Source organism: Oryx dammah, unplaced genomic scaffold (genome assembly GCF_014754425.2).
Source record: "Oryx dammah isolate SB20612 unplaced genomic scaffold, SCBI_Odam_1.1 HiC_scaffold_26, whole genome shotgun sequence".
Taxonomy (NCBI): domain Eukaryota; kingdom Metazoa; phylum Chordata; class Mammalia; order Artiodactyla; family Bovidae; genus Oryx; species Oryx dammah.
In genome coordinates this window covers 21,459,615-21,601,707 of record NW_024070210.1, presented here as the reverse complement: position 1 = coordinate 21,601,707, position 142,093 = coordinate 21,459,615, and the positions used below count along the sequence as shown (strand labels likewise).

General features: G+C 48.0%; 2 protein-coding genes and 1 non-coding gene across 6 annotated transcripts; 1 reads left to right on the top strand and 2 right to left on the bottom strand.

Annotated features, from left to right (window-relative positions):
* Positions 1-8,081: 8,081 nt before the first annotated feature.
* On the bottom strand, positions 8,082-10,178 carry CCDC177 (coiled-coil domain containing 177). The gene has a single exon (XM_040226204.1). The coding sequence runs from the start codon at positions 10,176-10,178 to the stop codon at positions 8,082-8,084; it is 2,097 nt and encodes a 698-aa protein (XP_040082138.1).
* Positions 10,179-41,441: 31,263 nt separating this feature from the next.
* On the top strand, positions 41,442-139,802 carry SUSD6 (sushi domain containing 6). Of its 4 annotated transcripts, none has more exons than XM_040226201.1 (7): positions 41,442-41,674; positions 80,596-80,686; positions 88,410-88,614; positions 128,841-129,038; positions 129,983-130,121; positions 132,341-132,759; positions 134,802-139,802. In XM_040226201.1, the coding sequence occupies exons 3-7, from the start codon at positions 88,494-88,496 to the stop codon at positions 134,825-134,827; spliced, it is 903 nt and encodes a 300-aa protein (XP_040082135.1). In that variant the 5' UTR covers positions 41,442-41,674; positions 80,596-80,686; positions 88,410-88,493; the 3' UTR covers positions 134,828-139,802. The 4 variants fall into 4 exon arrangements, with proteins under 4 accessions (XP_040082135.1, XP_040082137.1, XP_040082136.1 ...); XM_040226202.1 differs by lacking the exon at positions 41,442-41,674 and adding an exon at positions 87,975-88,133 and having other exon boundaries at positions 74,640-80,686; XM_040226203.1 differs by lacking the exon at positions 80,596-80,686.
* Positions 45,501-45,603, bottom strand: LOC120853820. The gene has a single exon (XR_005718872.1). It is a non-coding gene; the product is annotated as a U6 spliceosomal RNA (small nuclear RNA).
* Positions 139,803-142,093: the final 2,291 nt, after the last annotated feature.

The following is a 142,093-nucleotide window of genomic DNA, read 5'->3' as shown; positions in this document are numbered from 1 at the left end:
CTTGAGGTAGAAACTAGATCTGTTCTGGGCCCATGCAGAGAAGGTATAACTCAAAAATACCTTCAAATGGATTCTAAGCATCTGTTAACTGGCTTAATCACTAGCACAAGAAATTAGGTAAATTATTTTCTTAGAAGTTTTGGTGACTTTGGAAAGCCCCTTAGAGACTTCTAGCTTACCCTTTCCTTTGTAAATCTGGCAGGTCTAGACTATGAGCAAGTTTGAACTGGGACTATAGCTACTATCAGTTCCTAAGGCACCTTAGGTACTTTCTCCTTTCTCCTCCCTGGACCTTGCTTTGGCTGCCTTAAGATAGCTCCAGTGGTAGGCCTCTTACTCCTTGACTGAGGCGTTGACTTATTTAGCTATGCTCAGGTTCACAAGACATAGATCCCACCTGAATTTTTCTTTTCTTTTTAAAAATGTTTATTTATTTGGCTGTGCTAGGTCTTCACTGGGGCATGCAGATTTAGTTCCCGGACCAGGGACTGAACCTGCCCCCCGCCACACACACAGTAGGAGTACAGAGTCTTAGCTATCAGACCACCAGGGAAGTCCCTAACCTTGAATTTTGCTGTCTCTGGCTTCTTCCTAGTATTCTCCAACCCCTTCTTTTGATTTCCTTCCTTTTTTCTTCCACTCTCACTGCATCTTATCTTTTCTCGGACATAATGATGCTCTTACTTATTTTAATGATCCTTCATAAATCAGCACTTTCCTTTTCCAAAGAATCCCACTTTCCTCCCTCCCCATCATTTATTTCCACTTATTTTAGTGGCTGCAGAAAGTGGGAGCCCAGGCAGAATTCTCCACCCACCCATGGCAACAGAAGCAGACCACGAAATGTAGGGCCATAGCTTTTGACTGAGCCCAGATCAAACAATTAAATTCTTCCACTCCTATCAATTCTTTTTCTGTAAATCTCAGAGGCAGAAAAGGCTGGTCTAGTAAGGGACATGTGTATCAGTTGAAGTTAAGCCCATTTAAACTGAATTCTCTAAAGCAGATTCTGCCCAACTAGCTGTGTGACCTTGGGAAAGTGACTTAAACTCGATGCCTCAATTTTCTCATTTGTAAAATGGGAATAATGTACTTACCAGTTACAGCTTAAGTGAGGATTAAGTGGTTAAAATAGTCAGCTGTCCAACAGAAGTGCTTAGCATGTTAGCAAACTGCTCCCTTTGGTTCTGCATTTTTCTTTCCCTGAGGGTTCTCTTCAAACAAGCAGATATTCCTAGGAGGCACCTTCCGCCTACTCTAAGGTCCACTGCGGTCTCCCTCTAGGATATCCAGGGGCAGAAGAAAGGTGACACTGCAGGGAAGCTCCCAGCAACTTGCCTCACTTGCGGTCCTCACTTCCTGATGCACAGTGTGAGCCAGCATGGGCCAGGTGGCCTGCTCAGCATCGCTGTGCATTGATGTACGTCCAGAGTGGGATGTGGACGTTTACAGATCCAGTCCTTCAGCTAACCTCCATGCAGCTGTGTGCAGGGCCAGGAAGCAGGGAAGGAGACAGGAGCATTTTCTGAGCCTTCTCAGACAATGTCATTTGTTGAGGATGAAGCAATGCTAACTAATGTACACCCACCTCTCTCCTTCCTGGTCCAACATTGGTTCCCACAGCGAGTCCATTGGTGCTCTCTCAGGTTGGGCTTGTCCCAGACCCTCTTCTTCATGCCCATGGGGCCATAGCAGAGCTGGCTGAACATCTCAGAATTCCTGCCAGGTACCACACCTTGCAGAACCAGAGCACCCCAGATCAGTGGTTCTCCCACACCCTCTTCTACTTGGTTCTGCTAAAGATGCTATCAAAGCACTGGGTCCAACCAGGACAATACACCTTCCTTTACCCCAAGAAAGAGATGCAAATCTTAAAACAGTCTGTCATTTTAGTCATTAAGTCTTAAAGTAAAATTTCAAAACGTATCATCATACATCAATTTTATTGCCAAACATTTGGTAAACATGGTAATCCCCCCAACCCTAGACTACAACACATTACTGGGGACCCATTTTTCCAAAGCCCCTTCCCCTGAAATGGTTGGGGGATTGCCACACAGCAAGGGGTCCATACTACTGCAAAGGGCTGCCATCCAAGCCTGGGGTCCACCAGTACCACCAGGCTGAAGTTCAACCTACCCCATTCCTTCTTTCACTACCTTTCCAAGTTCAAAATAACAGAATCCACAAATTGAGTGCTATCTGCCAGGGACCGTGCCGCTTTCCAAGCATTTAGCTCATTTAATAACTCCCTACCAAGTAGGATTTTTTTGTCCCCGTTTTACAGATGACAGGAGGAGCCTGTGGAATAGTAGGCAATAGTTTGAATAAGTCAACAAAGCTTGTTCCTTTGCCAAACGCTTTGCTTCGAAGCTATGGTAGCCACAAGGAACTGGATTTTTAGAAGATATTCAGTCATGCTGTCATGCTGAGACGTTCTGGATGTCAGTATTTTGGCATCCAAATTTCATTTCCCAGTCAACTTCTCACAATAAATAGGGGGACGAAGTGTAGTGGCAACATGAAAAGCCTTTGTCACCCACATGGCTCAATGATAGAATTGGAAACATGGACACCATGCTCACCAGCCAGAGACCAAAGCAGCCTGGGAGCTGGAGGTAGGTGGAATCAGTGGACCCCCACCAAGGGGCATCTCACTGTTCCCAGAGCTTACCCTTCTCTGAAAGAATGAGATGGCTACAGAACCCCTCCCTCTGCAAGAATGCTGATGCTGGGATGGGGAGGAGGATGTGTGTGTGTGCATACACGTGTATACTCCAACACAGGAGTAGAGATGGACCATCCAACAGTCCTGTGAACTGCACAAGTGTCTGACACAAGAACACGCCATCAATACTCTACTAGTGGAGAGGAGAGAGGCATGAACCCTTCAACATGGCAGCTAATTTAAAAATCACTTTGGGGGGAAAAATCATTTGGGGGACTTCCCTGGTAGTCTAGTGGGTAAGACACCACGCTCCCAGTGCAGGGGACCTGGGTTTGACCCCTGATCAGGGAACTAGATTCCATATGCCCCAGTGAAGACCTGGCAGAGCCAAATAAATAAATAAAAATATTTTAAAAAAATCACTTCAGACTAGTTTTTTATGCTCATGTGGGACATGAAGGTATTTGATGCATCAGGAAGTTAACAATACTGTAAACAGTGATTACCAGTGTTCCTCGGAAAGAAACCACCCTCCACTTCTATATCCTAACACCTGCTACTAACCATACCCTCTGTCCTAACCCTGACCTATGTGAAGCCAAAGCAGCACCAGGGAGAATATAAGGGGCTAGGGGCATGTGGGGTGCATAGGCCTGGGAGGAGATGCGTGTGGAGAGCACCAGAGCTCCATGGAACAGAGCAAGGACGTGAACAGACGTAGTGCTCTTATGTAGAGTCATGCAGCCAAAGCACGTGATCAGGCATAACGCTGCAGTGCCGCATAAGATACCCCAGCCAATCTGTCACATCTAAGGCCTAAATAACATTTCTAGAACCAGGAGCTGTCTGCGGCATCTCTGAAAGCCCCTTCCCAGGCCGTGTTGAGAAACACCAGATTTCCTTATGCTCCTCTGCCCAATGTTTCCCAGGGACCTGCAGGGTGGAGATGGGCAAGTCTCCATAGCAACCCGGGGGGTAATCTCAATCATCTAGAAGCTTTAAGAGGTGGGATATTCTGGATCACTGAACGTTCTTAGCAATTTAGTGTGAATCAAAAATCTCTTTTTGTTGGGACTTTAAAACTGGAAATGCCTCTGAAATGTTGAGTTTCCTATCTCAGCAAGAAGAGTGGAATGATGGAGCTGGTACCGTTTCGGTAATCTGGGACTCTGCAGGGCCTGAGGCTTGGTCCTCTGCGTCGACGATCATTATTTACACTGCCTCTGTTAAAGGCAACACCAATAATGCCCTTGAAGGTAATTAATCTTTTTTTTAACTGTAATTTAAAGTTGATTAAGTACATGACCTTACAAATTTGACCTGAATAATCAGGGCTCCTCTAAGGGAAAGAGAATGATGGTTGGCTGGAGGAAGGCAAGTCCCCAGGAAACTCCAAAGGCTTGAAGTTGTGCTTGAAGGACTATCGGGTCTGCCTGTGGTTGGATACCAGGATGGGAAGGCAGTTAAGCCCAACAAGGAGATAAAGGTGTCTGCTCATCTCACGATATTATGTTCTCCAGGGTCAATATCAGAGAGACCTTGTCTTCCCAGCACTAAGAGCAATGCCTGGCCCCCTGGTAGGTGGTTGATACTAATTTGACAGATGAAGGGAGGCCTCCATTCAATCCATCTTGTACAGATGTCCTCTGGTTACCATTCTCTGACCACCACTCCTCCATTGTCTATCCCTCTCTCCAACTAGTATTTATGTGCTTATTATATAAGAGGTGCTAAACCACGGGCGGATTCAATGATAAATAAGATTAGCCCCTTATGTAGAGTCAATCACCCCTCTGTTTCAGTGGACTTTTTAAAGGAAAGGGGATGCTAAGTGGTGGGCTTTGCAGAATGGCCTGAGCACAAAGGGCATTCTCATGTGCCTTCACTACCCCACAGACTCTTCGCCTTTTGAAAATCCTAATTACTGCTCCCAATATAGACTCACAGTCCGTGCGCTTCTGAAAGGAAACTTCATTCTTTCTGTCCAGATGTGGTGTAGGCACTGGTCATTGCCTGAGCAGGACAATGGGCTAGCTCAACTGATGATTCCATCTGAAATGGTTTGGTCCTGCTTGTGTCCTGGGTAACGAACCAAACTAAAGTTTTTTCCAACCCTTCCCATTCTTCCTCATCCCATTTCATACTCTTTCTGCTCTGAGCAAGGGGATATTCCAAGAGGGCAAGCGGGAAGGTCTGGGGTCACGTCAAGTCTGTATTTTCCTGGATGGTAGGAACTTGCAGCATGGAAGCCAAATTCTGGGCACTTGGTGAGAATGTTCACATCACGAGAAGTAAGACTTTCTCTGTCCATCATCCCCACCATGCCGCACTCCTCCAATTTTCTCTCGCTGCATTTCAGAGTAAGAAACACTACTCCTCCTGACCATCAACTCAAAGAAAAGACTGTAAGTAAAGGTCACACACACACACAAGGATCCTGGAAATTCTTCCTCCTCAAAGAGTAACATGACTACTTATCCTATACACAGAAGCCCTATACTCTAGAGGATGATCAGGAGGTTGGAAACTTGGAAGAACCATTCCTTACTATATTACTAGGTTTAGCCTCTGTTTTTGCTTGAATTTAGGTTGAAGCATCTGCCTGGAATGAGAGATACCCGGGTTCAATCCATGGGTTGGGAAGATCCCCTGGAGAAGGAAATGGCAACCCACTCCAGTACTCTTGCCTGGAGAATCCCATGGAGGGAGGAGCCTGCTAGGCTACAGTCCATGGGGTCGCAAAGAGTCGGACACGACTGAGCGACTTCACTTTCACTTGAATTTTATATATATATTTAAAGGATCCCAAAGTCTTGTTTCCTTTACACTGTGCTTTTCGCTAAGCGTAGGTCTCTAATTTGGTGACATTCAGACCCGGACCTTCACATCATATGTGGCATCATGATCCGCAGTGTGCTTTTCAAGAACATTTCTTTCTGCACTACGTCACAATGGTCCGTTACACTCTAGGCATACTGCAGTCACATAATCCTTGATTGCAGTGATTGTACCTGCCGTTCCAAAGTCCTAGAACTGAGAGCACCACTTTGATTCTGATTCATCCCCACAGTGTTTGTGTGAGGAGGGCAGAAGTCACGATCCCCACTTTACAGGCGGGGAAACCAAGGCACACAGAAGTGATCTACCCAAAGTCACTCAGGAAGTCAGAAAACAAACTGACTACAGGGTCAGGGAAGATCACCTTTCAGCGCCTTGTCAAAAAAAAAAAAAAAAAAAAACAACCAAACAGATTGTATCCTTCTCAAACAAATGCATATACCTTGGAAGGAAGTGGTTTTAGGTGGAACTTTCTAGTAAGGTCTCAGAGGCTCCTCTGTCAAATCAGGAACCACCAGTTAAGAACCAGTATCACACTAACATTTTAGTTAAATACCCTTGACTCACCGACAATGCTGATTATTATAGCTCACTGACAACCTGGTTACTGACATGAAAATGTGAGGAAAACTTCATCTATTCAAGAAATAAGCCTTGGCACAGCTCTTTTCCTGGTTTCACAGCATTTGATGTGTAACAGTTAAGCACTGCTTCCTTCTACACAATACTCCTGTACCTGTTGGCATTTCATTGTGGGGCGGGGGGGGGGGGGACGAGTCGGTAACAGAATGTGTGCATGTGTGTGCATGTGAGTCTGACACCAGACACTTTAGGGACAATTCTGCCCAACAGAATATACATGAACTATGTCTAATACAATACTTCTCTACCCTGATTCTTCTTTTTTGGTAACTGTTATTTCTTTATCCTGTTTATGTAAAAAGTAATATTTTACTTCCCACCTTCCTTGATGAAGGTAGAGGGTCCTTGGGTGGACATGCCTGGGGGCTGATTTCAGCTTCGTGGAAGAGAAGCACTTGAAGGGTGAAAGTTGCCGGAAGACAACTGAACGGGACTTTTTGGACCAGAAAGTGTCCTGGTCTTGCATGTATTTTCCCCCAGAGGCTAAATGACCACCTGTCTGTGACACACTGCCAGGAATCCATACTCCTGGAAACAAACTAGGCCAACAGCAGTCCTCCTGCCTCCCAACTCCAGGTCAAGAAAGGCACAAAGAAGACCAGCAAATAATACCGAAGCGGTGCTTTGGATCTGGGAGGCCTTGAGGCACCGGGAGAAAGAAGAGTACTGATGGCCCCATCTGGACGACAGGGAGGTGAGGCACGGAGAAACTGACTTAATACTTTCAGTCCTAGGGGAGAGGGAACCAGGAATGTCGGGTAGGGGTGGATCCTCTTTTTCCTCATTCAGGGAAGGAGAGGAGAGGAAGATACACTGTCAAACCATAGTGAGTACGACCCTCACCGCAAAGAGGCAAATTCCAGCTCTTCTGCCCACACAGTAAAGTAACTGCCCTCAGAGTAGCTGTGATGATCCCTTTACAAAGGGAACTGGACACCCCAAACTCTCTGGGGCCCACTCTTGGGACTGCATCCAGGGCTGGAGATTGAGGCAGAATCGGCCTGGGCAGGCACGTAGGTAGCTCTGCTTCTTAAGGCATGGATGCTGTCTGCGAGGAGTGGGCCCCACACTGGGAGGTGTCCATCAGACACTACCTCCCCTGAAAATACCCTGCAAGAAAGCTCAGTGGGGTGGAATACCGATGCCTAAGGAATCCACATCCCCGGGCTGGGGGCTTCCACTAAAGCTAAACAGCATCACCAAACCTGTGTCAATTGGGAACTTAAGAAAGACAAAAAACCCAAACTGATCATTACTGGCAGATGATTGTCTAACTAGAGAATCTAAGGGAAACAACAGAAAACCTAGCAGAACTAAGACCACAGTTTGCACAAGTGGCAGGTTAAAAGTCTAGCATACAAAAGTCAATAGCTTTTCGGTCACTTGAGGGTGGCCTAATACCCTTGGAAGAGCTGTGCTTTTCTGCGAGGCCTCCGAGCTTTGTGCAACTTGCCACATTTCAAAAGATGGAGGGGAGCCAAGGAGATGCCTCCTCTGCTGCAATCTGTGCAGACGCCTCAGATACCAAGTTTGTGAAGATGCCTGGGGTGACTGCAGCAGGAGGGGGCAGTCACTTCTGCACTGTCTCCTTGGGGGCCCTCCCCGACTCTCGACCCAGCCCCTTTCTCCCACCTCTTTTCCTTTCCAACTCAACAGACACATTGGGAACCTTGGCAAGGGCCAGGCTGGGAGCCAAGAAGGTGGGATGTGGTGGAAGATTGTGCTATGTCATTTCCAAAGAAAGCCGATTTTTAAAAACAAAGGCGGCGGACTGACGGGTCTCATACATCAGTCCTCTCATCGCCTCATTGGTCAGAAGCCTGGCGACGCCAAGGTGCTGTGCTCCGACTGGCGATTCCCACGGTCCGGACAAAATGGCCAAAAGGGGAGCCGCGGGGCTGAGCGTGGCAGTCTGGCCTGCGCACTGCGGCGGTCATTTGCGGTCCAGGTTGGCGTGCAGCTGGGCCTCGCGCACCATGCGATCGAAGGAGCGCGTGTTGGTCTCCTGGCGCACCTTCTCGCGCACGTGGAAGGAGGCGCGGGCTGTGGAGCGAGCGCTCTCCAGCGCGCTGCGCCGCTCCCGAGACAGCTGCTCGCTGCGCTCCAGCTTGCGACCGATGGCTTGGAGCAGCTCCCGCCGGCGGCAGTCTTCGTCCCTCTCCACCTTCTCCTTGTTGGCGCGCTGGGCCCGCTCCTTCTCCATCCGGCTCTGGCCCACGCGCCGCGCCTTCTGCTGCACCGCCTCCTCGGCCGCCTGAGCTGCGTGCTGCAGCCGCCGCTCGCCTGCCCGGGCCAGCGCCTCCAGGTGCGCCTGATGCTCGCGCTCCTTGCGCTCAGCAGCCTCCTTGGCTCGCCGGCCCTGCAGCTCCTCCCGCCGGGCCCGCTCGCGCAGCTCCCGGGTGCGCTGCTCCACCAACTGCTCGTAGTTCTCCTGCGCGCGGCCCAAGCTGGCCTCCAGGGAGCTCCGCAGGCCCTCGCGCTCCTGGCGTTCCTGTCGGGCCCGACCTTTCAGCAACGCCTCGTGGCGCGCCCGCTCCGCCCGGCTAAGCTCCCGCTTCTCCCGCTGCAGCTGGCCCTCCTGCTGCTGCTTGACCTGGGCGGCGCGCTTAGCGCGCTCCCTGCGGACCTGCTCGGCCCGCTCGCGCACCTCCTGCAGACCCTCCTCCCGCTGCTTCAGGTTCTGTTCCTGCTGCAGCTTGCGCTGCCGGTCCTCCCGGGCCGCGCGCTCCGCCCGCTCCCGTCGCAGCAGTCCCTGGCGCTCGGCCAGCTCCCGCCGCCGCTCCTCGCTGCGCTCGCACTGTCGCTGCCGGCGCCGCGCCTCCTCGCGTTCCTCACGACCCCGGCGGCCGCGCCGCTCCTCCACCTGCGCGGCCCAGGCCCGGCGGCCCTGCTCCAGGGCACGCTGCTTCTCGCGCTCCTCGCGCTCCCGCCGCTGCTCGGCGCGGACGCGCTGCTGCTCCCACTGGCCGTGGGCCGCGGCGCGCTGCTCCAGCAGCAGGCGCTCCTCCTGGTGCCGCGCCAACATCAGCGCCGCGATCTTCCTGTCGCGCTCCGGCACCCCGCGCAGACCCCGCTCAGCGCGCACTTGGCGCACAATGCGCTCCACGTGCTGAGCTGTCTGGGGCGAGTGGCTCAGGTCGCCGAGGCTGAAGCTGCGGCCGGTGAGCGGAACCAGGGCCAGGGCGGATGGGCGGCCCAGGGGGTTGGGAGCCGAGGCCGCCGACCCCGCCGCGCAGCTGTTCCTGGCCGAGGCCCGCGGCGGCCAGTGCAGTTCCCGCAGGCTCTCTCCGCTGTAGGACGACGACGACGCTCCGGACTCGGAGCTGAGGGCGCCCTCCCGCCGGCGGGACAGGGAGTCCAGTGAGTGGCTCTTCCTACCGGCCCGCGACCCCGCGGGCGGGGGTTGGGGCCGGGCCGGGGACGGGCTGGAGGAGGCTTTGCGAGCGGCGCGCGGGGCGGGCGAGGCCGGGAGGCTGGCGCTGCTGCAGCTGCTGCTGCTGCCCGCGCTAGGGGCCGAGGCTGCGGCGGCCGCGGGGCCCAACGGCGTGAAGAGGCGCCGCTTCTCCTCGCGCACGATGCGCTCTCGCTCGGCCCGGCACTGCTGCAGCTTGGCGCGCCGCTCCGCCTCGTAAGCCTCATACAGGCCAGTGGCCACTCGCATCGAGCGGCCGGGGGCCTCGCGCACCAGGTCCGCCAGGGCCCGGGGCAGCAGCTCCACAGGCTTAACGGCGCAGCGGGCGCAGGCCTCTAGCGAGCGGGGGCTGGTCAGCACGTACCGGCTGCCCTCGGCTTCTGGACAGTCGAAGTTGAAGAGATCGAGGTGCAGCAGCGGGGACTGCTCCCGCTGCCCGCCTTCTGCCGCGGGCGGGACTTCAGCCTTGCGGGGCGCCACGGCGGAGGCCGAGGCCGAAGACGCCGTGGGCTGCTGGGCGCCCTGGGAGTCAGGGGGCACCGACGCGGCGGCTTCGTCCCCCCCGGAGCCTCCGGGCTCGGCTCCCAGCTTCTCCTCTTCAGGCACGGGATCCACCATGGCTGAGCCCTGTCCCTTTGTGGAGTCACTGCGGATAACAAGGGAGAGACATCGAGGAATACATTTAAAAGCAGTCCACCCCCTTCCCCAACCCCCCATTCCTGTTCATCCCCTCACCCAACTTAATCCTCTCTGGGATTAGGCTCAAAGGCCCGGTGGAATGTAAGTCATAATACCGATGCCCTGAAAACCCAAGCGGGCGGGAGAGTGCACAGAGCCTCTGCCTCCCTCAGCGTCGGAGTGCCGGGCGGAGGCCCGCGGCCAAGCCCCCCCCCCGGGCGTCTGGCCCGCTAGATGCATCTCCTCCCAGTTGCAGGTTAAAATGAAAAGATCGGGGTGCGGGAGACAGCCGACCCGAGAGGCTCTGGAGGATTCCCGAGAGGATTAGCGTATTCATTTGTCGCTTAGGCGGGCGACCGGGGAGGCAGCTTTGCAGGAACAAAAAAGGAGGTCTGTGCATCGTCACAGCGCACTGCTGTGAAGACCCCATTTGCCCAGGGAAGAAGTTTATAGTTGATTTCCCTTTTGCCAAAGGAGACCCAGGCGTAGGGCCCAGAGGTGACAGCAGAGAGGAGAGAAGTGCCTCTGCCCGAAAAAGACCTCCCCGGGAGGGCTGATCGAGCCTTGCTCCTGCCTCTTGGGCAGGGCTTGCAAGGAGCTGTGCCCGCCTTCCCCGCGTCCCCACCACCGGGTGTTCGCCTGGGATGGTGAAGGAGCCTGGGTCTTCCCAGATGCACCCGATTCTCTCTTAAAGCCGTGCTAAAAGCGCCATCCACCCCAGTCTAGGCTCGGACACCTGTCCCCAGACTTCCTCCGAGGGGCCCCACCGTATCTCAGCGAGGTTGGGCTCCTGGAGCTCAGCGAGCCGGTCCGCTTCCCTGGTGCCCGGGCCGGTTCGCTTACCCCACGTCCCGTGCTCGGCCCCGCGCCGAGGCTTTTGTTCGCAGCTCGCCGCTTTCCCTTGTGCCTCTTCAGTCCTTTCGCCGGCGGGGTCGGATTACCGCCGGCTGCAGCCGCGATAGTAGCCCCAGCTGCCGCCGCCGCCACCGCCGCCAGCGTCTCTCCATGGGGCCGCGCACACCCCAGACGCTCCCTACCCGCAGGAGGGGGAGTGCGACAAGGTCTCCCTAAAATAACGCAGCTCTGCTCCCTTCCCTCACGCTGATTCTTAAAAAAGGAAGCAAGCCGGGTTCCATCGCTGCCGCATCCACCGCCGCCTCGCCAATCGTGAAGGGACCGCAGGTCTTTCGACGCCCCCCGGCGCCTCCTGGTGGACGCTCAAGGGTGTTGATTTGCTTGCTTAGAAAGCAAAGAGAAGCAAGGGGGAGGGAGGTGTGTGGAACGTATATAAATGATACATTATACATACATATATAATATATATAATATTTTTTAATCAAGAAACCCTATTCTATCAGCACCTTAACTAGGGAGAATGAAGGACTTGCTCAGATTGTTTCTCAGCCTGAGAAGCAAACAATCTTGATGGCAAATAATTTGGTATCACTATGGCGCCTGATCCGAACCATGACTTTATTTTTTTAAAGAAAAATCAAGGACACTCAAATAGGTTTGAGGCAGGCAGAAGATGTGTCTAGGGTTTAGTGCAACATTTCAGGACTCCCTGGTTCCAGACAATACCGATTAAAACCAGTCAGTGCCAGTTATGAGTGCTCTTTAGAGACACCTCCTCACCACCTCTTTTCCAGTTTGAGCGGTAGTGGCTGCAGCAGACAGATGGAAGGTGTACTTAAGGGAAAGGGTTGGAGGGTGGGGGGGGGCACATAACATTTAGAGAGCGTGGTGAACTCTGTCGTTAATAACCGCGACGTTTCGGACAGGCAGTGAGGAGCAAGGGGAAGGCTTAGTGCAGGGAGATGACATGATTCGGTTTATATTAATACTTTAGGAACATAGCTCTGGCAACGATGGGGTGAAGGCTTTGGGGGGCAAAAGGGAGGCAGGAAACCAAGTTTACTGGGCACCGCAGTCACCCAAGGCAGGAAGGATTGGGGCCTGAGGAGAAGCAACAGTAGGAGGCCTGGGCCTGGTGGGAGGCAGGGGTGTACAGATTCCTGAAATGGAGAGTAAGAGAAGCAGTACTCAAAGGGAGCTTGGCTGTGGGGTGTGAGGAGCAGCGAAGGGGAAGGATGACTTCCCCGAGCGACAAGCTGGCTGGGTGCACCACAAACCCGGAGCGTGGGTCCAAGAAGGAGGATTAGGTGGTGTGAAGGGCCAAGGAAGGATGGGCTCCTTTTAGGACCACTTGGGTTTGAGGTGGAGCCACCCAGCTGGGATGGTGCGTGGTAAGGTGGCTAGGAAGTTGTGTCACAGGTCTGGACTAAAGCTAGAGTTTATCGCATCAGTTTTTCCAGTAGTGGTGTATGGATGTGAGAGTTGGACCATAAAGAAAGCTGAGTGCCGAAGAATTGATGCTTTTGAATTGTGGTGTTGGAGAAGACTCTTGAGAGTTCCTTGGACAGCAAGGAGATCCAACCAGTCAATCCTAAAGGAAATCAGTCTTGAATATTCTTTGGAAGGACTGATGCTGAAGCTGAAGCTCCAATACTTGGGCCACCTGATGCGAAGAACCAACTCAATGGAAAAGCCCCTGATGCTGGGAAAGATTCAAGGCAGGAGGAGAAGGGGACAACAGAGGGTGAGATGGTTGGATGGCATCATGACTCAATGGACGTGAGTTTGAGAAAGCTTCAGGAGATGGTGATGGACAGTGAAGCCTGGCATGCTGCAGTCCACGGAGTCACAAAGAGTCGGACATGATTGAGCGACTGAACTGGCCTCAATTGAACCATATTTGAGGTTCTCAAACAGTGTGAGTGAGATCATCCAGGGAGGGCAGGTGAAGCAATCGGGAGGTGGACAGGGCATTGATAGGACTGCTAAGGGAAGAGGAGTCCATGAAAGGGACCAATAAGGACAGGCAGAAAAGTTTGGTCTCATGGAATCTAATGGCAGCGCGCTTCGGAAGGAGGGTGTGCCCCTATTGTTGAGGCTGCAAAGCTTCAGAAAGGTTTTGTCTGAATCAGATACGCACTGAAGCTGGGAGTAAGACAGTCTTTGGTGACATCAGCAGAAATAGCTTCAGTAGTGTCCTGGGAGCTGATGCCAAACCACAGGAGGTTGGGTGCAGAGGGAGGTGAGAAAGTGAAAGTTACTATTTTTGACATTTGGGTGAAAGTGTTAAAGACTGTGAAGGGCATGAAATTTTATCCTACTTTCATGCTAATGAGTTATTATTAGCCTGCCACCATTCATAGATGTTCATGGAAGACATGATACTCTGGGTCAGAAACAAAGGGCTTTGTTATTCAGGTACAGAAGACGGCACAACGTTTGTGTTTTTGTTGCTCCCTCTTGCCCGAGTCTCATGGGGCGATGGAGATGTGGGCTCAGATAGAGATTATACATGGGTTTGTGTCACAGCTGAGAGAGACCCTAAGCTTAGCAGTGGGCGTGCCTGCTAAGTCGCTTTAGCCCTGTCCTGCTCTTTGCAACCCTAGGTGGGCGCTGGTGGTAAAGAACCCGCTGCCAGGTAAGGAGATGTAAGAGATGCAGGTTGGATCCCTGGGTTGGGAAGATCCCCTGGAGGAGGGCATGGCAACCCACTCCAGGATTCTTGCCTGAAGAATCCCGTGGTCAGAGGAGCCTGGAGGGCTACGGTCCATTGTGTCACAACGAGTCAGACATGCCTGAAGCGGCTTAGCACACATGCTGCAAAGTTTAGGGTCACTCAGCTGTGAGACCATAGCCTTTTAAAGGGGGCTGCTAGCAAACCTGTTTAAACTTTGCCCCCGAGGGAGGCATTATTTTTGTTATCCTAGAAGAAAACAAATCTTCCCTCTCACGTTGAGGGAAAAACTCTCTCTGTCTTCCAAGGAGGTTTGTTGTACAAACATCCTTGAAAAGTAGTCTGGAATAAAAGCCTTTACAAGACGTATGGAAATGCCATGAACTGCCCTCAGGAGAGAAAAGGAGTGATTGGTCAGATGGCTAGTAAGAGATAAGGCTGGGCTTTAGACCTGGCTCAGTTTCATGGAATGGGACTGGGCATTGTATTTCCACTCCAAATTAAACCTCTGGAGAGATGTGGACTCAGATGGAGATAAGTGGGGTGGTCAGGTCAACCTCCTCAAACCTCTTTACTTCAGTTTTCCCCTCCTTACATAAGATCCTACCAAATTGCTTACCTCAAGGATTAATAATGTCTGCTATGTAAATGTCATCTTTGTTCTTAAATGGAGACAGTTAATAGCCACTTTTCAGGGTTGTTGTCAGAACTGGAAATTAGGCAAAGTACCTAGACCAACACGTTTCAATGAACAGTAATAAAATCATTGCTATTTTTTTATGAAAAAAATTTTTATTTTAATTTTGGTTGCTCTGGGTCTTTGTTGCTGCACACAGGCTTTCTCTAATTGTGGGGATGGGCTTCTGCGTGTGGTGGCTTCTCTTGTTGCAGAGCAAGGGCTCTAGGGTGTAGATTCAGGAGTTGCGGTACATTGGCTTAGTTGCTCTGAGCCATGTGAGATCTTCCTGGACCAGGAATTGAACTGGTGTCCCCTGCATTGCAAGGCAGATTCTTAATCACTGGACCACCAGGGAAGCCCCCTTACTATTTGTTTTGAAAAATCTCATCTAATAGGTGTGATCAGAATAAGGACAAGTGTAGTGTCAGCGATATATTAAGGGAAAGCCCAAAAAATGTTCCACTCTTGATTAAGAAATGATTCTTTATCTGGGAGGGTTACTGGAGCAGAGGTCGCTAGGACAGTGACCTAGCCAGACAGTTCAGCATTGACTTGGTAATTGATGGGGAGCCATTGAGAAGTCAGATAGCACTCACCTCTCATCTCTAAGTGCCTTGGACATTCCAGGAGATGGGCTTATCACAGGTTAAGCTTTGATTTCCTCCAGGTTGGGAGTCCCAGCCTGTCAACAATCAGGAGCATTAAATCCAACTTTTTTAGGGTACCTAGCAAAGAAAGCAGCCCAGCTGGGAACACCCACCTGTCCCTTGCGAGAGGGGCAGTAGACATGGCAGCCTTAGGCGTCAGTTTGATCACTCAAATTCTGGCTCAGCTGGCCTTTATGAGTTGAGACAAGTGTCTTAGTCTCTCTCAGTCTCAGCTGCCTGAAAAGAAGGCACAGCGTGGACTTTGTCTTGCAGAGATCCTTAGAGGTAAAAATGTATTGAGTACCCCACTAGACCCTGTAATATAATAGCTCACTGTCTTAGTCAGTTTGGGTTGCTATAACAAATTACCGTAGACTGAGTGGTTTAAAAACAAATTTATTTCTCACTGTTCTGGAGATGGAGAAGATTAAGATACTGGCAGAGCCCGTGCTTGGTAAGGACCCACTTCCTGGTTTCTAGATGGCCGTCTCTGTGTATCTTCACGTGGCGGAGGGCAAGCCCTTTCCTGTCATTTCCTGTAAGGACATGAAGCCCATCGTGAGGGCTCTATCCTCATGCCCTAATTCCATCCCAAAGGCTCCATCTCCCAGCACCATTGCAGTGAGCGTTAGGGTTTCAACAGATGAATTTTTTGGGGGGGTGGGTAGCCACAAACATTTGGTACATAGCACTCATCTAATTTGGACAAAATAAAATACAATGTTGACATTATCTCCATTTAAATTCCTTTTTGTTAGCCTCCACCACCCACCTCAGCTCTATGCATTCATCCCCCTTCCTCTCTATGTAATCCCCTTAGCAGAACAGATGATTCAATCTAAAGTTCTAAATCAGGAGTTGGTAACTGATCTGTGGATCAAAACCACTGGCTATTTTTGTAAATCAAGTTTCATTGGAACAGCCATGCTTATTTGTTGACTTGTTGTCTCTGCTGGTTTTCATGCAACAGTGGCAGAATTCAATAGCTTTGACAGAAATTGTATGACTCAGAAAGCTTAAAATATTTACTATCAGGCTCTTTATAGGAAAAGCTTGGCAATTCCTATGCTAATGACTGATAACAGCTCATGCCAGTTATGAATTTATTGCCTTGCACCTCCTAATTTACCGGTCAGTACTTGCTCTGGATAATTCCCAGGTGACCCTAGGGGTAAAGAACCTGCCTGCCAGTGCAGGAGACATAAGGGATGCGGGTTCGATGCCTGGGTCAGGAAGATCCCCGGAGAAGGGCAAGGCAACCCACTCCAGTATTCTCACCTGGAGAATCCCATGGACAGAGGAGCCTGGCGGGCTGCAGTTCACAGGGTCACACACAGTTCGACATGACTGAAGTGACTTAACACACACGTACGATGCTAAGGTTTCCAGTAGAGGGAGCTGCAGGGTCCTTGCAGGAGGAAGACAGCGTCTCTCCCTGGTACCTGTGTGTCGCGCCTTTTACTTTCTTCTGCTCCATAGTGAGCAGCTTAGGTGTGTGGGACTGTCCTGTGCGCCCCCCACCCCCAACTCCAGCTGCATACTCAGGACAGCCTCTTGGCAACCTTGCAGCCCTGGCTCGAGCCTGGGGGCCACCGTCCATGCCTTCCTGAGGCGGACACCATGCGCTCTGAGCCTTGAGCCTGAAGCGTCCCTTTCACTCCCTCTCACCAGCCTCTGTGCGCTGGCGACAACTGTTTCCCATTCACTCAGCAACTGCAAAGCACCTCTGCCCCAAACTTCTTTGTCCCAAACCAGTGGGCTGCAGCCACACCCTGTCCAGGGCAGTCTGAGCCCCAGCCTTGAGGAAGGGGCTCGCCTTCCAAGTTGTCTTTCCTTGAGGACTCCCCTCAGCCTTAGGGAACCTTCGAGCATTTGCTTTATATCTTCATATTTGCTCTCTTTTCACAGCTTAGTACCTCTTCATATTCAGCTTCCCCATTAAATTACTGTGTGGGCCTCCCTGATAGCTCAGTTGGTAAAGAATCCACCTGCAATGCAGGAGACCCTGGTTCGATTCCTAGATCAGGCAGATCCGCTGGAGAAGGGATAGGCCACCCACTCCAGTATTCTTGGGCTTCCCTTGTGGCTCAGCTGGGAAAGAATCTGCCTGCAATGTGGGAGACCTGGGTTTGATCCCTGGGTTGGGAAGATCCCCTGGAGAAGGGAAAGGCTACCCACTCTAGTATTCTGGCCTGGAGAATTTCATAGACTGTATAGGACATGGGGCCACCAAGAGTTGGACACGACTGAGTGACTTTCACTTTCACTTTAAATTACTGTGTAGTTTCTATCTCCTGATTAGACACAGAGCAATATGCAGTGTCAAAAGGAATCATTCCTAGTTCTTGAGACTAAAGCCTTAAGAAGAAATTTATCACACAAACCAGCAGGTAAAGATTTATGTTTAACATATTATGTTAAACATAAATATGTTTTATTTCATACTCCATTGAAATAATATATGTTTATCAGGATGGGAAATTAGAAATACAGAAAATAGGAAAGAAAAAAAAAATTACCTGAAGATAAACTACCTGGAGCCCACCAGCTCAGTTACACAGCTTGGTGTGTAGGCAGCAGGGACTTAGAAGCTGTGGGAGGACCAGTCCAGGTCTATTTCTGCTCACAACTGCTTAGAGCATGGTGCATAGTAGACCCTTCTGATCAATGCATCAGCAAAAGGGAACAGGGTATAATTGGTGCTACTTTGCCCACCGTATGTCCCATGAAACTGGCCTTGTCACAGTATTTTGAGCTATTAGGCCACTTGGATGAATCTTTAGAGTTAAGTATCTTACTTAAGCAGATGATGCTCGTGTTTGAGGACTGTCCTGTGGGACAGGAGAGCCCAACCTGCCCTAAACTGTGGAGGTGTGTCAGCAAGGAGATTTAGAGGGCGCCTTACAATTAATCTAGTGGGGCTTTTCCCTGACTTCCAGAAGGGCCACATCTCATTCCATTTTGTTTGATACTGGAGAAGTGGCCTCAGTCCTCAGTACAGCCAGATCCTGGGGGTCCCCTGGGCATTTTGACTGTGAAACATTTAAGAGTCTGCTCAAAAGAGGGGCTCTTGGGACTTCCCTGGTGGTCCAGTGGCTAAGACTCCACACTTACAATGCAGAGGGCCCTGGGTTCAGTCCCTGGTGGGGGAATTAGATCCCACATGCCACAACTAAGAGTTCACATGCTGCAGCTAAGACCTGGAACGACCAGATAAATACGTAAAAATAATTTTTTTTACGAAGAGGAGCTGTTGCTCAGGACCCAGACTTCAGTCCCTGCCTCTCTTGCTGGGTCATCTGTCTCAAGCCATCTGCTTGCTCAGTGCTTCAGGCCACTTCTGTTTTCAGAGGGAGTACTCTGTGTAGCTCCTGTTCCCACAGGCCTTTCCCCCGACTATCTGGCAACACACACACACACTCACACGTACACACACTCCTTTTTTAAAAAGGGGAAATTCTAACACTGAACATTGTGTATCGTTGTTGTTGTTTACTCGCTCAGTCGTGTCCAACTCTTTGCAACCCCATGGACTGCAGGAAGCATGCACTGCCAGGCTTTCCTGTCCTTCACCATCTCCCGGAGCTTGCTTAAACTCATGTCCATCGAGTTGGTGATGCCATCCAACCATTTCATCCTCTGTTGTCCCCTTCTCCTCCTGCCTTCAATCTCTCCCAGCATTGGGGTCTTTTCCAATAAGTCGTCTCTTCACATTAGGTAGCCAAAGTATTAGAGCTTCAGTTTTAGCATCAGTCCTTCCAATGAATATTCAAGACTGCTTTCCTTTAGAGTTAACTGGTTTGATCTCCTTGCTGTCCAAGGAACTCTCAAGAGTCTTCTCCAACACCACAGTTCAAAAGCATCAGTTCTTCAGTGCTCAGCCTTATTTATTGTTCAACTCTCACATCTGTGCATGACTACTGGAAAAACCACAGCTTTGACTATATGGACCTTTGTCAGCAAAGTGATGTCTCTGCTTTCTAACATGCTGTCTAGGTTTGTCATAGCTCTTCTTCCAAGGAGCAAGCATCTTTTAATTTCATGACTGCAATCACCATCTGCAGTGATTTTGGAACCCAAGAAAATAAAATCTGCCACTGTTTCCATTTTTTCCCCATCTATTTGCCATGAAGTGATGGAACCAGATGCCATGATCTTAGTTTTTTGAATGTTGAGTTTTAAGCCAGCCTTTTCACTCTCCTCTTTCACCTTCATCAAAAGGCTCTTTAGTTCTTGTTCGCTTTCTGCCATTAGGGTGGTGTCATCTGCATATCTGAAGTTGCTGATATTTCGCCTGGCAACCTTTCTTCCATCTTGAGCTTCGTCCAGCCCAGCAGTTTGCATGATATACTCTGCGTGTAAGTTAAATAAGCAGGGTGACAACACAGAGCTTTGACATACTCCTTTCCCAATTTTGAACCAGTCTGTTGTCCCATGTCCAGTTTCAACTGTTGCTTCTTGAGCTGCATCCAGGTTTCTCAGGAGGCAGGTCAGGTGGTCTGGTATTCCCATCTCTTTGTAGCAGTGGAACCCTATTGTCATGGAGTGAATAATGGGGGAGATGACTGTAAATCAGTCACACGCGTGCTGGTGGAAGGAGAGAGACTGCTGGAAGAGCATCCAGTCAGGCAGGAGATGGCCTTGGCCTTGACTAAGGCAGCTGTGAGGGCAGAGAGAATATAAAAATGATAAAGATATTTATGAGAGAAACACAAATTGGTGAGTGATTAGGTGTGGGATCAAAACTCTTAGGAGGCTGGCTTAGGCAACTGGATGTGCCAGGGTAGTACCATCTGCTGGGATGGAAGTACCATCTGCAGGAGGAAGCGGAAGATTTGGGCAAAGATGATGAGTTCCTCTTTGGACCTGTTTAGAGAGTTGGACTGTGAAGAAGGCTGAGCGCCAAAGAATTGATGCTTTTGAACTGTGGTGTTGGAGAAGACTCTTGAGAGTCCCTTGGACTGCAAGGAGATCCAACCAGTCCATTCTGAAGGAGATCAGCCCTGGGATTTCTTTGGAAGGAATGATGCTAAAGCTGAAGCTCCAGTACTTTGGCCACCTCATGCGAAGAGTTGACTCATTGGAAAAGACTCTGATGCTGGGAGGGATTGGGGGCAGGAGGAGAAGGGGACGACAGAGGATGAGATGGCTGGATGGCATCACTGACTCGATGGACGTGAGTCTGAGTGAACCCCGGGAGTTGGTGTTGGACAGGGAGGCCTGGGGTGCTGCGATTCATGGGGTCGCAAAGAGTCGGACACGACTGAGCGACTGAACTGAACTGAACAGAATGGTCATATCCATCAGGTGTCTAACTCATTGGTTGAGAGCTTGAGCTTCTGAGTCCACAAACCTGGGCTCAAATCCCAGCTTGTCTGTGTCCCGGCTGTGTGATCCTGGGAGAGCTAGTCCGCCTCTCTGAACTGCCCTTTGTTCACCATAAAATAAGTATAGTAGTATCTCTCTTATAAGGTTGTTGCTGAGAATTAAACAAGAGGGAATATGTTCAGCACATAGCACAGTGTTCCCATGTGGCTGGCACATGGTAAACACTCCATAAATAGAATATCGTTATTATTATTGCTAAATTTGAATGAAATGATGAGCAAGTCCAAGTGTTTTTTGGCTAATGTCCTTTATGCCTGTAAGTCATGTCTTTAACTTGAATTTCAGTTCCTCTCTCCATTTGGAAATGTTGCCCGCTACTCATTTCGCCTTTTGTTCCTGGAGATTAGGGGCTTTCCCTGATCCTCAGCTCTTTGATAGAGCTGAATGGCCGGCAGGATTATTTTGTTTACTGAAGGCAAATTTTGAGGAGGGAACTCAATGCTCGCTTCACACTGTGGCCTCCAGGTGGCGCCCTTCCTCCGCTCATCTGCTGGTCGTTCTCATGCTATCGTCAAAAGTGAGAAATCAGGTCGGAAAACAGCAAACCCAATCCCTAAAGCCCAGAGGAACGTTAAATTGAGGGACAATCCTACAGAAGAACTTGAAGGAAGCATCTTCCTCCTTTTGGCCGTAGGAATTGACCGTCAGTTCAGTCGCCAGTTCAGTCGTTCAGTCGTGTCCGACTCTTTGCGACCCCATGGACTGCAGCAGGCCAGGCTTCCCTGTCCGTCACCAGCTCCAGAAACATGCTCAAACTCATGTCCATCCAGTCGGTGATGCCATCCAACTATCTCATCCTCTGTCGTCCCCTTCTCTGCCTGCTTTCAATCTTTCCCAGCATCAGAATCTGTTCCAGTGAGTCAGTTCTTCGCATCAGGTGGCCAAAGTATTGGAGTTTTAGCTTCAGCATCAGTCCTTCCAATGAATATTCAGAGTTAGTTTCCTTTAGAATTGACTGGTTTGATCTCCTTGCAGTCCAAGGGACTCTCAGTCCAAAGAATTCCTTGCAGTCCAAGAAATTGACGTGTACTTACAATTCTCTCAGCAGGCCATGCTGTTTCATACTTCGGCGTCTCCCTCTGCATGTAGCCTTTGCCAGAAATGGTTGTTTCATGCCCCTTTGCCCTACAAATTCCTTCTTGTCTAGCAAAACGCAGCTCAGATGGCCCCTCCTCAGTGATACCTTGCATGGTTGGCCCTTCAGTCTGGGTTGGACACCCCTCCTCTGGGCTTTCTTCACACCGAGTGCTGCGTTTGAATGGAGCTACATTTTTTTTCTCCAAAGGGATAAGAATGATTTTCTTTTCAGTGGAATATTACTCAGCCATTAAAAAGAATGCATTTGAATCAGTTCTAATGAAGTGGATGAATCTGGAGCCTATTATACAAAGTGAAGTAAGTCAGAAAGAAAAATACCAATACAGTATACTAACGTGTATATATGGAATTTAGGAAGATGGTAATGATGACCCTATATGCGAGACAGCAAAAGAGACACAGATGTAAAGAACAGTTTTTTGGACTCTGTGGGAGAAGGCGAGGGTGTGATGATTTGCTAGAATAGCATTGAAACATGTATATTATCATATGTGAAACAGATCTTCAGTCCAGGTTCAATGTATGAGACAGGGTGCCCAGGGCTGGTGCACTGGGATGACCCAGAGGGATGGGATGGGGAGGGAGGTGTGAGGGAAGTTCAGGATGGGGAACACATGTACACCCATGGCTGATTCATGTCAATGTATGGCAAAAACCACTACAATATTGTAATTAGCCTCCAGTTAAAATAAATAAATTAACTTTTTAAAAAGAAAAAAAAGTAAGCAAGGTGAAAGAAAAAAATATAATTCCTTCTAGATTAAAAAAGAAAGAATTATTTTCTTTTTTCTTTATTTTTAAATTATTTATTTATTTATTTATCAGCTGGGCTGGGCCTTCATTGTTGTGTGCAGGCTGTCTCTAGTTGCAGCAGTCAGGGCCGTTCTTCGTGGTTGTGCGCAAGCTCCTCATTGCAGTGGCTTCCCTTGTTGTGGTGCATGGGCTCAGTTGCCAGGTTGCATGTGGGATCTTAGTTCCCAGACCAGGGATCGAACCCGTGCCCTCTGCATTGGCAGGAGGACTCCCAACCAATGGGCCCCCAGAGAAGTCCCTACAATACATATTTTTAAACATTTTATTGTAGAGATCTTCCAACATTTAAAAAAAATTGAATGGATGAACTAACAGCATCAGTTTTGCTAAACTTAATGTCTGATTTTCTTATTCAGTTTACGCACAGATAAGGATGTCTATGAGGGAAGGACTTTTATTTTATGACATTTTGTCCCCAACCCCTGGGCCTGACACAGATACCCAGAAGGTTTGAGGAATAAATGGACATAAGACATACTTGGTCTCACCTCTCTATTCATGCTCTCCCCCTTCTTTCCTCCTTTCTGGGGAGGGTCTTCCCATCATTGCCTCATTTTTGAGAGTCAAGCGGAGAGGCAGCCATGGGCATTGCCAGCAGGGCTCAGGGCTAAGTCTCACCAGGACGCTGTCCTCCACTGAGACTTGGCTTCGGGACCACACACACATCCCTGTCTAAATTTCGGATCTTATTTTATGAACACGACAAATGACTGAACATCTCTGAGCCTCAGTTGCCTTATGGAGAAGGCAACGGCAACCCCACTCCAGTACTCTTGCCTGGAAAATCCCATGGACGGAGGAGGCTGGTAGGCTGCAGTCCATGGGGTCACGCAGAGTTGGACGCAACTGAGCGACTTCACTTTCACTTTTCACTTTCGTGCATTGGAGAAGGAAATGGCAACCCACTCCAGTGTTCTTGCCTGGAGAATCCCAGGGACGGGGGAGCTTGGTGGGCTACCGTCTATGGAGTTGCACAGAGTCAGACACGACTGAAGCGACTTAGCAGCAGCAGCAGCAGCAGCAGCAGTTGCCTTATCTGTGAAAACAGAAATTGTTTGCTTTGCAGAGCTCTTGTGAGAATTAAGTAAGATACCCAACTGCTTGGCACGTAGTAGGTGTGCAATAAATACTAATTTCCTTCCTATGGGGTTTTATGTTGAATCCAGGGAAATGACTTCATCCTTGGGGAAGAATGGCTGTTATTCATTGCGCAGGTGGAACAGTGACAACAAGGATCTTTGGGAAACACCGGCTTCCCCTGCCTGGCACAGGAAACAGGCCAGCCTGCCCTCTGTCTCTGCCGGGAGGCCAGGTGGGCGGAGGCAGATGTGCAGGGCAGCAGGGCCTCTGCACGGCACCCTCCTGCTTTGATTGTCCTTCCTTCCATTCATTTGCTCCTTCAGCTGATACTCTCTGCTCTCGAAGGGCAAGGTGCTGGGGCTGGCAGTGAACAGGCAGACATGGCCACTGCCCTCACGGATCGTGTGGTGTTAGTGGCTGGGTGGAAGGAGAGACAGGTGCACGTTGCAAAGAGGGATAGAGTGACTGTCAGTCGCTCAGTCGTGTCTGACTCTTTGTGACTCCATGGACTGTAGCCTGCCAGGCTCCTCTGTTCATGGGATTCTCCAGGCAAGAATACTGGAGTGGGTTGCCATTTCCTACTCCAGGGGATCTTCCCAATCCAAGGATCAAACCCAGGTCTCCTGCACTGAGGCAGATTCTTTACCATCTGAGCCACCAGGGAATAGGGTTATGAGAGGGAACAAAGGAGGATCTAACCTAGTCTGAGGGAGGAGAGCTTCCCTGAGGAAGGGACTTGGAAACGGAGACAGAAAGGATGGCTGGGAGTGAGCCAGGCCAAGTGCGGCTCACTCACTCTTCCCCATCAGCTTGTGGGGGACTCCAGATGGGTACCCCACCCAGAGCTCCCTGTCACAAAGCTCCACCCGAGCCAAGCCCCCCAAACCACCTAGCCCAGCCCCTGTGGCATCTTCTCAAGTGGCTGCAGGAACCAGAGGTTCTTTTTCACCAAGGAAATCTCCCTAAGATGACAACTGGGAAATGTGTCCATTCAAGGAGCACTTGCCTTCTATTCAAGGATGCGTAGAGAGGACCTGTCTTTAAAGAACAGATTCAAAACACTGAGCATCTCAGGCACTTTCTGCCCAGTGTTGGGAAGTCATACATGGCTTCCCTCCCTCTCTCTCCATCCCTGTACCCTTAACTTCTCCCCACCAGAGCAACCCACCAGCCCCGGGAGCCTTTCCTTGCTTTGGCACAGCAGATGCCAGGGCCCTGGGCAGCCCAGGGGGTTAGGCAGGGGCCTGCTGGTTTTCTGTTGCCAGGCTACATGACCCGGCCCAGCCCAGGGCAAAAAGTGAACGTGACGTCAGCCCAGGGTGGGGTCCGCCAGTGAATGGCCTGTGAACCTCAAAAGGAAAAGAAGGATCACCACGAACAGAGCCCAGCTGCTTTCGTTTCCTTTTCTTGACCAGGTTGGCAGATCAGGGCAATACTGGCAATCCAAGGCAAGATCCTGGACACTCTTTGTGGACGGGATGGTGAAGCGTGGTCCCAGTCAGACTCCTGCCAGTCATTCGGTCTACATTTCCAACTTGGATAGAGTCGTCACAGTGGAATTACTGGGATAAATGATGCTGACTTTTTTTTTTTTTTCCACTTCTTGTTGTATTAAAATTTTTATTTTTAGACAGGGAAATGTATGGTAAAAAAAAAAAAAAAAAGTCCAGATGGTACAAGATATACACAGTGAGAAGGAGGTCTTTCTGACACCGGTTTCCAATTTCCCACTCTGAACCAAAATTGCTTTCTTGTGTATGTTTCCTGGAGATAATGGGTGTAAATAACAGTTATATGTCTGGATAATCCACGTTTCTTTAGAAAACTAAAATTGGTATACTACAAGCACATCTTTCCCTTTTTATTGTTACATTAGTGACTGAGCACGCAGGCAATATATCTTGGAGATACTTCCTATCCTTCCTATCCTTATCACCGCACAGTATTTCTTGTTAAGGACAATAATTTAATAATTTAACGAGTGGGGCTTCCCTGGTGGCTCAGACAGTAAAGAATCTGCTTGCAATGCAGGAGACCCGGGTTCTGTCCCTGGGTTGGGAAGATCCCCTGGAGAAGGGAATGGCTACCCACTCCAGTATTCTTGCCTAGAGAATTCGATGAATAGAGGAGCCTAGTGGGCTATAGTCTATGGGATCACAAAGAGTCAAACATAACTGAGCGACTAACAATTTCACTTTTCATGGGCGTTTTAAAGATGTTTGATGCATATCAATGAATCAGCAGAAGTGAGCTCTGGTTTACAACGAGAAGTCCTATAAACCCAGCTAATCAGTGAAACCAGGATTAAAATCCAGATCAGCTCAAAGCCATGCTATTTCTGCAAAGATGTTCAAAGACCAACAGCCCTGGAGAGGGAGTCAGTTGCTGGAGAATACCCTCCTCGTACTTCCCAGAGAAGGCTGGACTTAAAAATATGTGTAAGGAATAAGGCCCATCATTTTTAAAAACAATTGTTAGTCTACCAGCCGGATAATTGTATCCTCTATAGCAAGTGCTTGCAATGTAGAGTGGAGGGTCCACCCATGGCAGCAGGAGAATGGGCCTGCTCCACCTAAAGATACTCAAATTCAAGCACATTATTAACCATGCAGAGCAACGTCAGCTTGAGACCTTCACGGTGGCAACGAGATCAAACTGTGCAATACAGAGCAGAAAGAGCAAGCCCTGTGCGCACAGCACATGTGGCTGGATTTCTGGTTACAGAGCCCTGAGGATCTTTTCTGAGACCTGGGTCTTCTGGCAGATCCTCTCCGACATGGAATGGAGAGGAAGCAACACTGCTGAAGGCCTTCCCAAAGTGGCAGGGAGAGCGGAACGTGGCCCGTAGAGGACCTTCTTAGGGGGGGCAGAGCTTATCTTTGTCCTGTGCCCCCTGAAGCAGAAGTGAAGAGTCCTAACCACTGGGCCACCAAGGAATTCCCCAAACTGCTGTGACTTCTGACAGATTTCTTCTTCTTTTTTTTTTTTTTTTTGAGTATCTATGTTATCCCTTGTCACAAAAGTTTTATCTTCTTCCAAGACATGTTAGAGAGGAGTACTTTAATCTGCGAAGCTGGGGAACCTGGAGAGCAGTACTGTAGACAGAGCGTCTTTGTTAATATGATTACAAAATATCAAAATGCCTATGACTGGTTGAAAAGGCGCATTCAGAGACATCCTTAACTCCAAATTCCCTGATATACTGCTAGAACCGACAACTATTTCTGCCTGAGGGTTAGTATCAAAGTTGAACTGTGACTATGTAAGTCACATCTGTCAGCTCCTTGGGGTTGTATGGGGCCTGCAGGTGCTGGGCAGAAGGTCCTGAGCAAGTGTGTACAGGCCCTTCTGCCTTCTCATCTCTGGCCTCCTTCTTCCATCCCCACTCCTTCCAGCTCCACGGAGATCAAAGCCAATCCCTCGACCGTACAAAGCCATTGCTGGAAAAGCCTCAGTGATGCGGCAGCTCCATTCTGACTGGGGCTGGGAGTGGTGCCAGGCCAGAGATTTCGGAAGGGAAAGCTTCCAAAGGCTGGATTAAGCCTCTGGAGCAGACGTTGCCTGTGGCTCGCCAGCATTCCGAGAGCTAGACGGGCGGTTGGCATGGATGGGGATTCAGCTAGCTCACAAAACTGTTGAGCAAAGACCTGGAGACTCTGTTCTGAAAGGAGAGGCCAAGGAAGGGTCAGGCGTCAGGTGTCTCCCGGGGAGCCCCGCTCAGTGCCTTCAGAGACTGGTATCACAGTGACTCACTTCAGACAGAAAGGGCACAGGACAGGCGTTCCCATGAGTGCCTCCCCAACACCCCGCCCACACGGCACTCCATGGATATCGTTCCTTCTCGCAGCTTTATACTCAGCCTCTCCATTTGGAAACGGGGAACAACTGAATGCCTGAAGTTTGCCAAGGAGTCAGACTTTGATAAACAGTAGAAATAATGTCGGGACATAGCCATAAACCATGGTGTAGTTTTGTTTCTTTTTGGCCATGCTGTGCAGCAAGTGGGATCTTAGATACCTGATCAGAGATCAAACCTGTATGCCTATAGTGGAAGTATGGAGTCTTAACCACTAGACCACCAAAGAAGTCCCATAAATGATGGTTTTGTACACAGAACACAGCAGCTCAGATAGAGCTGATCTTGCCCTTTGGAATAGGTGAATGAGGGGCCAGAGAGGTGTGCCAACCAGAAGACATCTCTCTCCACCGGCATGTTCCCATGCCTGAAATTCCACCACTCCCAGTTGGTAGCACTGGGTGGACGTATCAGGTCAAAGAAGACCCAAAAGGAGAGGCCAGGAGGCTGAAAAAGATATGGTGAAAGATATACTTAGCTGACTGCGCTGATCTGCTTAAGGGCAGCTTTGGGACAAAGACATTATCCCATGGTACACACAGCTGAGTGGCTGAACAAAAACAAAAACAACACAGAGCAGATACCGGACTTGGAGTCAGGTACACCGCCGTTTGAATCCTGCCTCTGACAATTACTGGCTAGATGACTTTGAGCCTGTTACTTGACTTTTCTGAGCCCCCCATTTTTCCATTGCTAAAGCAGGGAATTGACTCCTGCCTTGCAGGATTGCCATGAACGTGAACACACCCTTTTACTGAGGCTCTGAGCACACGTGTAATTTATCAGTAGTGGCAGCCCAGTACATCGGTGGCACTGTTGTGGACGGGATGTTCGATTTGCCTAGCAGATTCTCTCTGCTGTGATCGCTCTTCTCAGCCCAAGTCCCCTGCTTATTCTTGGGCAGTTCTTTCCGAAGCTGTGGTGACCTTCCATGCAAGCTATTGAGAGGCTGGTGTTTGAATTTCACTCAAGTTTTCCAAAGGTATTTGCATTTTGAGGCCAATTTTCCTTTGCCATGTTTCCACACACCCCCCCCCCCCCCACTTATGTTCGGCCTTGGGGAGAAGGGTTCCATCTTTCTGAAATTAATCTTTGTCTGGAAGAGTTTCTTACCACCAAGAAAGATCTACGCCTGCCCCACCCCCAACCCCTGCATACACACATTTGCAAAGGAGGGCAGGATAGAGGAGGAAGAGGCAGAGAACAGTTGGAATGAAGTTAGAAAAAGAAATGATGTGAAAGTAGCAAATAGAGAAGGTGCAGGAAGCTAGAGGGCAGAGGAAGAGGGCCTTGAACCTGGAGGGTCTCTCCCTGAGTAACCGTGGGAACCAGCAGTCCCTGTGAACAGGCTTTCTCCCAGCGCCTCCTGTCCCCACCAGAGCAGCCTGCCTCCATGGAGCTGTGCAGGGGCTGCCTGCCTGTAGATTCTAAATTCAACTCCTTGTATGCCCTCAGAGTCTTCTAGCTCTCTCTCTCTTTTTTTTCCCCAACTGTAGCACAGGGCATGCCGGACCTTAGTTACCGGACCTTAGTTCCCCGACCAGGGATTGAACCCATGCCCCCTGCAGTGGAAGCACAGAGTCTTAACCACTGGCCCACCAGGGAAGTCCCTGGCTCTCCTTTCCACAGCCTTCCTGCTGCCTCTGAGAGGCCTGTGGGTTCTCCTGGTAACCACTCTCTCACTAAGCCCCATTTCCCTCACTGCTTATCACCACCCAGTGTGGGGTCGGGTTCCTGGGTGTGCAGCTTGGGTGGTTATAACAGGTCCTATGCTCAGAAAGAGCATTAAATCTGCTTTGATTTAATGCTCTTTCTCTGTCTCCATCTTGAAACTTCTAATAATTCAATCTTTGAAATGGGTAAGTGTTTTGTAAGTGAAGTCCAATGACTTGATGGAGCATACATGAGACAAGACCCCAGGTGGGCAAGCAACAGGAACACAAGGCAATAGGCTTAGTGGCCCTGCAAGTATATGCATGCCTGGCAAAGTCTAGGAGACCACTGGGCCACAGTGTGGCCCAGTCAGACCTGGACCCATACTGGTGGCAGTGAGTGGTGGCGGCAGAGACCACAGGAGCCGGGGGAGGGGCTCACAGGAAGGCAGCACCGGGTCCCCCCTGGGAGGCCTGCTTCTGCCCCTGGAGCCCATCCTTGCAGTGGCTGGACAACTCTTGGATCTGAGCTCCCAGAAAAGAATTGCTGGCCTTCAGGCAGTAAATTTTGTCAATAAATTATTACAAAATAAGAGCATATATATAAATATTATAATAGAGCATATGAAGGAATTATTAGAATTCTTCAAGGAGTTTAGAATCTTCAGGAATCTTCAAGAACTACTACAAAATTGCAAAGCAAATATTCACAGGCTTACAAAGAGAAATTAGATTCAAAATGAATTTTTTCATTCAATGGAAAAGAACACTATATTCATATGAAGCTTGAATTAAACCAGTTACTAACAAGCAAGGTAACTTCAAAATTAAGTTTTCTTGTCATTTAAGATACAATGAAAGAGTGCATAAATAGGTGTTTTAAGTTACATGCCAAAAATGAAGCCACTTTCAGTTTCTTATATGACCTCAAGGTACAGAAATAGTCAAAGGAAATATTAAAGAGGCGTGGTGTAAATTTACATTTAAAAACAAATTCAAACTTACATGAAACTGATTTGTATGAAGAATTAAATCTGCCTAGAAAGATTGTTCCATGGGAATCATCAGATCTAAATGTACCAAAATTTATATTTTGAAATAATTTATCAAAAATGTATTCACAGGCCATAAAATATTCTTAACAGCTTCAGTAACAGCTGCATCAGCAGAAAACTCCTTCAAAAATAAAAAATTATTGAAAATATTTACTATCTTACATTTACAAGAGCAACTAACATCACTCTCCATTATACTGACTGAAAATAAAGTTGTGAAAATTATAAGTTTTGGTGACCTAATAAATGAACTTGCAGACAAACAAGCCAGAAAATTCTTCTGCTCAATCAATATCTAATATTAATGAATTATTATTATATATTGCATTATATCTAAATAGCCTATTAAAAAGCAGAGACATTACTTGCCAACAAAGATCCATCTAGTCAAGGCTATGTATGTGGTGTTGAACTGTGGTATTGGAGGAGACTCTTGAGAGTCCCTTGGACTGCAAGGAGATCCAACCAGTCCATTCTAAAGAAAATCAGTCTGGAATATTCATTGGAAGGACTGATGCTGAAGCTGAAACTCCAATACTTTGGCCACGTAATGCAAAGAACTGACTCGTTGGAAAAGACCCTGATGTTGGGAAGGATTGAAGGCAGGAGGAGAAGGGGACGACAGAGGATGAGCTGATTGGATGGCATCACCAACTCAATGGACATGAGTCTGGGTAAACTTTGGGAGTTGGTGATGGACAGGGAGGCCTGGCGTGCTGCAGTCTGGGGTCGCAAAGAGTCAGACATGACTGAGCAACTGGACTGAATTGAACTGATTGCATTATATAAAATATGACACCAAAAATATTTTTTTACAATGTGTTAGTTTATTTGTTACTTATGTATCTTTATTACCCCTGATAGATTCCGTAAGTAATAAAAATATTTGTAAAGGCAAAACTTTTACATTCTAGTTCAGTTCAGTCGCTCAGTCGTGTCCAACTCTTTGCGATCCCATGAATCGCAGCATGCCAGGCCTCCCTGTCCATCATCAACTCCCGGAGTTCACTCAAACTCACGTCCATTGAGTCGGTGATGCCATCCAGCCATCTCATCCTCTGTCGTCCCCTTCTCCTCCTGCCCCCAATCCCTCCCAGCATCAGAGTCTTTTCCAATGAGTCAACTCTTCGCATGAGGTGGCCAAAGTACTGGAGTTTCAGCTTTAGCATCATTCCTTTCAAAGAAATCCCAGGGCTGATCTCCTTTAGAATGGACTGGTTGGATCTCCTTGCAGTCCAAGGGACTCTCAAGAGTCTTCTCCAACACCACAGTTCAAAAGCATCAATTCTTCGGCACTCAGCTTTCTTCACAGTCCAACTCTCACATCCATAAATGACTACTGGAAAAACCATAGCCTTGACTAGATGGACCTTTATTGGCAAAGTAATGTCTCTGCTTTTTGATATGCTGTCTAGGTTGGTCATAACTTTCCTTCCAAGGAGTAAGCGTCTTTTAATTTCATGGCTGCAGTCACCATTTGCAGTGATTTTGGAGCCCCCCAAAAAATAAAGTCTGACACTGTTTCCCCATCTATTTCCCATGAAGTGATGGGACCAGATGCCATGATCTTTGTTTTCTGAATGTTGAACTTTAAGCCAAGTTTTTCACTCTCCTCTTTCACTTTCATCGAGGCTTTTTAGTTCCTCTTCACTTTCTGCCATAAGGGTGGTGTCATCTGCATATCTGAGGTTATTGATATTTCTCCCGGCAATCTTGATTCCAGCTTGTGCTTCTTCCAGCCCAGCATTTCTCATGATGTACTCTGCATATAAGTTAAATAAGCAGGGCGACAGTATACAGCCTTGACGTACTCCTTTTCCTATTTGGAACCAGTCTGTTGTTTCATGTCCAGTTCTAACTGTTTCTTCCTGACCTGCATATAGATTTCTCAAGAGGCAGGTCAGGTGGTTTGGTATTCCCATCTCTTTCAGAATTTTCCACAGTTTATTGTGATCCACACAGTCAAAGGCTTTAGCATAGTTAATGAAGCAGAAATAGATGTTTTTCTGGAACTCTCTTGCTTTTTCAATGATCCAGCAGATGTTGGCAATTTGATCTCTGGTTCCTTTGCCTTTTCTAAAACCAGCTTGAACATCAGGAAGTTCACGGCTCATGTATTGCTGAAGCCTGGCTTGGAGAATTTTGAGCATTACTTTACCAGCGTGTGAGATGAGTGCAATTGTGTGGTAGTTTGAGCATTCTTTGGCATTGCCTTTCTTTGGGATTGGAATGAAAACTGACCTTTTCCAGTCCTGTGGCCACTGCTGAGTTTTCCAAATTTGCTGGCATACTGAGTGCAGCACTTTCACAACATCATCTTTCAGGATTTGAAATAACTCAACTGGAATTCCATCACCTCCGCTAGCTTTGTTCGTAGTGATGCTTTCTAAGGCCCACTTGGCTTCACATTCCAGGATGTATGGCTCTAGGTGAGTGATCACACCATCGTGATTGTTTTTCTTGCTTTTTGAACAGGGGCTCCCACATTTTCAGTTTGTACTGGGCCCTACAAATTATGCAGTCTTCCCTGCTCAGTACCTTGAAGGCTCTCTAAATTTCAGTAAAGCCCACAGACATATAAACTCTACATTTTAAGAGTTTCTCCAGACTCCAGATCAGAGGATTTCAACCAAGATCTATTTTGTCCCTCCTTCAGGGGACATGTGGCAGTATCTGAAGACATTTATCATCACAACTGGGGGACTGTGGGCTTTCTAGGTGGTGCTAGTGATAAAGAATCCACTTGCTTTGCAGGAGACGTGGGTTCAATCCCTGGGTCGAGAAGATCTCCTGGAGAAGGGTATGGCAACCCACTCCAGTATTCTTGCCTGGAGAAACCCATGGACAGAGGGGCCTAGCAGGCTACAATCCATAAGGTCACAAAGCAACTTAGCACAGAACACTAGGGGACTGCTATCAGCATCTAGTGAGTCTAGGTCAAGGTTGCTGCAATATCCAACAATGTTCAGGACAGCTTCCCACAGCAAAGAATTATCTGGTCCACAATACCAATAGCGGGCAGTTGAAAATCTCCTATCTGGGATCTCCAAGTGTGATTCTGGACCAGCAGAACAGCATCCCTGGTGGGTTTGAAATGTAAACTCTCAGGCTCTACCCCAGACCTGCTAAGTCAGGATCTGCACTTTTAACGAGACAGTCAGGTGATTCGTGTGCACAGAAAAGTTTGAGAAGCGCTGAGCTAGGGGATGTGAATGGTGTATTTTAGACATGTGAGAGGAGCTGAGAAGCTGTCTCTGACCCCTTCAGTCATGTCAGGTTAGACCAGCCCTGCAAGGACTCCAAGGACTATGCTGTTCCTGCCACTTTATTCTCTCTTCTTGTTCATCTCCTGAGCCCCAATCCCCAGACATGTGATAGATAATCCCAGGTGCAAGGACACTGTGGTCAGTGTCTGACAGCACCTCAGCCCTGGCACTCACACTGATTTTGAACTATCTCAAGTCAAGCAAGTATGCAGAGAAAGACAGCAGGCTGATCTCAGACCTGGGAACTTCCAAGTTCTGGCCTGGCCTCCAGCTGGTCCCAGGCCACCCTCTGTTGCAGTGGCCCAAGGACTCTGCCACAGGCCTCTATGTCCTAGCAACTGGTCCTCAGGCACGCCCCTGCTTCAGACCACAGCCGCTAAACACACTGTTTCCTTCTCCAGTGAAATGTCCTTTCTCTCTCTCTCTTTTTATTTTTCTAACTTTTATAGTTATTTATTTATTTTTGGCTGTGCTGGGTCTTCATTGCCGCATGTGGGCTTTCTCTAGCTGCAGTGAATAGGGGCCACTCCACTTTGCAGTGTGTAAGCTTCTCATTGCAGTGGCTTCTCTAGTTTGTGGAGCACAGGCTTTATGCTCAAGGGCTTCAGTAATCGTGGTGCATGGGCTTAGCTGCTTCGTGGCATGTGGGATCTTCCCAGACCAGGAATAGAACCTGGGTCCTCCTGCATTGGCAGGCAGATTCTTAGCCACTGGACTGCCAGGGAAATCCCTGTCCTTTTCCTCTTTATTTGCCTCCCAACAAGCATTCAAGGTGGCTTCCCAGGTGGCTCAATGGTAAAGAATCTGCCTGCCAAGGCAGGAGATGCTGGAGACGTGGGTTCGATCCCCAGGTTGGGAAGATCCCCTGGAGAAGGAAATGGCAACCCACTCCAGTATTCTTGCCTGGAAAATCCCATGGACAGAGGAGCCTGGCAGGCTATCGTCCATGGGGTCACAAAGAGTCAGACATGACCAAGTATGCCTGCAACGAGCATTCAAGGCTCACTCACCTGCTTATCCTGGAGAGTTTTCATTTTCCTTGGAGTTCCCATAGCTACCAGCAGACAGATCTATGACAGTGGCCCCAAGCTCCAGGGTCCTCGAGACAGGGAAAGTAAATAAAGGCCAGGTGGAGACTGGGGCACATGCAGACCTCTCAACCAGATACACAAATGCAGGCCCAGTGTGCACAAAGCTTTGGATTTTAAAAGAGAAGCAGAAAGTCTTGCTTTTTATGTGAAATCTCCTTTTCAAACATTAGTAACTAAATTAAAAAATTAAAACAAACCAAAGGCTGACCACACTCCTGTACAGGAGGCTAGCATCGCTGATAGGCAATTTGCTAGTCTATGCAAACACTTGCTATCTTGTGTGGTCACTATCTGTGGACATCTTTGTTTTCCCACTCAGTCTGGTAGCAACTTGAGGGTGAGGCCTGAAACAAGTTGTCCTTAACATATGGTTGGTGAGTAAACCAACGGATGAATGAATGCTGCTGCTACTTCTTGTAAGCCGTGGTCATCTGGTGGGTTTAAAACCATGGTTCATTATGGGCAGTGTCACCTCCTAGGAGTTGTTTGGACAACTGTGAGGTTATTTTTGGTTGTTATAAGGATTAACAGTACCATTGGCATTTAATGGGTGGGGGTAGTCAGAATGATATGGACGGATGTATGGATGAGAGAACTGAACCATAAAGAAAGCTGAGCGCCAAAGAAATGATGCTTTCAAACTGTGGTGTTGGAGAAGACTCTTGAGAGTCCCTTGGACTACAAGGAGATCAAACCAGTCCATCCTAAAGGAAATCAGTCCTGAATATTCATTGGAAGGACTGATGCTGAAGCTGAAACTCCAATACTTTGGCCTCCTGATGCAAAGAACTGATTTATTGGAAAACATCCTGATGCAGGGAAAGATAGAAGGTAGGAGGAGAAGGGGGCAACAGAGGATGAGATGGTTGGATGGTATCACCAACTCAATAGACATGAGTTTAAGCAAGCTCTGGGAGATGGTGGAGGACAGGGAAGCCTGGTGTGCTTTAGTCCACGGGGTCGCAAAGAGTCGGACACGACTGAGGGACTGAACAGCGAGTCAGAATGATAAGAGTAATATTAAGCACTTATTTTGTGCTCACTGTGTGCCAGACTCTCTTCCAGGCATTTTATTGAAAGGAACTTATTTAATCTTTACAACAGTCTTACAAGGTAGATACTGTCCTCACACCCATTTCACAGTTGGCAGGGTGGGTGAGGGGATGCTAGTAGGTCAGCAACGGACAGAGCAGCCTTGCATCGTAAGAAACTGCAGTTTCTTGTATGCTCCATTGGATGCTTATGCAGAAAAAAAAAGCCTCTGTTTATAACCATCAGAAATACAACGATCACATAAATGAAGGAAGAGTTTTATTTTTACTAACTGGTGAAAAGAGCTCACCATTTCATAAAAATCAACAGGCAGCAACATTGCTCAAGGCATTTGGGTCTCTAAACCCATATACCTACATCCATCTGTGTTTATAGTTATCAAAGTTATGATGATTCTAGATGCAAGCATTGGATTGATTGATTTTTTTCTATTAGTAATCTTTGTTTTGAATACCTATGAACTTCAAAGAAGTGAATGAATCATAAGTATACACCTTGTGAGCTTTTGCAAAATGAACACTTGTGTAACCAGGACTCATATCAAGAAACAGAATGTTCTTAGCACCCCGTAAGTCCCTTCTAGTCACAGTGCACCCTAAAGGTAACCAGCTACCATCCTGACTTCTAACAACTTACATTCATTTTGCCTATATATCTTTGAACTTTATATAAATGAAATCCTGTAGTATATGCTTCTTTAGTGTCTGGCTTCTTTTAAAATTGTGAGATTCAGCCACATGGTTGTGTGAACTGAAAGTCTGTTCATTCTTGTCACTGTGTAGTATTCCACTGATGGACATTCCACACGGATCTATCCCTTCTGCTGTAGGTGGACTTTTGAGTTGTTTCCAGTTTTGCGCTATTGCAAATAATGATGCTGTGAATATTCTTTTGATACCTGTCTTTTGGTAACATATGTATGCATTTAATTTCTGCAAATATGTGTGTAGGCAGTTTATGGTATCTGTGATTTTCATCTCATAGTAGGAAGTTGTTGTTGTTCAGTCATTAAGTCTTGTCTGACTCTGCGACACCATGGACTGCAGCACGACAGGCTTCCCTGCCCTTCACTGTCTCCCGGGGTTTGCTCAAATTCATGTACATTGTGTTGGTGATGCCATCCAGCCATCTCATCCTCTGTCACCCCTTTTTCCTGCCTTCAGTCTTTCCCAGCATCAGGGTCTTTTCCAGTGAGTTGGCTCTTTGCATCAGGTGGCCAAAGTATTAGCAGTAAGAGAGGGTTACAAAATCCTATCCAAAGGAGGTATAGGTTTGAGGGAACAGTTGAGACTCTGGTTTGAAGCAGAGGCTCTGTCCATGGTCCATTTTCTGCCCCACAAAGACTGTCCCTGCTGTTGTGTGCTTCCTGCTAGGGAGTGCTGTGGCTGAGCTCTGAGGAGGGAGTTTTGAGAATCTTGCCATAAGACTAAAGGGCCGGGACTTCCCTGGCAGTCCAGTGGTTAGGACTTTGTGCTCCCAATGCAGGGGGCATGGGTTTGATCCCTTCTGGGGAAACAAGATGCTGCATGCTACTGCTGCTGCTGCTGCTAAGTCGCTTCAGTCGTGTCCGACTCCGTGCGGCCCCATAGATGGCAGCCCACCAGGCTCCCCCGTCCCTGGGATTGTCCAGTCAAGAACACGAGTGGGTTGCCATTGCCTTCTCCAATGCATGAAAGTGAAAAGTGAAAGTGAAGTCGCTCAGTTGTGTCCGACTCTTAGCGACCCCATGGACTGCAGCCCACCAGGCTCCTCCGTTCATGGGATTTTCCAGCAAGAGCACTCCCCACCAAAATTAAATCAATAATAAATAAATAAAGACTGAAGGGCAGAGACCTGCATTCTCACTTCTACCACTAGAGGTCAGGCATTCACAAGGGACAGGGACTGGCCACCCCTCTTCCATTCAACCTTCCTTTCAAGTTCCTGTCCCTTCTTCCTTGGTAACTGGGGATCCAACTCTGCCAGGGGAATTTAAACAAAATCTTCTTAGTGCACCTCAGAGAAGGCAATGGAACCAACACGCTTTGGGGGCATCAAATCTTTTTCACCCAACCTTCCCTGTAAAATGGAGACTCTCTAGGGTCTGGCTGTCTCTTAGGGGTTCTCTGTCCTCATTCACTCACTGGCTTTAATGGGGAGTGTATCCACCCCTGGGCCATCTCTGCTGGGTTCACTGTTCCTACATGGTGACTTCTATAGACACACACATGCTGGTAAATGTTTACCAACTTGTTTTGGGAGGTGGGGGGGAGTAATTTGTAGTGTTTACTAATTTCTGTGATGTAAATACTTTCACTCTGTCTGATTTCAGTTACTAATGAGATGTCACTGAACCTGGAATTGGGAAGAGATGCTAAATAGTATAGCCGTCATCGTGCATACGTGCTCAGTCGTGTCTGACTCTTCGCGACCCCATGGACTGTAGCCCGCCAGGCTTCTCTGTCCATGGGATTCTCCAGGCAAGAATACTGGAGTAGGTTGCCATTTCCTCCTCCAGGGGACCTTACTGACCCAGAGGTCGAACCCCTGACTGCTGCAGCTCCTGCATTGCCGATTCTTTACCTGCAGAGCCATTGGGGAAGCCCAAATAGCATAATATGAAACAGTATTCCCAATATACATGCCTAATAAACGTAAATAAATGTGAAAGCATAGATAAGAGTACAATGTAGTAAAATTAGGAAGCGATATGTTTTGAGTGTGTGTTAGTTTAAAACTTTTGTTTTAGTGTAGTGTAAATGCCATTATTTGGAGAAGGCAATGGCACCCCACTCCAGTACCCTTGCCTGGAAAATCCCATGGACGGAGGAGCCTGGTGGGCTGCAGTCCATGGGGTCACGAAAAGTTGGACACGACTGAAACAGTAGAAGCAGCTTTCTTTATAGTCCAACTCTCACATCCATACCCAGCTACTAGAAAAACCATAGCTTTGACTAGGCGGATCTTTGTTGGCAAAGTAATGCCTCTGCTTTTTAATATGCTGTCTAGGTTGGTCATAACTTTTCTTCCAAGGAGCAAGGAGCTTTCATTTCACGGCTGCAGTCACCATCTGCAGTGATTTTGGAGCCCCCCAAAATAAAGTCTGTCACTGTTTCCACTGTTTCCCCATTTATTTGCCATGAAGTGATGGGACCGGATGCCATGATCTTAGTTTTCTGAATGTTGAGTTTTAAGCCACACTTTTCACTCTCCTCTTTCACTTTCATCAAGAGGGTCTTTAGTTCTTCTTCGCTTGGTGATGTCATCTGCATATCTGAGGTTATTGATATTTCTCCTGGCAATCTTGATTCCAGCTTGTGCTTCCTCCAGCCCAGCGTTTCTCATGATGTACTCTGCATAGAAGTTAAATAAGCAGGGTGACAATATACAGCCTTGATGTACTCCTTTCCTTGTTTGGAACCAGTCTGTTGTTCCATGTCCAGTTCTAACTGTTGCTTCCTGACCTGAACACAGATTTCTCAAAAGGCAGGTCAGGTGGTCTGGTACTTCCATCTTTTTAAGAATTTTCTACAGTTTGTTGTGGTCCACACAGTCAAAGGCTTTGGCATAGTCAATGAAGCAGAAGTAGATGTTTTTCTAGAACTCTCTTGCTTTTTCCATGATTCAACAGATGTTGGCAATTTGATCTCTGGTTTCTCTGCCTTTTCTAACAGGTTTCTCAGGAGGCAGGTAAGGCAGTCCAGTATTCCCATCTCTTTAAGGATTTTCCAGTTTGTTAGAGGAGGAAATTGAGCAGGGAGGGAGGATGTCCACCTTCTGCAGTGAGTCAGGACCTCGGAAATGTTAAAAAACAAAATTCAACCCAATAACTTTGAAGATTTAATTGACTTTATTCAATGGTTCAGGAATCAGGGAGAATCCCATCTAGCAACTACAAGGGCACTCAGAGGGGCCGTACAAAATGGAAGGTTTTTTATAGGAAAAAGGATGGGGCAAGGGACCTATTGTAAAAGAAAAGAAAGTGGTGGGGATGGAAGAAGTGCCAAGGGTTTTATTATGCAGATTGTTTCTTTTTCTCTTGGGGAATAGAGAGGGTCCCTGTGACAGGTTATTATGTGACAGCTCCTCATTGGTGCTGACCAGAAAATTCCAAACTCATTAAGATTACATTTATGGTAAAGATTGAAACTGCAATTGGGCTTGGTATTAAATCTAGCTTTGGAATCATGAGCTTTAGCACAAGTGACGCCATTTTGGGCCTGTGGGTTTTCTCTTCAACAGAACTCAGGGAGGAAAGGCAGCAGAACAAGGACAGGCTTATGGAAAAGGAAGCAGCAGTGGTGATGCAGGGCCCGGAATGGGAGGGTTTCCCTGCTGCTGCTAAGTCGCTTCAGTCGTGTCCGACTCTGTGCGACCTCATAGACGGCAGCTCACCAGGCCCCAGTCCCTGGGATTGTCCAGGCAAAAACACTAGAGTGTGTTGCCATTTCCTTCTCCAATGCGTGAAAGTGAAAAGTGAAAGGGAAGTCACTCAGTCGTGTCCGACTCTTCACGACCCCATGGACTGCAGCCTACCATTCTCCTCCATCCATGGGATTTTCCAGGCAAGGGTACTGGAGTGGGGTGCCATTGCCTTCTCCAGGGTTTCCTTGCGATAGATGTGTATGCTCTTCTGCTTGCTTTATCTGAACTACCTCATTTGACTTGTTAATCACAGCACTTTTCTAGAGAAGCTAGTAGAATTGGGCTGGGTGAGAGGCCCTGAGAGAGCCTGCCTGACCTAAGCTGCAGCAGAGGCTCTGGGTCCAAGCTCAGACTTTGGCACTGCCTATCAAGTAGGAAGGCCTCAACATTAATTTTGCACCTCTGAGACAAGTATTGTTCAAGACCCTGGGGCGCAAAGATATAAAATCAAAACTTTTTGTCATTAAGGGGTTATTCTCTGGTGGCACAGTGATAAAGAATCTGCCTGCGGATAAAGGAGATGCGATTCCATTCCAGGGCTGGGAAGATCTCCTGGAGAAGGAAATGGCAACCCACTTCAGTATTCTTGCCTGGGAAATCCCATGGACAGAGCAGCCTGGTGGGCTCCAGTGCAAGAGTGGGACACGACTTAGCTACTAAAACAGCAATAAAGCCCTGTAAACACAAGCAGAGGACTTATCTCCTATGGCCGCAGGGGGACCAACTACATATAGAGAGAGATGCTGTAACTATAAAGTGCTCAAACTGCTTGCATACTGTATGTTGGAAAATAGCCCTGGGAGACAAAGCTCAGGCTGGGAAATAAAGCCAGGAGTGCGGCGAGGTACTAGGGCCGACTTTGACAGCCCTCGCGCTGAACTTCAGTTTTCTCAACTTTGAGATCCCTTGCGTGCTTTTAGAATGCCGAGGAATCCCTTTTAGGAAAGCCTGTTAAAATAGATTTTTAACCGGCTTAAAGACTACAGTCGTAGCCTTTTTGAACCAGAATGGCTGAACGAGGGACCCTTTTACACCCCTACCCCCGGGACAATCTGACGCTGGTAGGCTTCGCAACAACAACAAAAACAACAGCTTAGCGACGGGCCTGAAGAGGGATTCCTAATCATAAGCTAAGGCAGCAGGAAAGAAAGCGCCTAGTCGACCGGAGAGCAAACCGATCCTTTGCAAATAACAGTACTCCAAAAAACCAAATCATAGCCGAATAATACAAATAATAATACAAACAATAAGAGCAGAAGAACTGGAAAAGCTAAGCGCAAAGCCGTCGCAGTCAGTCCGCAACTCCTCCTCCCGTTTACTCTACAGGAGTCGGCGTGACGGTCCCTTTAAGAACTCCCTTTCTGCCTCGGTCTCGTCTGCCGCGGGGCGTGCGGGCCGGCCGGCGGCGCGTGCGCGCTGGCAGCAGTCTACCCGCCGGGCCTTTTCCCCAACGGGACGATCGCGGCGGCGCGACGCCGGCGCTCGTTACGTGCGCGCGCGCGGCCCCGCCCCTCGCCCGCCCCTTCCCCTCCCCCCTCCGCGGCCTCCCCCGCCCGCGCCGTACAGCTGGCCCAGTGACGCGAGCACTGCCACTGCTGCCGCCGCCGCCGCCGCCGCCGCGGTGTTCCATTCTCCTCAGCCGGCGACAGCCTCGTCCCCCTGCCACCAGCCTCCTCCTCACGCAGCGCCGGCCAGACGACGGCACGCGCGCGGGGGCTCGCCTAGAGCCGAGAGGGCTGCGGGCGCGCGCGGGCGACGGAGCGGATCCCAGCGCCGCGGAAGCTGCGAGCGCCCCCCTCCCGGAGGTCGCCGCGCCGTCCCCCCGGTGAGTTGTCACCGCGGCCGGGGAAGCGGCGGCGGGGCCGGGCATTGTGTCACAGGAGCGCCCGACCGGGCCGGCTGTCAGGGGCGCCGGGCCGGCGCGCACCGCGCAGGAGGGGGACGGCTTGGGGAGCCCGGGCGGCCGTCCCGAGTCGGCTGCTGTCCGCGCTTCCTGCCCCGGCGCCCCGGGCTGTCACCCCGACTCCCCGGGCGGCGAGCCCCGGTGCTTGGCGTGGGCCGGGAGGGCTCTCGGGGTGGGCTGTGAGCCGAGGCCGGGAGGAGCACCGACCGGCAGGCTTACGGCCGGGAGCTTGGTGGCCGGGACCGAGGCGCGCTGCCCAGGGGCCTCGCCGGCCGTGCGGGGTCGCGCTCCGGACCGGACTTCAGGGTGGAGACCGCACTTTGCAGGTCGCAGGAGAGGAGGTAGGCAGAGGCTTGCTTTTCTTCATTACTTGTTAACCGTTTTCGCGTCAGGGCCAACGAAAGCGGCGGGTCCCGAGCTGGGGCAGGGTCAGCTTAGCGATGGTGGACTTCGCAGGACAACCTTGGAGCCCAGTTGTGCAAGCCCCGGAGCTTTCTGGAGCTCCCGCGTCTCGTCTGGTCTTTAATCTCAAAAACTTCATTATTATCCGGGCTGAGACGCACCGAAACCACTTCCTGTTTGTGTATGTAGACTTTTTCTTTAATTTCTGGTTTTTAGAAACTCCAAATATTGGTGTCGGTCTGACCCTCCCACAGGGTTGTGACTGTGGGGGCAGCTGAAGTGGGAAAAGTTACCCCGTAAGAGAGGTCAGGAGAAGGAGGTGGTTTGGGGCACCATGAGACCCAAGAGAAAAGAAGCGTCGAAAACAAATCTTTATAGCTGTTTCGAGGGAAGTTCAGCAAGGAGGCCTGATGCTGCTGTTCCCGTAGAATCTCCTCTGGTGGCAGGTACTTCCTCTGGCTATTTCTCAGATCACTTGCATCCTTATCTCTTTCTCCGGGGTCCACATTGATGGTATGTTTGCACAACATTCGCTTGTTCATACTTTCTTTCTTTTCTTTAGTTTCACGGAAGTATTTGTGATATAGAATATATGCCAGGCACGGTGTGCTAGGTATTCGGGTTACTGCAGTGAATAAGACAGAACCCAGCCATTCCTTACAGAGTTCACAGTTTTTAAATCAACTCATTTTGGATTATGTTGGTAATTTTCACTGGTGGCCATTGCTCCTTAAGGAAGTTCTGCCCAGTGTGTTAATAGGGGACAGTACTGGTACAAGGCCTGATAAATAGAAATCCTTGTCCACAGAGTGGCTTTTTGGGTACTGTAGTAGAAGTGTTCTGTGAAACCAAACCTCACCTACAGCTAGATGAGGCAGGTCCCTGATCAGAGTAAGACATCCCAGGGCTCCCCCTCCGCCACCACCACCACCCTGCAGTGCTTAAACCCTCAGAGCAAACCCTTTGTCAGATGGCAAAGTTCAGCTTATTTGCTTGAGGCTTGCCTGCTCAAAGGTCAGAATTTGGGCAGATAGAAACAAAAGGAAGAAAGGTAAAATGAGCTGTTACAGATGCAGGCTGGCAGACGATGAGCCCTCAGCACTTTGGTCTCCTGGCTGGTTTCCATCATGTGGTTGAACTTGTGCCGTCATGTAATGGTCTCTTCGTAGGGGATTTCCTCCCTTGCGATGGCCAGGGCAGCAATCTCTATAGCTCCCCTCCTCTACCCCCCGTAATACATGTATGCACCGTCCAAAGGGAATTATTCACCTGACTTCTTAAAAGTAAGAACGTATTTCAAGTTTATTGCTACTCAGCATTATGCGTTTCCATCCTCCAGGAAAAAAATTTGCCTTATGTTTTAAATCTTTTCTTGTTCTCTTTTTCCACATTCTTAGCTTTTTGATAACCAGATAACTGCTGGTATCTGTCTGTGGCCCAGAGAATTATAGTACTGTGTCTTTGAAAAAATTCGTGAGTCATGTAATCTTCCTCATTTCGGTACCAAAACAGTTGAACTGGGGAGAATGTCTTTAGCAGAGCCTCTTGCAGGCCAAGAAGAAAGGCCGGAGAGCACATGTCCTCATCTTCCTCTCTAGTTCTTCACTGACCAAGGGGTGATTTGTGGAGAGGGACATGATGCCTGTGTCCAGGCCTGACGTGCCCACTTGGAGGCCTGAATGTCTGCTGACCCACCAGGCCCAGTTGTGTGATTGCCATGCAGGAAGCACTTTACTGAGCTCCTGTACTGACATGTGATCTCCTAGTGAAAGCTGACAAGCAGGATTCCTTTTCTCTCTTCCATCCGCCTGGACAGTAGGGAAGTCTTGTCTAGGGGGTATTCCCTCAGGCAGAAGGAGAAACAGGAGAAGGGACAAGGAGAGGGAGAAGCCCAGTGCCTTTTTTGTTTTTAACTTTGAAGGCAGATATTACTGTGGTGCAGACTTGAGTGCAGATTTGCTTCTTGGGTTAAGAGTAAGTAAGCATTGGGATAAATGCTTGTATGTTGATAGAGATTCTTTCTCCTGGTCGAGATGGCTTCAGGCTAGGGTCCACCCACATATCCGACTGGGGTGAGGCTTAACTTAATGGAGTGAGTTTTTAAAAACTTAATATTCTTAAGTTACATTGCCACATTGCAGGAAACTTGAAACTAGAGCAGTGAGAAATAAGGCCCGTAATATGCTGGTGTTGTTTCCTTATTGGTTGGAATGAAGGATGCAACTCGAGGCTGGGGCTGGGGGGTATGTGATGGGTGTTGGAAGCTGCTAACAGCTGTGGATCTGAGACCAGTGAAGCAGTCTCAGGACAGCATGGGGATGACCATCCTTGAGCATCAAGACACGTTCGCTCCTGCCCTGGCTAGGATTCACGGCAGGAGCTGTTGTACCCTTAGATGGCTGTGAGTTCCAGTCTCTCTTCGTAAAATCTTTATCTGAAAGAGTAGAGGTTCTGGGGAAAGAGGCACCTCAGACAAGGGCTAGGTTTTAGCAGCAGACCCTGTGGGCACCTACGGATGTTTCCCTTTTCTTGTGCTCACCTGTGTCTGTGATGCTGACCTTTTTCTTTCCCTCTTAGTTCCTGGGCCTAGAAACCAGTAGGATTCCTCTGTTTGCTCTCTCATCTTCTGGTTGATGCCTGAGTGCGGAAGTCTCCACTCCTTTGGTAGGCCCTGCAGTGGTGCTTAGCTGGGTCGCTGCAGCCGTGGACGGCCACCTGTGCTGCCATCAGGGCTGGGGGACGGCCGAGTCCCTGTGAAGGTGCTGGAACAGCGGGAGCAGGAGATGCTGCGGCCATGGTGAAAACTAAGTGGGTGTCACAGCCTCTGTTGTTGCCTGTGATGTATTCTGCCTCCCTGACTCTTTCCATCTCAAAAGAGGAAAATAGCCACCCTTGAAACATCAGAAGCTGCGTGCCAAGAATTCATGCAGTCCTCCAGAAACAGGATATTATTGAAGCATGTTTCTCAAGCAGAAACAGATGTAGTTCCCTGTTAGTGTCGCCAGTGTTAGTGGACCCTTATAAAATTACCTGATAGCAGTGTGCCCTTAAGTGTACCCCCCCCGACACATATACAAGTATTATTATTATTATTATTTTTGGCAGAGCCTCATTGCTTAATCTGGGGAAAGTTAGCCTGGGATTCCTGATGAAAGTTAGCCTGGATTTGTAGACGCAGAGGTGGTGACTGTCAGTTCCTTATTACTCAAGAGGATCTTCTGTGGTGAAAAATTTGATGACTCAGGATTCATTCCTCCTATAGTTGGTGATTGAACACAGAACCTCAGCAAAGAGACACAGATAGGGGTTTTTTCCCCAGTTTCCCGTTTCTGTCTTTTTTTTTTTTTTTTTAATGAAACACTTCACGAATTTGCGTGTCATCCTTGTGCAGGGGCCATGCTAATCTTCTCTGTATCATTTCAGTTTTAGTATATGTGCTGCTAAAGCATTCTTTCTGTCCGTTTTTAAGGGGATAGTCTAATCTTTCCAAATCCAGCCTCCCGCCAGCAGTGACTTGCCTTCATTCACAGAAGTTGAAGAAGAGAGTGTAAATTGCCCTATGTGTAGACTCTCCTTGCTGAAATTTTGGCTAGACTAGGCTAATGATGCGAAGAACTGACTCATTGGAAAAGACCCTGATGCTGGGAAAGATTGAAGGCAAGAGGAGAAGGGGACAACAGAGGATGAGATGGTTGGATGGCATCACTGAGTCAATGGACATGAGTTTGAATAAGCTCCGGGAGTTGGTGATCGACAGGGAAGCTTGGCATGCTGTGATTCATGGGGTCGCAAAGAGTTAGACACAACTGAGCCACTGAACTGAACTGAGGCCCATGAAACTTGCTTCTGGGAATGGGAAAGAAGGAGTGTTCATCCCTTTCTTCCTTCTTTGGGTTATTCTTAGTTGATCTCAGTAAACTTAGTTGATGGGTGTTTAAAAAAGAGAACTTGAAAAAGAGAACAAGGTGGTTTTGCTTATTTTGCATTTTAAGTTGTAGTCAAGACAAACTGGGGTGGGGGCAGACTGAGGTTGTTTTTTTTTTTAATTGTTAATATGCTGGGACAAGATTACAGAAAACTTGGAAAATAGAGGAGGGGAACCACTGTGATTCTACCATCCTAACACAGACATCATGTTCATGTATTTATTCTGTGGTAGTCCTGTACATTCAATTTTCTATTTCTTTTTATCTAACATTACAGCATAAACATTTTCTTGTAATGACACATAACTTTTATAATTAGCTTTAGTGGCTTTATAAAATTCCGTTAACTAGATCAGCTGTGATTTAAATACCCTTTCTTATACATCTGCTTCCCTGGTGGCTCAGATGGTTAAGTGTCTGCCTACAATGCGAGAGACCTGGGTTTGATCCCTGGGTCAGGAAGATCCCCTGGAGAAGGAAATGGCAACCCACTCCAGTACTTTTGCCTGGAAAATTCCATGGACAGAGGAGCCTGGTAGGCTACAGTCCATGGGGTTGCAAAGAGTTGGACACGACTGAGCAACTTCATTTTTTTTTTTCATTCATTTTATACATTGAGATTATTTCTAAGTTGGCTCAAGGAGATTTTTTTTGGAGGGTGATTTTATTTTGTCATGACGTTTTTTAAAAACAACTTGAGACATAATTTATATATATTAAAGATCATCCATTTCAAATGTACAAGCAATGGATTATACTATATTTAGCATTGTCCATGGATCACCATTGGAGAAGGAAATGGCAATCCATTCCAGTACTCTTGCCTGGAAAATCCCATGGACAGAGGAGCCTGGTAGGCTACAGTCTATGGGGTTGCAGAGTCGGACACGACTGAATGACTTCACAACAATCACAACCAAGTGATCACTATAATCTAATCTAATCTTAGAACATTTTCATCACCTCCCAAAGCAACTTCATTAGTAATCACTCCCTATTTCTCTACAATTCCTCTAGTTCAGGGGTACCACTAGTCTACGCTCTGTCTATAGTTTACGTATTAGGACATTTCATTTGAATAGAATCATATATTATGCAGTCTTTAATGATTGCTTTCTTTAATTTAGCATAATGTTGCTGAGGCTTATCCATGTTGTAACATATGTCACTACTTCATTCTGCTTTGTTGCTGAATAATCTGTTGTATAGATATACCATATTTTGTTTATCCATTCATCAGCGGACAAACATTTGGGTTGGTTCTGTGTTTTGGTGATTATGAATAGTGGTGCTATGAACTCATGGTTTTTGTGTAGGCATAGATTTTTTCATTTCTCAGGGAATTATTTTTAAAGCTGCATCTGTATTTTTATTTTGGATTTAATGTTCTACTTGGTTATGTTGTTTGTTTGGGTAAGAACAGTATAGTGAGATCTCTTGCCGAAAGATGTTGAAGGTATTGCCCTGAATTTAAGAAGAGGTGCCCTATCTCTCTGTCTATATCATATATTTAAGAAGTTTGAACTCTCCAGTAGCATTGTTTCCAGATCTTTGGTGCAGAACTTTATGAACAGTAGTGAGAGCTAATAGTTGCAATAGTGCTTAAATTCAGTGCACGTGTACTGCTACTTTAAAAAGAAGGGGGGGAGTGGGAGGGGGTGGTTTAGCATGAAGCCTCCTAGTTGTAAATCGCATCATCATGTCTTGGAGAGAGAGTTACCATGAACCCCACAGAGCCTTCCTTATCAATGTAGTTTATAGTTCTCAAAAGTTTTTCCTCTCTGTATGAAAAATTGCATGCAAGGGTTCTATGCACCTGCTTGAGGCTGCTGCTGGGCTGGGGAGTGGCATGCCTACTGAAGAGAAAGCCAGTCAGTGATGGGGGAGGGTGAGAGTCTATGTAAACACAAGTCTAGAAAAAATATTCTTTAGAACAGCTTTACAGGCAGACCTTAGTTGTACCCAAGGTTTAAAATATAGATCGTGGCAGACACAAAGAGGAACAGATGGTGCTGCTGGGAGTGTCATTTCCTCTACAGAATCTGCCCCTGGGTGGCTTTGCATCATAGCAGCCTCAGTACTGAAATAGTGCCATACCTACTTTCGCCCTTGTCCTAATTGGAACTCCTAGCATTTGTGACCAGTAGCTGGTCTTGCTTCTCCTGCTCCTAGATTCCTACCAGAATCTCTTGAAAGTGTGCATGTATAGGCCACCTGAGGATCAGAGTCCAGATAGTTCTACCTCAGAAATATGTGGGACACAGGGCACATGCTCTTTGTCCACAAGCCAGACAAAAAGTAGGAAGTTGAGTTATTTTCCCTTGTACCTGTTTCAGGTTCCTGTACCTGTAGCTAAGTCCCAGGACCAGTTCTTCCAGAAAGTTCGTGTATGTGTGTGTGTATGTGTGTAAATGTGTATGAGTGCAGCCATAACTTCACAGCCACTGTTCACTGCCGAAAGTTTTGGATTTGGAGTAGGCTTTACCTGTTAATGGCTTCCCTTGTGGCTCAGATGGTAAAGAATCTGCCTGCAATGTGGGGGACCTAGGTTAGATCCCTGGTTTGGGAAGATCCCCTGGAGAAGGGAATGGCAACCTACTCCAGTATTCTTGCCCGAGAAATCCCATGGACAGAGGAGCCTGATGGGCTACAATCCATAGAGTCATTGAGCAACTAACACTTTCACTTTCACTACCTGTTAATTTAAATTCTGTTCCTAAGTACTAGGAGTCTCAAAAGAGTGAGGAGACAGTATCCAGATGTTACTTGGACAGCACGCCAGGCATGTGACCAGAGAGAACTCATGAAATGCCGGAGTTGGAAGGATGGGACTTGAGGATGGTCTCATTTCACCACCTCACTTTAGAGAGAAAAATGGGATATGGTTGCTCAGAGCTCATTTCCTTGATTGGTGACGGGGCCAGGGCAGAAGCCAGGGCTTCAGATTCCTAGTCTGGTGCATTTTCTGTCCCAGTGTGATCAACTTCTTTTCCCTGGGCCTCTTCCAGGAAAGAGGGCTGGAGCCCAAAAGGGTGTGTGGTTCATATCATTAGGAACAAACTCATATCCCTCTGTGATTGTGGCTTTTGAGTCTTTAATAGTGAAATTACAAAAGAGAATGAGCCTCTAAATTCAGTTCTTCGGAAGAAGAACTGTTCTTAAAATGGGAGTTGTTGTGTTTAGCCTGGCCTGTTTAACTCTTCTATCTCTGTACTGTGCTTCCTTACAATTTAAAAAACACTCTGACTCCAGGCCGACGGGATGTGTTCTCTGAGTCATTTTCCCCTTGTGGTCTGTCTCACCCAGGTGAGACGGTGGCAGGTACTGGTGGCATCCTGGATGTATGCGGACTGCCGAGTATTTGAGAACATGCTGTCTGGGCGAGCTGACTGCCTTTCCTTCCCAGACTGAAACCCCTTGCAGCCTGGCTCTGGTTTCCTCAGGTTTATTTATGTGGGTCAGCCACTCGTCCACATGCAGTGCGAACAAGGTCTCTAACTGTCTTTAGGCAGCAAGGAAGGAAACAGACTTCTTGGGCTGAGTTGCTACATATACTCTCTTTCTCCAGATAGCCAGTGAGCAATTTTATGTTCAGTAGGTGCTGTTCTTTCAGTTGGAATGCTCAAGGCATTTCTAGAGGGTTAACACATGGTGTGTTGGCTGGTCCACACTTTTATCAATCCTTGATTCTCATCCACCCCCAGGTAGAAACTGTGCCATGGGAAGGCCGTCTACCTCCTCGTTTCGGTCCTGTGGGGGATTTTGCTTGTTACACAGCAGGATGGCAAGAAAAACAAGCTCTGGGTTTCATAAGATTTCATTGGTCCATCTTAGTTTCCCCTTTACGTGCGCCCTCAAGTCCTAATCATTTGTGAGCTGAAAATCTGGTTGGGCTGTGATGTCAGACTGGTGGGAGGTGGGCAGAGGGTTGCTACAGAAACCAAGAGTAAGGAAGGAAGTCAGGTCATTTGTGTGGCAGGTACTTAGTGAATGCCTGTGGTTGTTCAGGCATTGAACAAAATGGACACAGCACTTGCCCTCATGAGGTTAACAGTCCAGGGGAATACCCATGGGTTATTTACTATGACAGCAGTGCTGGAGGAATCTGTTGTGTAAAGCAGGCGTTCAGCTTGGCTACTCAAAAGGAGCGGCTCTGGCTTTTTCAGGGACATTTGTGCTCCAAACCCACAATCACCTTGGAAAGGAGGAAGGCTTGAAACATTCTCTTGGAGAATTCTACCTGGCCTCCCTAGCAAGAGAGCAAATTGCCTTTCTCTGTAGAGCAAGCTCGATCTAGGAGTTTGAAGTCTGGACTCCTATTTTCTGGCTTTACTTGAGTGCTGCACAGTCTGTGGGATCTTAGTTCCCTGACCAGGTATCAAACCTGTGCCTCTTGAAATGGAAGTATGAAATCTTAACCACTGGGCTGCCAGGAGGTCCCAATCAGTTTTTAATGTGTGAATGTTTTCTGCCCCCTTTCTTTTAGTTTAGAGAGAAAAGCCTGTGTGAGTTTAACAGTGAGAAATTGGGAGGGGAGTAGGATCAGCGGTGTCAATTCCTTAGGGAATCTTTTATTCTCCATTTCCTTTAAGTCTCAATTTTAAATAATGTTAATTTGCAGTATCTCTTCCTGTTATGGGGCTTTCCTGGTTGCTCAGCTGGTAAAGAATCCACCTGCAATGCAGGAGACCCTGGTTCAATTCCTGGGTTGGGAAGATCCCCTGGAGAAGGGAAAGGCTACCCACTCTAGTATTCTGGCCTGGAGAATTACATGGACTACAGTCTGTGGGGTTGAAAAGAGTTGGTCGCGACTGAGTGACTTTCACTTTCACTTCCTGTTATATCTGGCTTTATAACCTGCCAGGGATGGTAAAGGCCCTAGCACACTACTGGCACAGATAAGGGTCCCAATAAGCACAGTTCTTGTGTAGGCTCAGGTTCTTGGCTAAGATTGTAAGTTCCCCAAGGTCAGTGCTTGTCCACTTCTTTATACTCAGCTCCTGGATTAACTGGTTAAGAATTGACCAGATGTAGAGGATTAAAGTCAAAAGGGTGAGAGGGCAAGGTGACTTTGAGGCCGTGAGTCTTGATGACAAGGAATGTAACAGTGGCATTACTGATGAAATTCTAAAAAGAAACATTTTGAGGGAGGCCTGGCTTGAGTGGAAAACAAATATAAACCGGGTGATAAGAAGCTGTTAATGTTCATCAAGTTCATTCTGGCTGGTGGAGCTCAGGAACCATGGAGGTGGAGGGAGGGAGGGAAGGAAAGAGAGGATATTGGTTGTTGTCCAGAATGTTTCAGTGAGGCCAGTCAAAAACAGGTTACAGGACCCCTTATGAATTCTGATCCTAGACCAGAGAGTCACCCCTTCTAATTTTCAGGTGCAGGTCTTTGTTTCTGGAAAACTGTCATTCTTTTAAAAGCCTCAAGAGGTATCAGTCACACCCTTAATCCAGTTTATACATGTGCCATCTACTTGTTTGGCCTTTTTTTACAGATACAGGACATCCGCTGTAAATCTGGCTGCAGGCAAGGAAGTAGTTAACATAAGATGGCTTGTTTGCTGTTTGTCCTCCCGAACCGAGCTCTTCTGGGTGCGTGCTCGGTTATGTCCACCTCTTAGTGACCTTGTGGATTGTAGTCCGCCAGGCTCCTCTGTCCATGGGATTCTCCAGGCAAGAATACTGGAGTGGGTTATCATTTTCTCCCCCAGGGCATCTTCCCAACTCAGGGATCGAACCTGTGTCTCCTGCATTGCAGGAGGATTCTTTACCACTGAGCCACCAGGGAAACCTGAGCTCTTCTGGGTTGGTACTTTTGCTCCTGGAATTGTAAAATAGAATTGTGTGGGTCATCTGCTTTGAAGATCTGTGTGTGGCTTGAAAAATCACGTCTTTGAAAGAACGGCTGCTCTCTGCAAATGCTGACTGCTTTTCTTGGGATGTATTGTGAGACAGTGTATGAACAGATTTCACAGCCTTTGGTATTGGTAAAACTTCCTGTGGATGGTAACAAGTAGACATTTTTCAAGCAGTGCATCGGAACTCATTTATTAATTGAACAAGTATTGAATGCTCTTTCCCACATAATCATCTCCCCACAGGGATTCTTTGCAGCACAGTATAACAGAGGTTTTGAATCGTTCGTCAGTATTTTGGTTAGTCTTTTCCTCTCATGGATTTCAAACCCCTAGAGGAGAGAAGGGTTGGTTTCTTCCTCATTTACTTAGGCAGGTTGAATGTTCATATTAATAGCAATAAAGATCTGTTTATTTTACAAAGTACTTTACATAAGGAATCAGATAATTACTGTGAGGAAGATTTCAGTCCCATTTTACAAATGGGACAGCCAAGGCCTTTGATGACCAGTGGGCATTTAGAATTCACTGTGCTGGTAAATACGGGCTCTGAGTCAGCTGGGGCTGAGGCTGAATCAAACATTGGTATCCTGCTGGGAAACAAGAAAACTCCTGGAATTGCAGACTTGGTAAATTTTAACTTGTGCATGAAAAGCAGTGTAGCAAACCCTTTGCTCGTCCCTACCCCTGTGTCGGCGTGGGTGCTCTCGAGATCAGTATGTCAGTATGTTTTTGTGTATCAGTGGGACAGAGATGTGAAAGTACGTGTAATTCAAAAGGGCACATTGCATCTCCTAACTAAGGAAAAAGCATTGCTATATAGTCTGAGAAGATCTCACTTTTATTTTTTCAGAGGAGCAGGGAGGCCACAGGGGCAACATCCTGGTATTTAGAAACCTGTGCAGTTTTGGGGTTAATAGAAGGTCCATTTAGGGGTGAGCCAGAGCAGAAATTCCAAGTTCCTAGGACTCTGTGTGGGGATCTTGAGGGCTCTGCAGTTCTGTCCTGTATCAGCATTGTTGGAGTCCTATTCTGTCTTTCTGCAGGTGTGTTCTGACTGGGACATCAACTGGGACACCCAGCTGTGGGTCCAGAGCTCCCCTGAGATGCCTCCCACTCCTAGGGGGTCCTGGAGAATGTCCTTTCTTGCTGACATGGGGATCCAGGGTCTCCTGCAGGCCTGGCCTGACCTCCTCTTCTCTTCCCTGTTGTCCTGCCTCTCTCCCTTTCAGAGGCAGAAGAGGAGCCTGTGTGGACAGTGAGCGGGCTGGGGGGAAGGTCCTGCCTCGCCCAGGACAGCTTAGATTTGAAAAACACGAAGCAGCACTAACGTTTTTGGGGCGGGGTGTGCTCAGACTGCTCTGGCTGTTTTTCCATTTGGTCAGGAAAGTGGAGGAGTGAGACTGGCTGCGGGCCAGGCAGAGTTTCCCCCTTTCCTATGGCAAATGAAAATGGATGATTGTTCAGGGGAGTGGGTATGAGTGGGAGGCGTCGGAGCAGGCCTTGCACTCATACTGGCCCTGCTCAGCCACGTCCCAGCTTCATGACCTTGAGCGGGTTTAACCTCTCAGATGCGGAGTTTTATCACTTGTGAAGTGGAGGTGAGAGTGTTACCACTACCTGTCTCTCGAGGGGTAGCCACCAGAATATTAATAATTACCTCAGATGGGGAGTTCTGGGGTGATAAAGGGTAACAGGAAACTAGAACTTCTTTTTGTTTTATTTTTAAAAAATTGGAGGATAATTGCTTTACAGTGGTTTAACTATAACTTTTTTTTTTAACTATAACTTATTAAACTTGCTTTTTTGTTTCATTTGAATTTTCACTATTGGCATGCATAACTTAAATTATTTAAATTATGTTGAAAAGTAACCCCTCCTAGGATTGTCATGAAAATCAAATAAAATGGGATAGTTAAAACACTCTGTATGGTGTCTGACAATTAAAAGCTAACTCGTGGCAGTTTATTTGGGGAAAGAAGTGATGTTTAGTAGTTGACCCTTGCTTTTTGTAGCGTTAGGTTTTCTGTCTGGCTTATGTACTTCGGGTGAGTCTCTTTGTTAAGCCCCAGTTTGTCAACTGAAAATGGAGTTAAAGTCAATATCTACTACATACAGGGGTTTGGAGGAGACATGCAAAGCAGCTAGCCTGGTGCCTGGCTCCTAGTCAGTGCTCAGTAATTATTGCCTGTTAGCCTGTTATCCTCTCAGTCACCCTGGAAGTGAGGAGAGGAGTGATACCCACGTGAAAGCTTCAGAATGTGAGGCGCAGAGTGTAGTTTAGGACAGGTGTCCTGTCTTAAGGCCAAGTGCTGAGTTAGCAGCAGAAATGGTGATGCCAATGCTCTTGTGGCCTGTTGGCCCCTGTTGCAAACCAGAGAGGTCTCACCAGTGGGCAAATGGGAAGCACCGGCCAGGGCCGTGGATGTGAAACACACCGCTGGCCTGGACAGTGTGGGTTACTGAGGGTCAGTTTGTCCGAGAAGGGAAGAGGCTGGTTTAGGACCACTTCCTTTCTCCACTCTCCAAGGCAGATGGACGGCATCCAGATTGACAGAAGGGAGGGGCGCGTTTCCTCTTGCTTGTCTTTCACATCCTCCTGGCTTGTCTTGGGGGGGACTCCTGAACATTGCCCTTGTAGTGGGCTCCGTTTTCTCAGCTCCTTCAGTCTAGCCTTCTCTGCCAACCTGCCCTGCTGCTGAGTCCACGCCAGCAGCCTCCCAGGCCTCCTCCCTGTGTCCTGGAAGGCCTCTCAGCTTCTCCCTCCACACCCCTTTGGGGCTGCCGGTGACTTTGCATCTGCTCCTCAGCTAGCTGCCTGTCTGTGCGGCTGACTGGGTGAGCTGAAACCAGACTTGGTGGGAAATCAGTCTTGAGCTTCCTTTTCTGTGTATTCACATTTTGAGAAGAAAAAAAAAAAAGACCCTGAGTGATTTCTGCCCAGTCTTGTTTTCAGAGAGTGAGAGAGAGGTTCTAGTCACCAAACCCACATGTGGGGCCATAGCTGATTTTGCCCTGGCTTCTCACCTTGGGTTTGTACAGTACGCTTCTCACCCTCCCCTTTTCAGTTCTCTTTTTACATAACAGGCGTTACCGCATTTGCCTGGCTCCCTTCTTCGTAGGGTCACGAAGTCCTTACCCAGCATTGGTGAACAGTGTAGGCGCTGCAGTGTCTGCAGTTTAGCAGCCCAGGTTGGCCCGGTGTACTGGAAGAAAGCATGTGCGTACTTGTGCAGAGTCTCGCGCTTGATAGTTTTTATCCTGTTACCCTGTGTTTCGAACACACCCTTTTCCATTTGCATTTGATGGTGGCTGGTGAGCCTTGTAGTCCATTTTTCCTTAGAGTGTATCCTTGCTATGGGTGTTGAATTCACATTTTATGCTTAATTTCCCATCAGGATCTGAACAGTGGGCCTGCTGTGGCACTACCACCAGCCAAGTCACTGCACCTCGAGACAGGTCTGCTCTGACTCCCAGGCTGCTTTCTTTTCCTTATTTATGGCGGCCTGAAGGCCTCATGAAGTGCATCAAAGTGTTTCCTGTTGGCTTGGTGAAAGGAAGACACTTGGAGGACCTTAAAGGCCTTGTGGAGGGGACCCTCTTACTGTTAGCTAATCACAAATTAAGACTCTTGAGTGAAGAAGGAGCCCTCCCACCCACTCTGTAAAAAGCCCCTCTGAAACTCAAGTGGTTCAGGCCGTTTATCATGTTGCTGTAGTATTTATCTGGTTTTTGAAGACAGACTTGCTTGAATTAATCCTGGTTGTAAGGGTAGTGCCTGGAGGTCTTGCAGGAGAAACTTAGGGAAGAATCAAACTCTGGGTTTATTTCAGGCCTAATTGGGAACTGGCAGCAGTGGCTTTGGGGCTCCAGGGAGGGGGGAATGGCACCCTGCCTTGGAGCTGTCGTCTAGGATGCCACCTTTTGGGAACCAGACTGTAGACAGTTCCTGGCCCGTGTGAAGTTGTGCCTGGGCCTTATCAGAAGTGAACCAGATGGTGTTTCTAGCAAAACTGGCAGATGTTCTTGCTGTCAGAATTAATTTGAAAGTTTTACATGTAAATGTGGAATTATGGGAATTTTTCTTTTGGGGTTTTAGTTGTGTGTGGAAGTGCTACCCTTACCTTAACAAGGCCTTTCTCTATCTCCTGCCTCAGGCCAGAAGTGACTCCCGACTCTGTGTCCTCCCATCCCCTCTGGTTGCTTTCCTCCCCAGATGGGTCCTTTTGTGGTGGGGAGATAGAGGGTGACCAGGCCTGTCTTGAGCGTAATTTGAAGGTTGCTGATGGGACCGGCTGCCCAGATGTGTCTGCTCCACAGATAACATCAGTGACTAAAACGGTCGTCCTTTGAGTCACTCCTTTGAGTTGAGACCTTTGGATGTAGCAGGTATGATACCTAGAAAGAGTGACTGTATCAGAGTCACAGAGCCCAGGAAAGAAGCAAGAAGAAAAATCCTGTGGGGGCGGGGACAAGGCAGGAAGTCCTAAACGCACGCTCTGTGCCAGGCCCTGTGTTTGTGCTGTTGCTAGGTGGGCCTGTATCCACTTTATACATCAGAAAATCAAGCTCTAAAAAAGTTAAGTACTGGGGTTTCCCTGGTGGCTCAATGGTGAAGAATCCACCTGCCAATGCAGGAGACACTGGTTTGATACCTGACCTGGGAAGACCCCACCACGTGCCGTGGAGCAGCTAAGCCTGTGCGCAGCAACTGTTGAGCCTGTGCCCTAGAACCTGGAAGTCACAACTGCTGAGCCCACGAGCCCTTAGAGCCCAGGCTCTGCGACAAGAGAAGCCACCGCAGTGAGAAGCCCACACACCTCAATTAGAGAACAGCTCCTGTTCGCGGCAACTAGAGGAAGCCCACGGAGCAATGAAGACCCGGCACAGTCCCCCCGCCCCCCCCCCCCCAAAAAAAGTAGTGTAAGTAACTGGGTGTACCTTGAACCAAGGTTAAAATGATTCCAAAGTCTTTGTTATTTTCATGGCAGGTAAAAATATATACTGATGAGAAAGTTGGGGTGGAGGATGAGGTGGGGAGGGAGACAGGGGCAACCTGGAGAGACCAGAGTGCGTGGGGGAGCTGCTGTGGAGGGGTTCTGGGTAGTGGGTGATCCTGGGTGAAGGATGTGGAAAGGAGAGGCTGGCCGAGCTGGAAAAGAAGGAAAAAGTTTTGGGTATCACTTTGGAGGGGTTGACCATTGGCCAATGGCAGCTCTAACCTGAAGGACTCATCTTGGAGTCTGTTTGGGATCTGGAGAACCAGAGAGCCTTTGTCTTCAGGCCGTGGCAGTTGGGCCCGGCAGGAAGCCTTTTAATCCTTGGTATTTATAGACTGGCCTGTACTCTACTCTAAAGCAACTCCATTTAGGTTACTGAAGGCGGCATTACCTTACCTTTGAAGTGCCACATTTATGGGTCCCCCGTTTGGCCCAGCAGGAGGGGCTGGGTAATGCTGCGTCATATTGTGCTGCTTCCTGGCTGCCTCAGAGGTTGTGCAGGGACAGTTCTGCCATTTCCCTCGGAGTGACCTCTGGCTGCCCCGGCTCCTGCAGCTGCTGCTTTTCCTCTTGCGGGTGAGGTGGGAGTCAGGACTGGGGAAGTCAGCCCTCTTGTCTCTGTGTTCAGGGTAGCCGGGAATTCCCTACAAGAGTGATTCTGATCTGTTCCCCAGCTCCCTGCCATAAGCCTGGGGTTGCTTGGTTTATAGCACGGGCAGCCCTTGCAGTAAATCCTCAGTCCCGCCCAGCCTTGATTTATTGACACCTGCTGGCGTGAGTGTGGGGAGTGGTAACCAAAGATGATGGAGACAGGCCTCTGACCCAGTACCTGGAACTGATGAACACGCAGCTCACGAGTAAAGAGCAGGTCAGTTCCTTTTCCTTATAGCAGGACGTGTCCGTATGCCTTCAGTCCTGTCTATCGTAAACGATTATTGTGAGGGCTGATTGTAGCAATAATGAATTGAGACTGCTTCAGAAGTATAAAACTCTAGATTCACACAAAACCTTGTTAAAACCTTAATAAAAGATGGCATGTCTTGAGTGCCTTCTGGGTACCAGGCACTGATGATCTAAGTGACTTACATAGTTTCTATAATCTTCACAGCAGCTTCAAAATAGGTTGCTTATATTATACCCATTTTATAGTTATGAGAATTGATGCCAAAAGAGGATAAAAAACACCTTTCTAGGATGAACAACTGGTAAGTAGCAGCAGAAGCAGACACCTCTGAAGTCTTGGCTGCACTGTGTGACCTTTCTGAAAACCCCGAGGAATCATAATGGGGGTGGGTGTCCTTCCTCAAAGGGAGGCGAGCCAGGACTTACCCTCAGAGACCAGAAAGGATCAGGGAAAGGTCAGCCCAGTGCTCAGAAAAGCATTAGCATTTCTGTACGGCCTAATCACATTACTGAAAGCAGTCCTGAACTTGGAGCCATCTTTCTTGGATAGTAATGCAATTGACATAGATGATTTAAGCCAAAGAGGAAGGGCAAACTTGGTGAGCTCACATATGTGGATGGATACCTATTAACTGTAAAACACTGAGAGACAAAACCTTACAACAAGTGCATCTGTTTTCAGTTTACAAATGAGTGCCAAGACCCAGGCAACATGCCCTGTGTTGGGACTTTTAAAAAAACACACATTAAACAAATTTTTTTTCTCCTGTCAGCCTTTTTGTGTTGAAGTTTCTATGAAGGATGTCTGAATTTGGTCATTAATATGCAGTGTATCCATCTTTGGCAGTTACTTTTCAAAGGAATCAGGCTCATTTTAGGGGGCAGCTTCTAGCCAGGTTATTTCAATTGTGTAAGGTGTGGGGCAGATGGCTTCCTCAGATGCAGGTCTGTAAAGAAAAGAGAGCTTTGGGAATTAAAGTCTCTGAATTCCTGCTTCCCTTCACTCCATTCTGCCAACAGCATTCTTCACATGCAGCGCCTGTGACTGAGGTGATGTGTCTCATTCGCAGTTTGGGGGAAGTAGCCATCAACATCTAATGACCTAGTTCTCAATTTCTTCAGTGGCTTCAGAAAGTTTCCTAGAATACCCCCAAAGCAGTGTTTCTCAAAGTGTGCTAAGTCACCTGATCCACCTCTAACTGAGGAAGTCTTACCTAGAATCAGTCTGCAAGTTAAAACACTTCTCTCTGCTGAGGTTCTGAAGTAGAGCTGGGAATCCAAGTCCAAGTTCACTCAAGAGGGTGTAGAGCTGCATGCTGCAGTGTGAACAGTCTTCAAAACTTCCTGTTTTTTTTTTTTTTTTCTTCCCAGAGTGAATGGGAATTTTTCCTCTTATTCCATAATACATCTAGGATAATTTTAATATTTGAAATGAATTACATAATAAAGGACAGAAATGGTATGGACCTAACAGAAGCAGAAGATATTAAGAAGAGGTGGCAAGAATACACAGAAGAACTGTACAAAAAAGATCTTCACGACCCAGATAATCACAATGGTGTGATCACTCACCTAGAGCCAGACATCCTGGAATGTGAAGTCAAGTGGGCCTTAGAAAGCATCACTACGAACAAAGCTAGCGGAGGTGATGGAATTCCAGTTGAGCTATTTCAAACCCTGAAAGATGATGCTGTGAAAGTGCTGCACTCAGTATGCCAGCAAATTTGGAAAACTCAGAAGTGGCCACAGGACTGGAAAAGGTCAGTTTTCATTCCAATCCCAAAGAAAGGCAATGCCAAAAAATGCTCAAACTGCCGCACAGTTGCACTCATCTCACATGCTAGTAAAGTAATGCTCAAAATTCTCCAAGCCAGGCCTCAGCAATATGTGAGCCGTGAACTTCCTGATGTTCAAGTTGGTTTTAGAAAAGGCAAAGGAACCAGAGATCAAATTGCCAACATCTGCTGGATCATGGAAAAAGCAAGAGAGTTCCAGAAAAACATCTATTTCTGCTTTATTGACTATGCCAAAGCCTTTGACTGTGTGGATCATAAGTAACTGTGGAAAATTCTGAAAGAGATGGGAATACCAGACCACCTGACCTGCCTCTTGAGAAATCTGTATGCAGGTCAGGAAGCAACAGTTAGAACTGGATATGGAACAACAGACTAGTTCCAAATAGGAAAAGGAGTACGTCAAGGCTGTATACTGTCACCCTGCTTATTTAACTTCTATGCAGAGTACATCATGAGAAACGCTGGACTGGAAGAAACACAAGCTGGAATCAAGATTGCTGGGAGAAATATCAATCACCTCAGATATGCAGATGACACCACCCTTATGGCAGAAAGTGAAGAGGAGCTAAAAAGCCTCTTGATGAAGGTGAAAGAGGAGACTGAAAAAGTTGGCTTAAAGTTCAACATTCAGAAAACGAAGGTCATGGCATCCTGTCCCATCACTTCATGGGAAATAGATGGGGAAACAGTGGAAACAGTGTCAGACTTTATTTTTTGGGCTCCAGAATCACTACAGATGGTGACTGCAGCCATGAAATTAAAAGACGCTTACTCCTTGGAAGAAAAGTTATGAGCAACCTAGATAGCATATTCAAAAGAAGAGACATTACTTTGCTGACTAAGGTCCGTCTAGTCAAGGCTATGGTTTTTCCAGTGGTCATGTATGGATGTGAGAGTTGGACTGTGAAGAAGGCTGAGCGCCGAAGAATTGATGCATTTGAAGTGTGTTGTTGGAGAAGACTCTTGAGAATCCCTTGGACTGCAAGGAGATCCAACCAGTCCATTCTGAAGGAGATCAGCCCTGGGATTTCTTCGGAAGGAATGATGCTGAAGCTGAAACTCCAGTACTTTGGCCACCTCATGGGAAGAGTTGACTCACTGGAAAAGACTCTGATGCTGGGAGGGATTGGGGGCAGGAGGAGAACGGGTGACAGAGGATGAGATGGCTGGATAGCATCACTGACTCGATGGACGTGAGTCTGAGTGAACTCCGGGAGTTGGTGGTGGACAGGGAGGCCTGGCGTGCTGCGATTCATGGGGTCGCAAAGAGTCGGACACGACTGAGCGACTGAACTGAACTGAACATGGAATTGATTTGAACCTCTACCAAGATTATATGCTTTGGTGTCAGACTGATTCATTTGTGATCTTGCTGTCATGAATTGCTATCTCTGTGGCCTTGGGCAAATTATCTAACTTCTCTATACCTTGTCTGGATAGAGAGTTGCTCTCCAGAGAAAAAGTCGCTCGGTCAACTCTGCAGTCCCATGGACTGAGAATACTGGAGTGTGCTGCCATTCCCTTCTCCAGGGGATTGGATCTTCCTGACCCAGGGATTAAAGCTGTGTCTCCTATGTTGCAGGCAGATTCTTTATCATCTGAGTCATTAGGGAAGCCTGGAGATAGGAGTAGTACCTTTTAATGTTCTTATGAGGATTAAATCAGATATTAGATAGAAAATGCCTAGAGTCATGTGCAGTGATTAGACAGTTAGATTCCAGGTAATAATAATAATGTGTTATTTTTCTTATCCTGAGGTTCCACGTTACTGGGAATATGACCACTCCGGTTACAGAGTCGAGTCCTGCAGGATAACAAAACATCCGTCTTCCATTGGTACAGCCAAGTCATGGGTTTCTAAAAGGCCTTTTGCTGTCCATAGGAAGCCTAAACCAAGCACTGGGAAAATGTTTTGTGCTAACATATCCTCAGCACCCCAGTTTTAGTTCTCTGAGCCCCTGTGTGGAGGGTGTGGGTGGCTATTCTCAAGCAGTCAGGATCTGTCACAGGTGGGAGGGATGCACTTGTTTGGAAAATGTCAGGATCCACCGAGTTGTTTTAACCCACAGCTGTTTGTTCTTCATTCAGTCGACACTCTTTTTCCTCTTATTCTTGTTTAATGGTTAGGAAAGAGGGCTAAACTGCACTTTCACTTTAATGATGTGTGTGTATTTGTGTGTGTGTGTGTGTGTGTGTGTGTGTTAGTCGCTCAGTTGTGTCTGACTGTCTGTGATTTATGGACTGTGCTTTAATGGTACACATGTCAAATTCATTTCCCCCACCAACTTCCTTGTTTTTTGAAAATTTAAGAAATCACAAGTTCTACTTCTTTTTTTTTAAATGAACTTACTAGTTTTGTTTTTTTAAAAAATATTTTTATTTATTTATTTGGCTGTGCCGGGTTTTAGTCGCAGCACACGAAATCTTTGATCTTTGTTGTGACATGCGGAGCAAGTAGGATCTAGTTCCTGGACCAGGGATTAAACCCAGGCCCCCTGCATTGGGAGCTTGCAGTCTTAGCCACTGGACCGCCAGGAAAGTCCCTCTACTTATTTCTTAAAGAAAGATTAGGAAATACAGGTTACTTGATTCATGGAAGAAGGAAATCACCTGTGATTTCCCTTCCAGAAGTCACCTGTGATTTCCCTTCCAGAAGTCACCACTGTTCACCTGTTAACTGTGCTACTTCTGTCTAGGATGGTCGGGGACAGCAGTGGCCGGCAGGGTGTCGGGGTTCAGAGGAGGGGCTGCCCTTCTGAGAGCTGGGCTGGCCCTCCTGTGGCTCAGAGCCTCACATTGGGCAGCTCTGCTTTGGGACAAGCACTCGGCAAGTCCTCAGGTGTCCTCCAGCCTGGAGAGCAGCTGCTGTGCAAGGCCAGCTGCCAGTTTCCATTGATGCCGTGTACTCAAGCGTTTTTGGCCTTGTTCATGTTGATTCCGCCCTCCTGATTGTGCGTTCAGTTTTCACATAGCCAGGTGGGGTGGGATCTTGGGCCTCTTTGCTCTGTAGGAACTGGTACTGGCTCTTAGGGTTTGTGGTGCTCCATCCCTTGCCTCTGCCTTGCTAAATGTCTCTGGGAAGGCTCTGCCCAGGAGGAGAGCTCACTGGGTAAGGAGAATACTGCCTCATGGCTTTTAAAATGTAATGCCTCCTCCTCCTGTTCTCCTCTTCCCGAATAAGAGCTGCCAGTAGCAGTTTAGTGCTGGACGGATTGAGATGTGTTATTACTGCGTGATGGACAGAGGAATTGTCAACTCATCCATCTCCTTCACCCCCTTGCAAATGGGAATTACAGGAAATCACAACTAGCATGAAAAACTGGGCTAGTGGGAAGGATGGAATGTGTAACCCTTATTCCCAAAAATGGGCAGAATATCGGAGCTGACTGACCTTAGCCTTAGGCTGTCAGTGGGCCAAAGCATGGCCTGAAGCTCTCACCATCTGGGAATTGACACCGAATCTTGCTGCTTTCTGACTTTGTGTCATCATGACTCCCTTCTTCTGAGCCCCTCCTGTCTGATCAATAACCAGCTCCTGCCAGTTCTTTCTGCTGGAGGTTTCTGTCACCACCACCCTGGCCCAGACCTTATCATCCTGTCTGGCCTCCCAGGCTGCTTTAGTCTCCCTTGCCAGGTTCATGTCCCCTGAACATTGTTCTTATCTCAAGTAAGACTAGGTAAGAGAATGCAGCCCTGTGTGTGCGGGAGGTCATATTACCGTCTCTTCCCCCATGCTCCTTGAGGGCAAAGACTGAGTAGCCCGGTGCCTCTGACATAGTAGGCCTTTAGTAAATACTTGTTGAGTTGGATGAAGTCATGTTTCCTGCTCAAGAACATTCATTGGTTCCCTGCTACCTATGGATCCAAAGCTGAATCTCTTTGCCTGTTTTTCATAGATGTACAGTCTGGCCTTATAGTAAGTATTCAGTGGAATACTTAATTTACTTTGTGGAATAACCAGAGTCTGTTAAGTGATAGATACCAGGGAAACTGTTAGAATTGTGCCTTGCCCTGAAGGATCTCAAATGGATTTTTTTTCTGTTCTCCCCTGATTCTTGGCTTCTTTCTCCACCCCTGCCTTCCAATTTATCATGCTTATTTATGCCTTCCAGCCCCAGAAATTCCCTCTTTCTGTCTACATACTAATTCAGCTCTCAAGGCTTTCAGGTTAGATATCCCTTCGTTCCTTTTTAAGGTCCTCTCTCTCTTTTTAAATATTTATTTGGCTGTGCTCGGTCTTTGTTGGGGCATACAGGATCTTTAGCATCAGCATGCAGAATCTTTTTAGTTGGGTGTGTGGGATCTGGGCTTCCAGGGTAGCTCCATGGTAAAGAATCCACCTGCGATGTAGGAGATGCGGGTTCTAACCCTGGGTCAGGAAGATCTTCTGCAGGAGAATATGGCAACCCACTCCAGTATTCTTGCCAGGAAAATCCCATGGAGAGAGGATCCTGATTGGCTGCAGTCCATGGGGTCGCAAACAGCTTTACACAACTGAGCATGCATGCATGTGGGATCTAGTTCCCTGACCAGGGATTGAATCTGGACCCTTTGCATTGGGAGCTCAGAGTCTTAGCCACTGGGTTCCCAGGAAAGTCCCTAAGGCCCTCTTTAATTGTCTTGGTTCAGGTCCATTTCTGTCTCTCTCTCTTTTTTTTTCATTATTCTGTCCATAACACAAGTAGTGGCTGCTTGTTCTTTCTTATTTTCTGAAACACACGCCTCACAATTTAGTGTTGTATTGCACCCACATAGACTACTGAAATAGACACTCTTGCCTTACTGTGTGCCTTGATTGCTTGCTGTCAGGGCAGGCAGCTTCTCCACCTCCACTGAAAGTGGACTGGGGCGTGTGGTCTCTGTGGCTTTTGCAGGCTTCACATAGGACATGATACTGACAGAACAGACAGAGGTGGAAGGTAATGTGACCGTGCTTGAGAGTGTGGTTCCTGGCAGGATTTTGGGTGGCCTGAGGCTGGAAGACCATCAAGGAGTTTTTTTAGGGCTCTGGAAACCAAGACCTGAGAGAAAATGGAAAGATCAGGGAGGGTCCAGCTTGTCCCCCAAGAGTTTGTCCCACTCAGAGATTCTCTTGAAACCCCAGTTCACATGGAACTGTGTTCATTCTAGAAGTTGGCCAGTGTTCTTGGGAATTGTGGGGAGGCCAGGTGCACGTGTGATGAATCCTCTCTAAAGGAGTATGTGAAAGGTGCCTGGCCATAGGGAAGCTCGTAGCTTAAGGGAACAGACCATTAGGGGCAGTGGTGAGCAGATGCAGTTTGATTTGTTTGTATTAGTGACAAATTAATTCCTCTGGGAAGTTTAGGGATTTAAATATATTCTATAAATACATGTTTTTCTTTGCTTTGTCACTGATGAGGTTTATGGCTTATGTTACATGTTTCCTTCTAATAATAGAATCTTATGTGAAATTAAAAGCAGTATCTTCCTCTTCTGACTCAGACAGAATTATAAGTGTACTGCTGACTTCCTACCCAGCTTTTATTTCTTATATTCAACCAGGACTGTGCAAACAGGTTAGTACATCTGTGGGCTGAGACCGGTTTCAGCCAGCTAAATTCCCTGTAATCCAGTCTCCATCTGAGAGGCACATCTAAACTTAACTGGAGTTCTAGGTAGGAAGTGTGGTTACAGAGGCAAAGCCATTTAATTGTAGCTTGTTTGAAAATAAAACCAGCTTGAGTTTTCTTCTCACAAACTTTCTCTGAAACACTTCTTTAGATCTTTTATTTTTGGCAAATGGGTTTTGGGGTGGGAGCCTCATTACTTGTGATGGAGAGGTAAAATAAGCCAGTGGGTGATTTCCCAGAATCCTGAGCCTTTGAACATTGCAGTTCCTTTTGGAAGTGCAGAAGCCAGGCTGCCCGTCTCAGATTTATACCCTCTTCCCATTTTCATCTCAACTAGTAAATACTGTGGCGTCAGTCTGCCTAAAATTGTAACAGCTTAAATTTGTTTAAATGTCTGTAGCAGTTTGGTGATGAAGTTTAGGTAGTGATGATAGTAATAGACAAGCAGGCTGACTGAGTTGTGAATTAGTTCTTTTAAGGTTCCCAGGAAGAAAATCACTAACTCACCTTTCATGTCAAGGTCTTAGTGTTGAGTAGAGCAGGGAGCAGCCTAGAGAAACCATCTGCCCAAAGGTTACCTTTCAGACAAGTCCTTTACAGGAAATTGTGTGTTTTCTGTTTGGAATGGGGTGTGTTCATTCTTTTGAGAAACCTTTTTACAATAGTATAATGGTTCCTCTGGAACTCCTAGCAGTGTTCTTTTTCTGCCCTCTCCTGTATTTACAGCTGCTTTTTCCCTAGGGGAGCATTCATCTGTTTTTAAAAGCTGAGAGAGAAAACAAGAAGTTCTCTCAAACAGTGAGGTTTGGAAATCAAAACCGCATTTGCCCTTCAGGAGGGCAAGTTCTTGAGGGGCCATTGTTGGGGTTAAAGACAAGGAAGTCCGGCTGTAGTGTCCCGATTCCCTGCCCTCACCGCACCCCCGCGCCCCTCCACCCGCAGCATGCTTGTGGCAGATATGAAGGGGTTTGAGCACAGGGCCCATTATGACCCCGTGGTTGTACTAGGTCAAACATTGCTTTTCAACCCCTGAGTAAGGCAGTTTTTCTGGCAGGCCACTCTCTGGCCCCACATATCCATGTCCAGGGTCCTGGGGTGATGTTGGCCCTGAGGGGCAGGAGGAGCCTGTGGTGATTGCCCTGGAGTGTGGAGGCAGCAGCAAAGCCACAGGCGTTTAGGAAAGACCTCTCATCATTAGGATGCTTTCATTACCGATGCTTCAAGGCCTTGGAGCTGGGGTTTGCCAGGTCTCTAGATGCAGTTAGTCAACGGACTTCACCCCAGTACTCCTTAGCCTCTTTCCGCCCAGTTTTAACCGCATAGCTGGTTGTGGACGTGCAGCTTTGTTTGATGAGGAGGAGAGGATTTCTGCTTTGCAGCTGAGTAACTGTGTCTTCTATTTAGGTTCTGTAGAGGGTTACATTTGAAAAGCTAATGAGTGTTTTCTTCCACTCTGCGCACACAGTGATCCAGAGTGTGCTGCAGCGCAGGTGCTGTTGAAGGCAGATGTTGAGGTGACAGTAAGGGCAGCTGGGCCCTGAAGCTCCAGGCCTGGCCCCCTGGCTGACAGCCCATCCCCCAGGGCCAGGTCACCAGAGAGGGCTTCAGCTTCCCTGAAATGACTGCTTCTTATGGCTAGTGTGACCAGCCAGAGGAGGGGGGGTGGGTTTCCTGGGGAAGAGGGTGGGAGAGTCTTAATTAAGCCAGTCTGGTTTGGCAGTTAGCTCTAACTCGCCTCCAAGTCTGTGTTGGCTGATAATTCCCTTCAGCGCTCAGAACAAGCCTTTTTCGTTTCCAAACACACACCGCCCCCCACGCCCCCAAAACTACAGCCTTCCTTGAGTGTTAACTGTGTGTACCTTCTGCTTCCTTTCTGGAAGAGGCAGGTAGCTACTCTTAAATTTTTTCCCCTGAACTGCTCTGGCCGCATTGGAGTTCCTGGAGACTCAGCACTACCGGACATTCTCATCTAGCAGAGGCCTGGCCAGGAGCCATTCCTGGAGGGCTCAGTGGACAGAGCAGTGGGAACAGTGCTGGGGCTGGCACTCAGTCTGGGGGAGCTCTGTGGGAGGTATTTGGGGAACCTTGCTGCATGAAGAGTTGGGAGAGCTGAGTTTTGGTTCAGCCACTGACAAGCCCTGTGTTCCCGGGGCAAGCCATGGTCCCTCTCTAGGCCTCAGTTTCCCTCTCTTAACATGGATAGGTTGAACTTTAGGCTGTAATGTGTTAGGATCCCAAGACAGACCCCATGAGTCTGCTCCTGATAAAAGAAGGGGACCAGAGGTAGCAAAGGTGGGTGCAGAAGAACCTTGGATGATACTAGAGTTGTTTTCCAGGTTCATCTCATGGTGGCAGAGCATTGGGTGACTTTGCCATCCCACCCCCAGGGTGATCTTTGGAGTTGATGCTTGGGTTGGGCCCTGCTCCTTTCATTTCCAGCCCTGGGAAGGGGTGGGCAGGCACGTGCAGTTGGTTGTCTCTGCCAGCTGCCTGGGGCTGAGCCATCTGCTGCTTAGGCCCACGGGTAGGGTGGGGGCTGAGCCCCAACCTAATCTCTCCCGCACTAGCCGCTCAGCAGTCTACCCCACTTCTCCCCACATTCTGTCCTGTGTTCCAGCGCGCTGTTAGGCTACCCTTCACCGTGGTCTTGCTTTGTTCCAGCTGCCCCCACCCCTAGGAGAACCCTTGCTGTGTTTTTGTTTACTCTGTGTGTGTGCTTTGCCCTTTAGCCTGTGCCCCAAGAATCTTTCTGTAATGTAAGGCAGCAGCAGCAGGAAAACAATGAAACTTTGGACTCTGTTCCTTGTCTGTTCAGATGCAAATGACGAGTCTCTTCCCATCAGAGTTTGTACCCTTGGGCTCACCATCCCACCTCCTGAGGAGTCTTTGAACGGCAGGGGTGGGCTGAATCAGTCTCTCAGAAAAGCTCTGATTTAGCCTGTGCTTCAAGGCTTGTGATTAGATTGACTAGTTTTCTGTGAGTATGGTTTCGGTGTGTCTGCCCTCTGATGCCCTCTTGGAACACCTACCATCTTATTTGGGTTTCTCTTACCTTGGGTGTGGGGTATCTCTTCACGGCTGCTCCAGCAAAGCGCAGCCGCTGCTCCTTACCTTGGACGAGGGGTATCTCCTCACCACCGCCCTTCCTGACGTTCAACGTGGGATAGCTCCTCTAGGCCCTCCTGCGCCCGCGCAGCCACTGCTCCTTGGACGCGGGGTAGCTCCTCTCAGCTGTTCCTGCGCCGTCGCAGCCTGGCACTCTTGGCCGCTGCCCGTGAAAGTGCTGCACTCAATATGCCAGCAGATTTGGAAAACTCAGAAGTGGCCACAGGACTGGAAAAGGTCAGTTTTCATTCCAATCCCAAAGAAAGGCAATGCCAAAAAATGCTCAAACTACCGCACAGTTGCACTCATCTCACATGCTAGTAAAGTAATGCTCAAAATTCTCCAAGCCAGGCTTCAGCAATACATGAGCCATGAACTTCCTGATGTTCAAGTTGGTTTTAGAAAAGGCAAAGGAACCAGAGATCAAATTGCCAACATCTGCTGGATCATGGAAAAAAGCATGAGAGTTCCAAAAAAACATCTATTTCTGCTTTATTGACTATGCCAAAGCTTTTGACTGTGTGGATCATAAGTAACTGTGGAAAATTCTGAAAGAGATGGGAATACCAGACCACCTGACCTGCCTCTTGAGAAATCTGTATGCAGGTCAGGAAGCAACAGTTAGAACTGGATATGGAACAACAGACTGGTTCCAAATAGGAAAAGGAGTACGTCAAGGCTGTATATTGTCACCCTGCTTATTTAACTGCTATGCAGAGTACATCATGAGAAACGCTGGACTGGAAGAAACACAAGCTGGAATCAAGATTGCCGGGAGAAATATCAATCACCTCAGATATGCAGATGACACCACCCTTATGGCAAAGCGAAGAGGAGCTAAAAAGCCTCTTGATGAAAGTGAAAGAGGAGACTGAAAAAGTTGGCTTAAAGTTCAACATTCAGAAAACGAAGGTCATGGCATCCTGTCCCATCACTTCATGGGAAATAGATGGGGAAACAGTGGAAACAGTGTCAGACTTTATTTTTTTGGGCTCCAGAATCACTACAGATGGTGACTGCAGCCATGAAATTAAAAGACGCTTACTCCTTGGAAGAAAAGTTATGAGCAACCTAGATAGCATATTCAAAAGCAGAGACATTACTTTGCTGACTAAGGTCCGTCTAGTCAAGGCTATGGTTTTTCCAGTGGTCATGTATGGATGTGAGAGTTGGGCTGTGAAGAAGACTGAGCGCCGAAGAATTGATGCATTTGAAGTGTGTTGTTGGAGAAGACTCTTGAGAATCCCTTGGACTGCAAGGAGATCCAACCAGTCCATTCTGAAGGAGATCAGCCCTGGGATTTCTTCGGAAGGAATGATGCTAAAGCTGAAACTCCAGTACTTTGGCCACCTCATGCGAAGAGTTGACTCATTGGAGAAGACTCTGATGCTGGGAGGGATTGGGGGCAGGAGGAGAAGGGGATGACCGAGGATGAGATGGCTGGATGGCATCACTGACTCGACGGACTTGAGTTTGGGTGAACTCTGGGAGTTGGTGATGGACAGGGAGGCCTGGCGTGCTGCGATTCATGGGGTCGCAAAGAGTCGGACACGACTGAGCGACTGAACTGAACTGAACTGAAGGCTTGTAGGCAAGAGGCAGAGAAAAAGGAACTTGTCTTCATGACTGTAGGTGACTCTGGGTTTGGAAGTTCTGAACTGGTGTGTATGTGTGTATACATGTGCACAAGCTGTGCAAGGAGGTGGAGTTAGGCTAGAATGTGGACAGTCTTGAAAGTCAGTCTTTACAAGTGAGGAGATGACAGAGCAGGGACTACAAGGGCAGTATGTGCTAAACCAGGGCTTCTCAAACTTTTCAACTTCTCAAACCAGGGGAATCTTACTAAAATGCAGATTTTCATTCTGTGGATCAGGGATGAGGGAGAAAGAAGTGGCAGCCCACTCCAATATTCTTGCCTGGAGAATCCTGTGGATGGAGGAGCTTGGTGGGCTGCTGTCCATAGGGTCGCACAGTCAGACATGACGGAAGTGACTTAGCATGCATGCATGCATTGGAGAAGGAAATGGCGACCCACTCCAGTATTCTTGCCTGGAGAGTCCCAGGGACAGAGGAGCCTGTTGGGCTGCCATCTGTGGGGTTGCACAGAGTCGGGACACGACTGAAGTGACTTAGGAGCAGACCCTGAGACTCAGTGTCTCTGTTAAGCTCCCAAGTGATTCCAGGGCTGCTCCTCAGTGGCCCGAGCCTCCCCCTCCTCCTCTTAACACTGATGAGTAAGATTGACCTGAAAAGGCAGAAGGGAGACTTTGCTGTGTGTTTTAAACCTGAGAGCCTGGGCTGGGCTTTAAGCCAGTGTTTGCAGAGCCCTTTCTAGATCACTTGTACCTGAGCTCCTGGCTTCTCCAGAGCTCCCCCTTGGCTGGATTCTGTCTCTACAGTAGCAGAACCTCTGTCCTTCAGGGGTGGGTGTGCATACTAAGCTGGATCCTTTCTCTTTGGCTCATGATAAGGACAGATAGCATTTCAAATAGAATTTGAGAGCTGGAAGAACTCCTCAGTCATCTTTTCCAAGCCTTCTGTTTTACAGAGGAGGAAATGGGCCCAGAAAAGTTTTGTGATATGTAACAGCCAGAATCAACAGCTACTGGCCGAGATGGGGTGAACACCCAGACATCTAAACTCTTATTAAATTCCTCTCTCTGAGGGACTGTAAGCCTGAGTTGGGGACAACAGCAGGATCAAAGTGTTGCCTGGAGACAGGTGATAGGAAGAGGCTTGCCGGTGGCGGCAGGGAGTTTACAATGTGCACAGCTTCTGCTGGTACCTGCTCAGCTCCATGCTGATCCACTCAGGCCAGGGCTCTCAGCTGCAGCCTTTTTGACATTTGGGGCCAAATTCTTTGTTCTGGGGGGCTGTCCTGTGCATCATGGGATTTTTGCTGGCACCCTGGACCTCTGCCTCTTGGATGCCAATAGCATCCCCCAGGTTAAGACCGTCAAAAAGTCCTCCAAATGTTGCTAGAAACCCTGGCATGTAAAATTGCCCCCGTTGAAAACCACTTGTTCAGGCAGTAAGGTATTTTGGGAAGGAGAGTCCCTCTTGGGCACCTATACTAGGGTTTTTTGAGAGAGTGATGGTCTCAAGAGTTTACCAAAAAAGCACAAGAAAACAGATAGATAGAGCTCCAGCCTTCTCTGGACCTTATAGTTTATTAACTACAATTTAGTGGAGAGACCAGACCAGCCAGTGTCAAAAACAGATAAATTGCCATTTTAATGGTCCCTCCAGGGTAGAGCCCCAGGCTGGACTCTGAAGAATGGGGTGCCTGCCCAGGGTACTTAATGAGAAGAAGATTATGTTACCCTGGGCTGGGTTGCATAGCTAAGGATTGAGTAACTCTGTGTCACTTTTTGAGTTACTTTTACCTACTGAAGGAATATTTCTTTCATTCTGAAAAAAAACCATTTTACTTGAATCTGTAAAGGCCCGTCAGACACATTAACCAATAGATGTGTACACTTGAGGGAGGGAGGCCTCTTGAGGCCTAATGCTGTTGAGGCTGACTCTTTCCATGATGGGGTTTACTTTTTCTTTCTTCCTTGATTTTCTTCAGCTAAGGGATGGATCCTCTGATAGACTTTGCTTGTCTCTTTTCCAGTGTCTTAAGGAATATGACTGTATAAGAGCTTGAGTTTGTAATGTTCTGAGTCAAGAGTATAAAACATGTCTCTACGAAAGTAAGAAAGGGTCTTTACCCCTTTTCACTCCTCATAGAATCCTGTACTTCCAAAGAGCTTCCCTGGTGGCTCAGTGTTAAAAGAATCTGCCTGCCAATGTTGGAGGTGCTGGTTCGATCCCTGGGTCAGGAAGATCCCTTGGAGAAGGAAATGGCCACCCACTCCAGTATTCTTTCTGGGAAATCCCATGGACGGGGGAGCCTAGTGTGCTACAATCCATGGGGGTCACAAAAAGTTGGCCATGACTTAGTGACTAAACAACAACAGGTACTTACAGATGTTTATAAGACCACTGAGTTTACATCTTGTGCTCAGCACAGGCCTCCCTGAAAAATATTAACTGCAGAGCACAACAAACTCAGTGATGGGAACTCATAGTTCCCGTCAACTTTCCTTAGGAAATCAGTGTCAAATTGACTTTTTTCCCCGGTACTTTGAACATGATGCTCTGTTGCCTCCTGGGTTGCGTTGTTTATAACAGGAGACTTGCTGTAATTCTTTGTTTCTCTGGGTGCATTGTCCTCCTCCTACCCCCTCATGGCTGCTTTTAATATTTTCTCCTTAATGATCATTTTCATCATTTTGATTACAGTGTGCCATGCTGTGTCTTCTTGTTGAAGTACTTCTTCTTGTGGTTTGATGAGTTTCTTGAATCTGTGAGTTTATAGTTTACATCAAAAAAATTTTTGTGTGCGTACCTATGTGTTCTTCCCATGCCTCAATTATGCACGTGTTAGGCTGCTTGATACAGTCATACCTCTGACTTATGTTCTGTGTATATCTCTTTGGATAGTTTCTATTGCTGTGTTTTCAAGTTTATTGAATTTTTTCTTCTGCAGTGTCTAATCTGTTAATCCCATCCTGTATTTTTTCAGGTATTTGTATTTTTCCCTCTAGAAGTTTAAACGTTTGAGTCTTTGTGGTCTCCTGCCCGTGCCTTCCTCTTTTCTCGTGAACACACCGAGTATATTTGTAACAGAGATTTGACCATCCTTGTCCACCAGTTCTGTCATCTGTGTCATTTCTAGGTCTGTTTCTATTTGTTTATTCTCCTCCTGTGACCACAGGTCATGGTCATAATTTTCTGCCTCTTTGCATGTCTGCTCAGTTTTGATTTTAAACTAGATGTAGTGAGTTGTATGTTGTTAGGTGCTGAAACTTTCTGTATTCCTTTAAAAACTTCTTGGCTTTGTTCTCAGAAGCAAGTCAGTTAGTACTTAGAATTGGTTTGATTCTTTCAAGGCTTGGTTCTCAGCCTTTATTTATTTATTTATTTTTGTCCTTTTTCTTTTTCCTTTTTTTTTTTTTTTTTGCAGACAGCCTTTAGTCTAGGGCTAGGATGGTCCCACTCCTGAGGCCAAACACTTGTGAAGATTCCTTCCAGTGCCCTGTGAATCAGGAGACTTTTTTTTTTTTTCCACCTTGGCCCGTGGGAACATGTAAACTTCTGGCTCTGTGTGAGCACCAGGGGTTAGTTCTTTCCTTAGCCTTGCTAGTTTCCTCTAACACGTGCTCTGATCAACACTGAGCCTCTGCAGATGGTTAGTTTTTTCTCTCTGAGCTCCCTCCTCTCAGTCACTTTGCCCTGCACATTCTAGCCTCCTTGACACCCCCCAGTTTCCAGCTATCTCTTTACCTCAGTGAAATCACTGAGCTCTTTCAGGTTTTTATTTGCCCACTCCATGGTCTGAGGACTCCTTTATGGGGTTAGCTGGGGCACCCGCAGGACTCTGCGTTTCTTTCCCTTTTTCAAGGATCACTGCCCTGTGCTACCTATTTTTGAATGTCTGAAAACCATTATTTCATATATTATATCTGATTTTCTAGTTGTTTAAGGAAAAAGTAAATCTAGTCTCTGTTATTCCATTATGACTTCTGTGTCCCTCAGGCTAATTTTTAGGTGTCTTTTGCCTCCTGTGTTCACTTGTTGAAAAATTAATCCAGTGAGACAGATTTCATTGGGAATTCAACCAGGTTCAGGTCATGTCACTGCACCAAACATGTACCAAACAGCTACCATGCCCAAAGGAACAGCATGCTGTGGTGTCATGCAGTATGTGGTGTATAATCTGGAACTTAGCCTGTATTGTGATGCCATGCTTCCAAGCAGAACGCTGAGTGTGTACTTCAGGTTTATCCTGGCATGCGCATACACGTACATGCGCTCTGAGCCTCGTTCCTGTGCCTCCTCACCACAGGCCCATTCAACCTGGGTGGGTGACTGAACTAATAGGCACAGTTGATGAGCAAATAGTGGGTGCTCAGCTATCTGTCCACGAGTGAGGCTCCAGACAGCTCTGTGCAGACACAGGAGCTCTAAATTCCTATGTGCAGTGGCCCTTCCATCTTCCCTAGTCTCACTGTGCCAAATATTGTATTAAACTCTTCAGAAATGTGTGAAGCACGGACTCTTCACAATTCTGTGAACTAGGTCTTGCTACCCCAACTCCGTATATGACGAAACAGAGACAGAGCAGGTAACGCAGGACACCTCAGTACCTCTAAAAACAAGAGGCAGACTCAGGATTGGACTCCCTATGACTAAAAATGCATGTTGTGATTAATTCTTTAATCGACTGTTTCATTTCCTTCTGCTGGCTCCACCTTACTTCCCTGTTTTCTCTTTGGCACTTTGGCTATATATCTCCCACGAGTTTTCACATTTTACCTCATCGTAGTTATTTGTGTATGTGTCTCACCTCCCCTGTAGACTGTAAACTCTTTAAAGGTATGAGCTTCCCCTCACTTTGGTACCTTTTGTGGAATCCAGTATAAGTAAGTGCTCTTTATATATGTTGAATGAAGTCAGTAAGATATGTGTTAAGATTAGGGGAGCTATCAGATTTCCCTCATCAAATTACAATGCTTCTTTCTCATCTGCTGAGTTTTATTACAGTCTCTCTTAATATCATCTTGGATGACACATGGATTTTATGAGGTTCTTCATTTGATACCTCTGCCTGAATTTTGACTAATTTGAAATAAATTTTGAGTCTGTATTTAGAGATTTAAGGGACTATTCCTTCCTATGCATTAATCAGATCCTTTCTTCTCAGGTCCTGATTTGAACTCCACAGTGAGAGAACTAGAGGTATGGTTGGAGCTAGACCTAGAGCATGCAGGCCTTGGTGGATGGCTCTGTACCTTGAGAGGGTCGTGTCAGGGCAGAGGTGGTGCTGGGGCGTGGGACTAATCAAAGGGGAAGGAACAGTAGGCAAGTTCCTGCTTCTCCTCCTTGCCTGGGGCCTCACAGTCCAACCTTGACAACTTACAGGAAGTTAGGGTAATTTGTGAGGAAGAGGACGGGAAGAGTCATGGTTTGCTTATAAATTAGGAGGCTTCTTGAAACTTAACAGAAGATGAAGAACATTTGGACTAGAAGATAGTGTCTTGATTGGTCTAAATGTATACCTCGCCAGGTGTGCATTTAACAGTAAGCTGCAGTCGGTGGAGGTGAAGAACATGTTCTTGGAGTCCTGAACCTGAATCTCAGGGGCAAGTCCTTGGCTGGCATTTGAATGGAAAGGAGGAGAATGGCAGAAACTGAGACCATATTTACAGAGAATCTTAAGGCCTGAGAGACGCCAGGAGAGGCCACTTTTCTAGCCCTGCCACTAGATTAACTGTCCTTCTCACTCGTGAACCCTACAGAAGAGGTAGTTTTGGAAGAGGGCTGTTGGGCTAGGGAGGCTTCTGTTGAACAGAAGGAAGCAGGCCCGTCTTATAAACATTCATCCCCAGCGTCTCCCTAGCTTTGGCAGTCGCAGTGTGTGGGTGTCATTTCAGAGGGACTCTCGATTGGGGTGGGGGTGGGGGGAGTGCCTCAGAGATGCAGTTCCAGAAGCTTTAACTGAAAACCTTAGGTTAACTGAGAAGGTACAAGTCGTAGTACACAAATTCTCTCTAGCCATCATCCCATCTTTCTTCTTCCTTCTTTTCCAGTTCCACCATCCTTCCCCCCAGGAGTTTTGCCCTTATTTTCTGTGCTTTCTCACTTTGAATTCATGATCTTCCCTCACGACTCTAATAAATCCGCTCTTGAGGAGATCACTAGTGATAACCTTGTGATCAGATCCAATGGATGTCTTTTAGGCTTCATTTATGGGACCTTTGTTGCGTCTGCCATTCACCCTCACATTCTCCTTGAATCACTGTGTCCCTCCGGTGACAGCTCTGATGCATAGGCTCCTGGTTTGTACTTTGGGGAGTGTCTTTCATGATCTCTCTTTAGTTTACATGCTGGTTTAGAAAGTTAGTGTTCCCCCGAGGATCCTGTCTTGACTCTCTTCTCACTCAGCTCTCTCACCAAGATGAGCTCTCATCTCTTTTGCATGCTGTCAGCCATCACTTTCAGGCTGATCATTCCAGGACTACATCCTGAGTTCGGAGCACTTTGCAGAGTTTCATACTCATTTCTAATTTGCCTGCTAGACCTTTCTACCTGGATATTCTCCCAGTACCTGTAGTTCAGTCCTTCCAGACACACCCTGAGCTGCATTCATCACGTGCTTCACCAGCGCCTGCTCGTCCACATGTATTCTTTCCTCTCGTGGTAGAGTCTACCATTCACCCAGTCACAGGCCGGAAACCTCGGTGTCATCTTTTATGGTTCTCACTCATCGCATCCTATGAGGTTTTGGCATCCTCTGTAGTCTTCAGCATGTTATGAATGCTGAGTGAATAAAAGAAAATGCCTGTTAATTTCATCTGAATTTAATTTCAGTCTAGCACTTCAATCTTGTTACTATACTCTGATTACACTCTTAACTTTTGGGGAGGTGCGTTAAATTTTTGACCACATTCAAATTATATTAAGGAGAAGGCACTTTTTTGTTTAAAACAGGACTGCTTTGCAGGGGGGATTAGTCATTACTAGAAGTGGGTTGATTGGCCATGTGCTCTCTTTTAGGGCTCTCCTAGGAGCTGCACACAGGTAGAGATGAGGTGGATGAAGTCGCATTGTGCTGGCCCTGGAGGGCGTTGTGCTTCATGAACTAGGGCGTAGAGGCAGCAGTTGTGCCCATGTTGTGGCTTCAGTGTGAGTCACAGCTAAGACTCTTCCCCAGGGAGCAGAGCATGCCCCTTTCAGCTCATTGATGAATTTCCTTAATTGTGTTGTAGTGTTTCTAACAGAAACATTGAGGATATATTGGTAACTGTCATGCTTCTCCAAGTTGATCGCCCTTCCTTTCCATCTAACTGCCTGAAAAGAAAAAAAAAGAAGGGACTTATCTGGCGGTCCAGTGGTTAAGACTGTGCATTTCTGTGCAGGGGGTGCAAGTTCAATCCCTGGCCCTGGTCGAGGAGCTAGGAGCCCCCCTGCCTTGAGGCCCAAAGACCAAAACAGAAGCAATACTGTGACAAATTCAGTGAAGACTTTAAAAATGCTCCACATCAAAAAAAGAAAAAAAGGAGAAGGTGACTTAAAGAACCAGAGGATTTTGGAGCCAGAGAAGCTCTTCAAGTGGGGATCATCTAGCTCAGCCTTTTACATTTTCAGATTATGATGACAATAATAGATGGTGAAAACTAGAACACCTATTTTTGACAACTTACTGAATACAGGCAATGTGCTGAGTGCTTTACATGTAATTCCCATGTGATACTTAGACCATATGATATACTTACACCATACTCATACCATATGGTGACATGTGTTACATGACATGATGCCTACAAGGTAGCTATTGTTGGTGCTAGTTTATAGATAAGGATAATGGAGGTCCAAAAAGATTGGATAACTATATTTGGGTTAATGCTGAAGCGGCTGTTGTGCAGAGAGGTGAAACATCATGCTTTTTCAAGGTCAAGTTTTCCAGTTAGAGGCAGAACATGAGTAGAATCCAGATCTCCTGACCTTGAACTCAATAAGCCTGTATTTTCATTTTCACCTGAGAATCCATTCTCTGTGGTCATTTTAGCCTCCTTTCTCGCTCAACCCCTTTTAATTTCAGTGAAATCAAATGAAACAAAGTAAAGAGTGGTTTAGAGTTGGGGGTTTGGGTGAGTTTTTACAGTTTATTTTTAAATAGGCAGCATTCCCAGTCTGACTGGGAATGTAGCAGAAGGCCTGAGAACCAGGAAGTGACACAGACCTGTTTATACCCTCCCACGTGAGAGCCTTTGGAAAGTGATCCATAGGGATGGTAAAAAGTAAACACAACTGCTTCAGCCAGTTCTCCTGGGTTTTCTATTTTTGACCTGGAGGAGGTGTTTTCCTGCACAGCCATGAGTATGTACTTAGAAGACCAAAATCTAGCACCTAAACATCCCCTTGAATGAAGATATATAGATATGTTTATTTCCTGTTGCCAGACAGCAGCAGTCAGCAACTCTTGGCAGAAAGAATTGTCACTGTTTATTTTTCCTCTTTCCCTCTGCCATCTTTTCGGTGAATTGTTCTTCGGTTTTGTTTTTTTTTTCTTTCTTTATAATTAGACCTGTGGATGCAGAATGGGTCAGAGAGCTCACTAAATCTGCGCATGATCGGCAAGGTCCAGCTCAAAGCTTCCTCTTTCACCTCCCCCTACTCCCAACCAGAATCCTTTGTTCTTATGGCCTCTATGTTCTTATAGCACTTTTTTTTAATTAAAAAAACAAAAAACCCTAGTAACAGTTTCACAGTGCTATATAGATAAACATATAATTCCTCTCATGGAGATTGTGAATTCCTTGAGAGTAAGAACTATGCCCCACGTCATCTCTGTGACCACCCAGGCCTTGCACCGAAGACAGCCAGTAAATATTTGCTGAATTGCAGTATAGTTACTGCAAACATAGAGCCCTAAGAAATCGGATTTAGCAAATCAGCTTCCCAGCCTTTATTTGCCAAGTGAGTATTGAAACCTGTTCTGCTCAGCTCTGATGGAGACCAAGCAGAGGGCTGTGATGACACGTAGATGCATCTTTGGGTCCAGGAACCAATTACAGCCATGTCTGTCAAGCATCTGTTTTCCTGACTGGCAAAACTTCAGGATTTATCTATCCTTCTCCCTTCCTGTTTTATATCTGCTGCTACTTTGCCATCTTGTATTTCCTACACACATTATGGGGTTTGGGGTTTATCTTTATTTTCCCCTTCTGTGAACAAATAAATGTTGAACACTCTGGGGCACAGAAAGAGGCAGTTGGTGAGCTCTGCAGAAATTTACCACCTGCAGTAAATGTAGTATACAACAGTTAAGTAACTGTGAGTGGTCCACAGGAAAGGTTATGATCAGTTCTCCCAGTCTTCATGCAGTGATGCTGTGGGTTCAGAAGAGCTGTCCCATGTTGTGGGCTCAGTTGATGAGTTTTCCCAGAGGAGATGCAAATAAGCTTGACCTTGTATTGGGAAAAAAGAGCAGGGAGCCCTCTGCAGTATGAAAGCAGGAGGAAGAAAGACTTCTAGGCCCCTTTGATTGTATTTATCTGTAAAATAATGGCACAATGGCATCTATATAATGAGGTAATGAGAGAGAGTGTATGCGTGTGTGTGTGTGTGTGTGTATCTCAGTCATGTAAACTCTGCCCTTATCCTGTCCTACAGCATATTTACGCTGTAGGACATATTTAGGGAAACCTCCTTGGTCTCTCTAGACACATGTCTCTTCAGGATGCTCATGTACAAGGTTATATAGTTTGGAGGGAGGCATGTTCAGTTCCTTAAAAATATATATTTTTAGAACTTCATGGGAGAGACCTCTGGAGGTTTACTTGTTTAACCTCGTGGCTCTTCTTTCTTCTGTGTTTTGAGCCTTGTCTCAGGACAACAGTGTCCTTTGGGAGTTTCATGTGGGCTCAGTCACAGCCTGTTAGAGCAGGAAGGGGCATCTAGCAGCGCTCATGTGAGGGCCCAGTATTCAGAGACTGTTCTGATCCTTCACGTTGATCCTGTTTCCACCTCCCAACAGCCCAATGAGGTGGGTATTATTTACCCATTTTGTGGATGGGAACTGGAAATAACTTGTCCTGGACCACCTAATTAGCAATGTCCACGCAGACCAGAGGTTCTTACCCAGTCTGCTGGCATCTTTGCATGGATCCAGCCTCTCTGAGTGAGACGAACATGAAACTGTTTCGGTTTTTCTGATGAGGAAACAGAGGCATTGAGAGGCAAAGTCTTTGTCCTGGTTCAGGCCTTCAGTCCAGAGAAGAGATACTTTCCTGCCTTCAGGGTTGGAAATGGATGGCCTGAGCCAAGGCACTCTGCCATGTCTCTCATTTTCCCTGTCCTGAGTCTGTCTGTGTTTTTTTCCATCCTTCTCTCTTGCATTTTTCTATTTCTCTCGGGGCCCCTACAGCTCTGTGGTGATCCTTGCCTGTGCGTGTGTGGAGGCTGGGTTTTTTCTTGTTGTTAGTTGTTTGTTATTTTTGGAAAGGGCTTTAGGAACACTGGGTATGGATGGCCTATACAAATGTGGTGATGGATTGATTAAGCTCTAAATGGAAAAGCAGCATCTCCTGAGTTTGTTGCAGTGCAGAGGGAGGTAGATGCTAGGATATGTCTGCTCTGGGGAATAAAGAGGAAGGATTTAACATTTCTTCCTTCTAGTCAGAACTTTTGTTGACTTCTGTTTCAGAGGAAATACTTCGGGGCTCCTCCTTTTCCTTAGAAGACATTCCAGATGGCTTAAAACTGAAAGGACATTGGGGATCATCCAGGCCCATGTGGTGAGTGCCAGGAAGAATGAATGACTCATCTGAGGCCCAGCCACTGTTGGTTGGTGGTGCTAGGACTTGAGGGCTGTCTCCTGCCTGCAGGACCATGCTGCAGTCATCCTGCTGGGTTCTAGAAAAGAGTCATTAGAGATGATTACAGGGAAGATTCCTTGTATCTGCTGATGTTCCTGCTGTCTGAAGCCTGAGGAACAGGGTAGGGAGAACAAAACAGCAAGAGGCTGTAGTGAGCAGTTTGGGGAAGAAAGACAAGAATACGGGGATATCAGAGCAATTCAGAAAAGCCTCCAGTACCTGCCTTACCCTGGCTTCAGTGGTTTCTGAGAAAGTGAAAGTGTTAGTGACTCAGTTGTGTCTGACTCTCTGCGACCCCATGGACTGTAGCCCGCCAGGCTCCTCTGTCCATGGAATCCTCCAGGCAAGAATACTGGAGTGGGTTGCCATGCCCACCACCAGGGGATCTTTCCGACCCAGGCATTGAACCTGCATTGCAGGTAGACTCTACCAGCTGAGCTACCAGGAAAGCACTAGGAAGTTTTTCTGAGAAAAAACTGAGGGTTATTTTTGTGATTTGTAGGAGGTAAATTTTAACAAGACTGATGTTTGTGTCCTTTGGACTTTGGGACTGGAGATGAAAAGGAAATGGATAAAGTAACATTATGACTCTCAAGGATCTCAGAGTCCAAAAGACAACTTCGTGCCTATTGAAGTACTCAGCTGTTGGTGGCATAAAAGAAAGGGGAAGATACAGAGGTTGGCAAGATTGGAAGGAGCCATTTACCCCCAGAGAGGAAAAAAGTGAACTGAAGACATCTAGAAGTAATTTTGTCATTTTATGGGGGAGGAGTGGGAGGCATTTAGGTATCTTTTGCTGCTTCGGCCCAGCCAAATCAGGATGAGTGAGAGTGAAGCTGGGAGACGCCACCAGGAGAGAGGGAGAGGCAAGGAGGGCCCCACGGCACACTCGCTACTCTTATCACACCCTTTGAGGAGCTCTGAACTCCACAGAGAGCTAACACTTAACAATCTGAAATGCAAGGGTTAAATTCTGTTCTGACTTTATGAACTGTTGTCTTCCCCCCCATCACACGGTAGTATGGGGGTTGGTGAAGATGGTTAATCAAAGGAACAAACTTATTCTAGATTCTCCATCACCACCATCCCCTTTCCAGACTAGTCTGAAGCAAGGAAAGGATTTCTGTTGGTCTTACCTGTTCACTTACCCTTATAACTAATGGAGAGATGGCCATGACTTAGGAAATAACCTATCCTGAGTGACTCATATAAACTGAGTCTGAGCCATGGAGAAACCCAGGTAGCCTCTGGGAGGCAGGCGAGGCTGAGTCAGGACCCTTAGCCTCCACAGAGGAGGGCTCAGTAGAGTGTGACCTGACCACGCCTCCAGCAGGACTGTGATATCCCTCCACCTGAGGAGCAGGGAGAATGGGGCAGTGCGTGCAGGAATGGGCCCCAGACACAGGGGCTACAAGGAGCTGGGCCCTGGGTGCCCTGGCTGTTCCAAGGTTCCCCCTTGCTGCTGCTGCTGCCTGTCTAGGCTGTGAGCCATTTTTCAGGGTGACTCTTAGGATACCTTTAATCTTAGCAGGCTCTTTGGTTCATCTGGAAGCATCTATGGCAACAAGAAGTAAGCAAACTATGTGAATTCGGAGCTCGTGTTACAGGCTGTCCTCAGCCCCGGAGGCGTGGCATGCTTATTGTCATCGTTCTCATGAGCAGTTTTCTCAGGTCACCTTCTGCTCTCTTGGCTTAGAGGCTGAGACTGTGAATAGAAGGCCTGAGTCTTACCAGTTCACAGAGCAAGCAGTCCCTTCCATTTTGTCTCTTTTGAGCCTTAACTAGAAACTAGTGAGATAACTCCGGAGAAGGCAATCCCGTGGACGGAGGAGCTTGGTGGGCTGCAGTCCATGGGGTTGCAAAGAGTCGGACATGACTGAGCGACTTCACTTTGGCTTTTCACTTTTATGCATTGGAGAAGGAAATAGCAACCCACTCCAGTGTTCTTGCCTGGAGAATCCCAGGGACAGGGGAGCTTGGTGGGCTGCCGTCTGTGGGGCCGCACAGAGTCAGATACGACTGAAGCGACTTAGCAGCAGCAGCAGTGAGAGAACTCAAGCTTGGTTCTCACAGCTTCCATTTTACAGATGAGGAAGCAGAGGCAGAGGTGAGGGCAGTGTCCTTCCTCTTGGCTCTGGACAGGAAATGAATGTTTACGACTGTCACATTCAGCAGGGCACAGTCATTGAAGCTTTTGACGTTCTGTGTTCACAGAGGTGGGAGGGGCCCGATGGCAATCCAAATCATGGTGGTCTCCTTTTACCACAGGCTGTTGAGGTGGCAGCAAGAATCCCAAGAGGAGAATCAGAAGGGTGAATGTAGGTTTTTCCATGACTCTTCCTCACCTCACGTTTTGGAAGGGAACACTGGCTGTTGGCGGAAGAAGTGAGTTGTACAAAGAGAAGCATGGATGTGCTTTGGAGGATTCTGTGGCTGAGAGAGGCTTTAGAGCTGTTTTTAGGTGTGAAAACAGAAGCCAGAGAGCATTCCTGACCAGCAGGCTGGTTGGTGGCAGTTGGTCCCCCCCAGGTCCTTTCCTCTCTCCTCACGTCTGGTTTAGATGCTACATGCCTTGTAAGGATGGGTGTGAGCGCAGGCTTTGGAAGTAAGCATGATTAGTTCCCAGTTCCTCTTAATCATAATTTTTTCCCAGTTTTTTTTTTTTTAACTGTGGTAAAACACACATATTATAAAATTGACTTCTAAACCATTTTGAAGAGTGGTATTAAGTACATTCATAATGTCAAACAACCATCACCACTGTCTTTCTCCATAACTCTCTTCATCTGACAAAACCTTAAATAGTAACTCCCAATTCCTTCCTCCCCCCAGCCCATGACAGCCACCATTCTACTTTCTTTCTCTAAATCATAATTTTTTAAATCAGGGGAAGTGGTCACTAAAACAACCCACCCCCCCCAAAATACTGAAGTGAAATGAATTTCTTTTTTCCCCAATTTTTCGCCTATAGGTTTTTTCTAGGGATAGTAATGAATACTCAGTCTTAATTTCTTTTCAGTGTTTTTCTTTTCACTTGGTCTAAAGCCACAATTCAAGGACAGTTTTTTAAAATTCTGCATTCAAAGCGGATCCTTTCTTAAAATGATTAGATGTAGTGTGATCCTTTCTCTATAATAGCTGAGTTTTCCCATTTTGGCATACTCTGGGGCCGTGGGGACTCACTTTTCTCCAAGTTATTTCTAAAGCACTCCCTTGGCTCAGCCTTGAGTGTGAACATTCCTTGACTCTCCTCTTTTCATCTTTTCTCTTTGCAGAGCCCGAATTTCCATCACCCCATTTGTTCTGCACTTGATCATGTCTTTGACTCATGGTGGAATTAGTCCCTTGGCCCAGGTGCCTGCTTAACAGTAAGGGAGGAACCAGCTGTTTCTTCAAAACAAAACATGAGCTTATATGTATGCATCTTTCCCCCAGTTCTATACTCGCTTCTCCCCGTAGTATTCATGAGTTTGGCAGACATTTGCTGCCTTCCTGTCTGGTGCCCGGCCCTGTGACGGCTTTTGAAAATTCCATGTTGAGTAATTCATGGTCCCTGCCTTCAGGAACTTTGAGCCTGGTGAGGTAAGACAGATAAACAGATGTAATCACCTGATAGAGGTACTGTCAGAGTAGGGTGCTCAGGGCACTTGGGGAGTAAGAAGAGGGTTATTTCTACTGGAGGTGGGTGTGACATGTCAGAAAAGAACTCCCCCAGGAGATGACCCTTGTGCTGAGCCCTGCAACTGACTGTATTCCTGGCAGGGAAAATCAGATTTACTGGCATGTCCATTCATTTGTTGAGGAAGGAGATGGGTGGCCTATGGGAAGGCCTTGCTGCATTAATTTTATTTTTATTTTATCTATTTGATTAGGTAATACACAAGATACAACACTCAAGGAGATGAAAAGGGAATACATTCAGTGAACAGTGAGCCTTCTCCCCTGTTCACCCCTAGTTCCCCTCCCTGATAGCACTTGGTAGCTACCAGTTTCTTGTACATCAGTTCCAGAGAGAGACTTTCAGTGCATACAAGAGTGTGTGTGTGTGTGTGTGTGTGTGTGTATGCACATATGCACACGTGTTTATCCTTTAAAAACACATGCACACACATACATATGGTTTTCTTCACATACTAACTTTGGAAGGCATTCCATATTAGTACAGACTGAACCGCCCAGTTCTTTTTAAACCACTGCGTGTATTCTGTTACGTAACTTATTTAACTAGTCCCCTTCAGTTTTGTGCAAATATAAATAATGCACTGAATATCCTGCATATGTATCATTGCACACAAGTGGTTTCTGAGGATAGAATATAGAAGTAGAATGGATAAGTCAGAGAATATGTGCATTTGGGGGCTAGATATTGTCACATGGTTCTCCAGAGAACTCTACTTTAATTGTTGTTTAGTTGCTAAGTCGTGTCCAATGCGACCCTATGGACTGTTGCCCACCAGGCTCCTCTGTCCATGGGATTTCCTAGGCAAGAGTCCTGAAATGGAGTGCCATTTTCTCCTTGAGGGGATCTTCTTGACCCAGGGATCGAACCCAGGTCTCCCTCTTGACAGGCAGATTCTTTATCACTGAGCCAATGGGGAATCCCCTACATTAATTATAAAATGCTAAATGTAGGATTCTTTACCACTTGGTAACCCTCCCTCGTACCAAGTTACCCTCCTACTTGGTAACCAGTCCTCTAAAATCCGTGCTACAGTGATTTTCCTGAAAGAATTTGGTGTTAGAACTTCTGTGGATAATCCTTGTAAGCTCCACATGGTCTTCAATGATAAAGTTTTTATTTTTAATTTTTAAATTTTTTAAAAATTTATTTGACTGCACCGGGTCTTAGTTGTGGCATGTGGGATCTAGTCCCCTGACCAGGGATGGACTCAGGCCCCTGCATGGAAGCACAGAGTCATAGCCACTGGACCACCAGGGAAGTCCTGGTCTTCAGGATCGATTTTAAATTTAGCCTAGCCCCTGCCTCTAGCGTCTCCTGGGAGTGTAGGGGTCTGTCGCTCCCAGCCACTTGTACTCGATGTGTTCTTTCTTCACTGGACACATCGTTTAGTAGTCTGTCTATCATCCCCTCTCCTGGGTAGTCTTTCCTGACTCTCCCTCCACTCATGCACAGAACATTGAGCACCACCCTGATCTGGCCTCGTCCATTCCCTGCAGAAGTACTGTAATGTGGCTTGAGCAGGTGTCATCCTCTGTGACCCACTTGTTCTTCCCTTGGGCGGTGAGTGCCTGCCCAGGTTACCAGCTGTGGCTGCATGCACAGTGGCAGCACCAGGGATCCATTGCTAACTGGCTGGCAGCCTGGGCATAACCTTTAACTCTCTGAAATTTAGTTCTGGCTTCTTTCAGAAGAGGAGATGAAGCCTGATGACCTCTAAGGTCTCTCTCTGATGCTCAGATCTTATTAATAATTATGACAGTAACAGGTGCCATTGTTTACTGAGGACTTGCAAAGTGCCAGGCACTGTTTTGAGCACTTTGTCTGATCCTAAGGGGATCATTGGTAGGACTGATGTTGAAGCTGAAACTCTAATACTTTGGCCACCTAATGCAAAGAGCTGACTCATTTGAAAAGACCCTGATGCTGGGAAAGATTGAGGGCAAGAGGAGAAGGGGACGACAGAGGATGAGACGTTTGGATGGCATCACCGACACAATGGACATGGGTTTGGGTGGAGTCCGGGAGTTGGTGATGGACGGTGCTGCGATTCATGGGGTCGCAAAGAGTTGGACATGACTGAGGGACTGAACTGAACTGAACTGAATCCTTATATCAACCCTATGAAGATGATGGTATGGTTACTGTCTCCATTTTACAGATGAGAAAACTGAGGCTCAGAGAGTAAACTGGCCACAAGTGATAGCACAGGAAAGAGATTCGAATTCTGGCATTCTGACTCTACCATTCTTAGCTACATAACTGTTTTTACACATTTACACGCATGTGGTTTTGTGTACCCTTTTGGGTCATTAGCAGATTCCATCCCTAGGCCTCTCCACAAACCATCCCTGTTCTACAGCTGTGAAGGCCCAAGTTGGAGTGTAGGTAAAAGCTGAGGACAGAGGACTCTACAGTCCCAACCATTTAGGGGTGGTGAATGAAGACCCAGTGGCTAGCTCTCTCCGTGAGCCCCTTGGTCATGCTCATTGAAGACCCTCATAGCTGCTTTTCCTTTAGACTAAGACAGTTCATATTGCTGTCTGCAGTACCTCTCTTTAGAAGGGCTGTGTAGGCCTGAGCCAAAGGCTTCATACATGGATTAAAGTCAGGGCTGGGTGATATCCCTCAGGGATATCCTTTATTGGGATTGTAGATGGCAGGCTTGCTTATCCGGAGAAGGCAATGGTGACCCACTCCAATATTCTTGCCTGGAAAATCCCATGGGTGGAGGAGCCTCATAGGCTGCAGACCATGGGGTCGCTAAGAGTCGGACACGACTGAGCGACTTCACTTTCACCCTTCACTTTCATGCACTGGAGAAGGACATGGCAACCCACTCCAGTGTTCTTGCCTGGAGAATCCCAGGGACGGAGGAGCCTGGTGGGCTGCCGTCTGTGGGGTCGCACAGAGTTGGACACGACTGAAGCGACTTAGCAGCAGCAGCAGCAGCAGGCTTGCTTATCTGTTTACATAAAGCCTTACTGGAGAAAAAGGTGTGTATGGCGTTTAAGGAGGAAGTGTAATCTTATATTTGGAATATCTTTTATAAACTAGGATAAATGATATCAAATGAGTTAAGTAGAATATAATAGATCTATATAAAAATGTATGATCAACCCTTCTGCTTTCCTGAAAGCAAGTGGGAAAAAACCCTTAGAAGTCTTGATCCCTGATTTTTTTTTTTCTTTTTTAAAGATACTGGTTCCTATTCTTTGAGTCTTTGAGCCAGAGTGGATGGTCGGGCTAGTCAACAGTTACGCCTCATTCTCCCCTCAGTGTTTGTCACGTAAAGCCAAAAGATGCAGCCTCTGGGGTCGCAGGTGTGTTGGGTGAGCCTTGAGTAATTAGTCCATTTTTGAGATTGGTGGGGAGAGCCAGGTCCCCAGGGGCTCCTGCAGCCCTTGGTGGTTGAGCAGGCCGAGCCAGGGGCTCTTGGCACCGGCTGTGGAGTTCCTTCTCTAGGCGGTGTGTTTCTCCCTCTTACACATGTGTTCTCTCTTTTTTTTTTCTTTTTTTTCTGGTTAGTTGAACTTATGTGAGTCCAGTGGCAAAGGCAGAGGCAAACTCTGGTGCAACACTCTTCACGTGAACAGCCATCTCTTTCCTCCTCTCTGCTAGAGCCCCCAGGGCAGGCAGGCAGCAGGGCAGTTTCTGAAAGCTTTGCCCAGCTTGACGGATCCCCAGGTGAGCCAGCTCTGGTCTCCTTGTCCCGTCACAAGGATCTGGCTCCCAGGTGGTAACCACGCCTGTGGCAGCTTACTATGGGCCTTGGCATTTCCCCAGGGAGGAGTTGAAAAGCCACTTACATGTTTGTCTCTTCTCCTGGCAGTAGAGATTCAGCTGCTAGAATTCTTTCAACTTTGTACGTGACCGTGGCTTCCCTTATCATAAAGGAAGCCCTATTATAACTAACGTACGGCTAAAGCTTTCACTTATGTCCTTGTTTTTTCTTTTCACTAGGTGAATCTACCTGAGGCTGACTTCAGAGTTCTTCCTTGTGGCTTTTACATTTTTCCTTTTAAAAATAACTTGGACGGATAAAAGATGTGCCATGGCAGGATAGCACCAAAGAGCACCTCAGTGTTTGCCGTGGCCTCCGCGGGACATGGAGTATTCCTTCCCCTGGTGATCCTTAGCACCCTCCTTGGAGACGGACTTGCCTCAGGTAAGCCCCTGCCTGCTGCCTGAGTATGCGAAGGAAGACTCAGTACCGTTGTTTTCCCAAAGGCTGGGAGAGGGGATTCTCCGCTTGTGGAGCAGTTAATGGGAGAGCAGAAGGTGGCAGCTTCGGTGCTGGTGCTGATACAGCCGGGAGCCAGTCCTGGGGGGTGGGCAGGGGGGCTCCAAGGGACCTAGGGAGCCAGCTGGAAATGGGGGGTGTAGGATCCTGCCAGGGGTGACTTGACCACCCCCCTCCCCTAACCGTAGTCACGTGGGGGACCGAGGTGTAGGATTCAGAGTGTGATGTGCAGGTAAGGATGCGCGCTTTGGAATCCTCTGCCTGTGTTCAGGGCCCAGTCCTGCTCTCGCTAGTCCTGTGACCCAGCACGAGTCTCTGCTTCTGTAAGCCTCAGGTCCCTCACCTGTGCTGTAATGACAGAGTTGGGTAATAGTGACGTAGACCAGGTAGTCCCCAAAGCCTAAAATATTTACACTTTAAGATATTTGGCCCTTTATGGAGGAGGTTTGCCACCTTACCCCAGCCCAGAACAAGCGATGCTGACTAAGAATGTGTATGAATGGAGTGGCTGTCAGAGTAAGAAGAAATAAGGGACTGGGCAGAGCTGGGACGGACCTCAGAGGCTGGGCACTGGCCCAGGGTCGGGCTGACGGCAGCCCTGGGGCCAGAGCCCCGCCCAGTGCCTGGCGCACCAGCACGCATGCTCTTGCCGGCTCTGCTGGGAAGGCGTCCCGCCGTTGCGTGGCCGAGTGAGTGCAGAGCTTCTGCCTTCAGCCTCTTTAGCTTCATCGGGCCATCCCTTGTACCCCCCACTTTCTTCTATGGGATTCCCCCCACCCTCCCATTCCCCACCCCATTTTCCAGCTACCCACAACTTCCCAGCTTTCCATTCAGGGTCTGAAATCAATTATCAGGGACTGATGGTTCCAGACTGGCTGGATAAAGGGATTATTATTCTCCAGTATGGAAAAATATAAGTCTATAGTGTGGGCTCAGACCGGGATGGGAAAATTGGCTCTGTTGTTTTCTTTCTCTCCCCCATCTGCAAAGAATCCTTCCTCCCCTGCCATCCCACCGCCTCCACCCAGTCTTTTTATTCCCCGTAAAACCTATGTACTGGCACTGAGCAGGGTGCGGACAGGGGAAGGGGTCTCACCATTGCTTTGTTCGAGTGCCTGAAGTTGTGATATTTTTTCCTCTCTGGAGTGGTTTCTGGTGGAAGGAGGTACCCACAGCTTGGCCTGAAACCCAGAGCACACCTGTATGGCCAAGCCTGCCATGAGCGGTGTGTCGGGCAAGCTTGCCAAGAAAACAAGACTCTCAGATAATCTGAAGTTGAGGAAAGGCATTCAGGTCAGGAAAGGTCTCTTCCTGCATTTCTTACCTGTTCCTTTAGCTGCTCTTAAACACCCGTTCCAGAGGCATTCTAAATGAGAAGCTTGTTACCCAGAGAGCTCCAGTAGATATGTTCATGTGTCCTGGCACAAACATGACTGCAGGACTCTCACTGGACAGAGGTCCGCAGGCATCCTCTGGAGGTGGCTGTCTGCGTAGTCTCGGGTGGTGAATACCACGAGCATGCCTTGTGTTGGTCGTAACTGCTCAGGTTTAGAAGAAAAGCATCATGAAGAGGCGCTTGAGAGTTCTGGGGTAAAGCTCCAGGTAAAGTGACGTATGTCATGTCCCTAGTTCAGTCTTCTGTCCTGGTTTCTCTTATCTGTAGCCATCGATTTGGAGTTACAATGGAGACAGGGTTACAGAGGATCGGGTTCAGCTTGCCCCTTGGTCATATCTTTAGCAGAGACAGAGTTACTGAAAGTTCCCTTTTTCAGAGTGGCAAAAGGAATCATGTCTTACTCTTCATACCTGGGCACAATCTGCAGGGGAAGACCAGGTCTAAAAAGAAGGCCTGTGCTCGTGCTACCCAACTTGCCTTTTGGGCTGGAGAGGAATTAGGATCTGCGCTGTGTAGCAGCCTCTCCCAGGTCTCTTTGCTTGTGACTTTAAGAAACTTGCTGTATGTATGACCTCAGATAAATCACTTGACCTCTTGGTGTCTCCTATAAAACAGAAATACAACACTCGAGGATGTTAGGTGGGTGTAGTGTGGACTAATAAAATGATTGGATGGCACTTGACATATAAAGTACTCTGTGTAATTTGAAATAATAACAGCAGCAGATTTGGTATGTGACCTCCTGTTGAGTCACTCTGGGCAGGAGACTTCATGTGGATGACGTTCTCTTCTGTCTTTAAAAAACAAAACTAGAGAGACTTCCCAGGTGGCCTAATGGCCACGCTCCCAATGCAGGGGCCTGGGTTTGACCCTTGGTCAGGGAACTAGATCCCGCATGCCACAGCTAAAGATTCCTCATGCTGCAACGAAGATCTGGAGCAGCCAAATAAAGTAAATAAATATTTAAAAAGCAAAACAGAACTGGAGATGTAGAGTCACTTCTTGGATTGAGGATAAGGGATTGGGAGGAAGTATCAAACCTGACCAGTTAAGGAAGGATTGATTATGTCCAGAATTCCTTTCGCCTTCCCTGTTTGCATAGTTGGATGGTCCCAAGCCAGCTGCCTTGCTGACTCATATAAAAAGCTTTTAATTTCCATTCTCTCCCTGTTCTGAGCAATTTTATTGAAAAACTTAGTATTTTTTTTCCCCTTTAAGATGTTGCCGTGACACTTAATGGCTGTGTTCAAAATCACGCAAGCACCTAAAGCGAGGAAGGCAGAGTGAGAAAGCTGGGTGCTTAGTGTTCACTGAAGATGGAAAATGTTGAGAGCTTGGCTCTTGGGGGGATGGTGTGGCTTTGGCCCTTAGCATCACTGTGGCAGAGATGTTGGCAGGTGGCCCTGGCTCACCTCACTGTCTCTGAAGGGACTTGGAGTCAGAGGTAACATACACTGAGCTGGGAAGAGAGGACAGGTAGGGAAGTGATGTGTATGGAGCATTATTTGTGTATCAGGCTCTGTGTTATCACATAAAAGTTCTCAGAATGCCCGTGATCTACATGGTCCTGTAACGATTTTACAGATGAGAAACCGAGGCCGAGGGAGTTTAGGTAACTTGCACAGAGGCAGACAGTTGTAGGCGGGGAAGCTGGCTGGGATTTGTACCCAGTCTGTCTGACTCTGTTGCCCATGCTCTTGCTGAGAACCACACTACCTCTGCTGAGTGGCTGGCTTCTCTGAGACATGTTGCTTGTACTGCTCTCTGTTGGCACACTCAGATCAGCATCCTTCGGAGGATAACTTTGACAGAGGAAGAGAGACACCGCCTGTTTTCCTTCCTGGGTGAAAGATGCAGGGGTCATCTCTGGGTTACCCTGTCTGACTCTGGTTGTTTCTGCTCTTCTCTGCAATGACCCTTGGTTGTTTGGGTCCCAGTTCAGGCGCAGGGTTTGCCAAGGCAGTTCTATTTTTGGAAAGGAACAATAGGGACCACAGCAAATTGTTTGCTAAATGAAGTTCTCAAAACATCCGCAGAGCATCTTCCTGTCAGCTGCCAACCATGCTGAGGCCGTGATGTAATCTCTCCATGGTGTAATTACCTGTGACTATAAAAAGACTTGGGGATTGTGGTAGGAGGCTGAGTGGGTCATTATAGAGCTGGCTGAACCCTGGCATCATGAAAAGACATTGAGAAATTGTCCTCTGCGTGCTGATTGTTGTGCCATGATTAGAACACCGCCAGCGCATGGTATGAGCTTTGCATTGTAACTTTCAAACAAAACAAGCCAGAAGTCTACCAGACTGAACACCTCAGTGGCTCTCCTCTGGGTTAAAGCCTCATTAAACACAAATTCCACCTACCAAAACAAAGGTGCCCCACTACCCTGGTCCTTAATTACAAGCTTACAGGTTATCCTTACCCACCTCTTTCTGTAAAAGAGGGTCACAGGTGCTAAAAAAAAAAAAACTACGTGAGTGCTCAGAGTCTTTTAATTGTTCTAGGTAGGTTTGTAGATGAATTCTTTCACCACCTCTCACCGACTGGGAGATTCCTTTCTTCCTCGTCACCCCAGCAGCACCTACGAGGGTGTGAGCAGTCCTCCCATTCCAGGTGGCTGATACTGGTGTAGCCAGCTGCCTGGACTGTGGCCAGATCAGGAGTGACCTTGGCTGCCTGTGTTCAGCTTTGGGGCCTAGAGGAACGGCAGTGTTGAGCGATGACTCTTCCATGATGCGGTGTGACTGAGACAGATGCCTGCTGCTGGATCTCCCTGCCCTGTTTACCCACCTCACCTTAAGCCAACCTACAGTTTGAACTCTCCATGAAGAGAGTGAATACTGCCTCGGTGCCTCACTGCCTGTATTACCTTGGATAATCTTGCTGACCTCATTGTCGGTGTTTTGCTAGAATAGGGAAAACAGTAGATTATCTTACTTCATACGATTGTTGTGAGGATTACATTAGATAGTTCATGTGAAGCACTTAAGGACATTGACTGGTATACAGAGAAGTAATTGCCAGGTGTGAGGACCAGACTCTAGCACCAGTTGATTCTACACTTTTGACACCATAGCTGATTAGCTCCGTTGGAAGGTGCTCCTTGTTTCTTCCATCTCTTTTGGATTCTTTCGGATTCAATTCAGTGCAGCATCCTGAGTATATTTAGACACATGTGGACGAGTTCTTTCCAGTTCGCATGCCCCTGATTCTCAGATGCCACATGTTGGCATCTCGCACAGGAAGCCAAGCAGAAAAGAGCAGCAGCAGCCCTTTGCAGTGCCGGGGCTGAGGGTCAGCTGTGCCATCTCAGCCAGTCCTTCCCTTCAGTGAGGCTGTCTTGTTGGCATCTCAGAGCTGGGGTTCCCTCAAAGCTGCTGGTTGTTAGGAACGTCCAGACGTTTTTTGAAACCTTAACAAAATGAGAATGCTGAAGGTCTGTTCTTTCATCTTTTGGACTGTGCTGGGTCGTTGTCGTGGTGCGTGGGCTTTCTCTAGTTGTGGCCCACCTTGTTGCTTCTCTTGTTGCAGGGCACAGGCTCTACAGAGCGCATGGGCTCTCTAGCTGTGGCACTCAGGTTCAGTTGTGGCTCATGGGCTTTAGTTGCCCCACAGCATGTGGGAATCTTAGTTCCCTGACCAGGGATCAAACCCATGTCCCTTGCATTGCAAGGTGGATTCTCAGCCACTGGACTACCAGGGAAGTCCCCCAAGGGTCTGCTCTTTAAAGAGGTATTTCATCAGCACAGTGTTGTGAATGAAGGGTTACATTCTACAGAATTTCTAAACACATCTAGGAGAATACAAGATGGAATTAAAAATGAAGAACTCTCTTCTCATCTCTCTGTTTTGGTGGTGCTTTTGCCTCCTCCTCCTTTCCTTAGCTGTGTTTGACAGCATTCCTTTTTGTAAGAGCCTTTTTCCTACCCAGGTTTACTTGTTTCCCTAGAGACAAGGTTTTCCCCCTGTTTTAACTGCTTAAACTTGTTAGCTTTGCCAGTAGCCAAATCTTTTAAAAGTACAACTGTTTAATCATTCAGAATTCTGGGAAGTAGTGCAGAGAAGATAAACAGATTCTCTTTAAGGTTTATTCTTTGCACAGCTTTTTTTCTTTTCAAATTCACAAAAAGTATTTTAGCTGTTTAAGCCAAAGAGGGGAAATGTGTTTCAGGAGGTTATCGCCAAGAACTCCTGCAAGATTATAAAATAATTCTGCTCTGGCCTTTGTTACTCTGAGTAGCCAGCGAGTGACACTTTATATAATACAAATGTCCTGACTATCAGTTCTTCACATTCAGTAGATACAGGTCTCCCTGGGAGAAGGCGGGACCTGTGTATTTATTATCACTGGCTTGAGTTCTGACAGCTCAGCCTTGTTGACTCTGGCAGTGAGAGGCTTAAGAGAATGTCGTTGGGATTGTCATGCTCCAGACAAGGACAAACGGGGCGTGGGGAGCCGCCTGTCAATATTTGCCGAGCACCTGTCTCGACACTTCGAGGTGCGGGGCCAACAGGAGAGGAGCCTTGGGTGTTTCTGCTTCCCAGTTGGTCTCATTACTTTGGAGGCCAGATTGCAGAGGGCCCGGTGCAGCCACACTCAGGCTCCTGATGACGATGCACGCTTGCTCCAGATTGCTGACTAATAGCCTGTGAAGTTAGCTGGTGACATCAGTGGATTGTGTGGCCCTGATTTGTCCCCATCATGCAGTGGAACTTGATCTTAGTTCATGTTCTTTCTTCTTGGCTTTATAGAAGCTCCTTGAAGGCAGGGACAGTGCCCTTTGTACTTTGTTATAATCAGGCCAGGGATCGTCCCGGGGAGGTGGGAGTGGGAGGGGTCACTCCCGGTAGGCCTGTGCAGAGTCATGGTCCATCTTGTGTGTGAGGACAGGTAGGACGAGTCCCTGGCCCTGTGAGCAGCAGCAGCCTAATTAGTGGTTCCCCGTAATACTCTGTGCCCATCCTCTTGGGAGTGGAGAAGGATGTGGAAGTGTCTTCATGCTTTAGAGGGTAAATGTAGTGGCGGCGGGGGGTGGGGGGGGGTCTTCTGAGAGGAAAGGAGTGGGGCTGGGCAGGCCGCCCAGACGAGTTCATCACCCATTGTGTTAAATTTCAGCCTGAGCGAGAGTCTGTGAACCCAGTGAGGGCTCCTTTGGGTGATGCGGAGGGAGGAGAGGTAGGCTTTCATTACATGTGGGGAGTGAAGTCCTGTGGAATAATGCACGTGCGAACCGTGCTGGCTCTAAACTCAGCCTGACATTGGAGGGGGAGATGGCTGCTGGACGGGTTTGGCTTCCCTTCCCTCTACCTCTGTGCTTAAAGTCAAGGCTGAGGGGACTCCTTATTCCCTTTCCCTGAGCACAAGAACCTTCAAGCCTGTCTTTACCCTGTTCTTTCAGTGGCTAGATTTCCTCTAGCTAGAAGCCCGCTGTCTCCCGTCCCTCCCCTTCTCCCTTCACTTCATCCTTTAAGATTCCGTTCAAAGTCAGCTCCTCTGAGACAGCACCCATCCCCGTACCACTAGAATGAATAAGGTCTGAGGGAAGGAGAGTTAGGCTACGTGTGTATTTGCTGAGTGGTATAAGCAGGAGCTCTTGGTCTCAGCCCTTTCTCTTGGGAGGATGTCAGAGAGTTTTCCCTATGAACAGGATTCCGATTCCGAGAGTCTTGACCGTCTTTAATTATTGAAGGGATTGGGTAGCTCATTAAGGCTTCTGGGAAATTCCTGCCTTGGGGAACCTGAACTCTTTGTCTGCAGATCATGATACACAAACCCTGTGGACTTGTTCCAGACCCAACACCCAAGGTTGCCGTGGAACAGATTGGGTTTCGTGTTTTCATAAGCAACATCAACTCATTTAGCAAGTGTGTATTGATGATATAAGGCGGGCCGGGGGTGGGGTGGGGCAGCTGCAGATAGGTAATGCCATGGAGGACTTTCAGGAACTGGGTACTGGACTGGCTCTTGTTGGAAGTTGTCGCATGTAGTCGGTCCTCATGGTCAGCCAGTGAGAGGCGGGTGTCTGCAGCCAGGAACAGGACTCTGCACCAGGAGGAATGCAGATGGGGCGGTTTAGACTCTGATATGTCCACTGTTTCTTGTTGAGCTCCTGCCGAGGGTTGCGATGGTGCCGGCTCCAATTCTGTAAGATGCTCCCCGTGGTTGCTATTGCTGCCCTGGAATACCCACCGGCAGGGCTCTGGGCTCAGGTGCGGATGGCTGCGACAGGCCTCTCTGAGGGAGCGGTGTCTACCCGAAGACCTGAGGCAAGCAGGGGAGACAGAATGGCATAGTCAGGTCAAGGATGCTGTCTCTTGGGCCAGGTGGGCTGGCTGGAGCCCTAGTTCTGTCGCTCGCGTGTTGTGTAATTTTCCAGGCGTTTCTCAGTGTCCCTCAGTCTCGCTACATGTGAAATGGCGCACATGCCATGTGGGGTTAGGGTGCGGCCGTGATCACTGTTGTTACATGATGCCTCGGCCAGCCCGTCGGGGCCAGTCTGGAGGGAGGAGAGGTAGAGAGAGAGATTTTCATGTCTGCTGGGCTCACCAGGCTGTTCCTTCCTTTGAAACTTGCAGCGCCACTTCTGTTGAAACTTTGGAAGTCCGGTATACTCTGTCCTCTAAACTGGTTTGCTGCTTTACCATACTGGTTGAGTGAGTGGTCTCTTCTATTTTGGTGGAGTATGTTTGGAAGCCAGGGTTTCAAAAAAGAAAAGAAGCGTAGCCTTAGCCTATGAGTTCAGAGGTTGGGCTGCACATCACCAGAAGCACAGTTTGGGGAAAGCACCGAGAGGGGTAAGATGCTGCTGGTGGAGGCAGGTAGGTGCTCTTCCTGACTTCCCTGGTGGCTCAGACGGTAAAGTGGCTGTCTACAATGCGGGAGACCTGGGTTCGATCCCTGGGTTGGGAAGATCCCCTGGAGAAGGAAATGGCAATCCACTCCAGGACTATTGCCTGGAAAATCCCATGGATAGAGGAACCTGGTAGGCTACAGTCCCTGAATTGTCAGAGCAGTGGGGGAGGGAGAGGGAGGAGGAATAAGTTTGGTGTTAAAGGTCAAAAGGTTAGAGAAAAAAACAAACACCAGTTAGTTAATGGATTAAGGGTTGAATGAGTCTAAACAAGGAAATGAGGAGGACTGGAAGAGGGTGTTGCTTTTGGTACAAGTCTGTGGAGAAGATAGGGAGGAGAATGGACTCTTCGCCTGTGGGGACTGGAAGGGACTGGCTGAGTGAGGCCGGCCCCTCATCCCTCTGCGTCTGCCCAGCCAGCCCATGGGAGGCCTGCCTGACAAGAGTGACTTATTTCAGCCAGTCTGGTGTACTGCACGGGGTCTCACGTCAGGAATTCCATGGGGAAGGTTCCTCATGCTTGAGAAGGGAAGGGAGAAGAGGGACGGAGCAGCTGGCCATGGGCACGCAAGTGTATCCAGGACTGGTCAGCTGGGGTCAGGCCAGTGCCTGGAGCTGTTGGGGTGAGGACTCCCCGTGATTTGATGTGTGCAGGTACAGAGAACCATTGTGCCTTCTAGTAGAGATGTGTTTCTGGTTCAGCCACCTGGCACGCAGTTCCTTGACCAGGGATCGAACCCCTGCCGTCTGCAGTGGAGGAGCAGAGTCTTAAGCCCTGGATCACCAGGGACGTCCCAGTGTCTCAAATTTCTTACGAGGGACCTTTAGTAGAGGGACCCGTTCTCTACGCTGTTGCTCTCAGCACCTCCTTGTCAGGCACTTCAGAAGCTTTGCAGTCCCTCTTGTTCAGAAATTCTGTTACTGGTAACAGAAAGCCCTGGCCCTGCAGGAATAATTAAGATTGTGAATGATAGGATTAGGTGAGTTAGTACATGTAAAAGTTCTGGGTAAGCCATAAAAGTCTATTCCAATGGAAAGGATTATTGTAATGCTTTTTTTTTTTTTTCCTTTAGAGAGCATCTCTTCTCTGAATTGCTCGAAGCACTTGGTTAACACTAACTGGTTAATCCTTCATCCATCCCTGGGCAGAAGGCTGGCTTTTAAATAGCCCACTTTGTATAGATCAAACTGAAGTTTCCAACAGAGCCCCAAATCTTGAATCTAAAGCCCAAATCTGTGGAGTCTAAAGCTTGGATCTCCCAAGTGTGAGACTGCCTCACTCCTGGGAATAAAGAAGGTGAGAGAAGAAATGGAGGGATCCTTTAAAAAAATTTTTTTTTAATTTCCACTGCCATGGTCATGTCAGACAAAGTGGCTGTAGTCAGGATTTTGAGAAGCCTATCTTCCTCTTGGAAAGACCCATGTTCCTCTTGCAAAGCTCCAGAGTCCTGTTGGGAATGAAGGCCTGGTGTTAGCTATGGAAGCAGAAGGCTAACCCTGGCACAAGCTAACCCTGGACACAGAGTTCTCTTTAGGCTGTGGTTGGTGGTACCTGAGGCGCCAGATTCTGCACCATAGTGCCAGCCCCCGTGGAAACCCACTTGCCACCCCAACGTGTCCCAGGATGTGTCAGGGCACCCACTGCCTGTGCCTGTTGCCTTCTGTAGGTCCCATGGCAAGGCCCCAGGGAGGTAGGATCAGGTACCTCCGTGAATGTCTGGCCCAGGGCCGTTTTCCTGCAGAACAAATACTGCAGCCTCCACTGGGCAGGATGGCATCTGGGCAGATCAGACTCATGACAGCTCTCTAGTCAGGAAGAGGCCTAGGCCCTTTGACCCACCATTGTCCCTCCTGATGTCTGGTCTCAGCAGCGTAGAGCTGGCGAAGGGAGGTTTTGTTTTGTTCTCATTGCTAGGTAAGGCCCTCCAGCACCATCCAGATGTTTCTCCCCAAGTTCGTGCTTTCCAGCCTCTGGTCACAGCTTCAAGGGCAGTTTATGTACTTTCTTGTCCAAGGTCTTGAACCTAGAAGTGGGGGAAGACAGGCTGAGTTGGAAAGCTCCTTCCTCCAGTGGCAGCTTCGTGGGCTCCTAGCTTGAAGTTTAGGTCGTTTAGCTGTGCCAGCTAAGAGTCACCTGCTTGTGAGAGAAGCAGCCAGCTGACCCTTATAGATTATATGCACCATTGGATCTCAAATTTGAGTGTGTGTTCGAATCCTCTGAGGGGCCTGGATTGCTAGGCCTCACCTCCAGAGTTTCTGATTCGTCAGGTCTAGAGTGAGGCCTGAGAGTCTGTGTTTCTACCAAGTTCTTATGGACTGCTGCTGATGGTCTGGGGACCACACTCTGAGAACCACTGGTTTGCACTTGGGCTGAGAAAGCCCACTTGACCTTTCCAGAGCAAATTTGATAAGATATGAACAGAGGGTTGAAGAGGTCACGAACTGCTGGGGATAGAGGAAGGTCAGAAATAGGATGCTGCAGGTGGACCAGCCTAACTTGAAAACTGAGAAAAGGTTAAATGATTAAGGAAGGTGCTGGCTGGTCTCTCTCCTTCACCAGTCCAGTTCTGGTCCTTTCCAGCTATCCGACAGAGGGAGGGGCCGGGCCCGAGGAGCCCAGCGGCATCACTTTGGGCATCTCCTCCCTCCACTTCCTATTCTGCCCTCTTAGGCAGTGGTGAGCTCTGGAAGTTTGTGTTTTAAGTCTTTCCACAGCTTGAGGTCCCTGGTACGGAGAGCAGGGTGCTGAGCTGGGGTCCCAGGCATCAGCCTGTGCACCACCTCTCACAAGCGGTAATTGAAGGCCCCTCACTTTGTTCAGGGGCAAGCGCTCTCCAGGGTCGTTTGCGCTTGGATACCCAGCATTCTTTTTTTTTTTGGTTGCGCTGGGTCTTTGTTGCTTATGAGTGGGCTTTCTCTGTCTGCACTGAGCTGAGGCTGCTCTCCAACTGCAGTGCGCGGGCTTCGCACTGTGCTGGCTTCTCTGGTTGCAGAGCACAGGCTCCAGGCGCACGGGCTTCGGTAGTGGCAGTGCGTGGATTCGTTGCTCTGCTGCATGTGGATCTTCACGGACCAGGGATTGAGCCTGTTTTCCCTGCTTTGGCAGACGGATTCTTACCCACTGGAAATCGTACCTGGCATTCGTTAATGCCTTCTCTGATGGCTTCCTCAGCAGGGTCAGGAACTTCCGCTTGCTTGTTAACTTTTTTTTTATTCTTTGATTTGTGTGAAAACTTCTGTTGATATTGAACCAGAATCCCATTGAGGGACTGACTGTCTGAAAGTGAAACTAGAGAAGTTTGGAAATTAAAGTAACTTGACTTTTTAGAGTCTCTGGCCTCTACAGTTATGCTGTTCCATAAACTGTCCACAGAGGGGTGGCTTCACATCACTGTCAGGTGCTGGTCCCAGGACCCCAGATCGTCACTCTCGTTGCCAGCAGTGTTTCCCGGATGTCTGAGTGAGTTCTCATTTCCAGGTGCCCGGAGATGTTGGCCTCCCTTCCCCACTGCCTGGCACAGGGCTCATGCAGGCCTGTGGAAGTATTGGCCGGTGCGTGGAATAGAGGGATGCATCCATGTGCCTCCTCCCCTTGGATTTCTCCCTTCTCACTTTGTGTTCATTGCCCTCCTTTGCCCTCCTCTCTCTCCTCCCTCTCTGCTCGCTTTACCCACTCTGCGTTCTGGTGCAGCTGGCCGTCAGTGTCTGCACCATGCGTGGAGGGGTTGGGGTGTGCCTGGGGAGTTCCCATGGGTCCTACCCTAGCATCTCATGAGGAGCACATCCAGGCTCCCTAGTCTTTCCCCTGTTCCCTTCTCTCTTATGCCCACTTTGGGGTAGCTGTGAGTTACAGAATGTTTTCACCATCCTAGGGGAGGTTGCCACTCTTCAGATTGAATTGGACCCCGTTTCCTGCCCTCTGTATTGGCAAGCTGAAGGACTCCTGGCCTGGAGAAAATTAGCATGTTCTGCCTCAGAACCATTGTCTGGCCCGTCTCCCCAGCCTCTGTCTGGGCGGGCAAACCAAAGATCTCCCAGCCTTGGCTGACTGTCACTTAGCCACTCTGATCCTGCCTGGGTGGCTTTCAGGCAGCTCAAGCAGTGACTAGCCTGAGGTCTCCCTGGAAACAGGGGAAGATTGAGGCTGATTTAACTCATTTTAAGTGAAATCACCAGCCTTTTGATGATTCCATTAATTTCCTCCCTTCTGAACACGCTCATGCTAGCAGTAATTGGAAATCCTGACTCTGTTTCTCATTTCCCCCTACTCCTCTGCTTTAATCTGAGGCAGCTGGATACTGCACTCTGCTTTTTCATTTACTGGAAGAGCAGTTTGAGGATGATTTTAATGACCAGCTTTGACAGTACTTCCAGAAGCCGAGACTGTTGCTGTTCTTCAGTTCACACCCGCTTGGGGACCTCTGGCTCACTCACTTTGCTCCTATAAAACTCTGCTTTGTTCTTGGTGTGCAGGTGGGAAGGGGGCCCTGTGAGAACGCTGTCTTGTCCCAGGTAGTGTGTGCAAGCTTTTCATCACTCAACATTTGCAGACCTATGAGGTGTGCCAGGCACGGTCTAGTTATACTGAGCGTTTCCCTGCCTCCTCTTCCCTGCCCTGGTGGAAGCAGAGGCCTGAGCCCGTGAGGTTCCAGCAGAGCTTGTGACTAACCACAGACCTTGGGAATTGTCTCTAAGGCTTTCTCTGTGTGTTTGTATGATAGGGATGCCTATTTCAGTTTTTCCTTTCTTGGCTCTAAAGAGAAAGAAATAATATGAATCACCTCCCAAGATCAGAGAAATAATGATTGCTTCCTGCTGTTGGCAGCTGACAAAATGTAAAGCGGTTTCTTGTGTATCATGTCATTCTGGTGTCCTCGCAATGACTTAGCACAGCCAGTAGAGGATAAAGCTGGTTTTGAACCCAGGTTCTCCCATTGCAAGTGAAATACTTTTTGTACTACATTGTATTTGTGTGTGTGTGTTTAACACTGACTTTCCAATGTCATTGTCTTTAGCATATCAACCACTTGAGTGTTAAACTATTATGTATGCACTGGGCCTTCTGCCAGAAGCTGAAGTCCTCACAGTCTAATTGGGGGAAAAGATAAGATAGAATGCATCTTCATTCCCTTGAGTGGTTCAGGTACTGAGTGCTATTAGAAGGAAGAGAATTAAGCCTGACATCATCCAGGAAGGCTTCTGGAGAGCTGAGACTTCGCGCTGGGCCTGGTGGGAAGACAGGATCCAAACCAAGGAGAGCTAGAAAGGGGAGTTTGACATTTGGCCGCCTGAGATTCTGGGATGCAGAAATGGTGATGAGGTTTTAGTCCTTCATCAGACTGAGAAAACTAACATCTTCTGGGTGATGCTTCCCCAGCTTTCCTGTGCTTTTAAAATCAGGGTCACATACCCCAGCCCACAAAGAACCATTCAGTTTGTCTGGAGTGCAGCCCAGCAATCTGCATTCTTTAAAAGTTTTTTAAAAATAATATCAAACAATCTCCCTTCCCTTCAGTTCTCTTTCCTGAACAGAAGAAAACAAGGGTGCAGGTTTCATTTGTTGCAGAGGCGGTGAGGGTGGCCGCACTTTGAGAAACACTGTACTCTAAGCAAGTGCCCTCTCCGCTGCAGGAAGCGTTAGGGGTTAAGAATCTGGGATTTGACACCATAGAAGCCCCATTCCTGAGGACTAAGTGTTCAGGATAACTAAGGAGGAAAGGGAGGCATGGTATTAACTGATATAAGTTTAAGGTGACTCTGATAGCCACTGGGTCAGTCGGGGTGCTTTCTTGAAGGCAGGTAGGTGGTGGGGGCATTGAGGCTGAGGACCTTTAAACAGTTCATGCTCGGGAGTTAACTGCCTGTGCCTCTGACTCTTAAGCATTTTTATAGATGCTGTGTGGTAGCTTAGCTTTCAGGTGGATGTCGGCGGGTAGAAGCAGTCAGGGATCAGTCAGTGGGTGGGTGGAGCTGGTCTGGGATTCAGGGTCATTTACATTGAGAGCCCTGGAAAAGGTAACACTGTGTCTTCCATAGGAGTTGGCAGTCTTGGTGAATCTTATGATTTTTCTGTCAGTATTTTGACACCAAATGGAACCTAGGGTGGCTGTGAAGATTAGAAAACTTACCAAGTTACTAAACACCCTGTTAGGAATTAACATGTCTTGGGATTTCCCTGATGGTCCAGTGGTTAAGACTCTGCGCTTCCATTGCAGGGGGCCTGGGTTCCATCTTTGATTAGGGAGCTAAGATCCCACATGCCTAGGGGTATGGCCCAAAAGAATGATATGTCTTAGTTTGGGGGTGTTGTAAAATACCTATAGTAAATGTGTGATATGTTTCAACTAATAGCCACTTTAAATCTGTTATCCCATTCTTAGTCAATGACAAATTTCAAATATTAAAAAAATAGAGATTAATATCCCTGGATACTTGCCCCCCCGATTTCATATTTTGCCTCATTTGCTTCACATGTTTTTCTGCAGAGATATAGCTAGTATCCTAAATCAATATGTATCCTTCTAACCATGCCTCTTGTATTTTTACATACTTACATGTGCATTTACATCTAGTTTTTTAAAGGGCCCTCAATCTGTGGAAGTCGGATTTCATTTGTTTATTTGCACTTTGTATATTACAAGTTTTACATACTTACTCATGCATTCCTAAGTGATACAGAATATTGTTCTGTGTTTTAAAGTGTATGTAATCTTCTGTAGCTTTTTTTTCACTCAACATTGTTTTTGAGGTTTAGCCATGTTGATAAATTTGTTTTACCTACGGTATAGCATTCCATTTTTAGTTGGAATTCTGGTATACTGTTAATATACCAGAATATTTGTAACCATTCTCTCATTAATGGACATATAGGTGACAATTTTTTCATTGTTAAAAACAATACTGCAAGGAACATCCTTGTACATGTGTCCTAGACATGTATATAAGGTTTCTCTGATACACACACCTAGCGATAGAGTTGCTGGATTGTTAGAAATGTTCTGTGTATTACCAAGTAGCTTTCCAAAGTAGTTGTTTGAGTTTTCACCACTAGTGGTGCATATGAAGATTCATAGTTCTGCCCTGGTGGCTCAGATGATAAAGAATCCACCCGCAATGCAGGAGACCTGGGTTCAGTCCCTGGGTTGGCAAGAGCCCCTGGAGGAGGGCATGGCAACCCACTTCAGTATTCTTGTCTGGAGAATCCCATGGACAGAGGAGCCTGGCAGGTTGCAAAGAGTCAGACACAACTGAGTGACTAAGCACAGCACCATATGTTTTGCAACAGCTAGTATTGTTAGATATTAATTTTTGCCAATCTGATGGACATAAAACTCTCTTGAGTTTTGTATTTCTTTGACTATCTTCTAGTTTGCAGATTATTTTAACTTTTATCTATGGCAGTGGTTCTGAAGGGTCACTGGGGTCTTTTCAGGCAATTGACAAGGTTAAAACAGTTTTCATATTACTACCAAGATACTGTCTGCCTTTTTTGCACTCATTCTTTCACAGATGTGTAGTGGAGTTTCAGAGACTACGTGACATGTGTTGACACAATCACTATGATTTTATTATTTTTAAATGAATTTATAAATTAGTAATAAAAATTACTTTTATTTTCAACAATGGTGTGTGTTGATAGATGTAACACAGAGACAACTTTGAGGATTCTGAATAATTTTTGATAGTGTAAGGGGGACTTGAGAACAAAGTGTTGAGAACCACTGCTCCTTTACTCATTTTTTTTTTTCCTGAAATGTGTTTTCTTTGACTTTCTTAAGAAACCCTCTTCAAATTTCATAAAAGATGGGCTCATATTTCCTTCTAAGCTTTTTTTTAATTTCTTTCTTTCTTTACGGCTGCTGTAGGTCTTCCTTGCTGAGCGCAGGCCTTCTCTAGTTGCGGTGCACAGCTTCTCTTGCTGTGGAGCAGGGGCTCTAGGGTGGGGCCTCGGTAGTTGTGGTGCACGGGCTTAGTTGCCCCGCACCTTGTGAACTCTTCTGAGACCCCAGGGATTAAGCTGGCGTCTGCTTCTTTGTCAGGTGGGCTCGCCACTGGACCACCACGGGAGTCTTTCTTCCAGAAGTTTCCTAGTGTACTTTTGTGGACGCTGTCTGCCGTTTCCCAGGCCCTTCAGCCACTTAATTTTATACCTTCTCAGAACATTTGTAGAGCCTTAGTAGAACATTTTCCATGCCTTTTTTTATAGCAGAATTTTTTGGAGCTTTTTGGGGTGAGGGGAGCAGGGTGATGGAAGGATAGGCAGGGATTTAGTCACCTTTCCCAGATCCTTTGTTTAAGAGAGGGTCCTAGCATTCTGCCGGTTATTGCCATGTCTCCTTGAGATGCTGGTGCACTCTGATTTTGGATCCTTGTGTTCATTAGTTCATCACAACTTGCTGTCCAGGGACCAGAACTCACCAGTAACAGGGGTTCTGGAAGGGCCTCCCCTCTCTAAAGCCCCCATTTTCCACTGGACGCCCATTTTCCACTGGACGTTTGAGTTCCTTTTAGAGAAGGAACCAGGAAGATCTCTTCTTCCTGGTTGTGTCCAGGCGGGCTGGCTGGGCAGGGGGGTGGGGGGCAGTGTGCAGGCAGGCAGCTGCCAGGTTAACTACAGTTGGAGCATAAATGGTAGCCCCCTTTAAGGGGGGGGGGGGGAAGTACTGCTAACATCCAAGGCCTCACCTTTCACTAGACTCTTAACTGGTTTCTCTGTTTCCAGTATATTCCTTACCTCCTTCCCCTCAAATCTGTCTTCTACCCGGCAGGTGGCATAACTCAAAATCTCAGACTTAGCATGATTCTTCTCCCCTTAAAACAAAAACAAACTCAAAGCTTGCTGTGAGGCTGCTAGTAAGGTCTGTACCCTCACCTGTGCAGTCTCTCCAGCCACTTCCTTAGCCTGTGCTCCGTCCGGGAAACGCCACTGGGCGTTTATTCCCATGACACACCATCAGATGTGCCCCCAGTGCCTCGCAGATACTGTTTGCTCCACCTCAGATGCTGCTTTTGATTGCCGACCTTTTCAGTAAAGCAACACCATAAATTATATTATTTACCCCTTAGTTATGTTCTAGAAGTGTTTGTATGCTCTCCATTTGTCAGGGGAGAGCTTGTTTGACTCTCAGGCAGGCTCCACAAAACTCAAATACAAATTCTAAGAAGATGATCCCTTTCATCTTTCATCCCCACTAACTCAGCCTTTTCAATTAAAATAAAGACTTGAAGTTGACCTCTTCTTAGTCTTTGTTTCACTTGTGGCTTTTCTGGGGGACAGCTGCTCCATCTCCTTCCCTTCCCGAAAGTTCCTTCCCCATAAATTGTTTACTGCGTTGAGTCCTGTCACTTTGCACCCCGGTTCTTTAGTAACCGCAGGCGAAGGGGATTTCTTTTTTGTGGTTAAGGAGCTGATGTAGACATCCTAATAAATTGTCTTCCAGTATGTCTTACTTGCAAGGGCGGGAATGTGCTGAACAGACTAAACGAAAGCACCTAGTCCCCCGCAGTTATTACTCGTTTTGAAAAAAATAATAAACTGACATTTATTTCAAATTGACTAGCCTATTTTGAAAGTGCTGCGTGAGTTGTATGTATGCGATAACGCTGCCAGCGGAAAGGCGCTGCACAGGGAAGGGATTCTGGATGACATTGTGTTTCCCATTTAGCCACACTCAGACTCCTGCTTCCCCTTCAGCAGCTGAAAAAAAGAAAATTTCACGAAATCTGGAAATCTGTTAGAGATGCAGATTAGGTAGATTAACTTCTTTTCTGAAAGAGCTTTGTAGCAGGAATCCACATGGTTCTAGAGAAAGGGGGCTTCCGCACGAACGCCTGCAGGCCTCTGTGCTTGCTGTAGGAGGTTGGGGTGGGGACCTAAGAAGGGGCTGCAAGTCAGAGACTCAGCTTGCAGGAGCCTTCTTCACATCATTATTGTGTCTGAAAGACTTGACTTTCTTTGACAGCTTGTTTCTGGCCCTTTCATTGGTTCTTGAGAATGGTCACTAGGTGGATTGGGAAAGTAAGAAGCAGAAGGAGACAAGTTATTTGCTCTGTTGCTGATAAGGGCAAAACTAGGATTGATCTGTTGCACGCTGCCTCCTGGTTCATGCAAATGGGCCATATGGGCATGAATTCTCAAGTTCAGGGAGAAGGGGCTTATCCCAAAGTGAGGTCTGAACACACAGATGCTGGTTGCTGGGTATGAAAACATTAGGCCTTTATATGGACATGGACCTGAGTGGTTTCCTTTGCGGGTGATGCTTTTCTTCTTATTTGAAGAGTACTACTAATGTTGCTGTACTGTTTGATTAGCGGTAGTTATAAAGATGAAAGATGAGGAGTAGTTAGGTAAGTCTTGCAGATCAAGCAAAATGATATGAATTTTCTCCTCCTAACCCAGTTTGCTCGTGCACCCTCCCCTGAAATGCAGACAGTGTGGAATATGTGAGAAAATGATCCTTACGATCAAACCTAATGTATAAAATACAAAACATACTGACAGCCCCATTAAAAAAAAAGAAGAATGTGATTATTGCAAAAGGATTTTACCATTCTCCAAAGGAAATGGCAACCTATTCCAGTATTCTTGCTGGGAAAATTCCATGGACAGAGGAGCCCAGCAGGCTGTAGTCCATGGGGTTGCAAGGAGTCAGACACGACTTAGTGACTAAGCAACTCCTCCAAAGGAGTTACCGTAGTTGTTTTGTGTGGTGCAGCTTGTGGGATCTCAGTTCCCTGATTGGGGATCAAACCTGAGCTCTGTCAGTGAAAGCACCCAATCCTAACCACTGGACCACCAGAGAATTCCCTGTGCAGTTGCTTTTAAGTGGAAGTATCTTGGTGGGTGTGAAATACTGCATTAGCACCCAGCTTGACGGGGTCACATCTGCTGTTGAACGAGTCCAGGAAGAGAAGGAGGAGATGGGGAGCTTCCATGGCACCTTGGCAGAATGAAATGAGGCATTAAGTAGGGCCACCAACTCTGAGAACTGCTGTGCTCTACATCTGGCCGTGAGGATTTGCCTCCTTCCCCCTCCCACCCACCACCCCCCGTGGCTTGTCTCTCCTGCTCCTGCACAGCAGGCTTCTTTGCCAGGGATGAAGAGCTTGGATGTCAAATTCTTTCTCTCTGCCCTTGGCAAGGCAGGCTGTTATATTTGTTTTTTAAAGAAGCCTTTTTGCACTTGGGGAATTTTTTTCTTTTCTCTTATGGGAAGTTGCTTCATCATTTCCCAAAAATATACCGCACCTCTTGTTTAAACAGGGTGCCCTTGAAGAGCTTTGGAGCCTGAAGCGGGATAGGGGTGTTGTGAAATCTTTTGTTTGACGCTTTGATGAGAGCTGGAATGCTGGCTGTCTGCAGGCAGAAGTGTCAGGATTTGCCAGGACTGGGTCCAGGAGTGGGGTGTTGAGGGGGAGAGACTCCCTGAGATGCAAGAACTGGGGTCTTTTAAGCATTTAAACAGTCCATGTTGTAAGCGGTATCAGCCCTTCTGGGCACAGACTCTATCACGTTTTTGTCCAGTGCCTTCAGTGTGCCCAGGCTGGTGAACGTGGATTCGCTGTTCTTTTGAGATGCTCATGGTACCCTGGAGAGGCAAGACCAACTCACACATAGCAACGGTGAACAAAATGGTAGTAACTGTGGGCTAAATTGTGAAGTCGTGGGCACTTCATTTCAGAGAAAGGGAATTCCTACAGAAGAGAGCATTCCTACAGGCCTTGCACTGTGTGGGGTGTTAAGCTGATGGCGGGTAAGAAAGGACATGGAGAGGGAAAGAAAAGCCAGCAGGCTGACCTGAGGCCATGAATGTGGGTGAGTAAGCCCAGTGGTGGGGGCAGCCTAGTGGGACTTGACGTCGGAGAAACAGGACAGACCAAACTGTGGAGAGCCTGGCACATCCAGGTGAAACATGTAGACTACAGAAAGAAATGGGCAGCCTTTCCCAGATTCTGAGGAGAGAGCAGCAGTAGGAAAAATGTGGCTTTGGGGAATATTAGCTGACCAGAGTAAGCTAGAATATGCCTTCAGGTGGGCAGGAGGAGAACCTCAGCTCCATCCACAGCTCTTGGGAGGAAGCCGTACTTGGTCCTTGGAGAGAGGGATGGCCCGGTGCACGGCTTCTGTCTTGGGTGAGCATGGTCGCGCGGTGCCCGTGGCCTGTGGCCCCTGCAGCTCCCCCTGGCAGGGCACAGCAGCTCAGGCTGCGGGGTTGGTGCTGGCTGGGTAGGAGCAGGTGTTAGGTGCCAGCTCGAGCTAGGCTTTGACCAGGGCCCCTGTGGAGGTGCTGTGCCCAGGTGGGCCCAGTGGAGCCTGGCACGCGGTGCGGTGGGCCCCATGCTGCTCGTTTTAGGCTGGGATTGGCCAGGGATGATCGCTCAGATCCAGACAACACGGGTCACCTCGTGCCTCATCAGGAATCGGGGTGCACCCGTGCCCTCCACCCCTTCACAATTGTAAATAAGGAATTTGGGTAGCTTTGGACTACAGATAATACCAAAGAGGATCAGTCAGAAAATACTGTTCTTAATAGACTACTAGTAGCTGCTGTTTATACAAACTGAAAATTGAGAAAATAAATTATTGTTGAGGGAGATTGCGTCAGTGGGGACAAACACATCATCACAAGATCTATTAAGTTCCAGTAGAAAGAGGGAAGAGTAAATGATTGCCAAGGGAAGTACTGCCCAGTTTGCCTAAGTCAGGAACTTAGTGACAGTTTCCATACCAGCTGCTGGGCCTGGGCGGGGCCTTCCCCTCTCAGCTGACCCACCCCAAGCTCCCTGGCACAGACCCAGAGCATGCAGGCTTCAGGTTTGCAACCTGGGAAGTGAGTGGCTCCTCTTTGGGGATCATCCCAGCCTGTCTCCAGGGCAGAGTGTAGGCCAGCAGAGGCTCGGCTGCCACTGGGGTATGGGCCCTGGTGCAGGAGAGAGACGAGGGCTTAGCCTGAAGCCTCGAGACTTCAGCTTTGACCTCATGTTGCTGCTTTTAAAGACCAGTGCTTTCCCCACCCCACCCCCCTTTTTTTTTTGAAAACTAAGGCCCCAGACACTCTGTTCAGATTGCTGGTTAGATAAACGCTAAAACCATTCTGAGTAATCGTCTTTTTTTAAAAAAACAGTTGAGTAGCAGAGTAGTCCATAAAACAAGATTTGACTTTAATGGGCCAGCCCACATGTGCAGAAGGCCCAGCTGTCTTTGGGCTTCCCAGGTGGCGCTAGTGGTAAAGAAACCTCGCCTGCTAATGCAGGAGACCTGGGTTGGTAAGATCCCCTGGAGGAGGGCATGGCAACCCATTCCAGTGTTCTTGCCTGGAGAATCCCATGGACAGAGGAGCCTGGCGGGCTGCAGTCCATAGGGTCACAAAGAGTCAGACATGACTGAAGCAACTTAACACACACACAGCTCTGTTTTTTTTTGTTGTTGTTGTTGTTTAATGCTTCATTTTATTTATTTATTTTTTAAAATTAATTTTACTTTATAATATTACATTGGTTTTGCCATACATTGGCATGAATCCACCACGGGTGTACACCTATTCCCCATCCTGAACCCCCCTCCTACCTCCCTCCCCATCCCATCCCTCTGGGTCATCCCAGTGCACCAGCCCCAAGCACCCTGTATCCTGCATCAAACCTGGACTGGCGATTCGTTTCACATATGATATTATACTCGTTTCACATATGATATTATACATGTTTCAGTGCCATTCTCCCAAGTCATCTCACCCTCACCCTCTCCCCCAGAGTCCAAAAGACTGTTCTATACATCTGTGTCTCTTTTGCTGTCTCGCATACAGAGTTATTGTTAACCATCTTTCTAAATTCCGTATATATGCGTTAGTATACTGTATTGGTGTTTTCTTTCTGGCTTACTTCACTCTGTATAATAGGCTCCAGTTTCATCCACCTCATTAGAACTGATTCAAATGTATTCTTTTTAATGGCTGAGTAATACTCCATTGTGTATATGTACCACAGCTTTCTTATCCATTCATCTGCTGATGGACATCTAGGTTGCTTCCATGTCCTGGCTATTATAAACAGTGCTGCAATGAACATTGGGGTACATGTGTCTCTTTCCATTCTGGTTTCCTCGGTGTGTATGCCCAGCAGTGGGATTGCTGGGTCATATGGCAGTTGTAGTTCTAGTTTATTAAGGAACCTCCACACTGTTCTCCATAGTGGCTGTACTAGTTTGCACTCCACACTGTTCTCCATAGTGGCTGTACTAGTTTGCATTCCCACCAACAGTGTAAGAGGGTTCCCTTTTCTCTACACCCTCTCCAGCATTTATTGCTTGTAGACTTTTGGATAGCAGACATTCTGACGGGCGTGAAATGGTACCTCATTGTGGTTTTTATTTGCATTTCTCTGATAATGAGTGATGTTGAACATCTTTTCATACATTTGTTAGCCATCTGTATGTCTTCTTTGGAGAAATGTCTGTTTAGTTCTTTGGCCCACTTTTTGATTGGGTCATTTATTTTTCTGAAATTGAGCTGCAGGAGTTGCTTGTATATTTTTGAGATTAATTATTTGTCCATTACTTCGTTTGCTATCATTTTCTCCCGTTCTGAAGGCTGTCTTTTCATCTTGCTTATAATTTCCTTTGTTGTACAAAAGCTTTTAATTTTAATTAGATCCCATTTGTTCATTTTTCTTTTATTTCCAATATTCTGGGAGGTGGGTCCTAGAGGATCTTGCTGTGATGTATGTCGGAGAGTGTTTTGCCTATGTTTTCCTCTAGGAGTTTTATAGTTTCTGGTCTTACGTTTAGATCTTTAATCCATTTTGAGTTTATTTTTGTGTATGGTGTTAGAAAGTGTTCTAGTTTCATTCTTTTACAGTGGTTGACCAGTTTTCCCAGCACCACTTGTTAAAGAGATGGTCTTTTCTCCATTGCATATTCTTGCCTCCTTTGTCAAAGATAAGGTGTCCATAAGTGCGTGGATTTATCTCTGGGCTTTCTATTTTGTTCCATTGATCTATATTTCTGTCTTTGTGCCAGTACCATACTGTCTTGATGACTGTGGCTTTGTAGTAAAGCCTGAAGTCAGGCAGGTTGATTCCTCCAGTTCCATTCTTCTTTCTCAAGATTGCTTTGGCTGTTCGAGGTTTTTTGTATTTCCATACAAATTGTGAAATTATTTGTTCTAGTTCTCTGAAAAATACCGTTGGTAGCTTGATAGGGATTGCATTGAATCTATAGATTGCTTTGAGTACTATACTCATTTTCACTATATTGATTCTTCCGATCTATGAACACGGTGTATCTCTCCATCTATTAGTGTCCTCTTTGATTTCTTTCACCAGTGTTTTATAGTTTTCTATATATAGGTCTTTAGTTTCTTTAGGTAGATATATTCCTAAGTATTGTATTCTTTGCATTGCAGTGGTGGATGAATTGTTTCGTTAATCTCTCTTTCTGTTTTCTCATTGTTAGTGTATAGGAATGCAAGGGATTTCTGTGACACACACAGCTCTCTTTGTTCTTTATTATCTCTGTCCCTCAGAGAGGTGAGGCTGGCTGGGAAAATTGCAAGGATCGTGGAGAGAAAGCAGTAGGCCCACAGTTCAGAATCAGTTGGAATCAGTTGCTTCGCAGCTTCTCTGCCGTCTTGGAGTGTGTGTCTTCACCTGGATTTGCACATGGGCTGCAAGTCCAAATACACGAGCCCAGAGGATTGCCCACCCACTCCTGTGGAGTCTGTGAAGCACATGGATTCTCCTTCCTGTAGGCCTGCTTACTCCCAGCAGCTGGGGGTGGGGTGGGGAGCAGAACTGTTGTTCTGCTCACATTATTCCACTGCGAGAAGTACCTGCAAAGACTCAGGATTGCCACTTGCACATGTAACAAGCCTTTTCCATCAACAAGGCAGAGAGAATCGGAAACCCAGGATGAGTAACAGGCCTGTGGCGTGTGCCGACTAGCTTGGCTTCCCTTGGTGCCGTGCAAACCTCTGCACCCTGGCTGCAGTCCTGGCTTCTTTGTGAAGTGCAGGTGTGTATGTGTTGCTCAGTGCCGGTGATCCCTAGACACATTCCTCATTCATATTTGGGTCTTTGGGGCTGGGGTGTGAGGGGCAAAGGAGTGCAAATCAGATACCTCTTGAGGCGGTTCTGAAGTAGTGCTGAGCAGTCAGCTTTTAAAAGTTTGTCTTAGAAACAACCTGTACTTCGGTTACATTGTAAATTGACACCCCAGTTGCCTTTCGGGAAATGAGTTTGGACTTTGGTGCAGCAGCTGAGAAGGAAACCTCAGGGGCAGTGGGTTTGGGGTGTGGCTGCCTGCCAGCTTGCAGCACGCTCTGAGCAGCCTCGTGGACTCCATCTGTGCAGTCGTGTATGTTGCAGCAGTAACTTGTATTTGGGGCCCTTTATTCTCTACGGATGAGTTGAAAATGGGAAAATGACATTGCTGATGGTAGTTAAAAGAAGGAAAGGTCTTCTAAAGCTGATAATAATTGAGGAGAAGATTTTGAAACTCAGTATGCCAAGAGCCGGAAGTCATTAGTGTCAGTTGAACATTTGCTGACTCTTAAGTCAGGGGCCCTCCTCAGTGATGAAAAGGAAGAACATAGTTAAAGAATAGTGTTAAAAAAAAAAATGCCTGAGTTACGCTGTCCAAGAGTATAAAAGCCAAAGCATAATTAGGCATTTTACCATCTTGTTTGGCTTCCTGAGAGCCCATCTTCCTTATAATATATAAACCTATCATTTGACTTCGGGGGGGCTCTCTCTGGAGAAATGGAAAGACTATAACCAGGTTCCCCTGTGATCAAGAATTGTGCAAAAACAAAACCCTGTTTGTAAGGGTGCAAGGCCCTTCTGGGGCTGAATCTGTCCCTTGGAACACAGTCCATATTGACCTACTGTCCAGGCCTTTCCTCTGGCAGTATACTCATTTATATGCCTGTTTCTGTCATCTTTTTTCTATTTAGACACTTTTAACCTATGATTGTAAGCTGTCAGGTGGACTGCATTCATTTAAAAGGCTAGGTTGCTCAAACACTGCTGGCTTTCTCTAACTGGAAAAGTCCCAGGATTGGGGAGGTAAGAGAAAATCAAGCATCAAAAATAAGCTAGAAACTCATGCCTGGACTGTGAACTCTTTTGTATACTCCAGTCTCAGTCCTTGACTTTGTGAGTATAGAGTTTTATTATATGTGTGCTTTAAACAACTAAGTTTTTAAGCAAAAACCACTGACATCCCACACCAGGGTACCATTATAATGGAAAGAGAAAAATCTCTTTAATTATAGCAGTGTTGCGGCCTTCTCCCATGCCTGGCTAGCCAAGGCATGGAGTTGATAAGCATGCAGTGTCTTTCATACTTGCCATTACAACATGTTAATTAAGAGAATTCAGCTGTGGCACCAGCTGGGGATGTCTGGCTTTGTGGAAGATTGCAATTAGATGCTTTATTTTCTATTTTCTTTTTCCCCTTTCAACTTTGGTGGAATGCCTTTGAGTGGGGGCTTTTAGTCTCAGCAGTATAAATACTTTAATGTGCCTAATTATGTAATCATACACTTACACTCCTCTGTGTACACACACATCATTTTATGGATTTTTAGCCCCTTTTCCAGTACGTGGGGCATCTCGCCTGCTTTTTGATTTGGTTGGTGTTCTGTGCCATGGGCAGGAAGACGAGGAGGGCCAGAGACAGTTTGGGGTTTTCCTCCAGTTATGATCTGTCCCTCTGCTCCCTGCCCCACCCCCCACTCTCCTTTATCTCTCAAACAATTAGCATCTCAATAGTTTCCTAGCAAAGTCAAGGTAATTTAAATGAAATTGGACTTTATAATACTATATCTTTCCATGAATTTGCAAGTGTAGTCTTTCAAAGTGTATAGTTTTATTTTTCTCAGTCCTCAATTCCAGGCAGGCCTAGGGCATGAGCCTGGACATGAGAGCTCAGGCACAATGGAACCCATTGATTTCTGGCATTCAGCTTGCGTGGAGAGGTCCTGTGACCCCAGCTGTTAGACTGGGATCTGGGAGCAGCTGTTTTCCGAGATTCAGTCCTCCAGGGATGGGCCATCTGCTGCCATGTGAGAGAACCCTGGGAACGAAATCGACTGCCGGATATCTCTGTACTGCTTTTCTCTGCTCTGGTCCCTGCAGTTTTTCCCAGTCCCCCTCACCTTGGCACACTTAAGACTCAGGATGCATCTGCACCAGAGAACTCACAGGGTTTCCTTTCGGTTCTTCTGCCGCCCTGGCTCCACCACACTTGCACCCCCAGCTCCACTGAAAACTAGTTGCCAGAGTTGGCAGGGAGATTCAGATGGCTTCTTCAGCTGGATTAGAAACATAGAGCAGGCTTTTTGTTTTATTAGTAGTAACATGACTTTGCATTTTAGGAACTGGAAAGATCCTGAAAATCTTGTTATAGGGAAGAAGAACCCAAGAGTTTTTCATTATTCAGATTTGTATTTGGGGCCCTTCCTGATTTTCTGAGCTTCCAGCTATCTCCTGCTACACACACACCCTCTTCTTGCTCCTCTGCTTCTGCCCTTGGCTCCCGGTTGCATGTTCTTCCCCCTCCTTTATGCAGGTCACAGTCCCCTGGTCACAGTCCTTCGTCCCATGTCACAGTCCTGTTTACCTCTAGATTTGGAGTTCTGGTATCATTTCTTTCTTCCTTTCTGATCTCTTTCCCCATTGAATTAACCCTTCTTCTGAACCTCCTGGTGTAGCCCAGATTGATTTCTAACATGTGTCTCCTGTGGTTAAGAATCCCAGGGACGGGGGAGCCTGGTGGGCTGCCGTCTATGGGGTCGCGCAGAGTCGGACACGACTGAATTGACTTAGCAGCAGCAAGCTCCCAGAAGGTAGGGTCTGTATCTTTGCCGCCTTCCCAACCCTCCTTCCCCATTGCCTGCCACAGTGCTGTAGTGCTTAGTAAAAAACCTGTTGAAAGAACGGATGGATACATGCAATCCTTAGGTGAACTCTGGGGGATAAACAGAGTAAATGTTACTATTATTATAACCTATTTGGGGCGCCTCATCTGTACCCCCAAAGAGTGTGAAGTCTCCTCAGGGACCGTGAAAGTCACTCAGTTGTGTCTGCCTCTTTGTGACCCCCTGGACTGTAGCCTGCCAGGCTCCTCTGTCCATGGAATTCTCCAGGCCAGAATACTGGAGTGGGCAGCCATTCCCTTCTCCAGGGGATCTTCCCAACCCAGGGGTTGAACCCAGGTCTCCCACATTGCAGGTGGACTCTTTACTGTCTGAGTCACTAGGGATGTATTATTTACTCTCGAAGTTCTATCAGCAACCTGGCACACTGGTCGGGGCTCATAGATATGAATTTGTTATATTGAGACAGCATTCCTATTAGAGTGAAATCCAGAGTGAATAAGAATCAAGGTTTGCAAGTGTTTTTTAACTCTCTTCTGGGTGAAAGTCATTAAACCATTATTTGGAAGACAAAAGATTAAAGGATATTTTCTGTTCACCTGTGTGATGTTTGGACACAGGTATCTACTGACGCACGAATGATTGAGGCTGCAACAGGCAGTGTCTTCTGACCAGGAATCTTGACTGGTCAGTCACAGGTGGCTTACCAGGCGCAGGGGTCCAAAGACCTAAGAGAGGCGGGGAGGTAACAGGAAGGTGGGCCTTAGATGGACAAATAAAAAGCACGGTTGAGACTCTGTCCCTGAAGCTCAGTAATGGTTTGCGTTTGCTTTGTTCAATGATCAAGGGATCTTGACAGCCTGTCACAGCCAGGCTAATAAATAGTCAGGCTAAAATCAAAGGGGAAGCAGGTCCCAGACATGTGAGAAAGCGCTTGAGGGCAGGGGCCCTGCCATGGACCTCACAGCGAGTCTGATGTGAGGGAATTCACAGGAGGTGAGAGAGACTCCGGCCTTCCCTGTTGCCTGGGAGGAGGAAAGGGATCTGCCAGGAGTCCTCTGGCTCTGTCTGGCCCAGAACTTTAGAAAGACCCACAAGCTTAAAGTTCAGTTCAGTCTCTCAGTCATGTCTGACTCTTTGTGACCCCATGGACTGCAGCACCCTGGCTTCCCTGTCCATCACCAACTCCCGGAGCTTGCTCAAACTCATGTCAATCGAGTTGGTGATGCCATCCAACCATCTTATCCTCCGTTGTCCTCTTCTCTTCCTGCCTTCAATCTTTCTCAGCATCAGGGTCTTTTCCAGTGAGTCAGTTCTTTGCATCAGGTGGCCAAAGTATTGGAGTTTCAGCTTCAGCATCGATCAGTCCTTCCAATGAATATTCAAGACTGATTGCCTTTAGGATTGACTGGTAGTAGAGAAGAATAAAACTCCTCTGGGGAGACTTCTCACCACCCTTGATCAGCTGATGATAGCAGAGGGTGGGCAGTTCCCCTTCTAGGAAGTGCAGAGGAAACCAAGAAGGCCGGACAAGCTCCTTTTCCTGTGGTGCCTGTATAACAGTGTGGTTAAGCTGATGAGCCGTTTAAAGAAGACTCTTTCCTTCCTCACGAGATGGAGGAAGACTCTCCAGATGAGTGGATTTTGTAGCTTTTGACTCCATCTTCCCATGGCCCATCGGTCACAGTGTTCCTCATACTTGTTGGCTCACAGGTGATTAAAGCACTGACCCTTGGCCCTTGCCGCTTCATTCCCCATGCCACGCACCCCACCCTCTGAAGAACCAAAAGAGCCTTGTCTTTTCCCTTTTATATCTCCTAGTCTGGTGGTAGGGTCACGCCTGACACAAGTCCCTGGGATGTGCAGGGCTCACTTTATGGCCGGCCTTTGACCTGTAGTCTGTTATTTGCACCTTGTCTGTCACAACAAGATCCAGTCACATCTCTTTCTTCAGAAAAGATTATTCAGACCTTTACCCCTCAATTACCGGGTGAGTGTTTTTCCAAGAAGTGTGGCGCCTGCCAGTTATAGGTGACCCCCATCGCTGATTTCTGCCGCCCTCTGTGGCTAGAGTTTACCAGTTACTCCCCTTCATTCTCTGCAGGTGTGTGGGCCTGGGTACGCAGCAGTGGCTTGTTGAGCGCCTGGCATAAGCAAGGCACTGCCTAACTCCCTCTTTGGAGGCACGCGGCAGAGGCTGTTTATTCTGGGCCTTGGCAGAGCTGCCCTGGTGATCCTCTCTGTATTCTAGGCGGCGGGCAGAAGGGCAGCCCTCTATCTAAATGTAGCTCACACCCCCATTCTACTCTTAGTGGCGGGCTTCCTGTCATGTATCCCTCTTGGAAGGTGGGTGTTCCCAAGCTGAAAATGCCCCCATGCCCCCTCCCACTTGCAGCTTTGGGATCCATGCTCCTTAAATAGTTCCATTGTTTGTAATGCTCAGAGATTACTAAAGGAAACCGTCTTGCCTTTTTCCCCCACCTCTTTGGAAAAATGTGGCCCTACTTGAGATATGAGCTGAGTTCTCTGGGTACAAGTAAACTCACCAGTCCACATTCTTCTCCAAACAGGAATTACTGCAACTTTTCATCAGATGGACCCCACCCCCATGCTACACTTTTGTAGGTCTTGGGGTAACTATTTTGGTGGCATCTGTAGTCAAGGAGCTGGAGAAAGGCATGCCAGAGTTTGAATCCAGACTCTACTACCAGGTAGATTTGTAATCTCAGCCCACTACTAAATTGCTCAGAGCATCACTTTCTTCATCTGAACAAATTGAGTATGACACCACTTTCCTCATAGGATGGAAGAGTTAAAAGTAGGATGTTAACTTTAAAGTGCCTCTCATAGCGCCTGGTGATAAATGTTAATTCTCTTCATCACTTCTACCCTGTTGGACAGCAGAGATCTTTAAATTTGTTTTAAATTTAAATTTGTGTTTCTCAAAGGCCTACTGTGTGTGCCTGACAGCAGCCTTTGCATAAGGTATTTCTATCAGATGGTAGACGGGGAGTGAAACCACAGCTCTGAGTCCAGCCCTGTTGTAAGCTCCCAGCCAGACTCTGAAGTCAGTTATCACTCGCTCATCAGTTCTCCTTCTGAGGTTGGTCAGTGCCTTAAGCAGCTGACTGGGGCCTTCCTGCAGAGGACCAACCTGCATCCTCCTAGAGGTGGGGAATTCTGAGGGCAAGAACAGACACGTGGGCAGCTTTTTCAATGATAGGATAAAGGAGATGAGACCAGGAAGTAGCAATCACTGATGAGAAAAAATAAACATCTGTTTTCTCTTAACCCTTTACTGCTCTCAGGGGAACGTAGTATCATTTGTTAATGCACAGCCCTGCTGGCATCCCACCATCCTGGGGTGGAGGCGGTGGAAAATTGTGGGTGTTGCGCTCTCAAGTCACTGCAGTGGGTGGGAGGGTTTTGATGCTGTGAGGCCCAGGCCTGGAGCAGCAGCAGGAGGAGGGTCCTCCTGCCCGCTCGTCTTCTTAGTCGTACAGCGTAGGGGTGGGTGAGAAGGTAGCCCCAGGTGGCCGCGTGCCTCTCAAGCCCCTGAGCTGTGAGAAAAGGGGTGAAAGGGTAACAGGCCATATGGAGGCCATTAACCTTCCCTGGTGGCTCAGAGGGTAAAGTGTCTGCCTGCAGTGCTGGAGACCTGGGTTGGGAAGATCCCCTGGAGAAGGAAATGGCAGCCCACTCCAGTATTCTTGCCTGGAGAATCCCATGGACAGCGGAGCCTCATGGATAGCGGAGCCTGGTGGGCTACAGTCCACGGGGTTGCAAAGAAAAACTAGAGGTAAGAAATTAGTTTACATTTGTATAAATCAGTTTACATTTACAAATCACATTTATAATGTGAATAATAAATGTAAATAATTTAAAGAAAGTGCCTACTATGTGCCAGGCATAATGCAAGACACTTTCAGGTACACAGTTTCATCCATCCCCTTAAGCACTCCACGAAGGTGAGTATTAGCTGTTAGGGAGTAAGGCTCAGGAGAGGGTAGGCCCTCAGGTCAAACCCTGATCACCCTCAGACCATGCTGTGGCCCTGATTCTGGTGGCTGGGAGTGTATTTTCACGGGGAGAGGGCAGTTTAGAGAACATGAAATGTACCATGCTGAGGGAGTCTGCTAGAAACCATGCAGCTCAGATTAAGATGGAGCCCAGGGTCTTTTAACTGAGATCACACAGCTGGTCTCAGGGCTTAATGAAGCACAGGTTCTTGACGTCTGATTGCAGAAAGAATTCAGTGAGTGATAGGTAAGAAGTAGATTTATTTACAGAGAAACAGTCCACAGACAAGAAGAGTGTGGGCCATCTCCGAAATGTGGTGTGGTTATACTTTGTATGGATTGGGTAGTTTCGTAGGCTAATGAGTGGAAGGGTTACTCCAACTGTTTTGGGGAAGAAGGTGGGGATTTCCAGGAACTGGGCCACCACCCACTTTTCAACTTTTTATGGTTGGCCTCATAACTGTCCTGGCCCTGGTAAGTGTGTCATTTAGCTGATGCATTTCAGTGAGTGTGTAAAGAGGCTCAAAGTCTCCTGGAAGTTTCATCTTCCACCATCTTGGGCCTTGTTAGTTCTAACCAGTTTTTTGTTGTATCCTATGACTGCTGCTGCTGCTGCTAAGTCGCTTCAGTCGTGTCCAACTCTGTGCGACCCCATAGACAGCAGCCACCAGGCTCCTCTATCCCTGGGATTCTCCAGGCAAGAACACTGGAGTGGGTTGCCATTTCCTTCTACATAGTCCTATGACTATGTCATAATTGTGCCTTGCCTACCCACTTCCCTCCTGTTTCAGCTGTTTGCTCCTGATTCATCTCAAATCAGAAACCATATGACCCTTTGCGTTTAAAAAGACAGTGCCTTGAAATGTGGGCAAAATTTTGTAGGTGAAGTCAGTTTCTGCCAGTTTCTGTACCAAGACCTGGGACTACAAGAAGCAGAACAAATGCTTGCCCCACAGCCTGGGTATGTGGGTGGGTTAGTGGAGAGGTGGGGATGGACCGACCTGTGAGAAAATAACTGCAGAGACAGCAATACAGCCGGGGCTTTATGGGGAGGCAGGAGGATGTTTGGAGAAGAGAGGAGGGGAGACAGAGCTGCTGTTCATTGACTGGTGTGTGAGAGGCGTGATTGTGATGAATCTGCACAGCACCCATGAGGTACACCTCTACTGTCCCCCTCTTACAGCTGAGGGAACTGGGGAATAGGGAGACCTGCCCAAGCCCACGCAGTGGGGAACTGTCCCAGCTCACCCGGCTGCTCTCACTGTAGGCCCGGGGATAGGCTCTGCCCCGTGCCGCTTAGTTCTCTTTGGGACGGTGTCCTGGGGCAGGCGACCTGGGAACTGAGTTGTGAAAGTTGGGTGGGGCTCCAGCTGACCCTGTGTACTTTCAGGTCAGGGTTTCCAGGCCAAGGAACAGCACCACTTCTTTCAGAATGACACTGATGGCTGCTCTCAGACGACAGGAGCTTTCATGTTTGGGGCAAGGTGCCATAAAGAAAATGTTCTTCTTCTTGTTGGCTCTGACCTGCCGGCTGGCATGTCCCCTCTCCTGTGAGGTGAGGGGAGTGAAAGATGCAGGCCTGAAACAGGAGGGACAGCCTCTGAAGCTGGACTTGCTTGTAAGCCTGTCAGTCCCCTGGAGCGGGGCTTGGGCCGGGCCCCTGTGAGAGGGCAGCCTGAGCCACGGTGGCTTCTGCTGCCGCTCACCCCCCCTGCTCTGGGACCGCACCCTGGGAAAGGCTGGAGCGCCCGCAGCTGGCTGCCCCCCGTGTGTGGGAAGTTCTCATGAGAAAAGGGATCCTGACTGGACAATGGGCTTCCTGTCTGACCGCTGAGAAGGTTTGTCTCAGAGGAGAGGAAGGTTGCAAATGGCATGAGAAATTGTTTCTTCCCTCTTGCCACATGCTGCCTGTTTTAGACTGGTGACTGTTTGCCTAGGGGGTCAGGAAGGCAGAGCGCGGGGGAAAGCGGTGGACAGAAGCAGCCCCTGGTTCTCTCTGGAGCAGACAACCTCCTCTGGCCTGGTTCTCCACTCCCACTGTGCACCCGAGGTGGGACTCTGCCCTGACCTGGCTGCAGGCGCTTCTGCAGATAGGATGCTTCTCCTCGAGCCTCCCACACGGTGCTCAGTTCAGAACTGGAAGGCTGCGGGACTAACAGGAGAGGAATCTCAGGGGGTGGTGAGGCTGGCCATCCACCTAACTTGACGCAGGTTTGCAAATGGCAGACAAGACCTCAGAGGCCTTCTGGTTCAGCGCCTTCATGTATGGAAATTGAGGCCAGGAGAGACCAGTGTCCACAGGTAGCACCCAGATTGCCTTTGTCACTGGGCTCCCCTCCTTGGGGCTCACTTTGTCAGGTGGGCTGTGAGGGGAGAAGCTGGGCACAGAACCCTTGTTACTGCCCAGTGCCATGGAGCGGAAGCCAGCCTTCCTCGGTTCAGGTCTTTACTTGCCGGGTGATGTGACCAAGTTTTTTAACCTCTCTCACTCCATTTGCTCATCTGTGTAATGTTACAACAATATGTTTCTTACAGGGTTTTTGTGAAATTTGAATGTGTTAAGACATGTAAAGTGCTTAGACTTATACTTGGCATATAGTAGGTGGTCAGTGAATAGGAGGAAAAGGCAATGGCACCCCACTCCAGCACTCTTGCCTGGGAAATCCCATGGATGGAGGAGCCTGGTAGGCTGCAGTCCATGGGGTCGCTAAGAGTCGGACACGACTGAGCAACTTCACTTTCCCTTTTCACTTTCATGCATTGGAGAAGGAAATGGCAACCACTCCAGTGTTCTTGCTTGGAGAGTCCCAGGGACGGGGGAGCCTGGGGGGCTGTTGTCTGTGGGGTCGCACAGAGTCGGACATGACTGACGTGACTTAGCAGCAGCAGCAGTGAATAGGAGGTGTTATTACTGAGATTTCTAAGGGAGGCCTTAGAAGAAACCTTTATACCACAGTGAGATGTGGTAACCTACCCACTACCTCCACCCCCACCCCAGCCCCTTGCATTTGTCTGTAATACCCAGTTCCAACTTCCTTGAGAGGCTTTCTTGAGGAGAATCACCTCCCTGTTGAACTAGCGAGCTCACACCTTTCCCAGAGCAGCGAGATGCTCCGGAGGCCCAGGCCTGGCCCATCGGGGGATGGACTGTTACCCTTGCCTCCTCTGCCGGTCTGCCTGGACTTCTCGGTCAAGCCTGCAGCTCAGGAGCCAAGCACCTGTTGAGTCAGTTAGAGATGAGCGGCTCGGAGGAAATAACTCAGCTAAAGCTCATTGTTTTTAATCTGTAAAATGGAAAAAAATATTAAGCCTCATTGTTTTTAGTCTGTAAAATGGAAAAAAATATAGTACCTGCTTCGTGTAAAGAGAGCTAAGAAGAGTGCCTGGCACAGGTAATAAGGCTTTTTGCAGTAATTATTATTTTCCTAGTCTTAAATCCGAAAAGAAATTTGCACATTTGAATCCCTTTCCCCACCGCCACCCCCTATTTTTGCCTTGCTTTTTCTCTGGCTCTCTCTCTTCCTAACAAAGCCTTGAGGGCTAGAAATAGAAATTAAACCTTCATGTATTGAGAAAGGGTTTTGAAAGCAAGCACGTAAACAATGCTTTAAAGAACAACCTGTAGGGACCCTGTGTGCTCCGTGATGTCTTCATCTGCTGTTTACCCTCCTGTCTCACACCTAGTGGTGTGGTCTGAAACCTTCCTTCTGCTCTCAGACCCCCATCATCTGTGCTATCAGTACAGTGGCCACTAGCCTCGAGTGACTGTTGAGAACTTGAAATGCAATTTGTCTGACCTGAAATGTGCCAGAAGTGTAGAAAAGAATATTATCAAATATTCTCATTAATAAATTTTTATATTATGTGTTGAGATATCAGACATGTATTTTGCATATATTGGTTAAATAAAATATATCATTAAGATTAATGTGACTAAGAAAAATCTAAAATCGCCTCTGTGGCCGCATTGTTTCTGGGGGACAGTATTGTGCTCGGCGTTTGCTTCCCATCCATTCCTTCCTCCCCTTTCTGTTTTTTGCACCTGCTTCTCTTTGCCTGGGCCCTCACCTTCCTCTGGATGCCAGCAGTTCTCAGATGAACAGAAAAGATGTCCCTGCTCAGAAGGACACCCAGGGCCAATAGAAGAGCTCAGCTTTGAGTACTTTGCTTCTTTCATTTACATGAGAGTTAGCCCTGCATGTCTGTGTCCTGTCGATTGTAATCTTTCTGAGGGTTTGGTCCTGTCACGCTTAGCTCTATGGCCCTGCTAGAGCATCTTAGGAGGAGGGGCGCTCTGATTGTTTGACGGAGTTACAGCCACACAGGGACACGTGTGAAACCGCCTCAGCTGTGTCCCCTGGTGACCACAGCTGCTGTGTTGATGTGCTGGGTTTGGGGGAACCACTTTCTTCTCCTCTGAATTCCCAGGAAAGTTTGCTCTGACCATCCTTTCTTGCAGCACCTTCACTAAGCACCTATTTCTCTGTGCCCGATCGTGTTCTAAATGCACACTGGTTTTAGTGTAAAACGACATTATTTCAAACCTGCAAGTGAACACTAACACAGTTTCTTAAGCACAGGCACTTAAAAGTCGCAAAAGAATCAGACACGACTGAAGCAACTTGGCACGCACGCACACCTTGAGGGAGTTGGTGGGGGGTGTTGTTTTTTGTTGTGTTGGGGTATAGTTGCTTTACAATGTTGTGTTTCTGCTGTACAGTGAAGCGAATCAACTATATGTATACACATAACCCCTCTTTTTTGAATTTCCTTCCCATTTAGGTCACTACAGAGGATTGAGTAGAGTTCCCTGTGCTATGCAGCGGGTTCTCATTATCTATTTTATACATATTAGTGTGTGGGAGTTTAGGGTTTCCTTGATGACTGACATCAGACAGAAGCCTCTTCTGTTGAGTCTTTTTACCTGCACTAGGTATTTGCATTCTGCTTCCCTTCCTCAAGCTGATCACCGTTCCTGCCCTCCACACCTCATTTTAAAAGGCGCTCAGTGTGTTAAACTGGACACTTTGACTCCAAGGCCATTCCTGGAGCTTGTTTTAATTTGTTTGTTATGGAATCTTAGAATTTGTTTGTCTCTGATTGGTCTCTTCCTCTTAAAAGTCTGGTCCCCAGAACAGCAGAAGAAAATCACATTATCTGAGGGCTGATTGGGGGTTCTTATTGGTTTCTGCTCTTGGTTTAGGCTCAGGGGTGGGAGTACCAGCCCGATCATTCTGCCTCCCCTCCATCTGCTCCCTCCCCATCTGGTCTGATGTCTCCTGCTTCGTGACAGCTGTGCCCTGGGCACTCCACAGGCCCCCTGAAGAATTACCTCGCTGATTCCTGCGCTCATGGGAGGCCAAAAAAAGTGGCTGTAAGAGATAATGGGAAGCAGAGAAGGAAGCTAAAGAGAGCTAATTGATTTTTTTTTCCTGTAAAATTTCCATCTTCTGGCTTTCTCCCTCTTCTTTTTAAAATTATGCAGCTTTGCCAAATCAGATGAGTTCATTGTCTTCTTGGGGCTAAGAACAGATCTTGAAACTCCCTCTGCGGACCTGGGGCTGTCAGAGAGAGCAAGCCTGATGCACAGATTAAGTCAGCCTCTTGCCCAGAACAGTGGCTCCCGGAAGCCACCGAGTGATTTATCTGCCCCTCCTCATGTTCTTCCCGGTCCTTTGACGCCCAGGCGTCGCTAAAGGTCCTCCTGCCAAGGCGCTCCCACTCTGCTTTCTGATTGGGCAGGAGGGCCGTATTTTTTCTTTATGTTCTTGACATCTTAAAACAATCCTGCCTTTTTCTGTTTTTTTCCTTCTGAGACCTCCTTATTTCTTCCTTTGACTTGGGGCAGTCCCTTCGTGATGCTGAGTCTGCTGTACCCTAGTTTGTTTCTTTTGTATGATCCTCATAGAACGTTTTAATCCAGTTTATTTCCCCATGCGAGGGTGGCTCTACTGATGGCCTTCTCCAAAGGTTTTCTCCTCCTCTCTTTGTCTTACATCAAAGTCAGCTCCTCTTGTGATTTCACCCATTGAATATGGTATGGACACCTCCTGTTGCAGCCAGGGCCTGTCTGCAAGATGGTTTCTTCACAATATTATTACTTCTACTACTACTATTATCATTATTTTATTTATTTATTTATTTGGACAAATTTTCTTATGCAGTCAAGCTAACCTAGGCTACCTGATGTTCTCTGGGCTTAATCTACACTTTGCTACTTCGGAGCATTCGATTCAAACCGCCACCTCCTTTCCTGCTGAAATCAAGCCCCATTGAAAATGCCGCTTCCTCCAGTAGCCATTCCTGGCCTTCCCCACACAAGGTTGATCTCTCCTGCTCTGAACTCCCCCTCCTGCAGCACTAATCCCTTATTTGACACGTATAGGGTGAAATCTGTGTGGAGTATCTCTGGGGAGAAGCACTGAGTGCCTGGGAAAGAGGGCTTGCTTTTCTGTGCTCACCTCTTTTTGAATTTTTTTCCAGGTATATATTTCCTCTGATTCTTTTCCCCCTTCCGAAAGGTATTATTTACATAACAAAGACCCAGTCTGTAAAACTTGAGAAGAAAATATTGGAGAGTATGTTTAGAAAAGTGTCCTAAACATACTCTCCAAAATGTGTCACGACATAAAACTCAGAAGCCATGAAGAAAGAAGCTTCTGAAATACACGTGTGGACTTATTTGTCAGACCTCTGTTTGGCTACAAGTACCCGAAGTGCTTGGGCTTCCCAGGTGGCTCAGTGGTAAAGAATCTTCCTGCAATGCAGGAGATGCAGGCTTGATCCCTGGGTTGGGAAGATCCCCTGGAGGAGGGCATGGCAACCCATGCTAGTTATTCTTACCTGGAGAATCCCATGGACAGAGGAGCCAGGTGGGCTACAGTCCATGGGGTCGCCAGAAGTCAGATACAACTGAGCAGCTGAGCACACATGTGCCTGAAGTGCTTATCTTTTTATCCTTTTTCAGAGCATAGCACAGTGATTCCTGCCCAGTCATCAGTAAATATTAGTGAATAAAAATGAATTGTAAGTAGCGTCTTTGTAGACCTCACTTTTTGTACTGATATAATGAGTGCCGGGTGATGTCCAGGGCCCTCTCAGGGATTCCATGACGATGTGGGCTTTTTGGGCAGCGGTGCCCAGCAGAGCTGGAATGACTTGGGAATCAGCAGCCCTTCCCCTGGGACTGTCCTCCCCCACACTCTGGACCTGTGTGAGTCCTGCCTGCTTTCGGGAGCTGCTGTCAGATGCTCAGCATTAATTACACTGAGGAAATGAACCAATTAGACACAATCTGGAGAGAGCCCGGTGATATCTGGCAGGCTTGTTGCCCTGAACAAAAGAGGGAGAGTGTACAAGGTAAAGCGGTTTGCTGAGCTTCCTTTGGCAATCCAGCTGGCCAGCTCTTTGAGCAACTTGGCCAGAGTTTAGAGAGGCACCAGGAGAGGTGTAATGCCTGTGTCTCCCTCCTGTTCTAGCCTTTGGGCGAGGTGGGTGGCGTGGGAAGAGCCTAGAGACGACGGTGTGTCCTCAGAGGGTGCTGAGTGGGTTTATTTGGGCTCATGTACTAGTTTCAGAGAGGACGTTCAGACTTCTCTGACACCTGTGGACCTGCCTCATTATTTTAATAGGTTAAGTGATGGAGTCTTTTCTCTGAATCTCAGTGATCAGTAGCCTGAGAGGAGGGAACCATCATCTCTTTTTTTACTTCATATCCCCCTCTCCTGGTTGGCAGTCATCTTACATAAGAGCAGGTTGCAGGTGAAAGGAAGTGGTGTTTGGTGAGGGTGGTGGGCAAGCCTGTGAAGGGAGAGCACCTTACCTCAGACAGTCAGAAACTCGGTCTATTAGAGGAAGTGAAAGACAGGAACCCAGTGGTTCTCACTTTCATATTGATGTCCTTGTGATATCTTGATGGGGACAGGGTATTTGTCAGTAAAACCTTGGGCTAAGCTGAAGTTTGTGGGTGCCTGGCCACCTGCCAGCATATCTTCTTCCCAACAGTGGTCCCTGAGTGCCCCTGTTGTCTCCTTCCTATTTTTGCGAGGCACACCCCTTGATCTGTTGCCTGGGGACTTAGGTTCTGCAGTGTCCCGCACTTAGGTACCGTTTACCATCTCCCCTGTTCAGAGGGTCGGTAACCTTGACAGACACAGTCCTTAAAGGGCCGCTCACTCCTGGGGTGGAAGCAGTGTCTGCTGGTGGGAAGGGCACAGGTTTTGAATCAGGAGACCCAGCTCTGTTCCCCGGTCTGCCCTTGGCTCTCTCTGCCGTACACTTGGCTCAAAGTCATTTAACTTTTGTGGAGCAGTGTCCTCATCGTCAAAGGGGAGGCATGATAACTACTCCACAGAGTTGTCAGAACAAATAAATAAGATAGGAGATGAATGAAGGTGCCTTTAAAACTGAGTAGACCTACCTCAATGAAAAATACAGGCTTTACTGTAGGGTGGAGTTGAGTGATGCCGGTGACCACGCAGGTCAGGGAATGCGTGGTGCCGGGGGCTTGGGAAGCCTCCCAGGAAACGCATCAGAAATCCCCTCTGGGGCTGAGAAGGCACATTTTATCACACAAAGGAGTCCTTTCTGATCCTGATCTGGAAACGAGGCTAGCTTTGCCCTGTGCAGGTTACTGGTGTTTTACCACCTGTCACTTGGTTTCATTGTGTTCCAATAGGTTTTATTAAAACCATATTACACACTAGGTCTCTGTGAATCTGGCTTGGTCAGAGTCTACTGTTGAGTGAAGGATGCGGTTCTCTGCAGGCAGTAGGGAGGGGGAGGGCAGGGGAACGTGGTGTTGGCAGCCCGACTCCCCCTGTTGCCAGGGCGCCTCCTTCTGTCTTTGGCAACCTGAGCTTCCAGCGTTCGGCAGCAGCCTTTCCAAGGGACTGGCTCTCTGCTCCTGAGGTGTTTCCTGCCGAGGCCTTCAGCACTGCCCCTCTCCACGTTGCCAAGGGCACTCCCGCTGGAAAACCTCACCAAGCTGCTTCCTCTCTCTCCATCTCCGCAGTGTGTTCCCTGCCGCCGGAGCCAGAGAATGGTGGCTACATCTGCCACCCCCGGCCCTGCAGAGACCCCCTGAACTCCGGCAGCGTCATTGAGTACCTGTGTGCTGAAGGCTACATGCTGAAGGGTGACTACAAATACCTGACGTGTAAGAACGGCGAGTGGAAACCAGCCATGGAGATCAGCTGCCGCCTCAACGAGGGTCAGTTTGGCAGGCGAGAGTTGGGCACTTGGTGCCGGGCTCCTGCTTCCCTTCCAGCTCCCGGGAAGTGACGCGCACTCGCTCCAGAGGGCCCTGTGCTGTTGGGACAGTGTGGCCCCTCTGACGCCCTGCAGCCTCCCCTCCTCTGGGGTTCCATGTCTTGGTTATACATTTGGATCGCTGATGCGTGTCCCGCGGTGTTTCAGCCGAGCCACTGAGGTGGCTGCTGTGCTATGCAAAGTCCCTTTGATGCTCTAGCCCAGGGCCGGTGACCTCTGCCGTGTTCTGCGTATATTTTTTTTTCCCTGAATGGAAGGGCGCTGTTTAGTTACGGAGCCGCAGTCCAGCTGGGCAGGAGCGCGCTCCCCCTCAGCCTCCTCCTGTCGCACATGACGTGAGGTCCAGCCTCCTGAGGAAAGTGTGTCTTGCAGCCATCCCTGGGCTTTTTACCCCAGTTTCAGGACCGTGACACCCCGGAGAAGGGTGGGGACCGGCTTTAGATATACAGCTAAAGATGCAGGACCTTAGAACGGAGGGTTATTACAGCCCTGTTTTTATAAAGTTTCCTGCCACATGGGTGGAACTTTAGATGGTGGAAAGATGTGTGCATTTGAATGGCTCATGTCTTTCAACCTGCTGTTGAGGACAGGATCAGCTTGGGTTTATAAAGGTAAGATCTCTAGGGGTAAGTGAATTTAGGTGTTAGATGGTCCTCAGCGGTCTAAGATGAAGGGAGTTTTAGTTTCAGGAACAGAATAGGGAAATGTCCATTTTCCTTGACGTAAAAGCGGTTTGGCTCCACACCGTTGCTCCCAGAGCGACACTGGCTATACCTGGCCTGTCTCACCGGGGCACCATGCGGGGGGCCTTTGAAGGTCAGCCATGGGGCTCACGTTCCATGTGTCTGGGTACAAAACACCGCTGATGATGGCTTGTTTCCATAGACAAAGACACCCACACGTCACTTGGGGTCCCCACGCTGTCCATTGTGGCTTCCACTGCCAGCTCCGTGGCGCTCATTCTCCTCCTCGTGGTGCTGTTTGTGTTGCTGCAGCCGAAGCTGAAGTCTTTCCATCACAGCCGGTGAGCCCAGTGGCGGTGGCGGCAGGCGTCCCTGGACTGGCAGAGGGGTGCTGGTGGGCTTGCTGGCCTCCGCTGGTCCGTGTGTGCCCAGGGAAAGGGGAGGGCTCTGTGTGTGTTAAACTTGCAGGTGTGCCAGGTAGTGTGCTTTTGCTTCACATCCATCATCGTAATCCTCACAGGATCGTTGCAGATTAGGAAACTGAGGCTCAGAGAGGTAAAGTGAGAGAGGGTCATCCCTCTAGGTCAGGGGAACCGCCCCGCCCCGGCCCCCGCCTCTGGGCTGCAGCCCAGTAGCTCCTGTCAGGTCAGTGGCAGTGTTAGATTAGAGATAAGGTGCACAGTAAAAGGAAGGCACTTGCTCTTCCCCAGACCACCCCCTGACACACCCCTGTCTGTGGGAGATCATCTTCCACATCAGTTTCTGATGCCAGAAGGTTGGGTGCCACTGCTCTAGGTGACGATGGAGCTGAGGGTTAAACCCCTGTCTGTCCCACTCCAGTGCCGTGTTGTTTCCACTGCGTCAGTGGTTCTCACATGTGGTCCCGGCAGCAGCAGCATCACCTGGGAACCGGTTAGGAATGCAGATTTCCAGGCCCCACCCAGACTGACAGAATGAGAGACTCTGCCTTTCATCAGCACTCCAAGCGATTCTGGGGCAGGCTCATGTTTGCAAGCTGCTGCCCTGTCTCCCTGGTCCCCACTCCTGGATACACAGAGAGACTCCAGTGGGGAACTAAACACAGGCGCCAGCACCTGGGCCTCCATCTGGATTTATTTGGTTTGGGGCTGGAGCCTGTGTATTAAAGTGATCCAGAAAAAAAGGTATTTGCACAGCTAAATCTCCGAAACATAATGTTGAGTAAAATATAAAACCACACACACCTATTAACACACAAACACACACATTTATTATCTATCTCATTCATAAAAGGTCACAAAATCGCAAAACTAAATGATGTTGAAGAATTCATGCTTAGGCATTAAAGTTACTAAAATAAAAGTCAAAGGAATGATTTTAGGTGACAGGAGTGGTCATGGGTCACTGGGGCTTGGGTGCGGGCAGGGCTCAATTTCTTGACCCAGATAGAGGTTATACATTAGCATGGTTGCTGTTTAGTCGCTCAGTCATGACAGACTCTTCGCGACCTCCTGGACTACCAGGCTTCTCTGTCTGTGGGACTTTCCAGACAAGATTACTAGAGTAATTTACTATTTCCTTCTCTAGGGGATCTTCCTGACCTAGAGATCGAATCCGCTTCTCTGCATCTCCTACACTGCAAGCAGATTCTTTTCTGCTGAGCCACTAGGGGAGCCTATACACTAGTATTACCTTTGGAATAAATACATTTTTCTGTGTTTGTCTGACATTTGTGTTACAATCCACAGGTTTTTTTTTTTTTTAAGTTTACAAAATTAAAAAAATAAAAGGCAAGTAAAGTGACTTGAGTCAAAAGAACAGAATCCTTCCTTCAGTTTTCGAGTCCAGTGTCCCATTTCAAGATCACGGTGTTTCTTTACCTTCTCCTCTTTTAAAAAGCTTTATGGAGATGTAATTTGCTTCCCTGGTGGCTCAGCAGTGAAAACTCCACCTGCCAATGCAGGAGACGGAGATTCAGTCCCTGGGTTGAGAAGATCCTGGAGAGGAAGTGGCAACCCAGTCCAATGTTCTTGCCTGGGAAATCCCATGGACAGAGGATACTGGTGGGCTACAGTCCATGGGGTCACAAAAGGATCAGGGACGACTTAGCAACTAAACAGCGAATGTGCATGCCATACAATATGCCCACTGGAAGTGTACCAGCAGGGTATGTCCACAGGTACATGCAGCCACCGTTCTTCCACTTTCCTGGCTTAGCTGTGCTGAGCCAGTGGCTTTATTTCTGAGTCTCGAGCTTCCTAGGTTTTGCACAGGACCAGAGGGCCAGGTACCTGTATACCCAGAGGTTAGTAACATAGTCTCTGGAAGCAGGTAGAATGGATGCACATCCTAGTTTCTCCCTTACCAACTGTGTGCCTGGGCAGGTTACTTAACTCCTCGGAGCTTCATCCGCATTCTTGGTGAAGGACTCAGGTGAGGATGCGGTAGGATGAAGTGTATAAAGCCCTTAGTGCTGTACCTGGTACATAGTAAGCCCTCAGAAATGGTTGGTGTTGTTGGTATCGTGATACCCACTCGTGTGCATATTCTGATTCTTTGTCCTTTCCTTCTCCGGATGCAGGCGTGACCAGGGGGTGTCCGGGGACCAGGTCTCCATCATGGTGGACGGAGTCCAGGTTGCGCTACCATCGTACGAGGAGGCTGTATATGGCAGTTCCGGTCACTGCGTGCCGCCAGCGGACCCCAGAGTGCAGATTGTGCTGTCAGAAGGGTCTGGGCCCAGCGGGAGGAGCGGACCGAGGGAGCCGCACCTGCAGGACCAGGGGGCCTGTTCTTCTGCAGGCAGTGAGGAAGAGGCCCCAGGCCAGTCTGGACTGTGTGAAGCCTGGGGCTCTCAGGGCTCAGAGACTGTGATGGTGCACCAGGCGACCACCTCTTCCTGGGTGGCCGGCTCAGGGAACAGCCGAGTGGCACACAAAGAAGCCCCAGATTCAGAGAACAGTGACATACAAAGCCTCACGTCAGAGGACTACAGAGATGGTAGGTGGTCTGTGCCGTGCCCAGGGCCCTTGCTGGGAGTGAGGAAGGACGGTGAGCCTTTCTAATCATTGGTGTGCCTGGGGGCAAAGAAGGATAATACCTAGGGGATTATCTTACAAAATAGGATTTTACCCTAGGTGGGCCTTTGGGCTCTGTATTGGGAGACTTTTCGCTATTGTCTGTGAGTCTTAATAGGTTTAGAGTCTCCCGAAACTATTCATGGCCTCAGGGAAATGCTAAGTCAAAGGGTAGACAGCCAATTGGAGGTAGAAGTGGGGCCTGTCCTCTTGTTATAATTTTTATGTTCATGAAAGGACAGGAATGACAAGGAGGTGTGGGGTCTTAGAAAAACCGGAGCCTGTCTCTCTCCCAGAGCATTCTGCTCCTTCCTTTTAAATAGAAGCCTGTCACCTCCTGTGCTGTTTGGTTTTCTTGCACTACCTCAGGTCAGACCTCACGGTGATCCTGAGAAGTAGGTATTTTTACCAACGCCATTTTACAGATAGGGAAGCTGAGGCTCCAAGAGGGTAAGTCTTGGTAAATGGCTGAGTTGGGATTTGAAGCTAGATGGATCTGCTCCCAAGCCTGTATCATAATCCATGGTGCTCTACTGCCTCCCAGGTAACTCTGGGGCCTTTGTGGTAAAGCTGTCAGAGGATGAAATTGCTGCCTCCAATACCTCTGCCTTTACCGGAGCCTGGAGTGTCAAACACTGGGATTGACTCTTGTCACTTTAAAAACCATCTTTACATGAAATCCCACCGTGGTTCAGGATGCAGAATAAACCTAGATGTTTCCCTTTAGAAAATCAGGACTTCCATGCTCACCAATCCCGCTCCCCCAACTCCCCCCAACCCCCACCCCCACCCCCACCAACCCCTCTGCCAAAAGTGTTTTAGAGCTCTCTCCTTCCTGCGAGTCCTGGGCACAGTTAGTGTCTAAGGTTTAGAATATCTGAAAGCCAAGAAGTTGGAAATTTTTAAGTGTAGATCAGGTTTAGGGTTTCCTGAGTATCAGCAGTATTCCTCCTCTATTTTCTTGGTGGGATGTAGAGCTAGGAAGGGGCCATTAAATACTTGGGCCAGATTTAAAGTTGGAAGCCAGTGGCCCCCAGGGCAGCCGGCTGTGCATGCTGTGTGTCTGCATGTACTGACGTAGACCTCTGCCCTTGTCCTTCCTAAAGAGCCCTGGGGCGCCAGCTCTTCTCCCTTCTCCTCCTTGTCCCCTGGCTTTGTTCCACGTGTTGAACAAGCATTATTCAGACAGAGCCCATCTTGTGCCTGGTGTTGGATTAGGTTTCAGGTGCGATGGAAAGAACCATGAAACATGCTGTCTGCATGCATGGACTGTCAGTCAGCTGGGAAGATGGGGCATACACCTGAGGAAAAAAATGGAACTTAAATGGTAGGTTCCATGTCAGAATGTTGTTGTTCGGTGGCTGTCGTGTCCGACTCTTTGCCACCCCATGGACTACAGCACGCCAGGGGCCTCTGTCTTCCATATCTCCCAGAGTTTGCTCAAATTCATGTCACTTGAATAGGTATGTCAGAATGAGGGGTGCGCAAAACCAGACACATAGGTTATTGAGTTGGTTGCAGGCTAAGCCCAAGTGATCCAGGGCAGACAGTTCTGAAGGAAGCCAGGCCCTTCAGATGTCAGTCTAACCCAGGTGACGTGTGAGATGACTTGAGACCCAGAGAAGGGGATTGATTTACTCAGAATCACACAGCTGGAGGATGGCTTTAAGAGGGAGGTGAGACTTACCAGGGCTCAGTAGCCTCATAAGATGAGAATAAGGGTAGAAAGAGAAGCGACTAAACCATCAGCATCAAAGCAGAGAAGAGGGTGCAGGGTGGCAGGACCAGTAAGGGTCTGAATACCAGACTGACTGTTCAGGTTTTCTCACACAGACAGACGGAGAGATGAGCAGGGAAGGCCTGGAGAAGGGGTGAGGGGTATAGAGGGCCCCCGCAGCAGAGTGAGCTGCGCTGCCGTCGCCCACCTGGGTAACCACTCTGCTTTCCGTCTTCCTCCGCCCGCAGATATCCCACTGTTGAAAGAAGCATGAGGGCTGCCACAGGCTCCTCTCCTCTCTGCCCTTCCTCTTCTCCCTGTGCATTTGAGCACCATGTCCTCCAGCCGCCCTGCCCAGAGACCCGAGCTGCCCACCTGTGTGTCTGTATCTCCGCACCTCCGGGGGCCCGCAGGCCCACTTCACTGGAAACTCCGGGAAGAGTCTCGCCGTCTGCCTGCTGGACGGCTGGAGGAGCCGGCTCCCTGCCCGGCCCAGCCTTCCCACCTGTGTCAGGGGCGTGAACTGAGCGTGCTGGGTTGAACCCGCCCCTCCCCAGAGCCCTGTGGTCCCCCCGACCAGCTCTTGAGTGGCAGCCCCGGCTCATGTGGCCTGGGTACGCCGTGCTTGCTTGTGCCTTCCTCCTGCCCCGTCCGGTTCCCCTGTCGCGCGGGCTTCATGGCTGCGCTGCTGCCCCCCACGGGGGCCAGGCCTGGGTCTGGCCCGTTTGCTTTGGAGGCTGGCGCCACTGCCCTTAGCAGGAGCAGACCCAAAAGTGGCTTCAGCTGGGGCCAGAGTATGGGGCCCTGGGCCTGCCATTGGCTGACAGCGGTGGCGTGCTGCCTCGACTGAGGATGGAGGCTGTGAAAAGTCACCCCGCAGCCATCCTCACGCCCAGCTGTCTAGCTCCGAGGTGGTGGCTCCTGGCCCTGGTGAGTTTCTGAGAAGCGTCCAGAGGATCCCAAGGGAGGGGAGGAAGATGGCTGTTAATGATTTGTCTTCCTAATATGCAAGTCCTCGCTTCCTACTTCCAGCATCTGGCCTTCCTGGCCTCGTTTTTTTTTCTCTTTCCCTGGAGCCTAAGGGGAAGGTGCCTGCTGCCTCCTGGGTGTGACGCCACGTGGCCCTGGCTTCCTTGCCGGCCAAAGCCGGCGGCGTCCCCCATGGGACGTGAGAGTTCTGAGATGCCGTGGGATACCCCACTGGTCACTGGCAGTTGGGGGCCAGTGGCCTCATCCTGGGTTCGTGGTGATGGGAGGGGGCCTGCGGGGCACCGACCAAGCCCCCAGATGGCTGCAGGCAGCTCTGGCCCGGTCCTGAGTGTCCTCGTCACCGCAGTCACGTGCCTTAGTAACTGTGCCCAGGAAGCATGCTGCCGCTTGCTCGCTGCTGCTTCTCCTCCTCCTCCCGCCCTCCCTGCTGCCTTCCACTCGTCACAGCTGACAGACGACCCTCCTGGAGGCATCAGCACACAACCCCACTCACCACGTGCGCTTGCTGGTAGGGACGGTTTGGGAGCAGCCTGGTTCCAGGGCCCTGGTGTGGAAGGAGTGGCCGGGGCCCTTGCTGGGGCCGCTCCCTCGGCCGGGCTGCTGCCTGTTCACGAGATGTGGCATTAGGGAATGCTTGCTATTGCTTTTGTTCCTGAAGCACTGCCCCTCTGGTCCCCCCTGAGCCTGAAAATACTCGAGCTCAGGGTGTTTTCAGTTCCTGACCTAACAGGGTAGCTCCGGTGGCCTTGGAGAGGAGGGGCATGAAGGGCCTTCTCTCAGCCTCCCGCCCCCTCGCTCAACACTCGCACTTTATTCCCGCTCATCCTGGCCTCTCTCACCCCTGTAGTCTTCCTTCCTCTCAGGTAAGGGCAGTGCCTGCCGAGCGTCTCTCTTTCCTCCCTACCTGGCCCGTGAGGAGGAGGTGCCCGAGGGAAAGTGCAGAACGGAGCAGGCCTGCCCTTGGCCTCCAAAGAGGCTGTGTCCAGAGATGCGCCTGCCAGCTGTGGCCGGCCCGGGGTCCATCTGGAGGGCAGGGTCCCCACGACCCCAGTCACTTCAGCCCACACAAGTTCTGCTCCACCAGCAGTACCTTTGTCTTTCTCCAGAAGGGAGCAAGGCCCGGTGTGGGGGGGTGCTTGGGGGTGCCTCCAGAGTCTCACTGCTGAGCCCACAGCTTTCGTTTCCCCATCTTCCAGCACCTGAACTCGAGTCTAGAATATTTTTTTAAACAGGGCTCTTACCCTTTTTTATATAAGTACTCTGGGGGTTTTCCCCATGAGATTGCACTTTTTGTTTGCGGTTTATCCAGCCACAGAGATGATCCGCCTGCCGCTTGAAAAAAATGAAAAAGCCTGCCTTCTGAACCCTTCTTTCACCTTGCCCACCCACCCTGGGGGAGATTGCAAGCCCAGACTTGCCACCTGGAAGGGAGGAGAGAAAAGTTGGGAGGCTCCTCTCCCCTGCTTCCCTGTCCCTGGCTTTGATGAGGCCTGCCTCCTGGAGGCCCCTGGCATTTGGGTACCGGGCCAGCCTCACCTCCCTGCTTACCCACCGTGACGGCTTCCCGCAGGCAGGCAGTTCTCGTCTCCCACATCAGCCATAAACTGCTGTTTCTAGAGCTTCTGGCCCTTGTTTCTTGTGAAGGATCAGGGCCTCCATGGCAGCCTTGGGGTGGGGTCTGGCTGAGAGACAAGGTGGTGTTGGGGGCCACCAGAGGGGCCTGGAGCAGTGGGGAAAGCTGCCGGGGTTGGCTTCCCCGGGCTCACCTCTAGGGGAGCCCAGCAGAAAACTTGTACAGGAGGAACAGTCGGCACCAAAGGACTTTTAAGAAGCGTTTTTTTCTTTTTATTTGCATACACGATCTGACTCAGTGCAGGTTTTATATCTTGGTAACTTGCAGTCACATTCCAGTGACTTTCAAGGGCCAGTATATGGTGAAAAATCACTTAAAATTTCTAACCTTTTCAATGCCTTAGTTCAGCAGGTAGGCTCTGTCTTTTGCCATTTTTGAGTTTTGTGTGCTGTGTTCCCGTTTCACTGGGTGTGAACTGTGAAATGGGCCAAGTTCCTGGCCATGAGTTCTTTTGGTTTTATAAGGCATTTCAACGTACATCCTCCCAACACTCCATTTGCAAACAGAACTTAACTCCTGTCTCATCCCCATTCTTCCTGCCCGCCGCCTCCTCCCCTCCCCCAGCCTTGAAGCTTCATGGAGAAGCTGATGGTCAGACAAAGGTATACTTTTCCTGCTAAGTCAGTGGTGGCACAGGAACCCTAGCACTCGACCTTTCCCTTCCCCACCCCTATGGAGCTCAAACCACTTGCTTCCCACATAACTGTCACTTCCATTCCCAGGGAGCATCCCTACATAGAGAATGGAAAATGCTGCAGACGTTTCTAGATCCTTGCCTGTTTGGTTCCCCCCACCACCCAGCTCCTTGAAAATACAGGGCCCAGAAGGGAAAGGACATAGGCCTGACAGCTTCATTCCAGATGTGCTTGCTGAGGACAGAGTCCAGGAGCTTCGCTGAAGCCTGCCAGGGCTCCTGGCCTTCAGCACAAGGCCTGTTGTTACTGGAGTCTGGTGAGGGGCTCAGAGAAGATTCTGTGTGGCAGGTTTGTAGACCGAGTGGTAGAGGAGCCAGTTCCCTGGAGAGGGAAGGGCAGGCTCAGCTTTCCTGGGAAGCAACCCCTCTTAACCGCCAGTTGAAAATCTAGTAGAATTTTGAACGAGAACCCCAAGGTTGAGCCCTGTGCTAGGAGCTGGGGGGATGCAAAATGCTTGGATCACCGGGCGGGGAGAAGAGAGGGTTGAGGGTGGCCTGGCGTCTCATCACGCCACTGTGGAGTCTCAGCAGTGGTTTCACGTGATGCACGCAGCGTTGACTGTGCAGGATGTCACTCAGTCAGTTTGGGTTTGCTTTATTTTATTTTATATATATATTTTTTGGTATCCTGTACATTGCAGTGGGTGTGAAGATAGTATTTTAATATTTGTACAAAGTTTAATTTAATTTTAATTGTTCTCTGTATATAACTGCATTTCTAAATAATAATAAAAAAAAAAAAGTTCTTTTGAAGGCAGTTGTGAGAGATGTGATCCTTCCAGAAAGTTTTTGCAGAAACCCTCCCAGGGGCAGAAACTCAAGAAGGGGATGAAAACACCAGCTCTGAGGGGGAGAGGTGCCTGATAAGAGGAGACGGGACAGGGAGGTGGTCTCTGGAACAAGGAGGGGAGACCACAAGCACAAGTGAAAACACGCCAGTCCTCTTTTTAGAGCTCTCAGCGTGCCAACCACTGTGCCCGGGCCGGGATTCAGCAGTGAGCAAGATGGTGAGTTGGCCTTCATGGAATTCCTGACATGTCAGGAAGGAAGACAGAGCGGCATCCATGATGGCTGTGGTGACGGAAGTTACGTTGAGGGGACAGCCAGAAAACCTTATGGATGAAATGCCATGTGACTGAGAAGAGAGAAGCCAGAACAGTGAGACTGAGGGCCAGGACCCAGCGTCTGCATGGGCAACAGAGAAGCACTTGCAGTTTGAGAAACCAAAAGGAGTCTAGGGCCGCTGCAGGGGGCTGAGGGCAAAGGGCTCAGGGACCGCTGGAGGAGGCAGACAGAGGCTAATGGTAGGAAACCCTTGCCAGCCACGCTGGGACGTTTCACTTCTTCCTAAGGGCAACAGGAAGTGCCCTCATGGCTTAATTAATAGAATGACTTAGCTCCAATTTGTTTTCAGAAGCTCTCTCTGTCAAGAAGAATGAATTTACGGGTATAAAAACATACATAAGAGAGAGACCATGTAAGAAGTTGTTGGTCCTGCGGGGAATAAGGTAGTTTGAGCAGCTAGGTGAACAGCAACACCGTTCTCTGAGGGGGAGAGGAAGTGCTGGAGCATAGAGCTGAAAGAGCAGAAGGTGTAGAGGTGAAAAGAGGTCATTGCCAGGTAGGAGAGGCCAACAGTACTCAACAGGTAGTAAGGGTATGAGGAGAAAGATGTACCAGGTACTTTGGGATAAAAATTCAGGCCACCCTTAGGTTTGTCCCCCTGGGAAATGGTCAGGATGTGTTTACACAGTCGTGGAAAAACATTCTAGGGGTATCTGTGCCAACACCCAGTCTCAAGCTCAGAACACCCATCTTCAGTAGGCTGTGCCCAAGCAACACTGCCATAACTGCAAGGGGGTGGAGAGACGAGTGTTCCAGCTTTGAAGAGTGATGGTGATAGTGGAAGTGAAGTGAAAGGCACTCAGTTGTGTCCAACTCTTTGCGACCCCGTGGACTGTAGCCCGCTAGGCTCCTCTGTCCATGGAATTCTCCAGGCAAGAAGATTGGAGTGGGTTGCCATTCCCTTCTCCAGGGGACCTTCCCAACCCAGAGATGGAACTTGGGTCTCCTGCATTGCAGGAAGATTCTTCACCCTCTGGGCCACCAGGGAAGCCTGACGGTGCTAATGGCTGGTCCTTAAAAAGCACTCTGCACCAGGCAGGGTTCTAAGTGTTCCATTGTACCAGCTCATGGAGCCCACGCAGCAGCTCTACATGGCAGGTATCAGTAGCTTCCTTGCCCAGAGCCCTGAATCACAGAGAATGGAAGTGAGGCCTAAAGAGGTGAACTGACTTCCCCAAGGTGGAGCCAGAACTGAATTCAAACCCAGATGGCCCTGAAGGAGTGATCCCCTCCCTGGCCCACTTCCCACCCCACCAGATTCTGCCTGCCTCTCAAGGCCCTCATCCCCTTCTACTGCCTTTCAGAGTCTCTGTTCTCAGCAGTGAGCTTCAGATAGAGGAAGAACTCTTTTAATTTCAGAGCAGGGAAATGGCATACTGTCATGAGGATAATAAGGTACCCTCATCTCAGAGGATTGGGATGTGCCCTTCATGGCATTGAGGGAGGAGGCATTTAAGCTGTGCAGAATGTGATGAGAAATAAATGCACCAAGCAGCAAGAGTTGTTCCTCCAGGAGAAAAAAACCCAGAAAGACAAGACCGCTTGTTTCAATGAGAGGTAAGTCATCTCTCTCTTTGGAATATAGGGGAGAAGCATATCCCATCAGGTAAGGAATGCTGGGGAAGGGAGTTTTGTCAAAACGGGGTCAGCCACAGGTTGGCAGCCCTTCTCTTGATGACAGGTGAGGGGAACAAAAGAAACAGCCCACAAAACCTGCAGAACTGCTGGGGGAAGGGCTGTCTTTGAAGTGATTGGCCCAGATTGGAAAGGAGATGGAAGGGGAGAAAAGAAATTTCCTACCCTGCTACTGAATTCCCATTTCCCAATTTGGAAAGCTGAGACTCCTAGACAAGGACAAAAGTAACAATCTCCAGGGCAGGGCTTTCTCAGACTACTTAAAATATCTTTAAATATGCCAAAGTAACACATACTCATTTCAGAAAACTTAGAAAGAAAATTAAAATCACCCATAATTCCACCTTCTACTGACAATATTCTAATCATAAGATTTCATTGACACCATTTTTAACGGTTGCATAGACTATCAAATTGGTAATCTGGACTTGTAGATTGTCAAATATTTTTTAAAATTCTTATAACCAATGGTTTGATAGTATTTTAAATTACTTCTTTGGCATAAACTGCTGGAAATGGAATTGCAAGATCAGAAGAAGCACATTTTAGAGGCTTTTGATACAGTTGAAATTGCCCACGAAGAAAGGTACTCCAAATTACAATCTCATTGGCAGTGTTCATTTTCCCAGCAACCTCACCAGCCAGCATGGGTTATTTTGTCTTTGTTTTTTAATTTATTGGCTGCACTGGAACTTCATTGCTGCACAGGGACTTTCTCTAGTTGCCACTAGCAGGGGCTACTCTGTAGTTGCGGGGCTCAGGCTTCTCATTGCAGCGGCTTCTCGTTTCTGTTGCGGAGCATGGGCCCTAGGGCACGTGGGCTCAGTAGTTGTGGCACAGGGGTTTAGTTGCCCCTAGGCATGTTGGATCTTCCCAGACGAGGGATCAAACTCATGTCCCTTGTATTGGCAGGAGGATTCTTAACCACTGGACCACCAGGGAAGTCCCTTTTTTCAAAAAAATAAGCCAGTTGAAAGAAAATGGCATTTTGATCTACAGTTGTTTCATTATTTATGAAGTTGAATTTTAAAATAAATTGAAAACTGTCCAAGTTTGAGGTCCAAGACATCCAGGTTTGGGAGAGAGAGAGAAGTTCCTGAGGCAAGAAATGAATCTGTACCTGGGTAGACACGGCACATTCCCACGACGACAGGCCCGGATTGTTGCTCTAAGCTCTGTGGAGGTAAGAGAGAGGATCACAGGGCTTGGGGACTGTCCCATCCCACACCCAGAGGTGAACAGCTGTTTGGCATTTCAGATTTCCCATGATGCCCCAGGGCCACCAGAAAAGGAAATTTCATAACATAGGAATGTCCTGAACAGCCCGTCTGGGGTAACTTGAACTGTTCCCTAGCCTGGGGTGGCTGACAACTCTCAACTTGGCAGAAAACTGCGGAGGCTTTGCAAGTGTGGACTTCCCCACCGTGGAGCTCCCTGGGGAAGCGGGTTGTCCAGCCTCCAGC

Excerpts from the sequence above, each read along its gene's own strand:
- SUSD6 (XM_040226203.1), top strand. The coding sequence starts at position 88,494 with ATGTGCCATGGCAGGATAGCACCAAAGAGCACCTCAGTGTTTGCCGTG. Across the intron at positions 88,615-128,840 it reads TGGAGACGGACTTGCCTCAG|TGTGTTCCCTGCCGCCGGAG; the intron begins GTAAGCCCCTGC and ends CCATCTCCGCAG. Across the intron at positions 130,122-132,340 it reads AAGTCTTTCCATCACAGCCG|GCGTGACCAGGGGGTGTCCG; the intron begins GTGAGCCCAGTG and ends CTCCGGATGCAG.
- CCDC177 (XM_040226204.1), bottom strand. The coding sequence starts at position 10,178 with ATGGTGGATCCCGTGCCTGAAGAGGAGAAGCTGGGAGCCGAGCCCGGA.